Here is a 144179-nt window from a genome sequence, read left to right as displayed (position 1 = left end):
CAGGGTGGGTGGGAGGGACATTTCTAGATACAGAGGTATGATGGGAATGAACAGAAGGAGACCTGTCCCTTACAGAGGGCACCCTAACAGCTTGGCTACCAGTATAATGTGAGAGCACACCATCAGTATGGTGTGATTCAACCTCTGTACCAACTATGCTAGACTGTCTAGTAATGGGCAGGCTGAGAAGTTTCTTTCCTGAACCTTTTCCTGGGGGAGTCCCTGGATCAGATTGAGAACCATTAGCTACTTTTTCACCAGATTTGGCACTCATGGCCTTATCCTGTACTCTAAGCATATTAATTAACAGTTCTAAGGAAGGATTCTTCCATACACTCAAACCTCTCTCTATGCAGAGACTCCTTGCTCCTTTCCAGCTAAGGTGATCATATGCAAGTTTGGACAGTTCAACATTTTTGCCTGTGCCAGACATTTTTTTAGAGAGAGTTAAAGTGATAGAAAAAAAAGAAAAAAGTTTTCAGATCTTTTTGGAAAGACAGAAAAAAACTTTTTTAAACTTTTAAGAACTTTTTGAAAGTTTTAGAAGTACTTTTCAGCACTTAGAAAAGAGTGAAAAGAGGAAATGCAAAACTTTTTGGCTATGTGTATTCACACTGACCTTGTTTTGTATATTTTTCTCTTATGAAAAGTACAATGACAAGAGTGATAAGTAGTCTCAAGCACTTATCCCACCACTGCACAACCAATCTAGGAGGCTGGACTGGCTTGTAGTGAGTACAAAGGGGTACTTGCACCTTGCACCAGGCCCAGTTATCCCTTATTAGTGTATAGGGTGTCTAGCAGCTTAGGCTGATAGATAATGGTAGCTTAGCAGAGCAGCTTAGGCTGAACTAGGAGACGTGTGAAGCTACTACAGTACCACTTAGTGTCATATGCACAATATCACAAGAAAACACAATACACAGTTATACTAAAAATAAAGGTACTTTATTTTTATGACAATATGCCAAAGTATCTTAGAGTGTACCCTCAGTGAGAGGATAGGAAATATACACAAGATATATATACACAATAGCAAAAATATGCAGTATAGTCTTAGAAAACAGTGCAAACAATGTATAGTTACAATAGGATGCAATGGGGAAACATAGGGATAGGGGCAACACAAACCATATACTCCAAAAGTGGAATGCGAACCACGAATGGACCCCAAACCTATGTGACCTTGTAGAGGGTCGCTGGGACTATTAGAAAATAGTGAGAGTTAGAAAAATAACCCTCCCCAAGACCCTGAAAAGTGAGTGCAAAGTGCACCAAAGTTCCCCTAAGGACAAAAGAGTCGTGTTAGAGGAATAATGCAGGAAAGACACAAACCAGCAATGCAACAACTGTGGATTTCCAATCTAGGGTACCTGTGGAACAAGGGGACCAAGTCCAAAAGTCACAAGCAAGTCGGAGATGGGCAGATGACCAGGAAATGCCAGCTGCGGGTGCAAAGAAGCTTCGACTGGACAGAAGAAGCTGAGGTTTCTGCAGGAACGAAAAGGGATAGAGACTTCTCCTTTGGTGGACGGATCTCTCTTGCCTTGGAGAGTCGTGCAGAAGTGTTTTCCCGCCGAAAGGACGCCAACAAGCCTTGCTACACGCAAATCGTTTGTTTGGCGTTTTTGGACGCTGCTGGGGCCCAGGAGGGACCAGGAGGTCGCAAATTGGACCTGCAGAGAGAGGGGACGTCGAGCAAGACAAAGAGCCCTCACTGAAGCAGGTAGCACCCGGAGAAGTGCCAGAAACAGGCACTACGAGGATGCGTGAAACGGTGCTCGCCGAAGTTGCACAAAGGAGTCCCATGTCGCCGGAGACCAACTTAGAAAGTCGTGCATTGCAGGTTAGAGTGCCGTGGACCCAGGCTTGGCTGTGCACGAAGGATTTCTGCCGGAAGTGCACAGGGGCCGGAGTAGGTGCAAAGTCGCGGTTCCCAGCAATGCAGCCCAGCGAGGTGAGGCAAGGACTTACCTCCACCAAACTTGGGCTGAAGAGTCACTGGACTGTGGGGGTCACTTGGACAGCATCGCTGGATTCGAGGGACCTCGCTCGTTGTGCTGAGAGGAGACCCAAGGGACCGGTAATGCAGCTTTTTGGTGCCTGTGGTTGCAGGGGGAAGATTCCGTCGACCCACGGGAGATTTCTTCGGAGCTTCTGGTGCAGAGAGGAGGCAGACTACCCCCACAGCATGCACAAGCAGGAAAACAGTCGAGAAGGCGGCAGGATCAGCGTTACAGAGTTGCAGTAGTCGTCTTTGCTACTATGTTGCAGGTTTGCAGGCTTCCAGCGCGGTCAGCGGTCGATTCCTTATCAGAAGGTGAAGAGAGAGATGCAGAGGAACTCGGCTGAGCTCATGCATTCGTTATCTAAAGTTTCCCCAGAGACAGAGACCCTAAATAGCCAGAAAAGAGGGTTTGGCTACTTAGGAGAGAGGATAGGCTACTAACACCTGAAGGAGCCTATCAGCAGGAGTCTCTGACGTCACCTGGTGGCACTGGCCACTCAGAGCAGTCCAGTGTGCCAGCAGCACCTCTGTTTCCAAGATGGCAGAGGTCTGGAGCACACTGGAGGAGCTCTGGACACCTCCCAGGGGAGGTGCAGGTCAGGGGAGTGGTCACTCCCCTTTCCTTTGTCCAGTTTCGCGCTAGAGCAGGGGCTAAGGGGTCCCTGAACCGGTGTAGACTGGCTTATGCAGAATTGGGCACATCTGTGCCCAAGAAAGCATTTCCAGAGGCTGGGGGAGGCTACTCCTCCCCTGCCTTCACACCATTTTCCAAAGGGAGAGGGTGTCACACCCTCTCTCAGAGGAAGTTCTTTGTTCTGCCATCCTGGGCCAGGCCTGGCTGGACCCCAGGAGGGCAGATGCCTGTCTGAGGGGTTGGCAGCAGCAGCAGCTGCAGTGAAACCCCAGGAAGGGCAGTTTGGCAGTACCAGGGTCTGTGCTACAGACCACTGGGATCATGGAATTGTACCAACAATGCCAGGATGGCATAGAGGGGGCAATTCCATGATCATAGACATGTTACATGGCCATATTCGGAGTTACCATGGTGAAGCTACATATAGGTAGTGACCTATATGTAGTGCACGCGTGTAATGGTGTCCCCGCACTCACAAAGTTCAGTGAATTGGCTCTGAACAATGTGGGGGCACCTTGGCTAGTGCCAGGGTGCCCTCACACTAAGTAACTTTGCACCTAACCTTTACCAGGTAAAGGTTAGACATATAGGTGACTTATAAGTTACTTAAGTGCAGTGTAAAATGGCTGTGAAATAACGTGGACGTTATTTCACTCAGGCTGCAGTGGCAGGCCTGTGTAAGAATTGTCAGAGCTCCCTATGGGTGGCAAAAGAAATGCTGCAGCCCATAGGGATCTCCTGGAACCCCAATACCCTGGGTACCTCAGTACCATATACTAGGGAATTATAAGGGTGTTCCAGTAAGCCAATGTAAATTGGTAAAAATAGTCACTAGCCTGTTAGTGACAATTTGAAAGTAATGAGAGAGCATAACCACTGAGGTTCTGGTTAGCAGAGCCTCAGTGAGACAGTTAGGCACCACACAGGGAACATATACATGCACACCTATGGGCACTGGGGCCCTGTGTGACAGGGTCCCAGTGACACATACATATAGGCCACAAACCTATGAGCACTGGGGTCCTGACCAGCAGGATCCCAGTGACACATAACAACCATACTGAAAACATAGTGTTTTCACTATGAGCACTGAGGCCTGGCCATCAGGATCCCAGTGAGAGAGTGAAAACAGTGACAAACACCCTGACATACACTCACAAAGAGGCCAAAAGTGGGGGTAACAAGGCTAGAAAGAGGCTACCTTCTCACACCACCTATTAGCGTAGATAGATTTAGTGGAGTGTCGCCTGGCCGCTAAGATAACATCCACTACATCAGGCGGGAGAGAGAAGGAACTCAGGTTGCCCCGTTCAATCTCCAAGCATGTAGGTGCAGACTCTGGAGGTTGGGGTGTAAAACCTGCCCCTGCGACTGCGAGAGGAGGTCTGCCCTGAGAGGGAGACGGAGCGGAGGGCACAGTGAGAGTTGGAGAAGGTCGGAGTACCATACCCTCCTTGGCCAATCCGGAACTATTAAGATGACTTGGGCCCGGTCTTGGCGAATTTTCCTCAATACTCGAGGAATCAAGGGTATGGGGGGAAACGCGTAAAGCAACTGGTCGCACCAGGTTATCTGAAACGCGTCCCCCAACGCTCCCTGCATCGGATACTGGAGGCTGCAGAATAACGGGCAATGCGCGTTCTCCCGAGTGGCAAACAGATCTATCCGAGGAAACCCCCACATCTGGAAGATTAAACAGACTTGATCTGGATGGAGACGCCACTCGTGGTCCGCCGAGAATTGGCGACTGAGACTGTCCGCACGTACATTCAAGACCCCGGCCAGATGATTTGCCACCAAGCAAATCTGATGGTCCTTTGCCCAGGACCATAGCCGAAGAGCTTCTCTGCAGAGAAGGTACGACCCTACTCCTCCCTGTTTGTTTATGTACCACATCGCGGTAGTATTGTCCGTCAGGACCTGTACCGACTGACCACGAAGGGATGGGAGGAAGGCCTTGAGAGCCAGACGTACAGCCCGTAACTCCAACAGATTGATATGAAACACCTGTTCCTCTGGAGACCAAAGCCCTTTGATCTCCAGATCCCCCAGATGAGCTCCCCATCCTAGGGTGGAAGCATCCGTTATGACCGTGGCCACTGGTGGCGACTGCGCGAACGGCTTTCCCTGTGAAAGATTGTTGCCCGCAATCCACCACTTCAATTCCACAGCAGCATCTCTGGAGATCTTGACAGTACCTTCTAAATCTCCCTTGTGCTGAGACCACTGCCTTCGGAGGCACCACTGAAGAGCCCTCATGTGCCAGCGAGCATGCGTGACCAACAGAATGCAGGAGGCGAACAGACCGAGCAGACGAAGGACCCTGAGGACTGGAACTACCGCTCCATTTCGAAACATTGGAACCAATTCCTGAATATCTTGAATCAGCTGAGGCGGAGGAAAGGCTCGACTCAATGTTGTATCCAGTACTGCCCCTATGAACAGGAGGCGCTGAGAGGGCTCCAGGTGAGATTTGGGCACGTTCACCGAAAAGCCCAGGTCGAACAACAACTGGGTTGTTGACTGCAGATGATGCGACACAAGCTCCGGGGACTTGGCTTTGATCAACCAGTCGTCCAAGTAAGGAAATACTGCTATCCCCTTCCTTCTGAGCTCCGCCGCAACCACTGACAACACCTTTGTGAAGACTCGAGGTGCTGAAGTAAGACCAAACGGGAGGACCGCAAACTGATAGTGCTGCGACCCTACCACAAACCGGAGATACTTCCTGTGCGACTTGAGGATCGGGATATGAAAGTAAGCATCCTGCAAGTCGACAGACACCATCCAATCTTCTTTGTTCAACGCCAAAAGCACCTGTGCTAGGGTCAGCATCTTGAACTTTTCCTGCTTGAGGAACCAATTCAAGATCCTCAGATCCAGGATTGGTCTCAACTGACCATCCTTTTTGGGAATCAGGAAGTATCTTGAGTAACAACCTCGACCCTTTTCCTGCTCTGGGACCAACTCTACCGCGCCCTTTGAAAGGAGGACTCGAACCTCCTGTTCTAGCAACAGGAGGTGTTCTTCTGAACAATAAGATGGGCGGGGCGGGATGAGGGGCGGGAACTCCCGAAAGGGAAGGGCGTAGCCTTTCCCCACAATGCCGAGAACCCAAGTGTCCGTTGTGATAGACTCCCACTTGTGGAGAAAATGCTGTAATCTTCCCCCTACAGGAGAGGAGTGAGTGGAAAACGGTGGAAGCCTAAGGCTGCTTCCCCTGCTGCACCCCTCCAGAGGACGAGGAAGAGGCAGAGTGCTGTTGAGAGGCTCCTCTGGTACGGGCCCCACCCCTCCCACTCCCTCTAAATGACCTATAGGGGAGGGAAGAGGCGGGTTGCTGGAACCTCCCCCGAAAGGAAGAGGAAGAATAGCCACACCCAAATCCCCGAAACCTCCTGAAAAATCTAGAAGAGGCAGAGGAAGAAGGAGCTTGCAGTCCTAACGATTTGGCTGTGGCTCTGCTCTCCTTAAATCGTTCCAAGGCCGAATCTGCCTTGGCTCCAAACAGTCTGTCCCCATCAAACGGGAGGTCCAGCAGGGTCGACTGCACATCCGCAGAAAACCCTGAGTTTCGGAGCCAGGCCTGTCTTCTTGCCACCACAGCCGTGCCCATCGCCCTGGCCACCGAGTCGGTCGTGTCCAGCCCAGACTGGATAATCTGGGTCGCGGCAGCCTGGGCGTCCGAGACCACATCCAAGAGACCCTGGGGGAGCTCCGTAAATGAAGATGAAATATCATCCATCAGAGCATGGATGTACCTCCCCAGAATGCACGTTGCGTTGGTGGCCTTCAACGCCAAACTGCATGACAAAAATATTTTCTTGGACTGCGCATCCAGTTTCTTGGAGTCTCTGTCTCCAGGCACCGTCGGGAAGGAACCAGGCGCTGACTTTGAGGAACAGGAGGCTTGCACCACCAAGCTCTCCGGCGTAGGGTGTCTAGAGAGAAAGCCAGGGTCAGATGGTGCAGCTCGATACCTCCTGGCCACAGCCCTATGAACGGCCGAGGAAGACACCGGCTTCTTCCACACCTCCAACACCGGATCCAGCAAAGCCTCATTAAATGGCAAGAGAGGCTCAGCTGCAGCAGAGGCCGGATGCAATACCTCTGTCAGCAAATTCTGCTTTGCCTCTGCCACCGGCAAAGGCAGGTCCAAAAAGCTCGCTGTCTTCCTCACCACAGCATGAAAGGAAGCAGCCTCCTCCGTATATTCCCCTGGAGATGAAAGGTCCCACTCAGGGGAAGTGTCCAGCCCACTGGCTGTATCCAGACCATGTAGTCCGTCTCCAGAGTCCTCAATCTCTCCCTCCTCTAAGACTCGCTGGTACTCCTGCTCTTCTAAAAGACGGAGAGCACGCCTCCTCGAATGAAGTCTCTCCTCGATACGCGGAGTCGACATGGCCTCCGCCGAAGAACGGCGCCGATCTCCAGAAGCATCTGACGCCGCGTCCGGCGCCACAGGCAGCTTCGGCGCCGAGGCAGGAGCCGGAGGACGAGGTCTTGGAGCCGATGGACCAACCGGAGTCACAGGGCAAAATCCTGACTTCGACGGAAGGGCAACCTCCGGGGCCGAAACATCCGAAGCCACCGGAGCGGCCACCGACGCCGGCACCGGCGCCGAGCCCACATTCCCAAAAGGGAGAAAGGGCATAAAGGGTGCCGGCCGAAGAGGCGCAGGATCACCCAACGAAAAGGCCAAGGGCCCCGAAGGACCAGCCGGAGCAGCTCCTGGAGCCATCTGCTGAAAGATGGTATACATCGCATTAAGAAACGCGGTACTATCGGCTCCAGGAGTGGGAAAAACCGGATACTGGGGTGCCTGGATCGAAGGCGACCCCGACGCCGGCCTCGACGTCTGCGACGCCGGAGAAAACCCAAGAGGCTGCACCACCTCAATCACCGACGCCTGACCAGGCGAAGTCGGTGACGCCGGAGATGGCAACGGCGTCGAAGGATGCGGCGTGACCGTGGGGCTGACTTCCCAAGTCTTCCGACGCCGAGCCGAAGGTGACCTCGAACGAGACTCCTTGCTGGAATGGCGTCGTGAGTCTCTACGGCGCCGGGAGTCTCGATGACGCCGGTGAGACCTTGGCGAAGAAGACTTCTTATGATGTTTCTCCTTCTTCTTTGACTTTGCCATGAATAACTTGGCCTCACGCTCTTTGAGGGCCTTCGGATTCATGTGTTGACATGAATCGCAAGTCGAGACGTCGTGGTCGGAGCTCAAACACCATAGACAGTCGGAGTGAGGATCTGTAACTGACATCTTGCCCCCACACTCTCGACAGGGCTTGAAACCCGACTTCCTCTGAGACATTATTACCGCAGAGAAGACTACGCAGCAGACAATACACTGTAACCACGAAGGTAACAGTAGCTCCCTCGAAGATAACCGTTTCGAATGCACGGAAAAAAGGGAACTGTCATCGGCACATCGGCGAGGACCTCTTATTGCCTGTATGACGTCAGACGGCGTCGCGTGGGCTAGAGTGACGTCCTCGTCGACGTGCAGAGACTAGTAAGAAGATTTCCGTCGAATGCTGGCGCCATGGGAGTATTCATCAGGTGAGGAATCCACAGGTAGTTGTATCCATCAGAATAAAAACTTTTAGAAGTTTGGTGTGAGCATGCATCATCAAAGACGAAAGCACAACAAGCTTTTGAAATGGATAAGAACCGCTGTGCAAGAGGTTCATACAAACCTGTAGAATTCATTGCAGGACTGACGATAAACTTTTAATCTAGTGGGTATAGTAAAGGCAGGGCGGAAGAAGTAAAATCTGCTGGCAACTTTAAATCCATCCGTTAACCTCTAAACCAAGTCTTAAGTTGTCAAATAGGCCTGGCAGCACAAAGAGAGGAGTGCTACAATAGACAACACTCCCTCTTGCCTGTGCAAGCAGGGTCAAAATGTTCCCTATATTAAAAATACATTTGGGAGTAAAAGCTGAAAACCTCAGTGCACAAACATTGCCATCGGAGGCAACATGTTTTGTATACTACTTCTATAGTTCCTGTCCCACCTTGCACTCTGTGTATTATCCTGTGTTTGTATTCTAGGATGGATTTGTTCTGTACTAAATTGTAGCTTCTATGATCTGTTATGTGTTATTCATGAGGTCTGTGTGCAAGCTTGTTCTGGAATCTTTTTGCTTTGGAACTGACTGTGGAGCCCATGACACTGTTGAGTCCTGACGGATTCCTCTTTTTCATTAAATCTTTTGCTTATAACTTACTCTTGAGTTGGTGTGCTCTTGTTCTTGTCAGAAGACACAGGACACTCCAGAATGGTGGTGACAAGCTGGCAGCGAGGAGTGGAGCCCGTTATACAAATTTCAACCCATGCTGTGCGAGGAGAAGGCACAAGTACATCTCAACTGCTGACCCTGCGTGGGAGGTGTGCCCCTGTTCCAGTGAAGAAACCCCAGTGAAGATTGAGGTTGAAATTCAAGCTGTGTGATGTAAGCAGCAGTGATGGCTTGGTCAGACAGTCAGGCGATATGACTGTGTAGACATCATGACATGTGGTGCAGGAAAGCACACATGTAACATGGTGCGTCGAGCGTTTATAGCCAACGACTGCTAAAGTAAACTCTGCAACACCACAGGTTACCTGTGTGAAAAAAGTGGATAAATACTAATACACTGGAACATACTTATACTGTTTATACAATTACGTTTCATGTGATATGACAGTTTCTCTAGTGATATGAATGCTTGTAACATTTGGGCTGTGGCCTTTGGAGAGCATCTCATCAAGATCCATGGGTATTTTGTAGATTTGTTGGGTTTTAAAGGAAGAAGTATTGATACTGAAATGAAAGTGAGAGACTATGCGGTGGTGAGTCAGGCAGGTTTAGCTCTCTGACCTAGTACGAGCAAACCTGTTTAGCTAGTGGACCAAGTAAATAAATCGTTGAAGGATATATTAAATCACAATAAAAAAGCTTTTGCAGATAATAGTTAATGTGTCTCTGGATTTGAACACTGTATGGAGATGAAAGACTAGGCTTAGTGTTAGAGAGGACCTTAGAATGCACCTGGAAAAAGTTATATGCTCAGGAAATTATTGAACATGATGAATGGGTCTGAATGGGTGTCTGCTATAGTTCTAGCACACAAGAAAAATGGAAAAATTAGATTGTGCGCCAATTTAAGATTATTAAGTAAGAAAATAATTGTTGAGTACCCTCCACTACCCAGAATCCAAGAGATGTTGGCTTTAATGGGTAATGAAAGAGTTTTTAGTACAATAGATTTGTGGGCAGCCTATCATGCTCTTGCCCCTGAATCACAAGCGCTGACCACTTTTATTAATTACACCCTTTCAGGTTTCTACATTTTTACCCATGCCCTGTGAAATCACATCAGCTGCAACTGGCTTTCAGAAGTTGATGTTTGTTCTTTTTAAGGGAATCCAAGGGAAACAGGATTTCCAGGATGATATTTTGATCACTGCAGAGACAATGTAAGAAGATGATAATGTCTTGGATCAACTACTGGGTATTTTGAGAAGCAGAGGTAGGAACAAATGTAAAGTTTTTCACACAGTATCATTAGCCCATGAATGACACCTTGGCAGAAAAGCAACCAAAAACAATTCTGTGCAAAACATTTTGGTAGTTGATGATAGAAAGAATGGCTGAGGAGTATGCAAAGGTTTGTAGTGTATGGTTTTAGTCTAACACGCATTGAAAAGTCAGCTTTATGATATTAGGAACCTTATTGGGCATGGAAAAACTTTACATTGGATTTTGCAGGTCTGTTGATATTTACCAGAGTCTAAGTGCTACATGATCGTTCTCAGGAACTATTACTCTAAATGAAATTATTTCTCTTTTGAAGGAGCACCCACAACTGCTCTAGCTGTAGTAGTGTGAGAAAACAGGGCTGATTGCAGAGGCCCCATAACTTTTTGCCCCCATTTTCCTCTTTTTGCTGGTGTTTTCCTGACTTTGATGGTGCCCTGGGTACTGCTAACCAGTCCCAGGGCCTGTGCCCTGTGTAAAATGGATATGCAAATTAGGCTAATTATAATTGGCTAAGTTAACCTACCTATAAGTCCCTAGTATATGGTAGGGCATGTAGGTTTAGAGACCACAGCATAGGTGGTGCACACCTAGGTGCACTGCTGAGGTGCCCAGTGTCATTTTAAAAGCAAGCCTGCCTTGCTGGCTGCTTTTAAATTAAAGTTATATGAAAATTCGACTTTGGAATTAAAGGTACTTCCAAAGTCTTAAACTACCTTATTTTTACATATAAGTCACCCCTAAGGTGTGCCCTATGTGCCCCTAGGGCTGGGTGCCATGTAACTATAAGCAGGGACTTTATAAAAATAGATTTATAAGCCCTGGTGAGGTAAAAACAGCCAAATTCGTTTTTCCCTCATTGAAGTAAATGGCCTTCATAGGCTAGAATGGGCAGACTTTATTTTAAATTTTAAAGTCTCCTTAAATGTCACATACCAAGAATTTGGTATCAAATTAATTGTTGTAATAAATCCCACAACTTCCAGTTGTTGGATTTAATATAACTTGTTCAGGTAAAAAGTTTAGACTTTACCTAAAAAGTTGCCAATTTCAGCTCTGCATTGTTTTTGCTGCTGTGCTCTGATTGGCCAGCCTGCAGCAGCTTCTGCCAGGCTGCCTTGATGAGGTGTGAAGTGGCCAGGCTTCACACAAAGAAATGTGCTTGGGGGAGAGAATCTCCCCTCAGCAGATGGTGAGGCAGGAAGGGGGAGGGCTGCCAAACTGGTCTTCAAAGGCAGAGAAGGACATTTGCAGCACCCAGCAACACCCCCACATCCTGCAACCCCAGACAATTAGGTGCCCCCTTGATTAGATTAGTAGAGGGGTGTGTTTATGATTTTTAGCCACACCAGTGGGTGGGCTCAGCCAGATGTAACCTCCAAAAATCAGATTCATCCATGTTGGATTTTTAGAGACTGTTGCCTTCTGGGATGGATTTTTGCCACACTTCCCAGGAAGTGGTCATCACAGGGGGACGACCCTGTCCCTGATTGGAGAACCAGGGCCCCCCTGCTTTTCACCCAGGAGCAAGGATAAAACTGGCAGACCTGCACCCACACCTCAGATCCCCACCAAATTTCAAGAAGAAAGAACTTAAGGAGAAGAAGGACTGCCCTGCTGGACCCCTGGCCTGCACCTGGAACCTGCACTCAGAAGGACTGCACCAGCTGCACACTTGGGCTTCACCACAAGAAGGACTTTGCCTGGCTTCAACTGGTTCAAGGAGGGACTCCCTGTTTGCTACAGGTGAAAAATTGCTAAACCAGAGTCCCCTGCACCAACTCCTGAAGAAAGCGACCAGCTGACCACTGTCCAGTGGCCAAAAAGGAGTTTGCGCCAGGTGCATTCTGGGAGTTGAAGTCCGCACCCCCCAAGGAGCATCACAGAACTTCTGGACCCTTGGGGTGAGCTGTGGACCCCAAAAGAACCTTAAAAGAACATCTGGGTGAAGCCCCAGAAGTTTGGAAAAGATTTGAGAATTTTTGGAAAAAAGCTCCAGAGAGGGACCGACCCGCCGCGGAAATTCTAGCCGGCTTGCCTCAACCGCGACCCGGCCTGACTTCGTGGTTCGTCCCGGTAAAGAAAAACATCCAAAAAAGAGACTAAGTCCGAACGTAAAAAGTTGACCGGGACCTCCCAGCCATCGTATCCGAGAAGGGCTCCATGGACGTCGGATCAAGATCCAGGTTTACCCCGGTCGAAGGATTTTCATCTCGAAAAAACGACTAAGTCCGAAGGTAAAAGTCTCCACCGAGGAAAGCCACATCGCGTATCCGGACAAGGGCTCCAGGAGGTCGGATTCAACTGGCAGGTTCGTCCCGGTGAAGAAAAACTTCAAAATAAAGACTATGTCAGAAGGTAACTTTTTAACCGAGGCCTCCCGCGACCTGTAGCCGAGCAGGGCTCCATCCCGGTCGGCCTGAAAGTTTGACTTTGCCCCGGTCGAGGTGCAACCAGATGACCCGATTGGCGCTTTTTGTTTCTAAGCGCTAGAAAAGTAATAATTCTTTAAAAATTCATATCTCCGGTTCCCCTGAACCGATTTTAATCGTTTTTGTGTCATTTTAAAGATAAAAATATAACCTATTTTTATAAATTGGTTTTGGATTTTTAAACTGTTTCCTGTGTTTTATTTAATTACTGTTTTGTGATATTTGAATGCTTTACACTTTGTCTCCTAAGTTAAGCCTTGACGCTCGTTGCCAAGCTACCAAGGGTTGAGCTGGGATTAATTTACTGAGACCTAACTGTACCTATGTGGAGGTTAGTGGCTTGTTGCTAGGTGTAGGTACCTACCTGCCCTACCAATAACCCATTTTCCAACATAATTGGAAGCAGCGACGGGATCCTGTACTTGTGTTCAATATCACGTTACAGTTTTAGGTAAAACAAATTAAAAATCCTTTAAATTGTCCTAGTGCAAAAATTGATTTTAATTTTTAATTTGGATTAATTTCAATTATTGAATTTTTGTAATTTTTCTAAATTCTTGTTTCCAATTTTTGCAAAAAGTTTTTGTTGACACAAAACTAGGGAACCATGGAGCTTGATCTGGCTAGCCTACCCACACTGACAGTAGTCCAGCTTAGGGGGTTGTGTATTGAAAGAGGGTTGCCTGCAACCACTGATCTCAGGAAGCAAATCCTGATCACATCCCTGACAGCATGGGCTGAGGCCCAAGAGGTAGAGTCAGAAGAAGCTCAAGAGGAGGGAGAAAGAAGGGAGGATGCAAGCTCTAACCACTCAGGGGAGGGAAGGCATCTGAGCCCAAGTGAGGATGAGGAAGAACGGTCCTCAGTAAATACAGTCACTAGGGGCAGATCCAAAGCTAGTGGTGGGAAGGGGGTCCTTTCAGGAGGAGAGAACCCATCCATCAGAGAAAGAGAGCTGGAGGCCCAGCTAGCATACATAGCTTTGGAAGCAGAGAAGCTGGCCCTAGAAAAGAAAAAGTGGGCATACAAAGAGAAAAGAGATGGAGGCAGCGATAAAGAAGCTGAGGTGTCCATGGGTGGGGGAGTTTGCCCCAGATTACCCAAGGGGGTGGTTCCTGCTTATGTAGAGGGGGATGACATAGATAAGTGGCTGGGGGCCTTTGAGAGGGCACTCCAAATGAGAAGGGTTAGGCCTCAATACTGGGGTTCCCTTTTGTGGGAGTTGGTCCCCAACTCAGGGAGGGATAGGCTTCTGACCTTAAGGGGGGAGGAGGCAGATTCATACCCTAGTATGAAGAGGTGCTTAGCCAAGAAGTTTGGTCTGACCCCAGAGCAATATAGAATGAAGTTCAGGGACACCCAGAAGGTCAGTTCCCAGTCTTGGGTTGACTTTGTGGACATTTCACTAAAGGCACTAGAGGGCTGGATTATTGGTAACAAAGTAGATACTTATGATGGGTTATACAATCTGATCATGAGAGAGCACATCTTGACCAATTGTACCCAAGAAAGGTTACGCCAGCATCTAGTGGACTCTAAGCAGACCAACCCTAGAGAGCTAGGGGAGGCAGCTGATGAGTGGTTGAGAACCAGGGTGGTTGTCAAGTCCCAGGGGGGAGACTCCAAGAAGGGGGGGGACAGGTCCCCAAAAACCTAAGGAGGGAGGTGGTAAGCCCACCACAGAGACTCCCTCTGTACCCCAGAACCCTAAGAAGGAGGAGAGTAAATCCCACTCCCACTCTGACCAGCAGAGACAGTTAGACCCAGGGTTAAAAAAGCTCTTGGACAGTAGGGCTTGCTTTGACTGTCAGCAGACAGGTCACTTCAGAGGAGATGCAGCCTGTCCAAAGAAGGTGGTTAGCACTGGGCTGTCCAGTGTAGCCATAGAGGAGGATTCCGCAGATGATGAAGTCCTCTTAGCATTGAGCTGGGAGACAGGACCAGATGGTAAGCTGGTGATCCCTGAGGGTGGAAGTAGGCACTTCCACCCCATTCAGGTGAATGGGATCCCTACCACTGGCCTGAGAGACACCTGTGCCAGTCACACTATAGTGAGTGACCGGTTAGTGACCCCAGACATGTATGTCCCAGGAAAGACAAAGAAAGTCAGGATAGCCACAGGGGAGGTCACCTCCAAACCTGTAGCCATAGTGCCCCTAGAGAGGGAGGGTATCCTTGACTGGATTAGGGTGGTAGTCAGTGCTGACCTTCCCCTAGATTGTATCCTGGGCAATGACCTCCCAGAGGTGAGTCTGGTCACAGATGGGGTGGTCGCCCAAGGCGCCCCCCAACCCAAAGTCCTGGGGAGTCAGTCCCTACAGTTAGGAGACAGGGGTCCCCAAGAAAAGGAAAGAAGAAAAGGAAGGGTAGGCCACTCTTAAAGAGAGTTCCAGGGAGCCAAAGGCCTTCTGCCCCAGTAAGGGGGGAGCCCAGAGTTGGCACTGGTGAGGCCTCCCCTGACCCTAAGGAAGTCCTGAGTAGTCAGGCAGCTGTCCAGATGCAGGGTGTTGCCCCTGCACTGACAGAAGGGAGAGTGGAAGGAGGGTGTCTGCCACAGGAGGTGGTAGCCCCCCACTCTAGACAGCAAGAGGGGTGCCAGGACCCCAAAGTTGCCCCTAAAACAGCTCAGCCAACTGTCAGTGGAGAGCTTAGGGTGTGGTTCTGGGTACTGACAGCTGTCAGTAGCCTCTGCTGGGTGCTAGCCTTCCTGGCAGCAATGTACTTGGCCTGGGAGGCAGACCCCAGGGCCAATAGCAAAGTAGGCCCCCTGACCCTATTGGTCATGGTGGGGTTGCTCAAGTGTTGGGTGACCTCTTTGGGTAAGCTAGGTGTTGCCCTAGCAAAGTTTAGAGTAGGGGAGGTGGGCACCTCACTACCCAAGTTGGCAGAGAGAAAGGAGGAAGACCCCCCTAGAGGAAAGTTTCAGTTTGAGTTGGGTCCTTTTACTGTTGGGATGGCTTCACTACCCATAGGGAGTGACCCTGACAGGAGGATATAAGGCAGAGTAGGCCCTGCAAAGGGACAGCCAGTTTTCTTCACTGTCTTCCTCGCCTAACAAGCCAGGAAGACTCTCCCAGGGTTGGGCTGAGTCTCCTGGGCGTGTGGGCTAGGGGTGGGTTGTGTGAGAAAACAGGGCTGATTGCAGAGGCCCCATAACTTTTTGCCCCCATTTTTCTCTTTTTGCTGGTGTTTTCCTGACTTTGATGGTGCCCTGGGTACTGCTAACCAGTCCCAGGGCCTGTGCCCTGTGTAAAATGGATATGCAAATTAGGCTAATTATAATTGGCTAAGTTAACCTACCTATAAGTCCCTAGTATATGGTAGGGCATGTAGGTTTAGGGACCACAGCATAGGTGGTGCACACCTAGGTGCACTGCTGAGGTGCCCAGTGTCATTTTAAAAGCAAGCCTGCCTTGCTGGCTGCTTTTAAATTAAAGTTATATGCAAATTCGACTTTGGAATTAAAGGTACTTCCAAAGTCTTAAACTACCTTATTTTTACATATAAGTCACCCCTAAGGTGTGCCCTATGTGCCCCTAGGGCTGGGTGCCATGTAACTATAAGCAGGGACTTTATAAAAATAGATTTATAAGCCCTGGTGAGGTAAAAACAGCCAAATTCGTTTTTCCCTCATTGAAGTAAATGGCCTTCATAGGCTAGAATGGGCAGACTTTATTTTAAATTTTAAAGTCTCCTTAAATGTTACATACCAAGAATTTGGTATCAAATTAATTGTTGTAATAAATCCCACAACTTCCAGTTGTTGGATTTAATATAACTTGTTCAGGTAAAAAGTTTAGACTTTACCTAAAAAGTTGCCAATTTCAGCTCTGCATTGTTTTTGCTGCTGTGCTCTGATTGGCCAGCCTGCAGCAGCTTCTGCCAGGCTGCCTTGATGAGGTGTGAAGTGGCCAGGCTTCACACAAAGAAATGTGCTTGGGGGAGAGAATCTCCCCTCAGCAGATGGTGAGGCAGGAAGGGGGAGGGCTGCCAAACTGGTCTTCAAAGGCAGAGAAGGACATTTGCAGCACCCAGCAACACCCCCACATCCTGCAACCCCAGACAATTAGGTGCCGCCTTGATTAGATTAGGAGAGGGGTGTGTTTATGATTTTTAGCCACACCAGTGGGTGGGCTCAGCCAGATGTAACCTCCAAAAATCAGATTCATCCATGTTGGATTTTTAGAGACTGTTGCCTTCTGGGATGGATTTTTGCCACACTTCCCAGGAAGTGGTCATCACAGGGGGACGACCCTGTCCCTGATTGGAGAACCAGGGCCCCCCTGCTTTTCACCCAGGAGCAAGGATAAAACTGGCAGACCTGCACCCACACCTCAGATCCCCACCAAATTTCAAGAAGAAAGAACTTAAGGAGAAGAAGGACTGCCCTGCTGGACCCCTGGCCTGCACCTGGAACCTGCACTCAGAAGGACTGCACCAGCTGCACACTTGGGCTTCACCACAAGAAGGACTTTGCCTGGCTTCAACTGGTTCAAGGAGGGACTCCCTGTTTGCTACAGGTGAAAAATTGCTAAACCAGAGTCCCCTGCACCAACTCCTGAAGAAAGCGACCAGCTGACCACTGTCCAATGGCCAAAAAGGAGTTTGCGCCAGGTGCATTCTGGGAGTTGAAGTCCGCACCCCCCAAGGACCATCACAGAACTTCTGGACCCTTGGGGTGAGCTGTGGACCCCAAAAGAACCTTAAAAGAACATCTGGGTGAAGCCCCAGAAGTTTGGAAAAGATTTGAGAATTTTTGGAAAAAAGCTCCAGAGAGGGACCGACCCGCCGCGGAAATTCTAGCCGGCCTGCCTCAACCGCGACCCGGCCTGACTTCGTGGTTCGTCCCGGTAAAGAAAAACATCCAAAAAAGAGACTAAGTCCGAACGTAAAAAGTTGACCGGGACCTCCCAGCCATCGTATCCGAGAAGGGCTCCATGGACGTCGGATCAAGATCCAGGTTTACCCTGGTCGAAGGATTTTCATCTCGAAAAAACGACTAAGTCCGAAGGTAAAAGTCTCCACCGACGAAAGCCACATCGCGTATCCGGACAAGGGCTCCAGGAGGTCGGATTCAACTGGCAGGTTTGTCCCGGTGAAGAAAAACTTCAAAATAAAGACTAAGGCCCTCATTACGAGCCTGGCGGTCTTAGACCGCCAGGCCCGCGGTTGGCGGGAGCACCGCCGACAGCCTGGCGGTGCCCCGCAGGGCATTCTGACCGCGGTGCTTTGGCCGCGGTCAGAAATGGAAAACCGGCGGTCTCCCGCCGGTTTTCCGCTGCCCGTTGGAATCCTCCAAGGCGGCGCAGCTTGCTGCGCCGCCGAGGGGATTCTGACACCCCCTACCGCCATCCTGTTCCTGGCGGTTCGCCCGCCAGGAACAGGATGGCGGTAGGGGGTGTTGCGGGGCCCCTGGGGGCCCCTGCAGTGCCCATGCCAATCGCATGGGCACTGCAGGGGCCCCTGTAAGAGGGCCCCGCTTGTATTTCACTGTCTGCTTAGCAGACAGTGAAATATGCGACGGGTGCAGTAGCACCCGTCGCACCTTCCTACTCCGCCGGCTCGATTACGAGCCGGCTTCATCGTGGGAAGGACGTTTTCCCCTGGGCTGGCGGGCGGCCTTTTGGAGGCCGCCCGCCAGCCCAGGGGAAACCTCAAAATACCCACTGCGGTCTTCCGACCGCGGTACGGAATTTTGGCGGCTCCCGCATGGCGCGCGGTGACCGCGCCCGGCGGGAGTCAGAATGACCCCCTAAGTCAGAAGGTTACTTTTCAACCGAGGCCTCCCGCGACCTGTAGCCGAGCAGGGCTCCATCGCGGTCGGCCTGAAAGTTTGACTTTGCCCCGGTCGAGGTGCAACCAGATGACCCGATTGGCGCTTTTTGTTTCTAAGCGCTAGAAAAGTAATAATTCTTTAAAAATTCATATCTCCGGTTCCCCTGAACCGATTTTAATCGTTTTTGTGTCATTTTAAAGATAAAAATATAACCTATTTTTATAAATTGGTTTTGGATTTTTAAACTGTTTCCTGTGATTTATTTAATTACTGTTTTGTGATATTTGAATGCTTTACACTTTGTCTCCTAAGTTAAGCCTTGACGCTCGTTGCCAAGCTACCAAGGGTTGAGCTGGGATTAATTTACTGAGACCTAACTGTACCTATGTGGAGGTTAGTGGCTTGTTGCTAGGTGTAGGTACCTACCTGCCCTACCAATAACCCATTTTCCAACAAGTAGCCTTTGTGATCAAGGATGACACAAGGAAAATGGTGACTGATAAGGGTGTTAAACTCAATTTAGGTAAGATAAGGGATTATTTTAGAGTGAGCTGTGTTAAACATTGCAAAGTACTAAACTACAGTTTCCAAACTAAAAGCCTGTGGAACGTGTTAATCAACTATATAAAGAAGGTATACAATCAGCTCTTGTTGCAAATAAGGGCATTTTACAACTTGTAAGGGAAAGAAATTCGAGTTACCATAAATATCTTCATTTGACAATGGGGAAAAAACTTTTTCAGTTGTTAGGTCTAGAGTTAGAAACAACAGATTGTCACTCATCTGGTTAATTAATCTTACTAGTCTATATAGAAAATGTCTTTCGTACTGAAGGAGTACTTAGACAGCAGAATGGATGTCTGAGACATATTTGTATCAGTTGGGGAGTGACTTATTTATTTAAGTGCAAAGAAGGTAATGGTGCTAAACAAAGTTTTAGTTTCAATAGTCCTTGCATGTCAGGGCAGTGACACAAGGTTTAGTACATGTTGAGGATGGTAGAGGTTGGTCAAAAAGGAATCTGGCTTGTTTAACAGATAATCAAGTGCAGATATTCAAGCCTTGCTGAAAAAAAATATGAATATTGTTTTCCATGTGCGAGATTGTATCCCAGACAAAAGTGGTAGTAGTTATCGCGTTGGATGAAACGGACTGACACAAGTACAGGCAAGTAGGTTTTATTCAGGGGAGAAGGCGAGCCGCAGGTGCTACACTTTGTTCTGCTTTACTTCAGACCAAGAGGGAATGGAGTGAAAGGGATGCAAAGAATGCAGCACTCTTAGTCTGAGTAAGGAATTTATTAAGGCACTTCCCAAGTTACACAAAGATAATAACGTGAGCAACAGACAAGCAACTCTTAACATAATCACAGCAGTAGAATAATAATGATCAAAGAAAATGCAATACATCAACAATGAATATAATATATATGTATATATATAGTGACTATGTACTCATACATGCACACAGCAGAGCTAGAAATAAGAATTAAAAATGCATCACCATGGGGCTTGACTCCAACATCATCCCTGGTCTGCCAACTTCAGGTTGTGGAACCCTGGACAACTGAGACAAAAGAGAACAACCCTGACTGGATTACTCTCTGGGCAATGTGTCTATTCCTGGAAGTGAGTTCCTTATTCTCCCACTTGTCAAGCTTCCCCACTTTATACACTTTAAACAATCTTAAGAGGAATGTTCTAGAAACCCCCCTCCCTTTGAGTAAGTTGTGAAATTCAAGCGCTGGCCATACCAGGTCAATGTTGAAAAAACACAATAGAGACTGGCCAGATTTCACAGTGTATTTCTAAGACCAAGCTGTACCCCGCTCTACCATAATAAGTCTCAGCCTGGTACATCCTTATCTATATTCCTCCCCCATGTTATGTTTCCTTCCCTGGTGAGAAAAAGAGAAAAATTGTAAACAAGCTGTGCATGAAGAAATACCTGCACCACCAATGTGACGTCTAAGCTACGCACAAAAAGAAGTCAGTGGTCAAGAAGGAGCCAGGGTTTAAATACAGATAGCATTACACAACTCCATATTCCACACTCCTTCCAACGGTTCTCCTAGCTTGCATTCTATTACATCAACATGGAATGTGAGCCACATAGAACTCAACATGACAAATCCCCCTTCAATATCAAAATAAACAATGATACAAAAATTTAAACAATTTGGAAAATGCACACATAAGGAATTATATAAAACACCAATCAATAATGAACTATTGAAATATGGCAGAAGATCATAAAGCAGGTTGTAGGAATTACACAACAAAATGTGACTTATAAATGGCTAATACTACAAAACAAAAAACAAAAAAATGCTAGCATAAACCTTCTTTCTCTTTCAAAAGGAATAATCATCACCAGGATAAACTTTCATCCACACTGGAAGCTTCCTGTTCCTTTTTAGCAAATTCTGATGCTCCAAGGAAGAACCCAAGGAAGAATCCTCCTGCAACAAATTTCCCTGTAACGAAGATTCTTCATCATCTAAAGGGGATACTCTATCCTCTATATCAGAACCAGAACCTTGTTGTGAATGGCTTCTAGGAATTGTATTAATCAAGGTCACATCCTTACTTCCTTCCACATTCGTAAGTACCCAGCTTAAACATGAAGGCACGCCCACATGTTCCTTTGGAAGTACATCTTTATCTTCCAACATGTCATACATTTGACCACCCCTCCTTTCTCGCTTGTTGTTCTCACACTCCAACCTACTGCCTTCTTTTTTTACTAAACAATTTTTATTGATTTTACCTTGAAAAGATACAAAGAAGGCATTGCAATATGCATTGGAGAAATATAGGCGTAACAGTCTTCCAATACTACTCATAATGTCCTTCTCCAACACATTACTCCCACTCTTCAGCTCCCACATTTCAATTAACAGTGCACTATGTGCCATTCAATTAAATAGTTAATCCCAAATCCACCATTTACCCCAGGTTTTCGAGAATTTCTTAGGGCAACCACGGGCCTTATATATTGCTTCTGCTTGTCTGGCGTACCAATCCATCCTAGCACGCCATTGGGCTTTCCTCTGAGGATCTGCACTTTTCCACACTTGAGCAATGTCCCTCTTGGCCAGTAAGGTTGCAATGCCTACCAAGGTCCTATCCACCACAAGGACCTCCCATGACACCCAACAATGCTAGTTTAGGAGTCAGTTGAATTGGGGTTTCCAAACATTTATTCTCTATTTTAGACCAGTAGTGGATTATCATAGGACATTGCCATACTGTGTGAAATAAATCAGCTGGGGGGGCCTACACAGTCTCCAGGTGGAATCAGGAAGGAAACTCGCAACCCATAGGCTCCAAGGGGACATGTATGCGTGGGGCAGGTAAAAAAGTTGTATAAGATGCATGCAAGCTGATATCGCTAGTTCCTGTGGGGCCGAGCAATCCTCCCACCATTCAACTTAGTCAAGTTCCCCGATCCAGTCCTCCCATGTCTGGCAAAGCCACCCCAATGTTTTGGGGGCATTATTAACCAAAGTCATCAGTAGTTCCACCTCCAGAGGATTACATTCCAGTATGTCTTGGAGTTGCAATGAGAGCGTGTCACACCTGGAGATATTTGTGGAATTGTGTCTGTGGGAGGATAAATTGGAATTGAAGGTCAGCAAATGGATACTTGTTGGATCCTCACCATAGGTCAGCAAGCGTCATGATACCCAACAGATCCCATTTATGGAAGCCCTCCAGCCTCAACAATTGGTCTAGTCAACAACCATGCCAGAGAGGAGTCGGGCCCGTCAGGTGAACCTCCCATCCTATAAAGTGAAGGGCCCCCCTCCAAATCACAAAGATGAACCTGGTAACCTCTGAAAAGCACCTGGGATATTGGGCGGCCATATAGATAATCCAGCACCCCATGTAAAGCAAGGTTTGCAAGCTCCAGGCGATATGTGGGGTCACTTCAGCTGTTCCTCAGCCAGTAATTAACCATCAGAATGTGAGATGCCCAGTAATACAGCTGGATATATGCCACAGCAATCATTCCATCATAGACCGATCTGCAGCATTTAGCGTTGGCAATCCTGGGGGGATATCCTTGCCACCTCCCGGAACCATGCTTTGGGGATATAGTATGGGTAGTTCTGGGGGGCATACAGAAAGGAGGGCAGCACCAGCATTTTGATCAGGACAACTCTACCCAGTAAGCTAAGGGGAAGGGTATGCCATGCCTCCAGACTGCTCTTGGTTTTCTCTTTAAGGGGTGTTAGGTTTAGGACATGGGCATGTCGGGGCATCTTGGTGACGTAGATCCCTAAGGACTTGAAATTGAGGCAGCGTATGGGGATATTCATCCACTACCCAAGAGGCATTGTCTCCTCACAATGGGACCAAGAGGGATTTTTCTGCATTCAGATAAAGGCCAGAGGCCTCCTCAGATAGTTGAAGAAGCTCCAAAGAGCAAAGAGAAGAGGAGACAGGGGGCAGCCCTGATGGTTTCCTTGCTCTAAAGGTAACGATTCAGGCAACACCCCATTGATGATGACCTGAGCCTTCGGTGTGAATAAAGGAGGGATATTATTCTCTGTAACTGGAACCAAGCCCCATACTTTCAAGTAGTCAGTGTTGAAGGCTTTTTCAAGGTTGATGAGTAATAGGGTGAGGTCTGTGGAAATTTTATCTCTGTGGGCGAGAGTGACCTGTAAACAGCATATGCAGTGTTTCATGCTATGATTAGCCATAAAGCCACATTGGTATGAGTGGAGAAAAGATGTACTGACCGTTTGGAGTAGTGTTGCTGGAATTTTAGCAAGCAGTTTTATATCTGTGTTAATGGAAGATATGGGATGATACGCCCCCAAGTTGGCAGAGGGTTGGTCGGTTTTGGGGATGATGGCAATGGTCACCAGGTCGAGTGTGTGGGGGAAAACTCCTTTTTGAAACAATTCAGTATAGAGATGAAGGGGGGGGCATTAAGGCCCTCATTACAACCCTGGCGGTCGGTGATAAAGCGGCAGTAATACCGCCAACAGGCCGGCGGTAAAAAAAATTGAATCATGACCACGGCAGAAACTGCCAACACAGACAGCCACTTTAACACTCCGACCGCCACGGCGGTAGCAACAAACCCCGCGGCGGTAATCACCAACAGCCAGGCAGAAGACAATGTACCACTCACTGCATTACAACATGCCTATCCACCAGCTTTTCCGGGCCAGTACCAACGCCATCAAAAGCAAGGCGGAAACACTACTCTGAAGGGAAACGACTCACCTTTCAACACTCAAGGAAGAACCACAACGCCATGGAGCCCGAACTGCAGATCTTCCCCATGCTGGTGTACCTTCTAATACACCAGGAACATGAACGCTGGCGAAGACGACCACAGTGAGTACTGCACCTAGCACACAGGGGAGGGGGGAGGAAAAAGAGAGTGACACACACACACACGCAACACCCCTACCCCCACCCTCACCCCCAACACTATACACACAAACACATGCAACAACATTACATATACACCCCGTAACCCTCAGGAATAACGCAAGGACAAAAGAAATTGATTGAAATGAGTGTAATATTAGTAATTTTTAGAAATACGTTCAGAAAGAAATAAACAGTAGGCACAATATATATAATATATACAAAAGGAGGGACAATGCCCACTCCAAAATGTCCGTGGCCCACTGGGCCACAACACATAGGCCAAGGACACACTTGACTCCTGCCTCAATACGGAGAGAACACTGCAGGGGCATCAGGTTGAAAAGACACAGGCACCTCAGGGGGACGGGGAATGGGGGGGCACGTCAGCCGGAAGATGGTACAGTGCCACTGGCCTGGAGGGGGCTCCATGCCCACTGCTCGGTCCTGGGGAGTGCAAGGCCACAGTCTCTCAAGTGGGTGGGTTGCCCACTGCTTGGTCCTGGGGAATGCAAAGCCACAGTCTCTCAAGTGGGTGGGTTGCCCACTGCTTGGTCCTGGGGAGTGCAAAGCCACAGTCTCTCAAGTGGGTGGTTTGCCCACTGCTTGGTCCTGGGAGCGCAAAGCCACAGTCTCTCTAGTGGGTTGGTTGCCCACTGCTTGGTCATGGGGAGTGCAAGGCCACAGTCTCTCAAGTGGGTGGTTTGACCACTGCTTGGTCCTGGGGAGTGCAAGGCCACAGTCTCTCAAGTGGGTGGTTTGCCCACTGCTTGGTCCTGGGGAGTGCAAAGCCACAGTCTCTCAGGTGGGTGGTTTGCCCACCGCTTGGTCCTGGGGAGTGCAAAGCCACAGTCTCTCTAGTGGGTGGGTTGCCCACTGCTTGGTCCTGGGAAGTGCAAAGCCCCAGTCTCTCAAGTGTATGCCTTCTTCCAATGGTTCTGGAGGGGGCCGTGTGCCCAGTGTGCTTCATCCTGGCAATGAGGGGCTGAGTGGATGCCTTCTTCCACTGGTTCGAGAGGGGGCGTTGTGCCCAGTGTGCTTCATCCTGGCAATGAGGGGCTGAGTGGATGCCTTCTTCTACTGGTTCTGGAGGGGGCCTTGTACCCAGTGTGCTTCATCTTGGCAAGGAGGGGCTGAGTGGATGCCTTCTTCCACTGGCTCTGGAGGGGGCCTTGTGCCCAGTGTGCATCATCCTGGCAAGGAGGGGCTGAGTGGATGCCTTATTCCACTGGTTCTGGAGGGGGCCTTGTGCCCAGTGTGCTTCATCCTGGATGGGGCAAGGTTACAGTCTCTCACCTGGGTGTCACACCGACAGGTGTTGCAGGGGCCAGGACGCACTGCAGCCCATGTAGTCACCACTCCACACTGCTCGCCGGTGGTGACGGCTGCTCAGTGTATGCCAGTTGCGCTGCAGGTGGCGGTGCAGGCAGTGGTGGTGGTAGCCTCCAGGCCTTCACCTACAGCCTCGGACGGCTGCCCACTTGGGCTGCTGGCAGTGGTGCTGCTGGCGGCGGGGCACGTGGCGGTGCTGGCGGTGGTGTAGTTGGCGGTGCTGGCCGCGGCGCAGGTGGCGGTGCATGCAGTGGTGGTGTTAGCCTCCAGGCCTTCACCTGCAGCCTCAGACGGCTGAAGTGCCATGGCTGGTGTTCTGTGCCCCTTCCTGCCCTTGGCAGATGGTGGTGCCTCCTTGCTTCTGCCAGCTGCAGTCTTTGACTTGCCCTTGCTGGCTGGTGGTGCCTCCTTGCACTTGCTGGTTGGTGTCCCCTTCTTGCCCTTGCCAGGTGGCGGACCCTTCTTGGCCTTGGCAGGTGTTGCTGGCACACTGGCTGGGCTGACGGGTGCCTCCTTGGAGCCTCTCACAGCTACAGAAACCACAGTGGGCGTGGACTAGGTGGCTAAGTGCTGGGCTGGGTTCTGGCCATCCTGGCCAGAGGTGAAGGACGGGTGGGGGGGAGAGGTAGGGAATAGGTCAATGTTGGCGAGGAAAAGTGTTTTTGGGGACACTTGGGCAGGAAGAGGGTGGAGGCTTGGGGGTGGAGGAAGAGGGAGTGGTTGTAGGGGGTGTCAGTCTGCTGTGTGCTGTGTTTGGGTGCAGGTGCATGGGATGGATGCTGTTGTGAGGTGGATGGCTGTTGGGTGTGTGTGTGCTTGCGTTTGTGTACTTTGGGAGGAGGGGTCACAGACACAGTGGGAGAGGACACAGGGGACGTGGGCATGGATGTGTGGGTGGTGACTGCCAGTGAGGGGCGTGTATTGATAGGCGTGCTGGTGATGGAGGTAGTCGATGAGGATTTAGTGCATGCAGGTGTGAGTGGAGACGCTACTGGGAGGGAGGTGGACGATAAGGAGGAGGGGGACGCAGTGGAGGCAGTGGATGTTGGTGTGTCTGCATGGGGATGGTGCTTGTGTGAGTGCCTGTGAGATGAAGTGTGGTGCTTGTGTTTGCCTGAACCACTTCTGTGTGTTGATTTGGGTGATTGCTGGTCTGAAGGTGTGCTTAGGATAGGCATGGGTTGAGGGGATTGGGAATGGGTAGAGGAAGTTGGAGGGGGGAAGCTGGAGACAGGGACAAAGGCTGCCATCAGTGCAGAGGCCAGAGCGTGGTATGCTCTCTGTTGGGCCACCACGCCAGTGTGAATGCCCTCCTGGTTTGCATTTGTTTATTACAAATGCCCTGCTACACCCTGGATGGCATTCAGTATGGCGGACTGCCCAACAGAGAGGGATCTCAGGAGGTCAATAGCCTCCTCACTGAGAGAAGCAGGGCTGACTGGGGCAGGGCTTGAGGTACCTGGGGTGAAGGAGATGCCTTCCTGGGTGAGCGGGCACGGGAAACTTCCATCGGAGGAGGAGTCACTGTCGGTAGTGTCCCCTCCTGTCTCCGTTGTGGTGCTCCCCTCGCCCTCTGTCCCACTGGTGCCCTCACCGTCGGTGGATTCGACCTCCAGGCCCATGTGGGATGCAGCTCCCTCCGTCATCAGTGCCTCTGCTCCTCTGCCAGATGATGCTAATGCACACAAGGACAGGGTGACAAAACAAAAAGGGGGGGGGAGACAGAGGATACACTTGGTCAATGCCAGCAACAACACTACCGTTGGCGTACACAACACCCAGGGAACAGCCCTATGCACTAGGCCATGCACTACCAGTTACAATGCTAGTCACCAGCCCATGGGGTACAATGGCTAACGCCATTAGCTGCACACCTGAAACCCACAGGAACCTGCCCAGTAGTAGATGCCCACTAACACTATTGGGGTTGGAGTGCATCTGATCTTGCCCATCATTGACCATACCACCCTGCCATGTTCGCTCTGGCCTAGGGTCACCCACAGCCCACATCCCCCACCCAGGTAAAACCTTAACACATGCAAAGTCATGATTCTGAATCTGTATTCACCCCCTTGTGGCTGCTGTGGTGCCTTCAAGCGCCCATCCAGCTCCGGATAGGCCACCGGCAGGATGCAGAACATCAGGGGGGTCAGGGTACGATGGGCACCCCTTCCTCACTGGGAGGCCAGCCCCAGCTGGGCCTCCACCGTCTTCCTTGCCCAGCAGCGCAGGTCCTCCCACCGTTTGACGCAGTGGGTGCTTCGCCTGTCAAAGTCCCCCAGGGTCCGCACATCCTTGGCGATGGCACGCCAAATACCCTTTTTTCTGATGGGCGCTGACCTGCAGGAAAAATACAGCAGAAAAGGGATTAGTCATACCGTCCGGACTGTCATACTCATGGCCCAACATATCCCTCCCATCTCCTTACGCACATACATTTCCCACCATACATGCAGCACTCTGCCCAGGACCCCTCAGCCCCCCCCCCCTACATGGGGCTTACACACACAGCAATCCATACATTCATGGACCACGCATCATGCTCACAGTGTACTCACCTATTTGTCTGGAGGACCATAGAGTAAAGTGTACTGGGGTAGGACCCCATCCACCAGTCTCTCCAACTCCTCCGAAGTGAAGGCAGGGGCTTTTTCCCCAGACACTCGAGCCATTGTCGCTTCCAGACACAGGTCACAGCAGCACTTGCAGTGTAGGTCCTCTCCTGTTGAAGGTCAGGTAGCAAGTGAGTGAACAGATAGAAAATGGCGGTCACGTCCAAGGCAGTGCGTACCGTCACCACCGGCGTACATCGCCATTGGCACCAATGCGATGTTGCGTGGCGGTCGTTGACTGCCGACCGCAACGGCGCACAATGCCTGCAAAATGACCACAGGCCTGTGCTGCTTTACTCTTCAGAATATCAAAACTATGCACTTCAGGATATTTTAAGGCACAATGTAAAGCAATCACTCTCAAACACCTTCGTAAGTAGAATAATCAAGTTTATTTAAGGGGCAAGTTCTCAGCTAGCAAAACTAAACCACACTAATATATATATATATATATATATACATCAGGAGAATAACATGAGAATAATGATAAAGATATAAGCACTCTGTGAATAATTGCAAGAGTAAGTGCATATAATACAAGCACACACAATATACCTCAATGCTCAATAGCATGAAAATGACTGCAAGAATAAGTGCATATTACGCTCGCGCACACACAATATACTTCAATGCTCAATAGCATGAAAATGACTGCAAGAATAAGTACATATTACGTGCGCACACACAATACACTTAATAAATTGAAAAGCTTCACCGAAAAGAGCGTCTGCATCCCTCCGCCGTACACAAAGCTGGGGAACCCAAATCAGCTAGCACAGGGAGCCTCTGTTCGGGACAATCAGTCCTCCTGGCATTGCGTCCAACCCAGAAGAGAGTTCCTAAACCAGCCCATCCAGGCCCCCAACTTTTATAGTATTTACTAACGCCCAGGAGTCTTTTCTAGAAAAAGACCCCCTCCTTTACAAATTGTGCAATCGGCGGTACCTTGTTCACCCTTCGAGACGTCTCCTCAGAACGGGCCAAGTTCCCAGGAGAGGACTCCAAGGTGAAGCTTGCATTCCTCCTTGTGTACAGGCAGCTTGCATTCCTCCTTGTGTACAGGCGCATCCCCCCTGTTGTTCTAACTGATAGCTCGTGGAATGTAAATAGCGCCCTTCGTACCAGGCAGATGGAGCGAAATTGAGCAGAAAAACACCCCACCCTTCAGCTTGCCGAAGCTTGTGGAAAAACACAGAACAGTGCCTTACGCACCGAACCAGACTCGACAAAATGGAGTCGTGAACCAAAATGGAAGCGAAGGCCAATGAAAGCAGAGGCCAATGGTCCACACTCTGCACCACTGTTTACCTTGCACGTAGTGCTGCCACATAATACATTTCCACCCTTGGACCATTTGGCCAACTTACAACTAAGTATATCCTATAAGCTGAAATGGCAATGCTCTTGGGCGACACTGAGATAGAAGGTTAGGCACACACTGAATACAACAACATAATGAAATTAAAATAACTGTTATGATAATGATTACACCAAAGATATAACGCAGTTGGCCTAAATTAGGCAGCCATCCAAAAGCCCAATCCCACCACCCCTTGTCAACATCCTGCTGCACCCCCTTCACCAACTTATGCAGGGCCTCTATGTGGGAGTTGATTGATATGGAGTGGTCGGATAAATTGAAGCAACATAATCCTTCAAAATCACTGCAGCCATGGTTGTGTTTAAGCAGTAAATAATCAATAGCAGCGCGATTTTGCAAAGCAGCTCTTCTAATTCCCTGTACATCTAATAACAGCTCAGCTAAGGCAGCTGATGTATAGTTAATATTCTTGACTACTAAACATGCAAGTTTATTAATAACTCTGGTATTATATACTGCAAGTCCTGGCACCCCTACGATAGAACCAGCTAAACTAACATATTCTGTTTTGGACAGCAATGAAATTTCAGAATCACAGTCCGTAGGTAATTGAATAGTGTCTCTGGTATAGCGAGGGTGTAGAGCAGTATCCATAGGAAACATGAGAAAGCCTAAGCGTGACCAGGCACAAGGCCCTCCGGTTAGATTGGCTGGAATATAAGTAAAAGAAAGATTACCACAAGAAAAGAGCCAACCTTTAGGCAACTTAACATTTTGAATGTGGCTGGCAGCAGGCACCACATGTTGGCAAAACATCGAATTATTTACATTCAAACAGGTTAGGTCATTCCGTGAGTGGCACAACGTCCGTTGTGCAGCAGTTAAGTTTTTGTCTCTTTTCTCCAATTTGAGCTGAGCACATTTACCTATTTTCATAGGATCACAGGTCAATGAATAGCACACATCCCCATTTGAGATGTTAAACGTGAGTATAGATGTCATGTTCCTCCACAACCGCCTGCCCACCTCCGGGCAATGACGGCAGTACTCATAGAGTGACAGATGGGAGCGAACGTCACTCACATCCACCATTCCATCCTGGTTTGTATTGTTAAAGATGTGTAATAATACAGCAGCAGGAGTGGGCACTGCCACTAGACAAGTGGTAATCAAATCTTGAACGCTTTGCATGTTACTCATACAGAAGTGAGATATATTCATCACTTCCTGTGCTAGATGAATCCAAACATTGTTCGGTTGATGCAGCAGCGTTGGCATCTGCGGCTGACGGTTGAATTTTTGGGCTATGAGCCCCTCCCGCTCCCCGGTGGAGTCTCCCGAACGGGCTCCATACACCACACTCATGGCACAGGCACTCCACAGGATGATCTGAAAAGAACAAAGGACAAAACACGTATTATCATTCTCGCAGATAGCATTTGTCAGTGGGAACATGTTCCCATTTGTCTTGACCAGGTCGCATAACTACCAGGACATTGTCTGGTCCAGTGGCAATGACATCAGCGGGTTGAGGAGGGTTATTTGGGGATTCAATCCACACTTTGGCCCCTGGGTTCTTGTCAGTAGATCCAAACCCTCCTTTGCCTCTCACAGTGAGAAGAGCTGGGGCGCTCCCCTTCTTAACAACACCTCCATAAACTGGCATGATGACAATTTGGGCAACGCGATCACCAGGTTGCACCACTAGGTCTGTGTCACCACTGTTCAAAAGAATGACTTTCAACTCGCCTTGGTAGTCTGCATCTATCACGCCTCCTAAAACTTGGATGCCCCTCAAGGCAAGCCCAGATCGAGGGGCGATCAGACCGTAATGCTCAGGGGGAATCTGAATTCCCACCCCAGTTTCAATCAGAGTGATGTCTCTAGGTTTCAATCGATGCATGTGTAAAGCATGTAAGTCAAGTCCTGCAGATTCTGGTGTAGCTCGATATGGGGCCAAAGCTCCTGGAGCTGTTTCCCAATACACAATGGTATTGCTCGTTGTAAACGGATTAATCTGTAAAGCAGGTGTCAGCATTCTCATGAGAGGTGTCTCGGCATTTGTTAGGGGTCGGTTGTTCAAAATTTGCAAAGCATCATACAAATTATCCCTCCACCCCTTCAGTGTCCCATCATTCAGTTTACGCAATTGTTCTTTCAGCAACCCATTCATTCTCTCAATCAGTCCCGCTGCTTGTGGGTAGTAAGGTATGTGAAAAATCCACTCAATATTGCGTTGTGCACAATAGTCCTGCACTAGTCTGCCCTTGAAGTGGCTGGCGTTATCACTTTGAATCTGGAGTGGCACCCCATAGTACAGAATCAACAGATCTAGTGTTTTCAGGGTGCTCTGCTGAGTTGCGCGCTTGCAGGGAAAGGCTATGAGATAACCAGAGTAAGTGTCTACCACAGTGCAGGCATACTGACACCCTCTGCTCACTGGCATTGGTCCAATGTAATCAATCTGCCAAATCTGTCCTGGCAATTTACCTCTACCTAGCTGGCCTCTCACCACCTGTGGGACCGGTCTGTGCTGTGCATGCTGACAAATGGGACATTCAATGATCGCTGTTTTAATCAAATCTAGGGGAAGATGCATCCCTCTAATCTCAGCCCACCTGTGAGTAGCCTTTTCTCCAAGATGTCCGCATTTCTGGTGTGCCCATTTAGCCATTCCCACCAAATCAGAACTCTGCGCCTCCACTTCAGCCTCTTGAATCTTGGCTCGATCGTCTGCAAGACAATTGAACCATCGGTCTAATGAATCAGTTGGACAGTGAGCGTCCACATGATAGACAGTCACGGTGCTTTAAAGGTAACATTTCCCAGATCTCCTGCCATAACTCCTTCCCCCATACCTCTTTGTTATGGATTTTGTACTGATGTGCATGCCACGTGGGAAGCCAAGTAGCTAACCCATTGGCGGTAGACCAGGAATCTGTATAAATGTGACATTTTCCGGGTAGCTCCTGTTTTAAAGCCTGATACACGGCATAAAGCTCTGCATACTGGCTACTTTTTCCCTGTCCTGTAGTTGTCAAAAGCTTCTTGGTAACAGGATTATAGGACACTGCCTTCCAGTGCCTTTTCGCTCCAACATATTTTGCTGAACCATCTGTGAACCACACATGTTTTTTGTCATCTGCAGACAAGTCTGCGAACGGCTGGCCCCACCCTACTGGGGATTCACACACTGAAGGTACATCATGCAACATTTCGGAATTCTCCACTGGAGCCTGCGCTACCTGCTCATGCAAAACGGCGGTCCCTTTTGGACCCGCTCGTGCCCTGTCCTGGACATACCATTTCCATTTTATAATGCTGGCTTCTTGCGCATGTCCAATTCTATGAGTTTTTGGGGAACTCATCACCCACTGCATGATGGGAATTTCAGGCCTTAAAATCACATTGTGTCCCAGTGTAATTTGCTCAGTATCAACCAGGGCCCAATAGCAGGCCAGCAGCTGCTTCTCAAAGGGAGTATACCGCTCTCCTGCCTCAGGTAACTTCTTTGTCCAAAATCCCAGGGGCACCCTCTTTCTTCCTTGTTTTTGCCATAAACTCCAATTGGCATACTGCCCCTGGACTGTCACATTCAACTCAATGTCTCCCTCTCGAATCGGCCACAAATCCAAAGCATGCTGAATGGCGTCTTTCGCCAATTCAAACGCGCGCTGCTCCTGCTCTCCCCATTCAAACGCATTTTTCTTTCGTGTAACTTTGTACAATGGGGCCAAAATCTGAGACAAATGGGGTATATGTTGTCTCCAATACCCGAATAGTCCAATAAAACTCTGGGCTTCCTTCCGATTTCGCGGTACTGCGAATTCCTTAATCTTTTGTTTCACTTTTGGCAACACTTCTCTGTGTCCCTGATTCCACTGAATGCCCAAAAATTTCACACTCTGAGACGGTCCCTGCACTTTCTCGGGGTTAATCTCCCACCCTTTATTCTGCAAATGTTCCACCACCCTGTCTAGCTGAATTTGCACCTGTTCTTGCGTCTCTCCCTGCATCATCACGTCATCTATATAGTGAGAAATTTGCACTCCAGGAACCACTGGTACTTCATCCAAATGCTCTGCCACCAGCCGGTGGCAGATAGTGGGGCTATGTAAATACCCCATGGGTAATCTACAGAAGGTGTACTGACGCCCCGCCCACTGGAATGCCAGCTGAGGCTGGCTCTCAGTAGCTATTGGTATCGTAAAGAAGGCATTGGCAATGTCAATGGTTGCATACCAAGTCCCACTGTGTTTCTGTATGTTCTCAATCAAGGTAATGGTGTCTGGGACCGCTGCAGTCAGAGGAGGTGTATGTTTATTCAATTGGCGATAATCAATGCAAATCCTCCAACTGTTATCACTTTTACGAACAGGCCAGAGGGCATTATTCCACGCAGTGGTGATGGGAACTATTACCCCGGCCTCTAGTAAATCATGTATAGTCTGGCTAATCTCCTCATGTCCTCCCGGTATTCTGTACTGTTTCATTTGAATCACCTTAGTAGCTTGGGGAAGTGTTACCGGAGGAATCTTCAACAGCCCCACCCTTGCGGCGGCTATTGATATAAATCTTTTGGAACCAAATTGATAACATCCATCTTCCAAATGTAGGGTCATCCCTTTCAAAATGTCAATTCCAATAATGTATTCGGGAATGGGCACAATCAGGACAGTGTATTCTCTCTTTGGAAGTGCCCCTATTTTCATGGGAACCACTATCTGCACTGCCGGGGTTTCTTTTCCGCCCAATCCCGTAATGGTGAAGTACTGTCCCCTGAATTTTCTTGGATTGCCATGAATCAAAGTGGCCTCCGCTCCGGTGTCAACGAGGGCTCGAACTTTTTGAACATTTCCACGTTTCCAATAAATTTCTACTTTGACATGAGGTCTGTTATCTTTGCGAGCCCATCCCTGCACCGGAGTTTGGCCTGTTTCCTAATCTATTTTCACTCTGCGCACATCAGAGTCTGCCCAAGTCAAATCTGGATACAGTTTGCGGTAATTCTCAGGGAACTCCTCCTCCCTGTCTCTGCTTCGCAACCTCTCTGAGCTTACCAGCTCCCTCTCCCACTCTCTTCCTCGAGTTTTCCCAGAACCTGTCAGTTCCCGGTCTCTCTCCCTGCTCCGGGTTCCCTCTGCGCTTCGGTGCTCTTCCTCCCAATTTCCGTCCTCTGGGGATCTCTCTCTACTGTGGGTTTCTCTCCCTCTCTCTCCCTTTTCACCCTCACGCTCCTCCCCTCCTGCCTTTCTCTGGTTCACCACTTTGTTATCCTTCTTGTTCCCTTTCCTGCTCCCCTCCTTTTTATCCAAACCGCGTTTGCGGTACATTTCCCACATGTCCTTGGTGCTTATCCCATCAATTTCATTCCTGGTCACCCCATCTCGCAGCAAGGCCTGAAACATGTCTCGCCTTGTCACCCTGTTGTTATCAGTACGATTCTCAGACCGTGAATTCCTCTCTGGCTTAGCCCATTCTCCTAAATCACTTAACTCACGCACCGCTTCTACCACCTGAGACAATGGGTTACCCGTCTGATTAATTAACAAAGTCATGATGACATGCTTATATGCAGGAGGAGCGGCCCTAATCAGCCGGTTTCGCACAGACACACTTAAAATTCCATTCATCAAATCATGGGCATTACCCATAAAGATAGCTGTTTTCATCCCTTCTTCCTTCAATCTCTGTACTGCATCTCTCAAAGTATACCAAGGTTTATCATTAGGCTGCCAGTCTGACTCTGTCGGATACTTCTGAGCACACCCTTGCGACAACATTCCTGCGCTCTGTCTTCTCCTGTCTAACATCTTGGCAGTCATCGCCCCCGGACCCATCTGAAAAATCAGATGTATCCCAGATGTTTCCATCCCAAAATTCAGGGTCAAAGGCTAATCCTGCCTGAGAGATAGCTAAATGCACCTTCTTTTTATTAACTTTCCCTCTTCGTTTCTTGTGTTTATATTTAGCTACGCTAACGGCCGTTCTCTCTGCAACCAGTTGGTACATTTCCAACTTATCACTTAATAATTTATTTTGACAAGCTAGCATGGTAGAGGAATTTCGGGCTTCTACTAACTCCTTCCCCAGCTGCTCGTGGTCTTTTTGTAACTGTAAACATTTTTCATACAACTTTCGGTACGCAGAAAGCAAGATCCAGCCTCGCCTCCCCAACGCACAAATCTCCCTTCCCTTGTCAATTGAAACTTTCTGTAAACATATAAGAAGATCTTCAGGTTCTACATTCAACATACACGCATTCCAATTTTCACACAAACCAGCACAACGTGACCATTCCTGAGCTAAAAGTTTATACGGGGCAGTTTCCCACCCCGGTATTTCTATGTCTGGATTTGCTACATGAGAACCTGCTTTTGAGCTCGCTTTGATCTTATTAAGCATTTTCCCTTTTTTTTTTTTTGAATCCTGCAAACGACTACGCCAATTTGTGCTGCTTTACTCTTCAGAATATCAAAACTATGCACTTCAGGATATTTTAAGGCACAATGTAAAGCAATCACTCTCAAACACCTTCGTAAGTAGAATAATCAAGTTTATTTAAGGGGCAAGTTCTCAGCTAGCAAAACTAAACCACACTAATATATATATATATATATACATCAGGAGAATAACATGAAAATAATGATAAAGATATAAGCACTCTGTGAATAATTGCAAGAGTAAGTGCATATAATACAAGCACACACAATATACCTCAATGCTCAATAGCATGAAAATGACTGCAAGAATAAGTGCATATTACGCGCGCACACACAATATACTTCAATGCTCAATAGCATGAAAATGACTGCAAGAATAAGTACATATTACGCGCGCACACACAATACACTTAATAAATTGAAAAGCTTCACAGAAAGAACGTCTGCATCCCTCCGCCGTACACAAAGCTGGGGAACCCAAATCAGCTAGCACAGGGAGCCTCTGTTCGGGACAATCAGTCCTCCTGGCGTTGCGTCCAACCCAGAAGAGAGTTCCTAAACCAGCCCATCCAGGCCCCCAACTTTTATAGTATTTACTAACGCCCAGGAGTCTTTTCTAGAAAAAGACCCCCTCCTTTACAAATTGTGCAATCGGCGGTACCTTGTTCACCCTTCGAGACGTCTCCTCAGAACGGGCCAAGTTCCCAGGAGAGGACTCCAAGGTGAAGCTTGCATTCCTCCTTGTGTACAGGCAGCTTGCATTCCTCCTTGTGTACAGGCGCATCCCCCCTGTTGTTCTAACTGATAGCTCGTGGAATGTAAATAGCGCCCTTCGTACCAGGCAGATGGAGCGAAATTGAGCAGAAAAACACCCCACCCTTCAGCTTGCCGAAGCTTGTGGAAAAACACAGAACAGTGCCTTACGCACCGAACCAGACTCGACAAAATGGAGTCGTGAACCAAAATGGAAGCGAAGGCCAATAAAAGCAGAGGCCAATGGTCCACACTCTGCACCACTGTTTACCTTGCACGTAGTGCGGCCACATGCACGTAGTGCATGTAGCAATACAAGGCCATGGCACCTAACTGAGTCACAGCAGACATTGGCACATCAACTGACTCTTGAGTTCACATACTGTTTCTGTAAAGGAAGAAATGCATAATCATTTTGACATATGTGTGAACATGACCCTCTGCTCACCGTTTTTCACCCTAGAGTTCAACCGCTGAGGATGAATAGGAGCTGGAGACATCCCCCCGTGTACAGACCCCTGGAGGACCTGGCGACAATGGAGGACAGGCAAATTATCCTGACCTACAGACTTAATAGGGCCACAATCCAAGAACTGTGTGCCCAATTGGAGCCAGACCTGATTTCAGCTATCCGCCAGCCCACAGGTATCCCCCCTCTAGTGCTGGTCCTGTCAGTGCTCCATTTCCTGGCAAGTGGTTCCTTCCAAGCAACAGTGGCCATGGCATCAGGGATGTCTCAGCCAATGTTCTCAAACGTGCTGACCAGAGTGCTGTCTGCCCTACTGAAACAGTACATCTCCCATGTCAATGCCAAGTATCCTGGCTCTTTGCATGATGCCATTATCTTGAGGAATAGCAGCATTCCATATGTGATGTCTCAACTCCAGAGGCACCGAGTGTGGCTAATAGGTGAGCCCATGGTCCCCACCCAGTTGATGTAGGTATATGGGTGTGGGTTTGGCCCTAAGGGTGAGTGTGTGGCTAACAGGTATCCCTCGAATATTTGCAGGTGACTCTGGTTACCCCAACCTCTCAGGGCTACTGACTCCAGTGAGGAATGCCAGGTCAAGGGCAGAGGAATGTTACAATGAGGCACATGGGCGAACAAGGAGGATAATTGCGAGAACCTTTGGCCTCCTGAAAGCCAGATTCCTGTGCCTCCATCTGACAGGTGGATCCCTGTACTACTCACCCAAGGTGGTGTGCCAGATCATCGTTGCATGTTGCACAACCTGGCCTTGAGACGCCAGGTGCTTTTTCTGCAGGAGGATGAGCCTGGAGATGATTGTGTGGCAGCGGTGGAGCCTGTGGACAGTGACGAAGAGGAGGCAGAGGAAGAAGATGTGGAATATAGAAGTACACTCATTCAACAGTACTTCCAGTGACACACAGGTAAGACACTGTAACTTCACCTTCTATTGCAGTTTTGTGTTGGACATTGAACATGGCAGCCTGATTTCCCTATTTCTATGGCCACTTACTGTACCCTTTGGCAGCTCTATTTTCTGTGCCCCACTCTGGCTCCTGGTGTGTTTACTGCTGCCCACTACAGGTCATACCTATGTTAATATTACAGTACATTTGAAGTGCAATGTTTACAGTTTGTGAAACTAATACATTTGTCATAGAATTCACAGACTCCTCACTTGAATTTGTTCAAAGGGTGTTTATTTATGTGCTAATAGGTGTAGGGGGTATTGCAATGGGCTGGGTTGCTGATGGAGGAAAGTCCAGGGTAGAGTCCATTCTATTTGTATCACAGGTGCATTGTCCAAAGGGGCATAGGAAGGGGAGCAATGGCAGTTCAAGGTGGACAGGGTGAGAGAGTGGGACACATGGGTGACAATCAGGAGAGTCTTATTTCCTGGCGGGATCTTGGCAATGTTCTCTGGTTTCTGACTGGATCGCAGGGACCGTTTGCGGGGGGGTTCTCCTTCTGCTGGGGGTGGGGTGCTGGTGGCCTGTTGGTCCTGTGGCGGGCCTCCTGTCCACTAGCGCCAGTGGAGATAGAGGGCTGTCCTTAGGTGCGGCTAGTGTCAGGGGCCCGTTAGTGTGCCACTGCCTCCCTCATGGTGTTGGCCATGTCAGCCAGCACCCTGCAATGCTGACCAGGGTGGTGTGGATATCTTTCAGGTCCTCCCTGATCCCCAGGTACTGTCCCTCCCGCAGCCGCTGGGTCTCCTGCAACTTGTACAGTATCTGGCCCATGGTCTCCTGGGAATGGTGGTACGCTCCCAGGATGTTGGTGAGTGCCTCGTGGAGAGTCGGTTCCCTGGGCCTGTCCTCCCCCTGTCACACAGCAGTCCTCCCAGCTTCCCTGTTGTCCTCTGCCTCTGTCCCCTGAACTGTGTGCCCACAGCCACTGACCCCACTGGTCCCTGATCGTCCTGTGTTTGTGGGGTTGCCTGGGGTCCCTGTAGCTGATTGACTTGTCCTGGGGACAGAGAGATGGGCCCACTGGGTGGGTGCTGTGGTGGTGTTTCCTGAGGGGGGAGGCTCTGTGGTGTGTTGGGACTGTGGCTGGATCACCGACTCCCCAGAGGTCCCTGATGGGCCAGGTTGGTCATCGTGATCTAGGCGTGCAGAGCAGCTGTCATCACTGTGGGCCTCTTCGGGGGAACTGGATGTGGCTGGCACCCCCTCTCCACTGACGTTGAGTGGGGATCCTGTGCGGATGTAAATGCAGTGTTAATGTATCTGCATGTGCCATCTTGTGCATGGATATGTTTCCCTCTATGGTTGTTATTAGCTAGGCAGCTTTGGCTTGTGTGAGTAGTGCTTGGTTTGGCAAAGTGATTGTCACTAGTGTGCATGCTGTGGTGATGGGTGTCCATGCAGGTCTGTGATGGGGGGCCATGCATTGGTGTTGCATGCAGGGCATGGTATTGGGATGAGTGGGTTGTGATGGTGGGGTATATGTGAGGTGGTGGGGGTGAGGGTAGGGGTTGTTGTTTGTGATGGCATGCAGGTAGGGTGGGCGATAAAGTTGTAAAGATTTGACTTACCAGAGTCCAGTCCTCCTGCTACTCCTGCAAGGCCCTCAGGATGCATGATCGTCAAGAATTGCTCCTCCCATGTTGTTAGTTGTGGTGGAGGAGGTGGGGGTCCACCGCCAGTCCTCTGAACAGCTACCTGGTGTCTTGCAACCACAGAACACACCTTCCCCCGTAGGTCATTCCACCTCTTCCTAATTTGCTCCCTTGTTCTTGGGTGCTGCCCCACAGCGTTGACCCTGTCCACGACTCTTCGCCACAGCTCCATCTTCCTAGCAATGGACGTCTGCTGAACCTGTGATCAGAATAGCTGTGGCTCTACCCGGATGATTTCCTACACCATGACCCTTAGCTCCTCCTCTGAGAACCTGGGGTGTATTTGTGGTGCCATGGGTGTAGTGTGAGTGGTATGTGTGAGGGTGTGTGGGGGGATGTGTTGGGGTATGTGCTGTGAGGTGCGTGGATGGTTATGGGTGATGGTGTTATGTGGCTCAGATTCAGTGAGTGGTCCTGGCTTGTCTCTCTCTCAGTTGGCAATATTTTATTTTGCTGTAAGGGGTTGTGGGTATTGTGGGTGTGTGTTTTATATTGGATTGGGTGTGTGGGTGTGGTGTGTGTATGTGTGTCAGGTGTGTGTAGTTTGAATTGTCCAATGTGGTGTAGTTTTGTTAGTGTGTGTGTATTTTGAGCGCGGCGGTGTGTACCGCCAATGGTTCACCGCAGTTGAATATCTGCCGCAATGATTCGTGGATCATGATGCTGTGGGCGTATTTCTGTTGGCGTGACGGTGTGGGTTTTGGTACCGCCACTCTATCACTGACCTTTGGTCTGGCGGACTTGTGTGGGTGTCTGTATAGTGGCGGATTTCTCTGTGTGGGTCATAATACCCATAGTGGTATACCGCCGCGGTCACGTTATGTTGGCGGCCGTCAGCACGGCGGTAAGCAGCATTTACCGCCAATGTTGTAATGAGGGCCTAAGTCACAGAAGGACCAGTAGTACACAAGGGGAAGGCCATCCCGTCCTGAATGCTTCCCAGGTTTCACAAGGTGTCTGGCCTCTCAGATCTCCTCAATCGTGATGGGTTCATCCAAGGAGATACTCAGAGTTCTAGTAAGAATAGGAAGGGGTGCGTCTGCCAGAAGCGGCTGAGCTCTCTTCAACAGGGATGTGGGTGTAGGGCATAGAGGTCTCAGTAGTAAGTCGCAAATGTGGCTGTTATGTCCTCTGCCTTAGTGACCAGATCACCCGACCAGCTCCTCAGCTGGTATAAAGTGAAATTCTAGGCATTTGGTCGCTGCCTGTAGAGTAGGTCGCTGCTTTTATTACCATGTTCATATACCGTTCGACAGTTGCTCGCCAGCACTGACAGGCTTTGTAGGAAATGAGGTGATAGAGTGCCTTTTTATCTAAGTCTAGTTGATGAGTAAGCATTTCAGTCGGAGAAAGGGTGAGTGCCCGATCAGTGTTTGATATACGTGTCTCCAGGTCAGTCATTTCGCATTGTCGTTCCCTCCTCTTTTGTCCCAAGTATCTTTTCAGCACTCCAGGATCGTTGGTTTGCTCACTGTCCATAGGGTGCCTGCACTCTCAACTGTGCTATCAGTGGTGTTGAAGCATGACTGAAGTTCGCCCTCTAAATGTATGATCAACTCATCGTCAGTAAGGAACCATGCATTAAGGTGCCAAATGAGGTGTTTATGAGGGGCAGTGGATCCTATTTGGAAGAGTCATAGGGAGTGGTCTGAAATGGCTCTTGGAAGTGTTGTTGGTCCCATTATGGCTTAAAGGTCAACGGCGGGTAGAAGCATGTAGTCTATGCGAGACATGGTGTGGTGTGATGCTGAGGTATGTGAGTAGGCAGTGCACCTGGGGTTGTGTTGCAGAGTCCCAGGGAGTTCCACCAAGCTGTGAGTGATTTAGAGTTCGTGCAGGTCCTCGAGTGATCGGCCTAGAGACCTCCAACTCCAGATCAGCCACTACATTTAAGTCTGCTTCTAGAAGGAGAATGCCATGTGGGAGGGTTGCTATGACATCACTTAGGTCGTGGAAAGCTCACCTGTGTAGCTTGGGGGGAGGAACGTAAATGCTAAAAAAAAAGGCATATGATGTATCCTCCAGTGTTCACGTCACCCCCACCTACCTACCCTAGGGGCCATGCTGTGTTTGGATGTTTGTTAAGGAAAAGGACTTATGAAGTAGAATCACCACACCTCCGGAACCACTGGCAAAGCCTGAATGAAAGACTTGGCTAAAGCCATACCTACCTATGAAGGAACATTGAGTGCCAAGAAGATGGGATCCTGCAGCAGGGCTACTGTTGGGTGAAGATGCTGGAGGGTCTTAAGGACACTGATACGCTTAATGCGGTTTAGAAGATAGTTCCATGAAATAAGGGCGAAGTTCATCACAGGACCATGGTGCAGAAGGTGGGAATGCACAGGGGGAGCAATATCTGTGTGGTTCTGGAACATACAGGACAGTTGGAAAAGTGTGCCAGTATGGTAAAGAACAATAACACGATAAAACCAAACACATTACCTAAAGGATCGCTTCCCCCACCCAACACTTCTACCCATGAAGCAACTTTCGTCCACAAAACACCCAGCATAAGCAAACAAAGCAAATCTACTGAGGCATTTGAAAAACATCTCCCTGTATTCTGATAATGCAATGACAGACTAAGTCGACAAGGGGCACCCTGGGTCAAGGGTATTTTCTACAACTATGATTCAGAAACAATTATCTGGTCAGTGACCCCAAAGCGAGGTCCTCTGCCGCCATGGCCATCCCATCACCACGGAGTCGTCCATGGATTCAGGTTTGCAAGCTCCAGGCGATATGTGGGGTCACTTCAGCTGTTCCTCAGCCAGTAATTAACCATCAGAATGTGAGATGCCCAGTAATACAGCTGGATATATGCCACAGCAATCATTCCATCATAGACCGATCTGCAGCATTTAGCGTTGGCAATCCTGGGGGGATATCTGTAGGAAAGTACCATCTTGCCTGGCATGTTACCCCCATTTTTCACTGTATATATGTTGTTTTAGTTGTATGTGTCACTGGGACCCTGGTAACCCAGGGCCCCAGTGCTCATAAGTGTGCCTGAATGTGTTACCTGTGTAGTGACTGTCTCACTGAGGCTCTGCTAATCAGAACCTCAGTGGTTATGCTCTCTCATTTCTTTCCAAATTGTCACTAACAGGCTAGTGACCATTTTTACCAATTTACATTGGCTTACTGGAACACCCTTATAATTCCCTAGTATATGGTACTGAGGTACCCAGGGTATTGGGGTTCCAGGAGATCCCTATGGGCTGCAGCATTTCTTTTGCCACCCATAGGGAGCTCTGACAATTCTTACACAGGCCTGCCACTGCAGCCTGAGTGAAATAACGTCCACGTTATTTCACAGCCATTTTACACTGCACTTAAGTAACTTATAAGTCACCTATATGTCTAACCTTTACCTGGTAAAGGTTAGGTGCAAAGTTACTTAGTGTGAGGGCACCCTGGCACTAGCCAAGGTGCCCCCACATTGTTCAGAGCCAATTCCCTGAACTTTGTGAGTGCGGGGACACCATTACACGCGTGCACTACATATAGGTCACTACCTATATGTAGCTTCACAATGGTAACTCCGAATATGGCCATGTAACATGTCTATGATCATGGAATTGCCCCCTCTATACCATCCTGGCATAGTTGGCACAATCCCATGATCCCAGTGGTCTGTAGCACAGACCCTGGTACTGCCAAACTGCCCTTCCTGGGGTTTCACTGCAGCTGCTGCTGCTGCCAACCCCTCAGACAGGCATCTGCCCTCCTGGGGTCCAGCCAGGCCTGGCCCAGGATGGCAGAACAAAGGACTTCCTCTGAGAGAGGGTGTTACACCCTCTCCCTTTGGAAAATGGTGTGAAGGCAGGGGAGGAGTAGCCTCCCCCAGCCTCTGGAAATGCTTTCTTGGGCACAGATGTGCCCAATTCTGCATAAGCCAGTCTACACCGGTTCAGGGACCCCTCTGTGCCACCAGGTGACATCAGAGACTCCGTCTGATAGGCTCCTATTATTTTCTAATAGTCCCAGCGACCCTCTACAAGGTCACATAGGTTTGGGGTCCATTTGTGGTTCACATTCCACTTTTGGAGTATATGGTTTGTGTTGCCCCTATCCCTATGTGTCCCCATTGCATCCTATTGTAACTATACATTGTTTGCACTGTTTTCTAAGACTATACTGCATATTTTTGCTATTGTGTATATATATCTTGTGTATATTTCCTATCCTCTCACTGAGGGTACACTCTGAGATACTTTGGCATATTGTCATAAAAATAAAGTACCTTTATTTTAAGTATAACTGTGTATTGTGTTTTCTTATGATATTGTGCATATGACACTAAGTGGTACTGTAGTAGCTTCACACGTCTCCTAGTTCAGCCAAAGCTGCTCTGCTAAGCTACCATTATCTATCAGCCTAAGCTGCTAGACACCCTATACACTAATAAGGGATAACTGGGCCTGGTGCAAGGTGCAAGTACCCCTTGGTACTCACTACAAGCCAGTCCAGCCTCCTACATTGGTTGTGCAGCGGTGGGATAAGTGCTTTGAGACTACTTACCACTCTTGTCATTGTACTTTTCATAAGAGAAAAATATACAAAACAAGGTCAGTGTATATACACATAGCCAAAAAGTTTTGCATTTCCTCTTTTCACTCTTTTCTAGGTGCTGAAAAGTACTTCTAAACTTTCAAAAAGTTCTTAAAAGTTTAAAAAGTTTTTTTTCTGTCTTTCTAAAAAGTTCTGAAAACTTTTTTCTCTTTTTCTATCACTTTAACTCTCTCTAAAAATGTCTGGCACAGGCCAAAATGTTGATCTGTCCAAACTTGCATAAGATCACCTTAGCTGGAAAGGAGCAAGGAGTCTCTGCATAGAGAGAGGTTTGAGTGTAGGGAAGAATCCTTCCTTGGAACTGTTAATTAACATGCTTAGAGAACAAGATAAGGCTATAGGTGCCCCATCTTTTGAAAAAGTACCTAATAGTTCCCAATCTGATCCAGGGACTCCCCCAGGAAAAGATTCAGGAAAGAAACTTCCTAGCCTGCCCATTACTAGACAGTCTAGCATAGTTGGTAATGATGGAGAGCCTCACCATAGAAATAGTGTTGTCTCACATCATAGCAAAAGCATTTATTCTCACCATACTGGTAGTGATGTTTCTGTTAGCCAAGCTGTTAGGGTGGCTTCTGTAAGGGACAGGTCTCCTTCTGTTCATTCCCATCATACCTCTGTATCTAGGAATGTCCCTCCCACCAACCCTGATGACAGAATGTTAGAGAGGGAACTCAATAAGTTGAGGGTGGAACAAACCAGACTGAAGCTTAAAAAGCAACAGCTGGATTTGGATAGACAGTCTTTTGAACTAGAGAAGGAAAGACAGAAGTTGGGTTTAGAAACCCATGGTGGCAGCAGCAGTATTCCCCATAGTCATCCTGCAAAAGAGCATGATTCCAGGAATCTGCACAAGATAGTTCCCCCTTATAAGGAGGGGGATGACATTAACAAGTGGTTTGCTGCACTTGAGAGGGCCTGTGTTGTACAGGATGTCCCTCAAAGGCAGTGGGCTGCTATCCTATGGCTATCATTTAGTGGAAAAGGTAGGGATAGGCTCCTTACTGTGAAAGAAAATGATGCTAATAATTTCCAAGTTCTTAAGAATGCACTCCTGGATGGTTATGGCTTAGCCACTGAACAGTACAGGATAAAGTTCAGAGAGACCAAAAAGGAGTCTTCACAAGACTGGGTTGATTTCATTGACCATTCAGTGAAGGCCTTGGAGGGGTGGTTACATGGCAGTAAAGTTACTGATTATGACAGCCTGTATAACTTGATCCTGAGAGAGCATATTCTTAATAATTGTGTGTCTGATTTGTTGCACCAGTACTTGGTGGACTCTGATCTGACCTCTCCCCAAGAATTGGGAAAGAAGGCAGACAAATGGGTCAGAACAAGGGTGAACAGAAAAGTTCATACAGGGGGTGACAAAGATGGCAACAAAAAGAAGGATGGTAAGTCTTCTGACAAGGGTGGGGACAAATCTAAAAATGAGTCTTCAGCAGGCCCACAAAAACACTCTGGTGGGGGTGGTGGGCCCAAATCCTCTTTTAATCAGAACAAGGAAAAGAAACCATGGTGCTATTTATGTAAAATAAAAGGCCATTGGACAACAGATCCCAGTTGTCCAAAGAAAAGCACCAATGCTCCTACCACTACAACCCCTACTGCTACCCCTAGTGTCCCTACTAATAGCAGTGGTGGTGGGAGAAAACCTACTAATAGCCAATCCAAGGGAGTAGCTGGGCTCACTATTGGTAACTTAGTTGGGGTTGGCCTTGTTAGGGAGGCCACAGAGGCTGTGTTAGTCTCTGAGGGGGCTATTGATTTAGCCACCTTAGTTGCTTGTCCCCTTAATATGGATAAGTACAAGCAGCTACCCCTAATAAATGGTGTTGAGGTTCAGGCCTACAGGGACACTGGTGCCAGTGTGACTATGGTCATAGAGAAACTGGTCCACCCTGAACAACACCTACTTGGTCACCAGTACCAAGTAACCGATGCTCACAACAACACACTTAGCCACCCCATGGCTGTTGTTAATCTCAACTTTTACTGGTCCAAAGAAAGTTGTGGTAGCTTCAGATTTACCTGTAGACTGTCTATTAGGGAATGGTTTGGAGACATCAGCTTGGTCAGATGTGGAGTTGGAGGCCCATGCAGCAATGCTGGGCATCCCAGGGCATATTTTTGCTTTGACAAGGGCTCAGGCCAAAAAGCAAAAAGGACAGGGAAGCTTGGATCCTGGAACAATGGACCAAGTGCTCCCTAAAGCTAGGGCTAGTAGAAGCAAACCACTTCCTACTATCCCTCCCTCTACAGTGGATTCTACTTCTGAGGAAGAAGAATTCCCTCCCTGTGCAGAACCTACACCAGAGGAGCTGGAAGCAGACACTGCTGAGCTTTTGGGTGAAGGGGGGCCTGCCAGAGAGGAGCTGAGTGTGGCACAGCAAACCTGTCCCACATTAGAGGGTCTCAGACAGCAAGCTGTCAAACAGGCTAATGGGGATGCCAGTGACTCTCACAGAGTTTACTGGGAGGACAACCTCTTGTACACTGAGCATAGGGATCCTAAACCTGGAGCTGCCAGGAGATTAGTGATTCCTCAGGAGTACAGAAAGTTCCTCCTAACACTGGCACATGACATTCCCTTAGCAGGGCATCTAGGACAAATGAAAACTTGGGACAGGCTTGTTCCCCTGTTTCATTGGCCTAGAATGTCTGAGGACACAAAGGAATTTTGTAAGTCCTGTGAAACCTGTCAAGCCAGTGGCAAAACAGGTGGCACCCCAAAGGCACCCCTTATCCCACTGCCTGTGGTTGGGGTTCCCTTTGAAAGGGTAGGGGTTGACATAGTTGGCCCCCTTGACCCTCCTACTGCTTCAGGCAATAGGTTTATCTTGGTGGTAGTGGACCATGCCACAAGATATCCTGAAGCTATTCCTTTAAGGACCACTAGAGCACCTGCAGTGGCAAAGGCCCTCCTGGGAATATTTTCCAGGGTGGGCTTCCCAAAGGAAGTGGTATCAGACAGGGGAAGCAATTTCATGTCTGCATACTTAAAGGCCATGTGGAAGGAGTGTGGTGTAACGTACAAGTTCACAACACCCTATCATCCACAAACAAATGGACTGGTGGAGAGATTTAATAAAACTCTCAAAGGCATGATTATGGGTCTCCCTGAAAAACTCCGCAGGAGATGGGATATCCTTCTACCATGCCTCCTTTTTGCCTTCAGGGAGGTACCCCAGAAAGGAGTGGGCTTCAGCCCCTTTGAACTTCTTTTTGGACACCCTGTTAGGGGTCCACTCACACATGTAAAGGAGGGTTGGGAACAACCTTTAAAAGCTCCTAAGCAGGATATTGTGGATTATGTACTTGGCCTCAGATCAAGAATGGCTGAGTACATGAAAAAGGCCAGTAAAAACCTTCAGGCCAGCCAAGAGCTCCAGAAGCAATGGCATGATCAGAAGGCTGTTTTGGTTCAGTACCAACCAGGGCAGAAAGTGTGGGTCTTGGAGCCTGTGGCCCCAAGAGCACTCCAAGATAAATGGAGTGGACCCCACACAATTGTTGAAAAGAAGGGAGAAGTCACCTATTTAGTTGACTTAGGCACTGCCAGGAGTCCCCTTAGGGTGCTCCATGTCAACCGCCTGAAACCCTACTATGACAGGGCTGATCTCACCCTGCTCATGGCAACAGATGAGGGACAGGAAGAAGACAGTGATCCTCTACCTGATCTCTTCTCTTCCACAGAACAAGATGCTCTGGTGGAAGGTGTAGTTTTGGCTGATTGTCTTACTGCTGAGCAGAAAGACAATTGCATAAACCTCCTAGATCAATTCTCTGAACTCTTCTCTACTGTGCCAGGTACCACTTCTTGGTGTGAGCACACTATAGATACTGGAGACAGTTTACCTGTCAAAAGTAAGATCTATAGGCAGCCTGACCATGTCAGGGACTGCATAAAGCAAGAGGTCCAGAAAATGTTAGAACTAGGAGTAGTTGAGCACTCTGACAGTCCATGGGCTTCTCCTGTGGTACTGGTACCAAAACCCCATTCCAAAGATGGAAAGAAGGAAATGCGGTTTTGTGTAGACTATAGAGGTCTCAACTTAGTAACCAAAACTGATGCTCACCCTATACCCAGGGCAGATGAGCTCATAGATACACTGGCATCTGCCAAGTATCTAAGCACTTTTGATTTGACTGCAGGGTATTGGCAGATCAAATTGTCAGAAGATGCTAAACCTAAGACTGCATTTTCAACCATTGGAGGACATTACCAGTTTACTGTAATGCCTTTTGGTTTGAAAAATGCACCTGCCACTTTTCAGAGGTTGGTGAACACAGTCCTGCAAGGGCTGGAAGCTTTCAGTGCAGCATATTTGGACGATATAGCTGTCTTTAGCTCCAGCTGGGATGATCACCTGGTCCACCTATGGAAAGTTTTAGAGGCCCTGCAAAAGGCAGGCCTCACTATCAAGGCTTCAAAGTGCCAGATGGGGCAGGGTAAGGTGGTTTATCTGGGACACCTTGTTGGTGGGGAACAGATTGCACCACTTCAGGGGGAAATCCAAACAATTATTGATTGGGTTCCCCCTACCACTCAGACTCAGGTGAGAGCCTTCCTAGGCCTCACTGGGTATTACAGGAGGTTCATTAAGAACTATGGCTCCATTGCAGCCCCTCTTAATGACCTCACATCCAAGAAAATGCCTAAAAAGGTATTATGGACAGCAAACTGTCAGAAAGCTTTTGAGGAGCTGAAGCAGGCCATGTGCTCTGCACCTGTCCTGAAAAGCCCTTGTTACTCTAAAAAATTCTATGTCCAAACTGATGCATCTGAATTAGGAGTAGGGGCAGTCCTATCACAACTTAATTCTGAGGGCCAGGATCAACCTGTTGCTTTTATTAGTAGGAGGTTGACCCCTAGAGAAAAGCGTTGGTCTGCCATTGAGAGGGAGGCCTTTGCTGTGGTCTGGGCTCTGAAGAAGTTGAGGCCATACCTGTTTGGCACTCACTTCATTGTTCAGACAGACCACAAACCTCTACTTTGGCTAAAACAAATGAAAGGTGAAAATCCTAAATTGTTGAGGTGGTCCATATCCCTACAGGGAATGGACTATACAGTGGAACATAGACCTGGGAGTAGCCACTCCAATGCAGATGGACTCTCCAGATATTTCCACTTAGACAATGAAGACTCATCAGGTCATGGCTAGTCTTATTGTCCTTCGTTTGGGGGGGGTTGTGTAGGAAAGTACCATCTTGCCTGGCATGTTACCCCCATTTTTCACTGTATATATGTTGTTTTAGTTGTATATGTCACTGGGACCCTGGTAACCCAGGGCCCCAGTGCTCATAAGTGTGCCTGAATGTGTTACCTGTGTAGTCACTTACTGTCTCACTGAGGCTCTGCTAATCAGAACCTCAGTGGTTATGCTCTCTCATTTCTTTCCAAATTGTCACTAACAGGCTAGTGACCATTTTTACCAATTTACATTGGCTTACTGGAACACCCTTATAATTCCCTAGTATATGGTACTGAGGTACCAAGGGTATTGGGGTTCCAGGAGATCCCTATGGGCTGCAGCATTTCTTTTGCCACCCATAGGGAGCTCTGACAATTCTTACACAGGCCTGCCACTGCAGCCTGAGTGAAATAACGTCCACGTTATTTCACAGCCATTTTACACTGCACTTAAGTAACTTATAAGTCACCTATATGTCTAACCTTTACCTGGTAAAGGTTAGGTGCAAAGTTACTTAGTGTGAGGGCACCCTGGCACTAGCCAAGGTGCCCCCACATTGTTCAGAGCCAATTCCCTGAACTTTGTGAGTGCGGGGACACCATTACACGCGTGCACTACATATAGGTCACTACCTATATGTAGCTTCACAATGGTAACTCCGAATATGGCCATGTAACATGTCTATGATCATGGAATTGCCCCCTCTATACCATCCTGGCATAGTTGGCACAATCCCATGATCCCAGTGGTCTGTAGCACAGACCCTGGTACTGCCAAACTGCCCTTCCTGGGGTTTCACTGCAGCTGCTGCTGCTGCCAACCCCTCAGACAGGCATCTGCCCTCCTGGGGTCCAGCCAGGCCTGGCCCAGGATGGCAGAACAAAGGACTTCCTCTGAGAGAGGGTGTTACACCCTCTCCCTTTGGAAAATGGTGTGAAGGCAGGGGAGGAGTAGCCTCCCCCAGCCTCTGGAAATGCTTTCTTGGGCACAGATGTGCCCAATTCTGCATAAGCCAGTCTACACCGGTTCAGGGACCCCTTAGCCCCTGCTCTGGCGCGAAACTGGACAAAGGAAAGGGGAGTGACCACTCCCCTGACCTGCACCTCCCCTGGGAGGTGTCCAAAGCTCCTCCAGTGTGCTCCAGACCTCTGCCATATTGGAAACAGAGGTGCTGCTGGCACACTGGACTGCTCTGAGTGGCCAGTGCCACCAGGTGACGTCAGAGACTCCGTCTGATAGGCTCCTTCAGGTGTTAGTAGCCTATCCTCTCTCCTAGGTAGCCAACCCTCTTTTCTGGCTATTTAGGGTCTCTGTCTCTGGGGAAACTTTAGATAACGAATGCAAGAGCTCAGCCGAGTTCCTCTGCATCTCTCTCTTCACCTTCTGATAAGGAATCGACTGCTGACCGCGCTGGAAGCCTGCAAAACTGCAACAAAATAGCTAAGACAACTACTGCAACTCTGTAACGCTGATCCTGCCGCCTTCTCGACTGTTTTCCTGCTTGTGCATGCTGTGGGGGTAGTCTGCCTCCTCTCTGCACCAGAAGCTCCGAAGAAATCTCCCGTGGGTCGACGGAATCTTCCCCCTGCAACCGCAGGCACCAAAAAGCTGCATTACCGGTCCCTTGGGTCTCCTCTCAGCACGACGAGCGAGGTCCCTCGAATCCAGCGACTCTGTCCAAGTGACCCCCATAGTCCAGTGACTCTTCAGTCCAAGTTTGGTGGAGGTAAGTCCTTGCCTCACCTCGCTGGGCTGCATTGCTGGGAACCGCGACTTTTGCAGCTACTCCGGCCCCTGTGCACTTCCGGCAGAAATCCTTTGTGCACAGCCAAGCCTGGGTCCACGGCACTCTAACCTGCATTGCACGACGTTCTAAGTTGGTCTCCGGCGACGTGGGACTCCTTTGTGCGACTTCGGGTGAGCACCATTTCACGCATCCTCGTAGTGCCTGTTTCTGGCACTTCTCCGGGTGCTACCTGCTGCTGAGAGGGCTCCTTGTCTTGCTCGACGTCCCCTCTCTCTCCTGGTCCAATTTGCGACCTCCTGGTCCCTTCAGGGCCACAGCAGCGTCCAAAAACGCTAACCGCACGATTTGCAGCTAGCAAGGCTTGTTGGCATTCTTTTGGCGGGAAAACACTTCTGCACGACTCTCCACGGCGAGACGGATCCGTCCACCAAAGGGGAAGTCTCTAGCCCTTTTCGTTCCTGCAGAAACCCCAGCTTCTTCTGTCCAGTAGAAGCTTCTTTGCACCCGCAGCTGGCATTTCCTGGGCATCTGCCCATCTCCGACTTGCTTGTGACTTTTGGACTTGGTCCCCTTGTTCCACAGGTACCCTAGATTGGAAATCCACAGTTGTTGCATTGTTGGTTTGTGTCTTTCCTGCATTATTCCTCTAACACGACTTCTTTGTCCTTAGGGGAACTTTAGTGCACTTTGCACTCACTTTTCAGGGTCTTGGGGAGGGCTAATTTTCTAACTCTCACTATTTTCTAATAGTCCCAGCGACCCTCTACAAGGTCACATAGGTTTGGGGTCCATTCGTGGTTCACATTCCACTTTTGGAGTATATGGTTTGTGTTGCCCCTATCCCTATGTGTCCCCATTGCATCCTATTGTAACTATACATTGTTTGCACTGTTTTCTAAGACTATACTGCATATTTTTGCTATTGTGTATATATATCTTGTGTATATTTCCTATCCTCTCACTGAGGGTACACTCTGAGATACTTTGGCATATTGTCATAAAAATAAAGTACCTTTATTTTTAGTATAACTGTGTATTGTGTTTTCTTATGATATTGTGCATATGACACTAAGTGGTACTGTCGTAGCTTCACACGTCTCCTAGTTCAGCCTAAGCTGCTCTGCTAAGCTACCATTATCTATCAGCCTAAGCTGCTAGACACCCTATACACTAATAAGGGATAACTGGGCCTGGTGCAAGGTGCAAGTACCCCTTGGTACTCACTACAAGCCAGTCCAGCCTCCTACAATATCCTTGCCACCTCCCGGAACCATGCTTTGGGGATATAGTATGGGTAGTTCTGGGGGGCATACAGAAAGGAGGGCAGCACCAGCATTTTGATCAGGACAACTCTACCCAGTAAGCTAAGGGGAAGGGTATGCCATGCCTCCAGACTGCTCTTGGTTTTCTCTTTAAGGGGTGTTAGGTTTAGGACATGGGCATGTCGGGGCATCTTGGTGACGTAGATCCCTAAGGACTTGAAATTGAGGCAGCGTATGGGGATATTCATCCGCTACCCAAGAGGCATTGTCTCCTCACAATGGGACCAAGAGGGATTTTTCTGCATTCAGATAAAGGCCAGAGGCCTCCTCAGATAGTTGAAGAAGCTCCAAAGAGCAAAGAGAAGAGGAGACAGGGGGCAGCCCTGATGGTTTCCTTGCTCTAAAGGTAACGATTCAGGCAACACCCCATTGATGATGACCTGAGCCTTCGGTGTGAATAAAGGAGGGATATTATTCTCTGTAACTGGAACCAAGCCCCATACTTTCAAGTAGTCAGTGTCGAAGGCTTTTTCAAGGTTGATGAGTAATAGGGTGAGGTCTGTGGAAATGTTATCTCTGTGGGCGAGAGTGACCTGTAAACAGCATATGCAGTGTCTCATGCTATGATTAGCCATAAAGCCACATTGGTATGAGTGGAGTAAAGATGTACTGACCGTTTGGAGTAGTGTTGCTGGAATTTTAGGAAGCAGTTTTATATCTGTGTTAATGGAAGATATGGGATGATACGCCCCCAAGTTGGCAGAGGGTTGGTCGGTTTTGGGGATGATGGCAATGGTCACCAGGTCGAGTGTGTGGGGGAAAACTCCTTTTTGAAACAATTCAGTATAGAGATGAAGGGGGGGGCATTAAGGCCCTCATTACAACCCTAGCGGTCGGTGATAAAGCGGCAGTAATACCGCCAACAGGCCGGCGGTAAAAAAAATTGAATCATGACCACGGCAGAAACTGCCAACACAGACAGCCACTTTAACACTCCGACCGCCACGGCGGTAGCAACAAACCCCGCGGCGGTAATCACCAACAGCCAGGCAGAAGACAATGTACCACCCACTGCATTACAACATGCCTATCCACCAGCTTTTCCGGGGCGGTACCAACGCCATCAAAAGCAAGGCGGAAACACTACTATGAAGGGAAACGACTCACCTTTCAACACTCAAGGAAGAACCACGACGCCATGGAGCCCGAACTGCAGATCTTCCCCATGCTGGTGTACCTTCTCATACACCAGGAACATGAACGCTGGCGAAGACGACCACAGTGAGTACTGCACCTAGCACACAGGGGAGGGGGGAGGAAAAAGAGAGTGACACACACACACACGCAACGCCCCCACCCCCACCCCCAACACTATACACACAAACACATGCAACATTACATATACACCCCGTAACCCTCAGGAATAACGCAAGGACAAAAGGAATTGATTGAAACAAGTGTAATATTAGTAATTTTTAGAAATACGTTCAGAAAGAAATAAACAGTATGTACAATATATACAATATATACAAAAGGAGAGACAATGCCCACTCCAAAATGTCCGTGGCCCACTGGGCCACAACACATATGCCAAGGACACACTTGACTCCTGCCTCAATACGGAGAGAACACTGCAGGGGCATCAGGTCGAAAAGACACAGGCACCTCAGGGGGACGGGGAATGGGGGGGGGGCACGTCAGCCGGAAGATGGTACAGTGCCACTGGCCTGGAGGGGGCTCCATGCCCACTGCTTGGTCCTGGGGAGTGCAAGGCCACAGTCTCTCAAGTGAGTGGGTTGCCCACTGCTTGGTCCTGGGGAATGCAAAGCCACAGTCTCTCAAGTGGGTGGGTTGCCCACTGCTTGGTCCTGGGGAGTGCAAACCACAGTCTCTCAAGTGGGTGGTTTGCCCACTGCTTGGTCCTGGGGAGTGCAAGGCCACAGTCTTTCAAGTGGGTGGTTTGCCCACTGCTTGGTCCTGGGAGCGCAAAGCCACAGTCTCTCTAGTGGGTTGGTTGCCCACTGCTTGGTCATGGGGAGTGCAAGGCCACAGTCTCTCAAGTGGGTGGTTTGACCACTGCTTGGTCCTGGGGAGTGCAAGGCCACAGTCTCTCAAGTCGGTGGTTTGCCCACTGCTTGGTCCTGGGGAGTGCAACGCCACAGTCTCTCAGGTGGGTGGTTTGCCCACTGCTTGGTCCTGGGGAGTGCAAAGCCACAGTCTCTCTAGTGGGTGGGTTGTCCACTGCTTGGTCCTGGGAAGTGCAAAGCCCCAGTCTCTCAAGTGTATGCCTTCTTCCAATGGTTCTGGAGGGGGCCTTGTGCCCAGTGTGCTTCATCCTGGCAATGAGGGGCTGAGTGGATGCCTTCTTCCACTGGTTCGAGAGGGGGCCTTGTGCCCAGTGTGCTTCATCCTGGCAATGAGGGGCTGAGTGGATGCCTTCTTCTACTGGTTCTGGAGGGGGCCTTGTACCCAGTGTGCTTCATCTTGGCAAGGAGGGGCTGAGTGGATGCCTTCTTCCACTGGCTCTGGAGGGGGCCTTGTGCCCAGTGTGCGTCATCCTGGCAAAGAGGGGCTGAGTGGATGCCTTATTCCACTGGTTCTGGAGGGGGCCTTGTGCCCAGTGTGCTTCATCCTGGATGGGGCAAGGTTACAGTCTCTCACCTGGGTGTCACACCGACAGGTGTTGCAGGGGCCAGGACGCACTGCAGCCCATGTAGTCACCACTCCACACTGCTCGCCGGTGGTGACGGCTGCTCAGTGTATGCCAGTTGCGCTGCAGGTGGCGGTGCAGGCAGTGGTGATGGTAGCCTCCAGGCCTTCACCTACAGCCTCGGACGGCTGCCCACTTGGGCTGCTGCTGCTGGCAGTGGTGCTGCTGGCGGCGGGGCAGGTGGCGGTGCTGGCGGTGGTGTAGTTGGCGGTGCTGGCTGCGGTGCAGGTGGCGGTGCATGCAGTGGTGGTGTTAGCCTCCAGGCCTTCACCTGCAGCCTCAGACGGCTGAAGTGCCATGGCTGGTGTTCTGTGCCCCTTCCTGCCCTTGGCAGATGGTGGTGCCTCCTTGCTTCTGCCAGCTGCAGTCTTTGACTTGCCCTTGCTGGCTGGTGGTGCCTCCTTGCACTTGCTGGTTGGTGTCCCCTTCTTGCCCTTGCCAGGTGGCGGACCCTTCTTGGCCTTGGCAGGTGTTGCTGGCACACTGGCTGGGCTGACGGGTGCCTCCTTGGAGCCTCTCACAGCTACAGAAACCACAGTGGGCGTGGACTAGGTGGCTGAAGTGCTGGGCTGGGTTCTGGCCATCCTGGCCCGAGGTGAAGGACGGGTGGGGGGGAGAGGTAGGGAATAGGTCAATGTTGGCGAGGAAAAGTGTTTTTGGGGACACTTGGGCAGGAAGAGGGTGGAGGTTTGGGGGTGGAGGAAGAGGGAGTGGTTGTAGGGGGTGTCAGTCTGCTGTGTGCTGTGTTTGGGTGCAGGTGCATGGGATGGATGCTGTTGTGAGGTGGATGGCTGTTGGGCGTGTGTGTGCTTGCGTTTGTGTACTTTGGGAGGAGGGGTCACAGACACAGTGGGAGAGGACACAGGGGACGTGGGCATGGATGTGTGGGAGGTGACTGCCAGTGAGGGGCGTGTATTGATAGGCGTGCTGGTGATGGAGGTAGTCGATGAGGATTTAGTGCATGCAGGTGTGAGTGGAGACGCTACTGGGAGGGAGGTGGACGATGAGGAGGAGGGGGACGCAGTGGAGGCAGTGGATGTTGGCGTGTCTGCATGGGGATGGTGCTTGTGGGGGTACCTGTGAGATGAAGTGTGGTGCTTGTGTTTGCCTGAACCACTTCTGTGTGTTGATTTGGGTGATTGCTGGTCTGAAGGTGTGCTTAGGATAGGCTGGGGTTGAGGGGATTGGGAATGGGTAGAGGAAGTTGGAGGGGGGAACCTGGAGACAGGGACAAAGGCTGCCATCAGTGCAGAGGCCTGAGCGTGGTATGCTCTCTGTTGGGCCACCACGCCAGTGTGAAAGCCCTCCTGGTTTGCATTTGTTTATTACAAATGCCCTGCTACACCCTGGATGGCATTCAGTATGGCGGACTGCCCAACAGAGAGGGATCTCAGGAGGTCAATAGCCTCCTCACTGAGAGAAGCAGGGCTGACTGGGGCAGGGCTTGAGGTACCTGGGGTGAAGGAGATGCCTTCCTGGGTGAGCGGGCACGGGAAACTTCCATCGGAGGAGGAGTCACTGTCGGTAGTGTCCCCTCCTGTCTCCGTTGTGGTGCTCCCCTCGCCCTCTGTCCCACTGGTGCCCTCACCGTCGGTGGATTCGACCTCCAGGCCCATGTGGGATGCAGCTCCCTCCGTCACCAGTGCCTCTGCTCCTCTGCCAGATGATGCTAATGCACACAAGGACAGGGTGACAAAACAAAAAGGGGGGAGAGAGACAGAGGATACACTTGGTCAATGCCAGCAACAACACTACCGTTGGCGTACACAACACACAGGGAACAGCCCTATGCACTAGGCCATGCACTACCAGTTACAATGCTAGTCACCAGCCCATGGGGTACAATGGCTAACGCCATTAGCTGCACACCTGAAACCCACAGGAACCTGCCCAGTAGTAGATGTCCACTAACACTATTGGGGTTGGAGTGCATCTGATCTTGCCCATCATTGACCATACCCTGCCATGTTCGCTCTGGCCTAGGGTCACCCACAGCCCACATCCCCCACCCAGATAAAACCTTAACACATGCAAAGTCATGATTCTGAATCTGTATTCACCCCCTTGTGGCTGCTGTGGTGCCTTCAAGCGCCCATCCAGCTCCGGATAGGCCACCGGCAGGATGCAGAACATCAGGGGGGTCAGGGTACGATGGGCACCCCTTCCTCATTGGGAGGCCAGCCCCAGCTGGGCCTCCACCATCTTCCTTGCCCAGCAGCGCAGGTCCTCCCACCGTTTGACGCAGTGGGTGCTTCGCCTGTCAAAGTCCCCCAGGGTCCGCACATCCTTGGCGATGGCACGCCAAATACCCTTTTTTCTGATGGGCGCTGACCTGCAGGAAAAATACAGCAGAAAAGGGATTAGTCATACCGTCCGGACTGTCATACTCATGGCCCAACATATCCCTCCCATCTCCTTACGCACATACATTTCCCACCATACATGCAGCACTCTGCCCAGGACCCCTCAGCCCCCCCCCTACATGGGGCTTACACACACAGCAATCCATACATTCATGGACTACGCATCATGCTCACAGTGTACTCACCTATTTGTCTGGAGGACCATAGAGTAAAGTGTACTGGGGTAGGACCCCATCCACCAGTCTCTCCAACTCCTCCGAAGTGAAGGCAGGGGCTCTTTCCCCAGACACTCGAGCCATTGTCGCTTCCAGACACAGGTCACAGCAGCACTTGCAGTGTAGGTCCTCTCCTGTTGAAGGTCAGGTAGCAAGTGAGTGAACAGATAGAAAATGGCGGTCACGTCCAAGGCAGTGCGTACCGTCACCACCGGCGTACATCGCCATTGGCTCCTGGAACACATAGGGCCTAATGATAACCAATGCGATGTTGCGTGGCGGTCGTTGACTGCCGACCGCAACGGCGCACAATGCCTGCAAAATGACCACAGGCCATGGCACCTAACTGAGTCACAGCAGACATTGGCACATCAACTGACTCTTGAGTTCACATACTGTTTCTGTAAAGGAAGAAATGCATAATAATTTTGACATATGTGTGAATATGACCCTCTGCTCACCGTTTTTCACCCTAGAGTTCAACCGCTGAGGATGAATAGGAGCTGGAGACATCCCCCCGTGTACAGACCCCTGGTGGACCTGGCGACAATGGAGGACAGGCAAATTATCCTGACCTACAGACTTAATAGGGCCACAATCCAAGAACTGTGTGCCCAATTGGAGCCAGACCTGATTTCAGCTATCCGCCAGCCCACAGGTATCCCCCCCTCTAGTGCTGGTCCTGTCAGTGCTCCATTTCCTGGCAAGTGGTTCCTTCCAAGCAACTGTGGCCATGGCATCAGGGATGTCTCAGCCAATGTTCTCAAACGTGCTGACCAGAGTGCTGTCTGCCCTACTGAAACAGTACATCTCCCATGTCAATGCCAAGTATCCTGGCTCTTTGCATGATGCCTTTATCTTGAGGAATAGCAGCATTCCATATGTGATGTCTCAACTCCAGAGGCACCGAGTGTGGCTAATAGCTGAGCCCATGGTCCCCACCCAGTTGATGTAGGTATATGGGTGTGGGTTTGGCCCTAAGGGTGAGTGTGTGGCTAACAGGTATCCCTCGAATATTTGCAGGTGACTCTGGTTACCCCAACCTCTCAGGGCTACTGACTCCAGTGAGGAATGCCAGGTCAAGGGCAGAGGAATGTTACAATGAGGCACATGGGCAAACAAGGAGGATCATTGCGAGAACCTTTGGCCTCCTGAAAGCCAGATTCCTGTGACTCCATCTGACAGGTGGATCCCTGTACTACTCACCCAAGAAGGTGTGCCAGATCATCGTTGCATGTTGCACAACCTGGCCTTGAGATGCCAGGTGCTTTTTCTGCAGGAGGATGAGCCTGGAGATGATTGTGTGGCAGCGGTGGAGCCTGTGGACAGTGACGAAGAGGAGGCAGAGGAAGAAGATGTGGAACATAGAAGTACACTCATTCAACAGTACTTCCAGTGACACACAGGTAAGACACTGTAACTTCACCTTCTATTGCAGTTTTGTGTTGGACATTGAACATGGCAGCCTGATTTCCCTATTTCTATGGCCACTTACTGTACCCTTTGGCAGCTCTATTTTCTGTGCCCCACTCTGGCTCCTGGTGTGTTTACTGCTGCCCACTGCAGGTCATACCTATGTTAATATTACAGTACATTTGAAGTGCAATGTTTACAGTTTGTGAAACTAATACATTTGTCATAGAATTCACAGACTCCTTACTTGAATTTGTTCAAAGGGTGTTTATTTATGTGCTAATAGGTGTAGGGGGTATTGCAATGGGCTGGGTTGCTGATGGAGGAAAGTCCAGGGTAGAGTCCATTCTATTTGTATCACAGGTGCATTGTCCAAAGGGGCATAGGAAGGGGAGCAATGGCAGTTCAAGGTGGACAGGGTGAGAGAGTGGGACACATGGGTGACAATCAGGAGAGTCTTATTTCCTGGCGGGATCTTGGCAATGTTCTCTGGTTTCTGACTGGATCGCAGGGACCGTTTGCGGGGGGTTCTCCTTCTGCTGGGGGTGGGGTGCTGGTGGCCTGTTGGTCCTGTGGCGGGGCCTCCTGTCCACTAGCGCCAGTGGAGGTAGAGGGCTGTCCTTAGGTGCGGCTAGTGTCAGGGGCCCGTTAGTGTGCCACTGCCTCCCTCATGGTGTTGGCCATGTCAGCCAGCACCCTGCAATGCTGACCAGGGTGGTGTGGATATCTTTCAGGTCCTCCCTGATCCTCAGGTACTGTCCCTCCCGCAGCCGCTGGGTCTCCTGCAACTTGTACAGTATCTGGCCCATGGTCTCCTGGGAATGGTGGTACGCTCCCAGGATGTTGGTGAGTGCCTCGTGGAGAGTCGGTTCCCTGGGCCTGTCCTCCCCCTGTCACACAGCAGTCCTCCCAGCTTCCCTGTTGTCCTCTGCCTCTGTCCCCTGAACTGTGTGCCCACAGCCACTGACCCCACTGGTCCCTGATCGTCCTGTGTTTGTGGGGTTGCCTGGGGTCCCTGTAGCTGATTGACGTGTCCTGGGGACAGAGAGATGGGCCCACTGGGTGGGTGCTGTGGTGGTGTTTCCTGAGGGGGGAGGCTCTGTGGTGTGTTGGGACTGTGGCTGGATCACCAACTCCCCAGAGGTCCCTGATGGGCCAGGTTGGTCATCGTGATCTAGGCGTGCAGAGCAGCTGTCATCACTGTGGGCCTCTTCGGGGGGACTGGATGTGGCTGGCACCTCCTCTCCACTGACGTTGAGTGGGGGTCCTGTGCGGATGTAAATGCAGTGTTAATGTATCTGCATGTGCCATCTTGTGCATGGATATGTTTCCGTCTATGGTTGTTATTAGCTAGGCAGCTTTGGCTTGTGTGAGTAGTGCTTGGTTTGGCAAAGTGATTGTCACTAGTGTGCATGCTGTGGTGATGGGTGTCCATGCAGGTCTGTGATGGGGGGCCATGCATTGGTGTTGCATGCAGGGCATGGTATTGGGATGAGTGGGTTGTGATGGTGGGGTATATGTGAGGTGGTGGGGGTGAGGGTAGGGGTTGTTGTTTGTGATGGCATGCAGGTAGGGTGGGCGATAAAGTAGTAAAGATTTGACTTACCAGAGTCCAGTCCTCCTGCTACTCCTGCAAGGCCCTCAGGATGCATGATCGTCAAGAATTGCTCCTCCCATGTTGTTAGTTGTGGTGGAGGAGGTGGGGGTCCACCGCCAGTCCTCTGAACAGCTACCTGGTGTCTTGCAACCACAGAACACACCTTCCCCCGTAGGTCATTCCACCTCTTCCTAATTTGCTCCCTAGTTCTTGGGTGCTGCCCCACAGCGTTGACCCTGTCCACGACTCTCCGCCACAGCTCCATCTTCCTAGCAATGGACGTCTGCTGAACCTGTGATCAGAATAGCTGTGGCTCTACCCGGATGATTTCCTACACCATGACCCTTAGCTCCTCCTCTGAGAACCTGGGGTGTATTTGTGGTGCCATGGGTGTAGTATGAGTGGTATGTGTGAGGGTGTGTGGGGTGATGTGTTGGGGTATGTGCTGTGAGGTGCGTGGATGGTTATGGGTGATGGTGTTATGTGGCTCAGATTCAGTGAGTGGTCCTGGCTTGTCTCTCTCTCAGTTGGCATTATTTTATTTTGCTGTAAGGGGTTGTGGGTATTGTGGGTGTGTGTTTTATATTGGATTGGGTGTGTGGGTGTGGTGTGTGTATGTGTGTGTCAGGTGTGTGTAGTTTGAATTGTCCAATGTGGTGTAGTTTTATTAGTGTGTGTGTATTTTGAGCGCGGCGGTATGTACCGCCAATGGTTCACCGCAGTTGAATATCTGCCACAATGATTCGTGGATCATGATGCTGTGGGCGTATTTCTGTTGGCGTGACGGTGTGGGTTTTGGTACCGCCACTCTATCACTGACCTTTGGTCTGGTGGACTTGTGTGGGTGTCTGTATAGTGGCGGATTTCTCTGTATGGGTCATAATACCCATAGTGGTATACCGCCGCGGTCACGTTATGTTGGCGGCCGTCAGCTGGGTGGTAAGCAGCATTTACCGCCAATGTTGTAATTAGGGCCTAAGTCACAGAAGGACCAGTAGTACACAAGGGGAAGGCCATCCCGTCCTGAATGCTTCCCAGGTTTCACAAGGTGTCTGGCCTCTCAGATCTCCTCAATCGTGATGGGTTCATCCAAGGAGATACTCAGAGTTCTAGTAAGAATAGGAAGGGTTGCGTCTGCCAGAAGCGGCTGAGCTCTCTTCAACAGGGATGTGGGTGTAGGGCATAGAGGTCTCAGTAGTAAGTCGCAAATGTGGCTGCTATGTCCTCTGCCTTAGTGACCAGATCACCCGACCAGCTCCTCAGCTGGTATAAAGTGAAATTCTAGGCATTTGGTCGCTGCCTGTAGAGTAGGTCGCTGCTTTTATTACCATGTTCATATACCGTTCGACAGTTGCTCGCCAGCACTGACAGGCTTTGTAGGAAATGAGGTGATAGAGTGCATTTTTATCTAAGTCTAGTTGGTGAGTAAGCATTTCAGTCGGAGAAAGGGTGAGTGCCCGCTCAGTGTTTGATATACGTGTCTCCAGGTCAGTCATTTCGCATTGTCGTTCCCTCCTCTTTTGTCCCAAGTATCTTTTCAGCACTCCAGGATCGTTGGTTTGCTCACTGTCCATAGGGTGCCTGCACTCTCAACTGTGCCATCAGTGGTGTTGAAGCATGACTGAAGTTCGCCCTCTAAATGTATGATCAACTCATCGTCAGTAAGGAACCATGCATTAAGGTGCCAAATGAGGTGTTTATGAGGGGCAGTGGATCCTATTTGGAAGAGTCATAGGGAGTGGTCTGAAATGGCTCTTGGAAGTGTTGTTGGTCCCATTATGGCTTAAAGGTCAACGGCGGGTAGAAGCATGTAGTCTATGCGAGACATGGTGTGGTGTGATGCTGAGGTATGTGAGTAGGCAGTGCACCTGGGGTTGTGTTGCAGAGTCCCAGGGAGTTCCACCAAGCTGTGAGTGATTTAGAGTTGGTGCAGGGCCTCGAGTGATCGGCCTAGAGACCTCCAACTCCAGATCAGCCACTACATTTAAGTCTGCTTCTAGGAGGAGAATGCCATGTGGGAGGGTTACTATGACATCACTTAGGTCGTGGAAAGCTCACCTGTGCAGCTTGGGGGGAGGAACGTAAATGCTAAAAAAAAAGGCATATGATGTATCCTCCAGTGTTCCCGTCACCCCACCTACCTACCCTAGGGGCCATGCTGTGTTTGGATGTTTGTTAAGGGAAAGGACTTATGAAGAAGAATCACCACACCTCCGGAACCACTGGCAAAGCCTGAATGAAAGACTTGGCTAAAGCCATACCTACCTATGAAGGAACATTGAGTGCCAAGAAGATGGGATCCTGCAGCAGGGCTACTGTTGGGTGAAGATGCTGGAGGGTCTTAAGGACACTGATACGCTTAATGCGGTTTAGTAGATAGTTCCATGAAATAAGGGCGAAGTTCATCACAGGACCATGGTGCAGAAGGTGGGAATGCCCAGGGGGAGCAATATCTGTGTGGTTCTGGAACATACAGGACAGTTGGAAAAGTGTGCCAGTATGGTAGAGAACAATAACACGATAAAACCAAACACATTACCTAAAGGATCGCTTCCCCCACCCAACACTTCTACCCATGAAGCAACTTTCGTCCACAAAACACCCAGCATAAGCAAACAAAGCAAATCTACTGAGGCATTTGAAAAACATCTCCCTGTATTCTGATAATGCAATGACAGACTAAGTCGACAAGGGGCACCCTGGGTCAAGGGTATTTTCTACAACTATGATTCAGAAACAATTATCTGGTCAGTGACCCCAAAGCGAGGTCCTCTGCCGCCATGGCCATCCCATCACCACGGAGTCGTCCATGGATTCAGGTTGAGAGTCATTGTGCTCAGGCATCCAGGTTACCAGGGACCGCTCTTGCTCTCTCCTTTCTTGTTTCTGTGCTTGGGGCGTGTCGGCACCAGGAGCATGCACCAGCTGGTTTCTGGACCCCAGGGGAGACTTGTGAGTCTCCCTGTGGGAGATCATGTCCCCTCAGTGAACGTGGTTCGGTGGCCCATTCCCATGCAGCCTCAGGGTGACACAAAATTGGGAGAGGGAGTTGTCCACAACCCAGAGTCCTCTGGGAAACCCACCTTTAGGTCTCGCTTCAGCAGTCGGCGATCGGGGAGGAACAGTCTGCCAAACTCGCCAGTCCCGTATGGAAGGCCCACCTAGGCGTGTACAGATCAAGCATGCAGCAGTCTGTCAGGAAAGAGGGTTGACCATCAAGGCTGTGCCAGGTGACATTGGGAAGGGTGCACTGTGTCTGAAAAGGCCCTTACTTCAAATGAGGTTTGTAACTGCCTAGGGCCAAACCATCAGATCTGCTCTGGGCCTAGCCCCTCCTCCTCACCTCAATGCTGGATCAGCTGTCCGTCGATGGTTTGGAGCACGATAGTCCCCGGTCAGGACCCAGCGCCACCACACCAAGTCAGGGGATGGACTCTGAGCTCCCACCGCATCATAAGAGCCACAAACAGGCTGCCGCCCTCACCTCTGGCCCAGCTGCCCATACCACATGGTGGGGCTGTTGCTGCACAGCGGAAACCCAAATCAGGATCTAGGGAGGCAACTCCCAGTCTCAGGTGCCCACTCCAGGTAATGCTGGCCCAAGGCTTCCGGGGCTCCTGGACAGACAAGGGCACACATGACAGCTGCCTCATCTGCCCGACGGCGGCAGGGCAGCATCTGGGTCGGTCCAATGTGGGTCAGTTCCACAGTCAGCGACAGCCACCAAAAAGTCCCTAGCGTGAGGCAGACGGGGGGAGGTTGTTCATCCTATAGGCCCCAGGGACAACAGGTTGCTGCACTCAAGCCAGCAACCATCTGGCACTACTGCAGCCATCTGCCATTTTGGGCCTCCATGAAGGCAGCAGGTCTCAGTCTCACAAATGGCGGTAGATCAGGAGTACAGGCTAAGGGGGCCCAATCATTAGTTTATGTGCTGAGGGAGGTATCGCAGCACCCCTGAGGATTAATTCAGGGCTGACCCAGGGTGCCAGATGGAGGAGGATATTCAGGAAGGCTACTGGAGCATCATTACAATGCGCCCATCATCTAGGCTGCTCAGGCCACGTCCCTCCAACTTTCAGCTTTCAGCAATTATTTTGAGATTCCACACTTTGCTGTCATTCAACTGAACTGTACTGCCTAATATTTCAGCAACTTCTAGTGGTGTTAAAAATCTACTGTTACCTTTGGGAATATTTCCTGGCTTCTTTAGTCTGACCCACTGACCCATGTTAATCTTCACAGGTTTGGAATTATGCTTATGATCATAAACCCTTTTTTGCTTCTGCTGGTTTAATTCCAATCTTGCTTCAACAACTTCCACATTCCAATGTTTCACACGCAGTTTAAACAACCACCCTGGATCATAATTTTTTCTGGGATTTCTCCCTCTCAGCACCACAAACTAACTCAAAGCAGTAGCTTCATTCTCATACACTCAGTAAGCCCACACAGATTTCTCTGATTGGACTTCCCAAGATAGACCACTCTACACTGCTAGTGGAATCACATTTTTAATGACTCCGTTGACACTTTCAATCATACCATTCAAACTGGGATTATACAATGATGTAGGCTTGTGCTTAACCCCATTCCTGTCCAAGGACTCTTTGGCCTTAATATAAAGAAACTGAGCACGTTTATATATTAAAATAGTTGTGGAAAGGACCCCAGAGAAAAACAGTATCCAAACATTTCAAAACAGAATCTGTGTTATCTACCAACCCATCAACTGAGGCTATGACATTTTCTGAGATTCTCCTACTGAACCTGTTACATTAATTGCTACAGATTCCTATGGAGATTTGAAAACACCACCTGCCAACATGAGTGCTCTAAGAGTTTTATGCGATTTGTGAGTCATAATGCAAGGTGAACACTCTCTTATAAACCGTTCAATGGCAATGGCCATACCAGGACACCAATACAATTTACTCACCACTTGTTTGGTTCTGACAATGCCAAAATCACCTTCATAACATAATTTTACAATATACTGACACACAAAATTTGGAGGTACAATTCATCTCCCCTCAAGATAACTTCATTTATTCACTACAGACAACTCTGATCTGACCTCCCAAATTGGCTTTACACAGTATTTTAAGGTAGTTCCTTCCCAGGCCCACCCTTTTGTATGTGACCAATCACTAACTGCAAAATGACATCTTTTTTATACTCATCCACTTTTCCTTACTGATGGCAGCATGAGCTAAATCTGAAACATATGCCACCTTAAATTTGTTTCATACTTCATCCTCACATTCCTTCAACTGTTTTAGCATTCTTGACAGGAAGTCTGCAATTACATTCATTTTTTCAGGCACATACATCATATCGTAGCTGTAATCCTGCAATTTAACTGAAAATCTTGCCAACCTGGAAGACCCATTTACTCTACCTCAGTAGTTCATATCCTTACCAAAGGTTTTTGATCACATCTGAGGGTGAAAGGTTTATCCCAGACAAAAGCTCGGAAATGGTTACATGCCAAAGTCTCCCTCTCAATTACAGAATATTTTTCCTTAGTGGGAGAAATAGACCTAGAGGCAATTACTATCCTCACCGACTTGAGTCAGCACTGCCCCAAGACCCGTAAAACTTGCATCTGTAAGAATAACGCATGAGGCCCCTGGGTCAAAAGCTTTTAAAGAAGCAATACTCTCAATATATTCCTTCACACGCTAATAATCCAATTCACAGACCACACAAATCTAGCCGATTACCGCCGTGCAGAAGACCACCAACACACCGCCGCGGCCGCAGAATCCCACCACAGCTATTATGACCCACAGCTCGGAATCCGCCTAAATTCAGACACCCACACAAGTCCGCCACACCAAAGGTCAGTGATAAACTGGCGAAAACAAAACCGACACCGTCACGCCAACAGAAATACGGCCACACTATCACGACCCACTAATCCACGCGGCGGTCTTTCAACCACGGTATTCCATTGGCGGTACACACCGCCAACCTCAAAATACACACACATCTCCAAAAGAGAGCCACATTGGACAATTCGAAATACAGACACCTGATACACATACACACACCACTCCCACACATCCAATACAATATAAAACACACACCCACATCACTCACAAACCCCTACGACGACAGGTACCGAGAGAAGCCCAGAGAGAGACACCACAAACAACTACCAAGCATCCACAGGCACACAATACTATCACCCACACAACTTCCACGCACCTCACACAACACACCACTAAATATCACCCCACACATCACAACACACACCACCCCACACATCACCCACACCACCCTATGGCACCGCAAAGACACCCCAGGTTCTCGGAGGAGGAGCTCAGGGTCATGGTGGACGAAATCGTCTGGGTAGAGCCACAGCTATTCGGGTCACAGGTGCAGCAGACGTCCATTGCAAGGAAGATGGAGCTATGGCGAAGAATAGTGGACAGGGTCAACGCAGTGGGACAGCACCAAGAAATAGGGATGAAATCAGGAAGAGGTGGAACGACCTACAGGGGAAGGTGCGTTCAGTGGTCTCAAGACACCAGGTAGCAGTACAGAGGACTGGCGGCGGACCCCCACCTCCTTCCCCACAACTAACAACATGGGAGGAGCAGGTCTTGGCGATTCTGCATCCTGACGGCCTCGCAGGAGTAGATGGAGGAATGGACTCTGGTAAGTCATATCTCAACTACTTTATCCCCCCACCCCACCTGCATGCCATCACATACCCCCATCCTCACCCTCACCCCCATCACTCCTACTTCTCACAAATGCCCCACTATCACATCCCACCCATCCCAACACCAAGCCCTGCATGCAACAACAAAGCATGGACACTCATCACCAAAGCATGCCCACTGCACATACCCATACACCCCCCAAACCACCATCACACAAGGTCCCACACAGGAATGCAAGCACTGTGGTACACGGTCACCCACCTATTGCACACCATGGCACACACAGATGTAATAAACATCCTTTTATATCCCTGTAGGACCCCTACCCAACGTCACCGGACAGGAGGATCCACACATGTCCACACCACCAACAGAAGAGGTCCACAGTGATGACAGCAGCTCTGTCCAACTGGATCTATATGACCAGCCCGGCCCATCGGGGACCTCGGGACAGTCGGATCCCCTCACAGTGTCACAGGCCACTGCAGATTTTCCCCCCTCTGGAAACACCAGCACAGCACCCACCCAGCAGGCCCAAACCTCTGTTCAAGGACACTTCAAGCAGCAGTGTGTCCACCACTACAGGGAACCCAGGCTAACCCACCACCCAAACAACAACAGGGATCTGGGGGCAGTGGAAGTGGGCACACGGTCCAGGGGACTGAGGCCCAGGAACACAGGGGATCTGGGAGGGCTGCTGTGCGACAGGGGGAGGACAGGCCATGGGAACCCACTCTCCACGAGGCCCTCTCCTCCATCATGGGAGCCTGCCATCACTCCCAGGAGACGATGGCAACGGTACTGGCCAAGTTTCAGGAGACCCAGCGCCTGCAGGAGGAACAGTATTTGGGCTTCAGGGAGGAAGTCAGAGCCATCAATTCCACCCTGGGCACCATCATAGGGGTGCTGAAGGAAGTACTCAACACCATGAGGGAGACTGTGGCACTACAAAGAGCCCCTGACACCAGCATGGACGATGAACTGCCCATCACCTCCGCTGGCGCTAGTGGACAGGAGGCACCGCCACAGGACCACTACACCAGCACCCCACCCCCTGTAGCTGAAGAACCACCCCGCAAACGGTCTCTGAGATCCAGGACAAAAAAGAGAACAATGCCAAGACCCCCGCCAAGAAATGAGACCACCCTGAATGTCATACTTCTGTCCCACTTTGTCACCCTGTCCATCCTCAAACTGCCCCAGCACCCCACTTCCTATGCCCATTTGGGCAATGCACCTGTGAGACTAATAGACTGGACTCTGCCATGGACATTCCTCCACCATCACCCCTCACCAATTTCCAACCCCCTCCAATATTGAGCACTTAAATAAACACTGTTAAAGCATAAAACAATCAGGAGTCTGTCTGTGTTTTCGAAATACTGTATTAGTAATTACAGTGGCAAAATGCTTTTTCAATTGTAATGTCAACATACCTATGTCACACAGCCCTAGTCCATGACGAAACAAAGCAGATGTCACACTGTGGGACACACATCTGTGAAATCGTAAGGGAAAGTGACAACTCAGTTACCATACACTGGGTGAAAAGGACAGACAGTAGAGAGGTAGTCGTGATAAAGTACATGTAGGAGGCAGGTTTGTATTCTTACCTGTGTCTCACTGGAAATATTGCAGGATCACTGAGTTCCTGTTGTCCATGTCCTCTTCTTCTGCTTCCTCGTCTTCACTCTCCACAGGCTCCACAGCTGCAGCAACACCACCATCTGGACCATCCTCCTGCAGAAAAGGCACCTGTCATCGCAAAGCCAAGTTGTGAAGCATACAGCAGGCCACGATGATCTGGCAAACCTTCTTTGGTGAGTAGAATAGGGAACCACCTGTCATATGGAGGCACCGGAACCTGGCCTTCAGGAGGCCAAAGGTCCACTCAATTATCTGCAGAGTTCGCCCATGGACCTCATTGTAGCGTTCCTCTGCCCTTGTCCTGGGATTCCTCACTGGGGTCAGTAGCCATGACAGGTTGGGGTAACCAGAGTCACCTGCAAATGGCGAGGGACAACTTTTAGACACACACTAACCTGTAGGGATATCCCCAGACCCAGACAACCATTCCCACTGACATGCTTCCAGGTGCTCACCTATTAGCTACACACGGTGCCTGTGTAGTTGCCCCATCACATAAGGGATGCTGCTATTCCTCAGGATGTAGGCATCATGCACTGAGCCAGGAAACTTGGCATTAACATGGGAGATGTACTGGTCGGCCAAACACACCATCTGCACATTCATAGAATGGTAACTCTTCCGGTTTCTGTACACCTGTTCACTCCTGCGGGGGTACCAACGCCACATGGGTCCCATCAATGGCACCTATGATGTTAGGGATATGTCCCAGGGCATAGAAGTCTCCTTTCACTGTAGGCAAATCCTCCACCTGAGGGAAAACGATGTAGCTCCACATGTGTTTCAGCAGGGCAGACAACACTCTGGACAACATGTTGGAAAACATAGGCTGGGACATCCCTGATGATATGACACTGTAGTTTGAAAAGACCCACTTGCTAGGAAATGGAGTACTGACAACACCTGCACTTGAGGGGGATTCCTGTGGGATGGCGGATAGCTGACATCAGGTCGGGCTCCAGCTGGGCACACAGTTCCTGGATTGTGGCACGGTCAAGCCTGTAGGTGAGGATCACATGTCTTTCCTCCATTGTCGACAGGTCCACCAGCGGTCTGTACGCCGGAGGATGCCGCCATCTCCTCACATGTCCCAGAGGACGGTGCCTATGAAGGACAACAGCGAGCACAGAGTCAAACAACTCAGAGGTACGTACCCACAGCTTACACAGAGCACGAATCATAATCCAAATAATGGCCTGTATGAGTGTTGAGGCAAGGCCTAGGTATGTGTGACGCAGTTAAAAATTAAGCCATGTGGGCCCCTGAAATGGCGGCTGCCTGACCTGTAAAGTGGGACAATGGGATGTGAGGTAACTGTGCTGGCGTTGTACACCGTCGCGGTAGGCGGTCGAAGACCGCGGCGCAATGCTGCATTGGTTAACATTGGACCCTATGGGTCCCAGGAGCCAATGACGATGTACGCCGGTGGTGACAGTACGCACCGCCGCGGAAGTGACCGACATTTTCCATCTGTTCAATCACTCGATACCTGATCTTCGACAGGAGAGGACCTACACTGCAAGTGCTGCTGTGACCTCGGTTTGGAAGAGACAATGGCTCGTGCGTCTGGGGAAAGGGCCCCTGCCTTCACATCGGAGGAATTGGAGAAACTCGTGGATGGGGTCCTCCCCCAGTACACGCTACTCTACGGTCCTCCAGACAAACAGGTAAATACACCGAGACCATGCTGTATGGGCTATGCCTGTGTGGAGTGTGGTGGATGAAAGATGGGGGGAGGGAGATTGAGGCGTGCATGAAACAACGGTGAGTGCATGTGCATCATGGCAAGGGTAGGGATGGGGGCCAATGACTGTGACGGTGCATTTGGTAATAACTTTTCTGTTCCCCCTGTACAATTCATGTAGGTCAGCGACACCAGAAAAAAGATATTTGGCGTGCCATCGCCAAGGACGTCCAGGCCCTGGGGGTCTACCACAGACAGAGCACCCACTGCCGTAAGAGATGGGAGGACATTCGCCGCTGGAGCAAGAAGACGGCGGAGGCCCAGCTGGGGATGGCCTCCCAACGTGGGAGGGGTGCTCGTCGCACCATGACCCCCCTGATGTTCAGGATCCTGGCGGTGGCGTACCCAGAGTTGGATGGGTGCTTGAGGGCATCACAGCAGCTGCAAGGGGGTGAGTACACTCTCATTCTGCTGTTTTTGCATACAGTGGAGGTGTCTGGGTGGGTGAGGTGGGCTGTGGGTTACCCTAGGCCAGGGCGAGTTTAGTAGGCAAGGTCCCCTTGTTCTGGCAGACCCTATGGCACCCCACACCACCAGTGTACAGTGCCAAGTACACCTAGTCAGGCTCCTGTGTCATCCATGTGTGCAGATGTCGTCCATAGCCTTGTAGGCCATGTCCCAGGGATTGAACAGTGGAGGCCAAGTGCGTGGCATAGTGCAGGGCCCTTCTGTGTCTGTCGTGTCTGCGAACGGAAGCGGTAATGCATGCACTCAACATGTCTTTCTTCTGTCGTTCCCCCTCCCCTTTTTGTGGTCTCCCTGTTCTTGTGTGCATTATCATCATCAGGCGGAGGAGCAGTGGCACCGGTGCAGGAGGGAGCTGCATCCCACATGGCCCTGGAGGGCGAGACAACAGATTCGGAGTTCACCAGTGGGACGGAGGGCGAGGGGAGCTCCACGGCGGGGACAGGAGCTGACACCAGTGACACGGACTCGTCCTCTGATGGGAGCTCCCATGTGGTGGCGGCAACATCAGTGACCCCCGCATCTACAGGTACAGCCGCCACCCCCCCCTACCAGCACCGCCCTCCCAGCAGCCCCTCAGCCTTTGCCCCGTGCCCGCTCACCCAGGAGGGTGGGCATCACCTTCGCCGCAGGCACCTCAGGCCCTGCCCCAGTCACCCCTGCTGCCCTCAGTGAGGAGGCCATTGACCTCCTCAGGTCCCTCACTGTTGGGGAGTCTACCATTTTTAATGCCATCCAGGGTGTAGAAAGGCAGTTGCAACAAACAAATGCATTCCTGGAGGGCATTCATTCTGGTCAGGCGGCCCCCATCAGTGAGCTTTTCAGACTCTGGCCTCAGCACTGATGGCAGCCATTGTCCCTGTGTCTAGCCTCCCCCCTCCAACTTCCTCTACCCAGACCCAATCCATTGTACCTCAGCATATCCCAAGCACACCTTCAGACCAACATGCACACACGGAAACACACAAGGGAAGCTCAGGCAAACATAAGCACCACACATCCCACAGGCACTCACGCAAGCATCACACACATGCAGACACACCAACATCCACTGCCTCCACTGTGTCCCCCTCCTCCTCGTCTCCCTCCTCCCTCTCAGTCTCGTCTACACTCACACCTGCATGCAGTACATCTACAGCCACTACTGCCATCACCAGCACACACACCACCACACCCCCTCACGTGCAGTCACCACCCCCATTGCCATTCACACGTCCCCTGTGTCCTTTCCCAGTGTGTCTGTGACGCCACCTCCCAAGATACACAAACGCAGGCACACACACACCCAACAGCCATCCACCTCACAACAGCCTCCAGCGCATGCACCTTTACCCACAGTCGCCAAACTAACACCTCCTACAACCACAACCTCTTCCTCCACTCCCAAACCCCCTCCAGCTACCCGTCCCAGTGTTTCCCAAAAACTTTTCCTGTCCACCCTTGACCTCTTTCCCACACCTCCCCCACCCCGTCAGTCTCCTAGGGCCTGACTCTCCAGGTCTCATCCTAGCACCTCAGCCACAACATCTCCAGGACCAGTGGTGCCTGTAGTCACCGGAATCTGGAGTGCACCGGCCACCAGGGCAGCCAGTGTGGCACGGAGCCACAGCACGGACAGTCCCCCACCTGTGAAGCATCAGAAGTTGGCCAGTGCCCGGTGTAGGAGGCTGGACTGGCTTGTAGTGAGTACCAAGGGGTACTTGCACCTTGCACCAGGCCCAGTTATCCCTTATTAGTGTATAGGGTGTCTAGCAGCTTAGGCTGATAGATAATGGTAGCTTAGCAGAGCAGCTTAGGCTGAACTAGGAGACGTGTGAAGCTACTACAGTACCACTTAGTGTCATATGCACAATATCATAAGAAAACACAATACACAGTTATACTAAAAATAAAGGTACTTTATTTTTATGACAATATGCCAAAGTATCTTAGAGTGTACCCTCAGTGAGAGGATAGGGAATATACACAAGATATATATACACAATAGCAAAAATATGCAGTATAGTCTTAGAAAACAGTGCAAACAATGTATAGTTACAATAGGATGCAATGGGGAAACATAGGGATAGGGGCAACACAAACCATATACTCCAAAAGTGGAATGCGACCCCAAACCTATGTGACCTTGTAGAGGGTCGCTGGGACTATTAGAAAATAGTGAGAGTTAGAAAAATAACCCTCCCCAAGACCCTGAAAAGTGAGTGCAAAGTGCACTAAAGTTCCCCTAAGGACAAAAGAGTCTTGTTAGAGGAATAATGCAGGAAAGACACAAACCAGCAATGCAACAACTGTGGATTTCCAATCTAGGGTACCTGTGGAACAAGGGGACCAAGTCCAAAAGTCACAAGCAAGTCGTAGATGGGCAGATGCCCAGGAAATGCCAGCTGCGGGTGCAAAGAAGCTTCGACTGGACAGAAGAAGCTGAGGTTTCTGCAGGAACGAAAAGGGCTAGAGACTTCCCCCTTGGTGGACGGATCCCTCTCGCCTCGGAGAGTCGTGCAGAAGTGTTTTCCCGCCGGAAGGACGCCAACAATCCTTGCTACACGCAAATCGTGCGTTTGACGTTTTTGGACGCTGCTGGGGCCCAGGAGGGACCAGGAGGTCGCAAATTTGGACCTGAAGAGAGAGAGGACGTCGAGCAAGAAAAAGAGCCCTCACTGAAGCAGGTAGCACCCGGAGAAGTGCCAGAAACAGGCACTACGAGGATGCGTGAAACGGTGCTTGCCGAAGTTGCACAAAGGAGTCCCACGTCGCCGGAGACCAACTTAGAAAGTCGTGCAATGCAGGTTAGAGTGCCGTGGACCCAGGCTTGGCTGTGCACAAAGGATTTCCGCCGGAAGTGCACAGGGGCCGGAGTAGCTGCAAAGTCGCGGTTCCCAGCAATGGAGCCCAGCGAGGTGAGGCAAGGACTTACCTCCACCAAACTTGGGCTGAAGAGTCACTGGACTGTGGGGGTCACTTGGACAGCGTCGCTGGATTCGAGGGACCTCGCTCGTCGTGCTGAGAGGAGACCCCAGAGCATCTTGTTCTGTGGAAGAGAAGAGATCAGGTAGAGGATCACTGTCTTCTTCCTGTCCCTCATCTGTTGCCATGAGCAGGGTGAGATCAGCCCTGTCATAGTAGGGTTTCAGGCGGTTGACATGGAGCACCCTAAGGGGACTCCTGGCAGTGCCTAAGTCAACCAAGTAGGTGACTTCACCCTTCTTTTCAACAATTGTGTGGGGACCACTCCATTTATCTTGGAGTGCTCTTGGGGCCACAGGCTCCAAGACCCACACTTTCTGCCCTGGTTGGTACTGAACCAAAACAGCCTTCTGATCATGCCATTGCTTCTGGAGCTCTTGGCTGGCCTGAAGGTTTTTACATGCCTTTTTAATGTACTCGGCCATCCTTGATCTGAGGCCAAGTACATAATCCACAATATCCTGCTTAGGAGCTTTTAAAGGTTGTTCCCAACCCTCCTTTACAAGTGTGAGTGGACCCCTAACAGGGTGTCCAAAAAGAAGTTCAAAGGGGCTGAAGCCCACTCCTTTCTGGGGTACCTCCCTGTAGGCAAAAAGGAGGCATGGTAGAAGGATATCCCATCTCCTGCGGAGTTTTTCAGGGAGACCCATAATCATGCCTTTGAGAGTTTTATTAAATCTCTCCACCAGTCCATTTGTTTGTGGATGATAGGGTGTTGTGAACTTGTAAGTTACACCACACTCCTTCCACATGGCCTTTAAGTATGCAGACATGAAATTGCTTCCTCTGTCTGATACTACTTCCTTTGGGAAGCCCACCCTGGAAAATATTCCCAGGAGGGCCTTTGCCACTGCAGGAGCTGTAGTGGTCCTTAAAGGAATTGCTTCAGGATATCTTGTGGCATGGTCCACTACCACCAAGATAAACCTATTGCCTGAAGCAGTAGGAGGGTCAAGGGGGCCAACTATGTCAACCCCTACCCTTTCAAAGGGAACCCCAACCACAGGCAGTGGGATAAGGGGTGCCTTTGGAGTGCCACCTGTCTTGCCACTGGCTTGACAGGTTTCACAGGACTTACAAAATTCCTTTGTGTCCTCAGACATCCTAGGCCAATGAAACAGGGGAACCAGCCTGTCCCAAGTTTTCATTTGTCCTAGATGCCCAGCTAAGGGAATGTCATGTGCCAGTGTTAGGAGGAACTTTCTGTACTCCTGAGGAATCACTAATCTCCTGGCAGCTCCAGGTTTAGGATCCCTATGCTCAGTGTACAAGAGGTTGTCCTCCCAGTAAACTCTGTGAGAGTCACTGACATCCCCATTAGCCTGTTTGACAGCTTGCTGTCTGAGACCCTCTAATGTGGGACAGGTTTGCTGTGCCACACTCAGCTCCTCCCTGGCAGGCCCCCCTTCACCCAAAAGCTCAGCAGTGTCTGCTTCCAGCTCCTCTGGTGTAGGTTCTGCACAGGGAGGGAATTCTTCTTCCTCAGAAGTAGAATCCACTGTAGAGGGAGGGATAGTAGGAAGTGGTTTGCTTCTACTAGCCCTAGCTTTAGGGAGCACTTGGTCCATTGTTCCAGGATCCAAGCTTCCCTGTCCTTTTTGCTTTTTGGCCTGAGCCCTTGTCAAAGCAAAAATATGCCCTGGGATGCCCAGCATTGCTGCATGGGCCTCCAACTCCACATCTGACGAAGCTGATGTCTCCAAATCATTCCCTAATAGACAGTCTACAGGTAAATCTGAAGCTACCACAACTTTCTTTGGACCAGTTACCCCCCCCCAGTTGAGATTTACAACAGCCATGGGGTGGCTTTGTGTTATGTTGTGAGCATCGGTTACTTGGTACTGGTGTCCAAGTATGTGTTGTTCAGGGTGCACCAGTTTCTCAATCACCATTGTGACACTGGCACCTGTGTCCCTGTAGGCCTGGACCTCAACACCATTTATTAGGGTTAGTTGCTTGTACTTCTCCAAGTTATGGGGGCAAGCAACCAAAGTGGCTAAATCAATAGCCCCTTCAGAGACTAAAGTAGCCTCTGTGGTCTCCCTAATCAGACCAACCCCAACTAAATTACCAAAAGTGAGCCCAGCTACTCCCTTGGATTGGCTATTAGTAGGTTTGCTCCCACCACCACTGCTATTAGTAGGGACACTAGGTGTAGCAGTAGGGGTTGTAGTGGTAGGAGCTGTGGTGCCTTTCTTTGGACAACTGGGATCTGTTGTCCAATGGCCTTTTATTTTACATAAATAGCACCATGGTTTCTTTTCCTTGTTCTGATTAAAGGAGGATTTGGACCCACCACCCCCACCAGAGTGTTTTTGTGGGCCTGATGAAGACTCATTTTTAGATTTGTCCCCACCCTTGTCTGAAGACTTACCATCCTTCTTTTTGTTGCCATCTTTGTCACCCCCTGTATGAACTTTTCTGTTCACTCTTGTTCTGACCCATTTGTCTGCCTTCTTTCCCAATTCTTGGGGAGAGGTCAGATCAGAGTCCACCAAGTACTGGTGCAACAAATCAGACACACAATTATTAAGAATATGCTCTCTCAGGATTAAGTTATACAGGCTGTCATAATCAGTAACTTTACTGCCATGTAACCATCCCTCCAAGGCCTTCACTGAATGGTCAATGAAATCAACCCAGTCTTGTGAAGACTCCTTTTTGGTCTCTCTGAACTTTATCCTGTACTGTTCAGTGGTTAAGCCATAACCATCCAGGAGTGCATTCTTAAGAACTTGGAAATTATTGGCATCATTTTCTTTCACAGTAAGGAGCCTATCCCTACCTTTTCCACTAAATGATAGCCATAGGATAGCAGCCCACTGCCTTTGAGGGACATCCTGTACAACACAGGCCCTCTCAAGTGCAGCAAACCACTTGTTAATGTCATCCCCCTCCTTATAAGGGGGAACTATCTTGTGCAGATTCCTGGAATCATGCTGTTTTGCAGGATGACTATGGGGAATACTGCTGCTGCCACCATGGGTATCGAAACCCAACTTCTGTCTTTCCTTCTCTAATTCAAAAGACTGTCTATCCAAATCCAGCTGTTGCTTTTTAAGCTTCAGTCTGGTTTGTTCCACCCTCAACTTATTGAGTTCCCTCTCTAACATTCTGTCATCAGGGTTGGTGGGAGGGACATTTCTAGAAACAGAGCTATGATGGGAATGAACAGAAGGAGACCTGTCCCTTACAGAAGCCAACTTAACAGCTTGGTTTACAGAAACATTACTACCAGTATGGTGAGAATAAATGCTTTTGCTATGATGTGAGACAACACTATTTCTTTGGTGTGGCTCATCATCATTACCATCTATGCTAGATTGTCTAGTAATGGGCAGGCTAGGAAGTTTCTTTCCTGAATCTTTTCCTGGGGGAGTCCCTGAATCTGATTGGGAACTATTAGGTACTTTTTCAACAGATGGGGCACCTATGGCCTTATCCTGTTCTCTAAGCATGTTAATTAATAGTTCTAAGGCAGGATTCTTCCCTACACTCAAACCTCTCTCTATACAGAGACTCCTTGCTCTTTTCCAGCTAAGGTTGTCATATGCAGGTTTGGACAGATCAACACTTTGGCCTGTGCCAGACATTTTTTAGAGAGAGTTAAAGTGATAGAGAAAGAGACAAAAGTTTTCAGAACTTTTTGGAAAGACAGAAAAAAAAACTTTTTAAACTTTTAAGAACTTTTTGAAAGTTTAGAGGTACTTTTCAGCACTTAGAAAAGAGTGAAAAGAGGAAATGCAAAACTTTTTGGCTATGTGTATATACACTGACCTTGTTTTGTATATTTTTCTCTTATGAAAAGTACAATGACAAGAGTGGTAAGTAGTCTCAAGCACTTATCCCACCACTGCACAACCAAAGTAGGAGGCTGGACTGGCTTGTAGTGAGTACCAAGGGGTACTTGCACCTTGCACCAGGCCCAGTTATCCCTTATTAGTGTATAGGGTGTCTAGCAGCTTAGGCTGATAGATAATGGTAGCTTAGCAGAGCAGCTTAGGCTGAACTAGGAGACGTGTGAAGCTACTACAGTACCACTTAGTGTCATATGCACAATATCATAAGAAAACACAATACACAGTTATACTAAAAATAAAGGTACTTTATTTTTATGACAATATGCCAAAGTATCTTAGAGTGTACCCTCAGTGAGAGGATAGGGAATATACACAAGATATATATACACAATATCAAAAATATGCAGTATAGTCTTAGAAAACAGTGCAAACAATGTATAGTTACAATAGGATGCAATGGGGAAACATAGGGATAGGGGCAACACAAACTATATACTCCAAAAGTGGAATGCGAACCACGAATGGACCCCAAACCTATGTGACCTTGTAGAGGGTCGCTGGGACTATTAGAAAATAGTGAGAGTTAGAAAAATAACCCTCCCCAAGACCCTGAAAAGTGAGTGCAAAGTGCACTAAAGTTCCCCTAAGGACAAAAGAGTCTTGTTAGAGGAATAATGCAGGAAAGACACAAACCAGCAATGCAACAACTGTGGATTTCCAATCTAGGGTACCTGTGGAACAAGGGGACCAAGTCCAAAAGTCACAAGCAAGTCGTAGATGGGCAAATGCCCAGGAAATGCCAGCTGCGGGTGCAAAGAAGCTTCGACTGGACAGAAGAAGCTGAGGTTTCTGCAGGAACGAAAAGAGCTAGAGACTTCCCCTTTGGTGGACGGATCCCACTCGCCTTGGAGAGTCGTGCAGAAGTGTTTTCCCGCCGGAAGGACGCCAACAAGCCTTGCTACACGCAAATCGTGTGTTTGGCGTTTTTGGACGCTGCTGGGGCCCAGGAGGGACCAGGAGGTCGCAAATTTGGACCTGAAGAGAGAAGGGACGTCGAGCAAGACAAAGAGCCCTCACTGAAGCAGGTAGCACCCAGAGAAGTGCCAGAAACAGGCACTACGAGGATGCGTGAAACGGTGCTCGCCGAAGTTGCACAAAGGAGTCCCACGTCGCCGGAGACCAACTTAGAAAGTCGTGCAATGCAGGTTAGAGTGCCGTGGACCCAGGCTTGGCTGTGCACAAAGGATTTCCGCCGGAAGTGCACAGGGGCCGGAGTAGCTGCAAAGTCGCGGTTCCCAGCAATGCAGCCCAGCGAGGTGAGGCAAGGACTTACCTCCACCAAACTTGGGCTGAAGAGTCACTGGACTGTGGGGGTCACTTGGACAGCGTCGCTGGATTCGAGGGACCTCGCTCGTCGTGCTGAGAGGAGACCCAAGGGACCGGTAATGCAGCTTTTTGGAGCCTGCGGTTGCAGGGGGAAGATTCCGTCGACCCACGGGAGATTTCTTCGGAGCTTCTGGTGCAGAGAGGAGGCAGACTACTCCCACAGCATGCACAAGCAGGAAAACAGTCGAGAAGGCGGCAGGATCAGCGTTACAGAGTTGCAGTAGTCGTCTTTGCTACTATGTTGCAGGTTTGCAGGCTTCCAGCGCGGTCAGCGGTCGTTTCCTTATCAGAAGGTGAAGAGGGAGATGCAGAGGAACTCGGCTGAGCTCATGCATTCGTTATCTAAAGTTTCCCCAGAGACAGAGACCCTAAATAGCCAGAAAAGAGGGTTTGGCTACCTAGGAGAGAGGAAAGGCTACTAACACCTGAAGGAGCCTATCAGCAGGAGTCTCTGACGTCACCTGGTGGCACTGGCCACTCAGAGCAGTCCAGTGTGCCAGCAGCACCTCTGTTTCCAAGATGGCAGAGGTCTGGAGCACACTGGAGGAGCTCTGGACACCTCCCAGGGGAGGTGCAGGTCAGGGGAGTGGTCACTCCCCTTTCCTTTGTCCAGTTTCGCGCCAGAGCAGGGGCTAAGGGGTCCCTGAACCGGTGTAGACTGGCTTATGCAGAATTGGGCACATCTGTGCCCAACAAAGCATTTCCAGAGGCTGGGGGAGGCTACTCCTCCCCTGCCTTCACACCATTTTCCAAAGGGAGAGGGTGTCACACCCTCTCTCAGAGGAAGTTCTTTGTTCTGCCATCCTGGGCCAGGCCTGGCTGGACCCCAGGAGGGCAGCTGCCTGTCTGAGGGGTTGGCAGCAGCAGCAGCTGCAGTGAAACCCCAGGAAGGGCAGTTTGGCAGTACCAGGGTCTGTGCTACAGACCACTGGGATCATGGGATTGTGCCAACTATGCCAGGATGGCATAGAGGGGGCAATTCCATGATCATAGACATGTTACATGGCCATATTCGGAGTTACCGTGGTGAAGCTACATATATGTAGTGACCTATATGTAGTGCACGCGTGTAATGGTGTCCCCGCACTCACAAAGTTCAGGGAATTGGCTCTGAACAATGTGGGGGCACCTTGGCTAGTGCCAGGGTGCCCTCACACTAAGTAACTTTGCACCTAACCTTTACCAGGTAAAGGTTAGACATATAGGTGACTTATAAGTTACTTAAGTGCAGTGTAAAATGGCTGTGAAATAACGTGGACGTTATTTCACTCAGGCTGCAGTGGCAGGCCTGTGTAAGAATTGTCAGAGCTCCCTATGGGTGGCAAAAGAAATGCTGCAGCCCATAGGGATCTCCTGGAACACCAATACCCTGGGTACCTCAGTACCATATACTAGGGAATTATAAGGGTGTTCCAGTAAGCCAATGTAAATTGGTAAAAATGGTCACTAGCCTGTCAGTGACAATTTGGAAAGAAATGAGAGAGCATAACCACTGAGGTTCTGATTAGCAGAGCCTCAGTGAGACAGTTAGTCACTACACAGGTAACACATTCAGGCACACTTATGAGCACTGGGGCCCTGGGTTACCAGGGTCCCAGTGACACATACAACTAAAACAACATATATACAGTGAAAAATGGGGGTAACATGCCAGGCAAGATGGTACTTTCCTACACCCGGTGGGAGAGGGGGAAGACTCCAGCCACCAAAGCGGCTCCTAGGGGTACAGGTGGGAGTGTGGAGTCAGCTGCGACACCTTCCAAGGTAGGGAAGGGCCACAAGAAAGTCAGCAGGTCTGCAAAGAGCAGCACGTCGGAGAAGACCGCCATCATCCCCGCTGCCCAGGAGGCCACCGCCATCATCCCCGCTGCCCAGGAGGCCACCGCCATCATCCCAGCTGCCCAGGATGCCACCGCCAGCACCTGCCCTGCTGCCCAGGAGGCCACTGCCATCATCCCCGCTGCCCAAGAGGCCACCGCCACCAGCCCCGCTGGGCCAGAGAGGACCGCCAGCACCATCCCTGCAGGGCCAGAGAGGTCCGCCAGCACCAGCCCCGCTGGGCCAGAGAGGACCGCCAGCACCAGCCCCGCTGGGCCAGAAAGGTCCGCCAGCACCAGCCCCGCTGGGCCAGAGAGGTCCGCCAGCACCAGCCCCGCTGGGCCAGAGAGGACCGGCAGCACCAGCCCCGCTGGGCCAGACAGTGCAAAGGACCCCGCCCCAACAAGCACCGCTGAACAGGGCACCGCCACAACAAGCACCGCTGAACAGGGCACTGCCACAACAACAAGCACCGCTGAACAGGGCACTGCCACAACAAGCACCGCTGAACAGGGCACCGCCGCCACAAGCACCACTGGCACATGAGCGCGAAGGTCACTGAAGCTACTGAGTCGGTCACGTGCAGGATGAAGCACTCTGGGCACAAGACCCCCACCAGAACCAGTGGAGAAAGGCATCCACTACCTCTGTCCTTGGCAGGATGAAGCACTCTGGGCACAAGGCCCCCTCCAGAACCAGTGGAATATCACATCCACTACCTCTGTCCTTGGCAGGATGAGGCACTCTGGGCACAAGACCCCTCCAGAACCAGTGGAGAAAGGGGGTCTTGTGCCCAGAGTGCTTCATTCTGCCAAGGACAGAGGTAGTGGATGTGATACTCCACTGGTTCTGGAGGGGGTCTTGTGCCCAGAGTGCTTCATCCTGCCAAGGACAGAGGTAGTCTCTGTCCTTGGCAGGATGAAGCACTCTGGGCACAAGACCCCCTCCAGAACCAGTGGAGAAAAGCATCCACTACCTCTGTCCTTGGCTGGATGAAGCACTCGGGGCACAGGACCCCCTCCAGAACCAGTGGAGAAAGGCATCCACTACCTCTGTCCTTGGCAGGATGAGGCACTCTGGGCACAAGACCCCCTCCAGAACCAGTGGAGTATCACATCCACTACTTCTGTCCTTGGCAGAATGAAGCACTCTGGGCACAAGACCCCCTCCAGAACCAGTGGAGAAAGGCATCCACTTGAGAGACTGTGGCTTTGCACTCCCCAGGATTGAACAGTGGGCAACCCACCCACTGTAAAGACTTGAGAGACTGTGGCTTTGCACTCCCCAGGATTGAACAGTGGGCATGTGGCCCCCTCGTGGATTTGGCGTCGTGCACTCAACCGGCTGAGGTGCCCCCCCTTTCCCTTCCCCTGAGGTGCCTGTTTTATTGCTATATGATGCCCCTGCCGTGTTCTCTCCGTCATGGTCGGGGATCTTGTGTGGGCCTCGCCCATACCGTGTGGGCCCAGTGTTCCACGGACTTCAATGGAGCACTACCTGGACTACTATTCTTGGTGTATATTTTGTTTATATAGTGTATATATGTATATTTTTGCGCTCTGCATTTTAATCTATTACAATGGTTACATTCATTTCCTTTTGTCTTTGCATTCTTCCGGGGGGGTTGGGGGTTGTAACTGTAATGTATCATGATGTATTTGTGTGTGTGTTGTAGTGGGTGAGGGTGGGGGTGGGGGTGTTGCGTTTTGTGTGTGTGTGTTACTGTTTTTCCCTCCCCCCTCCCCTGTGTCGTAGGTGCAGTACTCACTGTGGTCTTCTGCGCCGGCGTTGGTGCTCCTGGTAGAGGAGCAAGAAGACATGGGCTGGCAGGATCTGCAGCTCTGGTTCCATGGCGTCCTGGTTCCTCGTGGGGTGTGTAGAGGTGAGCGTTTTCCCTTCGAAGTCCTGTTTCCGACGTGTTTTTGTCCGCGGTGACACCGCCACGGAAAAGGTGGCGGATTGGTAGGTTGTGATACTGTGGGCGGTACTTTGTCTTCCGCCTGTCCTTTGGCGGTGACCGCCATGCTCTTTGTTTGTATCGCCGTGGTGGTCGGAGTGTTGAAGTGGCTGTCTTTGTTGGCGGTTTCCGCCACGGTCGTAATTCCAATTTTTTTACCGCCGGCCTGTTGGCAGTCTTACCGCCGCTTTAACACCGTCCACCAGGGTTGTAATGACCACCATATTCTTATCCATATAATTACTAGCAATATAACTCCACTCCAAAGCATTGGTAAATCAAACCCGTAGACCAAAATGCTTGTGGAGGACTCAACGAAAAAATCTGATGACTCATATTGAATTTGTTGTGGAATTGTTCAGTGTCCTCACTTCACCAGAATACTGGACTAGTTCAGAGTCCTAACTACAACACAACAAAACAGCAAATATGGAAAATGTCACTTACCCACTGTACATCTGTTTGTGGCATGTAGTGCTGCAGATTCACACGCTTTGCATAAGTCTGCCATCTAGTGTTAGGCTCGGAGTGTTACAAGTTGTTTTTCTTCAAAGAAGCTTTTTCGAGTCATGAGGTCGAGTGACTCCTCCTCTGGGTGATAGTGTGCATGGGCATTGAGTCCTTTGTTAGATTGTTTTCACACAGGATGGGGAAGCAAGGAGTGAAGAGGTGTATATGTACATATAGACAGTAAGAAAAGAAAAGTGCATGCAATGTATATACATATTTACAGAAAGGAAGTATTACAATAGCTAGAGGCTTCCAGGGATGAGGGAGGGCGCATGTGAATCTGCAGCACTACATGCCATGAACAGATGTACACTAGGTAAGTTACATTTTTTGTTCGATGGCAAGTGTAGCTGCAGATACACATGCTTTGCATAGACTGAAAAGCAGTCCCCTCCTAAAATGAGCGGTGGCTAGCTTGTAGGAGTTGGAGTAGTTTGAAACAGTGTTTTAAGTATTGCTTGACCAACATTTGTTTGTTTGCGAGATAGCACATCCACACAGTAGTGTTTAGTAAATGTGTGTGGTGTGGACCAAATGGCTGCTTTGCATATGTCTGCCATAGGTATATTTCCTAAGAATGCCACTGAAGCTCCTTTCTTTTTAGTAGAATGTGCTTTAGGAGTTACTAATACTTGTCTTTTAGCCTTTAAAATAGCAAGTTTGAATAGACTTTACTATCTGTCTAATCCTTGTTTTGAAATATGATTTCCCTTATCAGGCGGCTAAAAAGCCACAAAATGTTGTTTAGATTTTCTAAAATCTTTTGTTCTGTCTATATAATACATGAGAGCTTTTTTTACATCAAGAGTGGGCAGAGCTCTTTAGGCAACTGAATGTGGCTGTGGAAAGAAGACTGGCAATTCCACTGACTGATGTAAAATAGTGAAACCACTTTGGGTAAGAATTTTGGATTTGTCCTAAGTACTATTTTGTGTTTGTGAATTTGGAAGAAAGGCTCTTCTAAAGTGAATGCTTGAATTTCACTAACTCTCCTTAAGGAAGTAATTGCTACTAGGAAGGCAGCTTTCCATGAGAGAAATTGAATAGCGCAAGAAAGCATGGGTTCAAACGGTGGACCCATAAGCCTTGTGAGCACAATGTTAAGATTCCAGAGAGGAACTGGTGGAGTTCTAGGTGAAATAACTCTTTTAAGGCCTTCCATAAAAACGTTTATGACAGGAATTCTAAACAGAGAAGTATGCTGTCTGTTTTGAAGGTAGGCTGATATTGCTGTTAAATGACTTTTAGTAGATGAATAAGCAAGATTTGCTTTTTTTAAGTAAAGCAAATAGCAGACAATATCCTGTACTGATGCTTTAAGTGGATCAATGTTTTTGGGTTGACAGTAATATACAAAATGTTTCCATTTATCTGCATAGCACTGTCTGGTTGTAGGTTTATGTGCTTCCTTTAGAATATCCATACACTCTAACTGAAGCTGTAGATATCCAAACTCTATGACCTCAGGAGCCAAATCGCCAGGTTGAGCATACTGGGATTGGGATGCCTGACCTTTGTTCTGAGTCAATAGGTCTGGTCTGTTTGGGAGCTTGTGATGTGGTACTACAGACAGATCCAACAGTGTTGTGTACCAGTGTTGACATGCCCAAGGGGGAGATATGAGTATCATAGTGCGGGAGGTGTGATGGATTTTGTTGACCAGAAATGGAATTAGTGGGAGAGGGGGGAAAGCGTAAGCAAATATCCTTGACCAATAGATCCATAGAGCATTGCCCATGGATTGAGGGTGTGGGTACCTGGATGCGAAGATTGGGCATTTTGCGTTTTCACTTGTTGCAAAAAGGTCTATGTCTGGTGTTCCCCACATGTGAAAGTACTCTTGAATTACTTGTGGGTTGATCTCCCATTTGTGTATTTGTTGCAGCATCCTGCTTAAGAGGTCTGCAAATTGGTTGTGTATCCCTGGGATATACTCTGCTAGTAGCTGAATGAGATTGTGAATTGCCCATTTCAAAATTGTCTGTGCTGGAAGAGACAACTGGGATGAGTGCCCCCCACCCCCGTTTTTGCAGATAATACATTGTTGTCATGTTGTCTGTCTTTATTAACACTGCGTTGTGGGTGATCTGTGGTTGGAATGCTTTGAATGCTAAGAACACTGCTAGCAATTCCAAGTGGTTTATGTGGTAAGTGTGCTGGACTGAGTCCCATTCTCCCTGTACAATAAAATTGTTGAGATGGGCTCTCCAACCTGTCATTGATGCATCTGTGGTGATTATGGTAGGTGGCAAAGGGTCCTGAAATGGGCGCCCTTTTGATAGGCTGTTGTGATTCCACCATTGCAGAGAGTTGCAAGTCTAGCGACCCAACAACACTAGGGGGGTCATTCTGACCTCGGCGGTAAAAGGCCCTTACCGCCGGTCAGAAGACCGCCATACTACCGCCGCGGGAAACCGCCACGGTCATTCTGACCTCCAACTGTCAACCCGCCAAAAACTCGACATCCACGGAAGGCCGCCACAGCAGCGGGCAGCGATAAACTGGAGAAGACCAAACCTCCACCGCCACGCCAACACAAACACGCCCATGCCATTCTGACCCACAAATCCACGTGGCGGTCTTTCAACCGCGGTATTCCATTGGCGGTACACACCGCCGCGCTCAAAATACACACACCCTTACAAAACACAGCCACATTGGACAATTTGAATTACACACACCTGATACACATACAAACAACACTCCCACACACCCATTACAATATAAAACACACACCCACATCACCCACAAACCCTTACGACCACAATTACTGAGAGAAGGCCAGAGAGACTGAGAGAGAGCACAGGGACGCTAAGCACAACACACACAGGAACCCAACATCATCACCCACACCACAACTACGCACACACCACCACGCACATCACCACAAACACCACCCCACACCTCATCCACACCACCCCATGGCACCCCAAAGACACCCCAGGTTCTCGGACCAAGAACTCAGGGTCATGGTGGAGGAAATAATCAGGGTAGAGCCCCAGCTCTTCGGCACACAGGTGCAGCACACCACTATAGCAAGGAAGGCTGAGCTATGGCAAAGGATTGTAGACAGGGTCAACGCTGTGGGACAGCATCCCAGAAATCGGGACGACATCAGAAAGCGATGGAACGACCTACGGGGGAAGGTGCGCTCCATGGTATCAAGGCACAACATCGCTGTGCAGAAGACTGGCAGCGGACCCCCACCCACTCCACCCCAATTTACAGAATGGGAGCAAGAGGTACTAAACATCCTGCATCCTCATGGCCTCGCTGGAGTACACGGAGGAATGGACTCTGGTAAGTACAATCTCAACTACTTAACCCCCCCCCCAATCACCAGCATGCCAACCCACAACCCCACCCTCACCCCCAATCACAAACCCCCAGCACACATCCTCCCTGCCATTGTCCCACCAGCACAACCCACCCTAAACAACACCAACCCCTGAATGACAACACAAACCATAGACAGCCATCACCAATGCATGACCACTGCACATACCCATCCCCCCCCCAACCACCCTCACAACCCCTCCCACAAGGGAATGCCAGCACTGGGGGACAAGGGCACACACAAAATGCACGCCATGGCACACACAAAAACTATAACAATACTCTGTTACCCCTGCAGGGCCCGAACGTCAACACACCGCCACGGAGGGTCCAGATCTGTCCATCTCACCCCCAGAACAGGCCCCCAGTGAGGACAGCAGCTCTGTCGACCTCGACCCTGACGACCAGCCCGGACCATCGGGGACCTCTGGACAGTCGGTTCCCCACACACAGACACAGGCCACACCAGACCCAACCCGCTCTGGGAATACCAGCACAGCTCCCACCCAGCGGGCCCATGCCTCTGTCTCCAGGACGCGTCAATCAGCGGTGTGTCCGCCACTACAGGGCACCCAGGTTGACCCAACACCCCAACAACAACAGGGACCTGGGGGCAGTGGTAGTGGGCACACCGTCCAGGGGACACAGGCCCAGGGAAATAGGGGAACTGGGAGGGCTGCTGTGCGACAGGGGGGGGAGGAGAGGCCCAGGGAACCTACTCTCCAAGAGGCCCTCACCACCATCATGGGAGCATACCACCACTCCCAAGAGACGATGGCGACGGTGCTGGCCAGGTTCAGCGAGATCCAGGCACAGCAGGAGGAACGCTACATGGGGTTCAGCAATGAACTCACGACCATCGGTACCGCTATGGGGAGCATAGTCCAGGTCTTAAACCGGATTGAAACCACATTGCGGGACCATGTGGCACCCCAAAGGGCCCCTGTCACTAGCCAGGACCAGGAACAGCCCACCACCTCCGCCAGCGCTAGTGGACAGGAGGCCCCACCACAACGTCAGGCCACCAGAACCCCACCTCCTGCTGAAGAACAACCACCCCGCAAGCGGAACCTGAGATCTCACAGGAAGACAGAGTAGGATGCCAAGACACCCGCCAGCAAAGGATACCCCCTGATGTCATCCCACTGTCCCACATTTTCACCCTGTCCAACCTTGAACTGCCCCTGCTCCATCCTTCCACAGGCCTATGGACAAGGCACCTGTGAAACTGAGAACTGGACTCTGCCATGGACATTACCCCACCCCCTCCCATCACCGTTTTAATATCATGCATCAAAATCTAGCAACACAAATAAACACTCATTGCACTTAAAATATTCAGGAGTCAGCCTGTATTATTTACAAAAGTTTTACACAATATTGTACAATGATGGTCAGACAATTTGTGATGACAACATACCAATGTCAATACGCTTTTGTCCATGGGCTAAACAATCAGAAGTCACGCAGTGGGTCAAACAGCACTGAAAAGGGAAGTGAAAAGCAGAAATAAGTTAAAAAACAACTGGGGGTAAATGCAGAAAGTAGAGCTGCAGGAGGCTTTAAGGAAATGTTACATTGCGTGGGTGATTCTTACCTGTCTGCTACTGAAAATACTGTTGGATGACTGTGTCCCTGTTGTCTGTGTCGTCCCCGTCGTCTTCCTCCTCTTCACTCTCCACAGGCTCCACAGCTGCTACAACACCACCATCTGGACCATCCTCCTGCAGGAAAGGCACCTGGCATCGCAATGCAAGATTGTGAAGCATACAGCACGCCACAATGATCTGGCACACCTTCTTTGGTGAGTACATTAGGGATCCCCCTGTCATATGCAGACACCTAAACCTGGCCTTCAGGAGGCCGAAGGTTCTTTCTATAACCCTCCTAGTTCGCCCATGGGCCTCATTGTACCGTTCCTCTGCCCTTGTCCTGGGATTCCTCACTGGGGTCAGTAGCCACGGCAGGTTGGGGTAACCAGAGTCACCTAATAGCCACACACGTTGTCTCTGTAGCTGTTCCATCACATAGGGGATGCTGCTATTACGCATAACATACGCGTCATGCACTGACCCTGGGAATTTGGCATTTACATGGGAGATGTACTGGTCAGCCAAACAGACCACATGCACATTCATAGAATGGTAATTTTTCCTGTTTCTGTACACCTGCTCATCGTCTTTTGGAGGTACTAAAGCCACATGGGTACCATCAATGGCACCAATGATGTTGGGAATATGTCCAAGGGCATAGAAATCACCCTTCACAGTGGGCAAATCACCATCCTCAGGGAAAACAATGTAGCTACGCATGTATTTCATCAGGGCAGACAACACTCTGGACAAAATCTTGGAAAACATAGGCTGACATTCCAGATGACATGGCCACTGTTGTCTGGAATGACCCACTTGCCAAAAAATGTAGGACTGACAGAACCTGCACTAGAGGGGGGATCCCTGTGGGTTGGCGGATGGGGGACATCAGGGCTGGCTCCAGCTGGGCACACAGTTCATGTATAGTGGCTCGGTCAAGTCTGTAGCGTAGTATTATATGGCGTTCTTCCATTGTCGACAGGTCCACCAGCGGTCGGTACACGCGAGGATTCATCCTTCTCCTTGCAAGTCCCAGCGGACGGTGCCTAGGAAGGACAACATGGAGCACAGAGTCAAGCAACCCACAGGTACGTAACCACAGCTTGCACAGTAATTGAATCGAAATGCAGTGAAAGGCTTGTATGAGTGGCAATGCAAGGCCTAGGCCTCTGTGACGCAGTTGAAATTATGCCATGTGGGCCCTTGGAATAGCGGGTGCCTGACCTGTGAAGTGGGACAATGGGATGTAAGGTCACTGCGCTAGCGTGGCACACCGTGGCGGTAGGCGGTCGAAGACCCCTATATGAAGCCGCATTGGTTAACATTGAACACTATGGGTTTCATGAGCCAATGATGATGTGCGCCGGCGGTCGCGGTACGCACCGCCGCGGGCGTGACCGCCATTTTCTATATGCTTAATCACTCGAGACCTGATCATCCACAGGAGAGGACCTATACTGCAAGTGCTGCTGTGACCTCGGTCTGGAAGATACAATGGCTGCTGCGACTGGGGAAAGGGCCCCTGCCTTCACTTCTGAAGAGTTGGAGAAACTTGTGGATGGGGTCCTCCCCCAGTATGCGCTACTCTACGGTCCTCCAGACCAACAGGTAAGTACACTGAGTGCACATTGAATGGGTTATGCCTGTGTGGAGTGGGGTGGATGTAAGTTGGGGGGGTGGTGAGAAAATGAGGAGTGCAAGGCACGTCAGATGAGAGAATGTGCCACATGGCAAGGTTGGGGAGGGGGGGGGCATTCACATCTAACATGCAGAAAAATAACGTTTTTTCTTTCCCACCCTGTACATGTCAAACAGGTCAGCGCCCATCAGAAAATCGACATTTGGCGTGCCATCACCAAGGAAGTCCGGGCCCTGGGGGTCTACACCAGACAGGGCACCCACTGCCGCAAGAGGTGGGAGGACATCCGCCGCGGAACCAGAAGGACCGCCGAGTCACTGCTGGGGATGGCCTCCCGACCTAGGAGGGGTGCCAGTCGTACCCTGACCCCCCTGATGTCCCGGATCCTGGCAGTGGCCTACCCTGATTTGGATGGGCGCTTGAGGACATCACAGCAGACACAAGGGGGTGAGTATCTGCACATTCTGCTATCTTTACGCGCAGTTGAGGCGTCTGGGTGGGGGAGGAGGGCTGTGGGTGACAGTAGGCCAGGGCGCTTTCTGTAGTGTAGTCCCCTCCCTTAGACATGGCCCTGTGCCCCCGCCCCCCACCTCTGTAGGCTGCCAAGTACAGCTAACCATGGTCCTGCATCACACATGTGCTCGTTTGTTGTCCCTAGACCTGTTGGCCTAGTCAGAAGTACTGAGTAGTGTACCCCGATTGCGCGGCTTAGTGCATGAGGCACCTGTGTCTGTCCTCTCCGCCAACGGTGTTGACAAGGCATGCACTCAACCTGTTTTTCTTTCTCCCCCCAACCTTTTTCTTCATCTTCTTGTGCATGTGTGCATTAGCATCCTCAGGCGGAGGAGATTTGGCATCGGAGCACGAGGGAGCTGCAAGTCACAAGGCCCCGGTGGGCACTGGAACAGACACTGAGGGCACCAGTGATCCGGAGGGTGAGGGGAGCACCACCACGGGGACCGGTGAAGACACCAGCGACACGGACACGTCCTCGGTTGGGAGCTCCCTAGCGGTGGCGGCAACATCCGGGCCCCCCGCCTCTACGGGTACAGCCGCCACCCAGCGCACCAGCACCGCCCTCCCAACAGCCCCTCAGCCTTCGCTCCGTGCCCGCTCGCCCAGGAAGGCGGGCGTCTCCTTTGCCCCAGGCACCTTAGCCCCTGCCCCTGTTGCCCCTGCTGCCCTCAGTGAGGAGGTCATTGACCTCCTTCAGACCATCATTGTTGGGCAGACTACCCTTTTGAATGCCATCCAGGGGGTGGAAAGGGAGGTGCATCGGAGCAATGCCTACCTGGAGGGCATTCATTCGGGTCAGGCTGCCCATCAACGATCGTTCAATTCTCTGGCCTCAGCACTGACGGCAGCCATTATCCCTGTTTCCAGTCTCCCTCTTCTAACTGCCTCCACCCTTTCTCTGTCTCCTGTTCCTCAGCCTATCCCATCCACACCATCAGACCAGCCTGCACACACCTCAACACCCAAGAGCAGCTCATCCAGACACAAGCACCACAGATCCCACAAACACTCACCCAAGCAACACCCAGATGCAGACATTCCAACAGTCACTACCACCTGTGTCCCCCTCCTCCTCGTCTCCCTCCTCCCTCCCTGTGACGTCTACACTCACACATGCATGCACACCACCATCAGCCAGTGCTTCCATCACCAGCACACCCTCCAGTACAGTCCGCACACGTGCAGTCACCACCCCCACTGCCATTTACACGTCCCCTGTGTCCTCTCCCACTGTGTCTGTCACCCCCTCTTCCAAGACACATAAACGCAGGCAGACACCCAAACAACAGCCAACCACCTCACGACAGCCTACGTCTCAGTCACCTGCACCCAAAGACAGCACACCTGACTCTCCTACAACCACATCCTCTTCCTCCACTTCCATCACCACTACTCCTACCCTTTACCTTGGTCCTAAGAAATATTACCTCTCTAAACTTAACCTCTTTCCCTCCCCTGACCCACCCCCTCCATCTGCTAAGTGTCCCAAGAGCACCTCAGCCACCACCAGCCCTGCTTCGAGTGTCACAGTGGTGCATGGGTTCTGGAGTCCACCCTTTGGCGGCAGTGACACTTCACTCAGCAGCAAGGACACATCCAGCCCCCCCCCAGGCAAGAGGACACGGAAACTAAAGGGCCGCCGTGAGAGGACCGACAAGGCTGCCCCCACGGAGCTCACTTCGGCCACTTCACCTGCCACAACAGCCAGGGGAGGCAAGGGCCCGAGAGCCCCATCTAAGGAGCGAAAGGGCAGCAGGGCGGAGAGGTCAGCCAGCAGGAGCGCGGAGCAGGAGGGCCCCACAAGCCCCATCCCGGCTGCAAGGGACGAGAACAAAGGGCCCAGGACTCCGTCCCCGAAGGGGCCTGCCACTGCACGGTCGGAGGGTGAGTGAGCAGGGAGTCCAGGCCAGGTCTGGCTCCCTAGACTTACTGGAAGAGCACCGCTGAACAGGGCCCCGCCGTGCAGAAGAGCACCGCTGAACAGGGCCCCGCCGTGCAGAAGAGCACTGCTGAACAGGGCCCCGCCGTGATGACAGGCACCGCTGAACAGGGCCCCGCCGTGCAGAAGAGCACCGCTGAACAGGGCCCCGCCGTGAAGACAGGCACCGCTGAACAGGGCCCCGCCGTGAAGACAGGCACCGCTGAACAGGGCCCCGCCGTGAAGACAGGCACCGCTGAACAGGGCCCCGCCGTGCAAAAGAGCACCGCTGAACAGGGCCCCGCCGTGCAAAAGAGCACCGCTGAACAGGGCCCCGCCGTGAAGACAGGCACCGCTGAACAGGGCCCCGCCGTGCAGAAGAGCACTGCTGAACAGGGCCCCGCCGTGCAGAAGAGCACCGCTGAACAGGGCCCCGCCGTGAAGACCGGCACCGCTGAACAGGGCCCCGCCGTGAAGACCGGCACCGCTGAACAGGGCCCCGCCGTGAAGACCGGCACAGCTGAACAGGGCCCCGCCGTGAAGACCGGCACCGCTGAACAGGGCCCCGCCGTGAAGACCGGCACCGCTGAACAGGGCCCCGCCGTGAAGACAGGCACCGCTGAACAGGGCCCCGCCGTGAAGACAGGCACCTCTGAACAGGGCCCCGCCGTGCAGAAGAGCACCGCTGAACAGGGCCCCGCCGTGCAGAAGAGCACCGCTGAACAGGGCCCCGCCGTGAAGACGGGGCCGTGAAGACAGGCACCGCTGAACAGAGCCCCGCCGTGAAGACAGGCACCGCTGAACAGGGCCCCGCCGTGAAGACAGGCACCGCTGAACAGGGCCCCGCAGTGAAGACAGGCACCGCTGAACAGGGCCCCGCCGTGAAGGCAGGCACCGCTGAACAGGGCCCCGCCGTGAAGGCAGGCACCGCTGAACAGGGCCCCGCCGTGAAGACAGGCACCGCTGAACAGGGCCCCGCCGTGAAGACAGGCACCGCTGAACAGGGCCCCGCCGTGAAGACAGGCACTGCTGAACAGGGCCCCGCCGTGAAGACAGGCACCGCTGAACAGGGCCCCGCCGTGAAGACAGGCACCGCTCCGCTGGGCCCCGCCGTCTCAAGCACCGCTCCGCTGGGCCCCGCCGTCTCAAGCACCGCTCCGCTGGGCCCTTCCTCTCAAGCACCGCTCCGCTGGGCCCCGCCGTCTCAAGCACCGCTCCGCTGGGCCCCGCCGTCTCAAGCACCGCTCCGCTGGGCCCTTCCTCTCAAGCACCGCTCCGCTGGGCCCTTCCTCTCAAGCACCGCTCCGCTGGGCCCCGCCGTCTCAAGCACCGCTTCTCTGGGCCCCGCCGTCTCAAGCACCGCTCCGCTGGGCCCTTCCTCTCAAGCACCGCTCCGCTGGGCCCTTCCTCTCAAGCACCGCTCCGCTGGGCCCCGCCGTCTCAAGCACCGCTCCGCTGGGCCCCGCCGTCTCAAGCACCGCTCCGCTGGGCCCCGCCGTCTCAAGCACCGCTCCGCTGGGCCCTTCCTGCAAGCACTGTTCACGGTTCACTGTGCACACCATGCATCCTCCTTGACCAGTGGAGATATTTATCCACCTGATGGACTGTGGCTTTGCACTCCCCAGGATGGTCCAGTGGGCACCCCACTCACTGTAGAGACATTGAGAGACTGTGGCTTTGCACTCCACAGGATGGCACAGTGGGCAAGCCACCCACTGTAGAGACATTGAGAGACTGTGGCTTTGCACTCCCCAGGATGGTCCAGTGGGCAACCCACCCACTGTAGAGACATTGAGAGACTGTGGCTTTGCACTCCCCAGGATGGTCCAGTGGGCAACCCACCCACTGTAGAGACATTGAGAGACTGTGGCTTTGCACTCCCCAGGATGGCACAGTGGGCATTGTGGCCCCTTCGTGGATCTAGCGTCGTGGACTCATGTGGCTGTGGTGCCCCCCCCTTCCCTTCCCCCTGAGGTGCCTGTAGCTTTTGTCATCAGATGCCCCTGCAGTGTTCTCTCCAAAGGACTCAGGTCTCCTGTGTGGGCTTTGCCCTTGTGTCGCAAAACTTTGGCCCACGGACTATTCGAAATTCGTACCATTTGCAGGACTAATTGCTTCGGTTATCCACTGCTGTGTATATGGACTTTTTAAAATGTAAATATTTTTTATAGTTGACCATTACTTCTAAGAGGCTATTTTGTACATAAATTTTTATTCCCAATTTGATTATGTTATTGCATTTTTTATGGGGGTTTGGGTGGTGTCACTGTGACTTGTTGCTCTGCATTGGTGTGTACATATTGGGGGGTGGGGGGGGTGTTGCATATGTGTGTGCCCGTAACCCTTTCCTCCTCCCCCCTCCCGTGTGTCGTAGGTGCAGTACTCACCGTTGACGACTGCGCCGGAGTTCGTACTCGTGGTAGATGAGCAGGTAGACGAGAGCAGGTAGGATGTTTAATTCGGGTTCCATGCTGTCCTCCTTCCTCGTGGAGTGCGTAGAGGTGAGCGTTTTCCCGTTCGTAGTCTGTTTCTGCCGTGTTTTTATCAGCGGGGCTCCCGCCCCGGAAAAGGTGGCGGATTGGTGAGTTGTGATAGGGTGGGCGGTACATTGTCTGCCGCCTGCCTGTTGGCGGTGACCGCCGCGCTGTTTGTTTGTACCGCCGTGGCGGTCGGAGTGTTAAAGTGGCGGGCTGTGTTGGCGGTTCCCGCCAGGGTCAGAATTCCATTTTTTGGACCGCCAGACTGTTGGCGGGTTGGCCGCCGCTTTATCACCGACCGCCAGGGTTAGAATCACCCCCTAGATCTTGAAGTTGAGCCTGACCTGAGACCATTGTTGCGAGAGACACTGTTGCAGGGGTCTCATGTTAAGACGTGCATTGGGTACTATTGCTATGCACGATGCCATCATTCCCAATAGTTTCATGATAAACCTTATTGTGTTAGTTTGATTGTATTGTAGCTGTGATATGAGATTGTGGAATGCTTGAATTCTCTGTGGGTTTCGGTACGCTAATGCTGCCTGAGCGTTCAGAATTGCTCCCAAATACAGCTGTATTTGCTCTGGTTGATTGTGAACCCTAGACTGTGTAGGGTATCGATTGTGTATTGTGTATGTTGTTGACAGATTTGAATGGTGCTGGCTTTTATGAGACAGTCATCCAAATAGGGAAAAGGAATGGTTTCTTACCTGTAACTCCAGTTCTCTCGTAGGGGTATTTCCATGATAGTCATAAGCACTGAATAGTTCCGCGCGCCTGCGGGGACCCCGGAGCACTGATGTGAAGTATATTCTTAAGTGCAAACACCAGCCGTTTGAAGAAAAGGTCTGTCAAAAAACACTTAAGAATAACATTGTGCAGCCTATGTGAACAGCTACACAGGCCAAATTGTTGAAAAGAAAATCAATAGTAGTGTAAATTCATGTTCAAACACCTATTTATTCTAGAAATGTAATAACAAATACATTCTCATACTTTATTTACACCTCTGATGAGAATAAAACAATGCAGGGCAGTGTAGCCCATAGGCTGCCATTATACAGAATGTAAATAGAGCTGTGCCTTTAAGAAAGCAAAGTCTTCCTGTATCCCATCATGCACAGCAACAGGCAGTTGCCTCAGTTCTTTTTGAAGGCTTTTAACCTGGAACAAGCTTTGTTGGAGTACCTACATCAACCATATTTATGGCAACTTTTTCTATGTGAACTCCACCGGGGAGAAGGGAGGGTTGCTTATGACTATCATGGAAATACCCCTACGAGAGAACTGGAGTTACAGGTAAGAAACCATTCCTTCTCTCGTAGGGGATTTCCATGTATAGTCATAAGCACTGAATAGAGTAGCAAGCCCATCCCCATAACCGCGGTGGAGCAGACAGAAAAAAATAGTGCCAAAACACTAAAGTTATGCAAATAAGTTCTTAAGCAAGGCCTGTCCAACCTGTGCATCCGCCCTAGCGTCTGTATCAAGGCAGTAATGCTGAGTAAAGGTATGGACAGACTTCCAAGTGGCAGCCTTGCATATTTCTGCCAAAGGTATATTTCTCATTAAGGCTGTAGTAGCTGCCTTCCCTCTAGTAGAGTGGGCTTTTGGCCTACCACCGAGGGACTTGTTCGCTAACTGATAACATAACATTATACATGAAACAATCCACCTGGATAGTGATTGCTTAGACGTGCCCAACCCTGTTCTAAGTGAGCCATAGTTAACAAAAAGCTGTTGTGATTTACGTAAGCATTTTGTCGCGTCCAAGTAAAATTTCAAAACCCTCTTTACATCCAGAGAGTGCAGCGTTCTCTCAGCAGGAGTAGCTGGATTTTGAAAGAAAGTTGGAAGTGAAATGGTTTGATTCACATGAAAATCGGAGACGACTTTCGGTAAAAATTTTGGATGAGTTCTCATTACCACTTTCGCAGAATGAAAAACCGTGTAGGGTTCCTGAGAGCAAAGGGCTTGGATTTCACTGACCCTACGCGCTGAAGTGATTGCCACCAGAAAAGCAGTTTTCCATGTGAGATGTTGAAGCGATGCCTTATGTATTGGCTCGAATGGAGGTAGCATCAGGCGCGATAGGACAACATTCAATTCCCATGGAGGAGACGGCCTTCTAATGGGGGGAAAAACCTTTTTTAAACCCTCCAGGAAGTCTTTAATAATTGGGATTCGAAAAAAGGAAGGTTGTGATGAGCTCTTCCTGTATGCTGTTAGAGCCGCCAAATGTACCTTTATTGATGATAATTGTAAGCCCGATTTTGCCAATGTTAGGAGGTATGGCAGAATAGACTCTTCTCCACAGGATATCGGGTCAATGTTGTTGTCTAAACACCACACACAAAATCTCTTCCACTTGCTTGCATAAGTGGATCGTGTGGAAGGGCGCTTAGCTTCTCTCAGGATTTCCATACAGTCCTGAGGTAAGTTCAAGTGTCCATATTGCACTAGCTCAGGAGCCATGCTGCCAAACTCAGTGATGAGAGGTTGGGATGAGATATCTGCCCTCCGAACTTCGTGAGCAGGTCCGGACGATAAGGGAGCCTGATGTGTGGTTTGAGTGACCGGTGAAGAAGGTCTGGGAACCACCATTGTTGTGGCCATTCCGGAGCAATCAGGATCATTTTGGACTGAGCATTGGATAACTTCTGGAGGAACGCCGGAATCAGGGGAAGCGGTGGAAAGGCGTAAAGAAATGCTCCTGACCAGCTTATCCACAGGGCATTCCCCAGTGTCCCTGGATGGTAATATCTGGAGGCGAAGTTTTGTCACTTTTTGTTTTCTGGGGTTGCGAACAGGTCTATAGAGGGGGAACCCCATAGTGCGAAAATGGAATGAACGACGTCGTAGTGTAGAACCCACTCATGGTTCTCGTCCATTACTCGGCTGAGAGCATCCGCTTGCACATTCTGGATGCCCGGCAGGTGAGTTGCTACTAGCGACATGTTCCTGGCTAGAAGCCAATGCCAGATTGTCTGAGCCTCCCTGGATAAAATCCTGGACCTGGTGCCTCCTTGTTTGTTTACATAGTACATGGTGGCCACGTTGTCCGTCTGAAGAAGGAGAGTTTCCGCTCTCAGAGACGGAAGGAAAGCTTTGAGCGAAAGGTGGACCGCTCGAAGTTCCAGCAGGTTGATGTGATAGAGACTCTCTTTCTGTGACCACTTGCCTTGGACTCGAAGATGTTCCATGTGCGCTCCCCATCCGAGCAGTGACGCATCTGTTACTATGGTTTGAGCTGGAGGCTGTCGTTGGAACGGAATCCCCACCAAGAGATTGTCGGGTAGACACCACCACTTGAGGGACTGTAAGGCGTGGGGAGAAAGGAGGACTTTGTTCTCCCATTCGTTCATTAGTTGACTCCATTGATCCTCCAGGTTTTCCTGTAATGGTCTCATATGGAGGCGAGCATTGGGAACGAGATGGATACAAGACGCCATCGAGCCCAGTAGGGAAGCTATTACTCTTGCAGTGGTCTGTGGAGCCTCTTGCAGTTGTTTGCACTTTTGGAGAATCGATAATCGTCGTTCCTCCGAAGAAAACACCTTTCCTAGATTTGTATCTATAATGGCTCCTAAGTAATGCAACCTCTGAACCGGTGTTGCTGTGGATTTCAGGAGATTTACTTGAAGACCGAGTTTCTGTAACAGCTGTAGAGTCCATTTGAAATGTTGTTGCGTCTCTAGATAACTGGAGGCCTTTATGAGCCAATCGTCTAGATAGGGGTAGACAAAAATTTGATGCTTCCTCAAATGGGCGGCTACCACCGCCATGCATTTGGAAAAAGTCCTCGGCGCTGATTTTAGGCCGAAGGGCAGATCCGCAAATTGGTAATGATGTTTTCCGACGGTGAACCTTAAGAATTTTCGATGTTTCTTGGCCACCGGAATATGAAAATAAGCGTCGCAAAGGTCTACTGCACAGAGCCAGTCGCCCTGACGAAGATGTGGGTAAATTTGGTGCAAGGATAGCATCCTGAATTTCTCTTTGCGAATCCACTTGTTTGCTGTCCTTAGGTCTAAAATGGGACGAAACTCTTGCTTGTCTTTTTTTGGCACAAGGAAATACCTCGAATAAATCCCCTTCCCTTGCTGGCTGATCGGGACGGGTTCTATGGCTCTTTTTTGCAATAGGATGGTGACTTCTAACTGAAGAGCTTCGAGGTGTCGGTTGGTTGTTTTGGGTGGAACAGATGGTGGAGGACTGGTGAATCTGAGAACGTAACCATGTCTCACAATATTCAAAACCCAGGCGTCTGATGTGATGCGTAGCCACTCGTCCAGATGATTTGAGATACTTCCCCCTACCGGAGTGGATAACGGAGGAGGGGGAAGCGAAGATTCAGGGCTTAGACGCGGGCGCCTGTCGAGGTGTCTGGGTCTGAGGTGTTGAACGACCCCTTGTCGACCTTCTGGAGAAGCCCCTCTGATGCTGCTGCTGCTGCTGTTGCTGAGGGCGTGAAGACGTCCAATGTGGAGTCTGATACCTGTGGGTGAACAGTCTTCTTTGATATGGGCGGAATCCTTTTCGCTGTTCTTTAGGTCGCTCCATGCCTACCGCTTTCAGGGTATCCAGCTCCGACTTCATTCTGGCCATCTCGTCATCGGCATGAGAGCCGAACAAAGTGGAGCCTGAGAAAGGTAGGTTCTGTATCCTCTGCTGTGCTTCGGGTTTAAGCGATGTAAGCCGCAGCCATGCATGTCTCCTGAGCGCTATACCATGAGCATAGTTATGTGCGGATAGTGTTGAAGAATCCGCCGCAGCACTTATAATCTGGTTAGAAACCATAGCTCCCTCGCTCACGACCTCTAGGAAATCTTCCCTTTTGTCCCTAGGGAGATGCTCCGCGAACTGCAGTATAGAGTCCCAGAGGGATCGATCATATCTCCCTAATAAAGCAGTGGCACTGGCTGCTTTCATGGTGATGGATGCCGTCGAGCATACTTTTCTTCCTGCAGCATCGATCTTTCTGCTCTCTTTGTCTGGAGGAGCAGAGGAAGACGGTGACGTCGAATGCGATTTCTTCGCTGCCACTATAACTACCGAGTCTGGTACTGGGTCCGACCTCAAGAATAGAGGATCTTGCTCTGGTGGACGGTACTTTTTAATGAGTCTGGAAGGAGCAGACTTTGTTGTAGCCGGCGTGAGAAAAATTTCCATTGCTGGCTCAATAAGACCCGGAACCAGTGGAAGTAAAGGTCGTGAAGATGTCTTTTGATGTAAGGTCTCAAAGATTACTGATGTCGATGGGGCCGGAGCTGCTAGCGGGATATTCAGCTTGGTTGCCCCTCTCACTAAGACCTCCTGAAATGTGTTGACATCATCTATGGGGGACACTCTTGGGGACGGTGAGTCCGATAAGGTTGGAGAGTAGTCCCGTGTGGACGATGAAGAATGTCCATGATGTGATTCCTGACGACGGTGCCTAGAGGTAGATGTACGCCTCGACGAATATCCAGAACGCCCTGCAGATCGCGTTGGAGTCCTCGGAACAGACTCTGGAGGAGGCGCCGGAAGAGGAGCCGTAGGTGTTACCGGCGTCTGTGGTAACGGCGACTGCCTTTGCGAGAGCTGTGGCGATGCTGGAAGTAGGATAAGCGAGGCCGAGGATTCCGAGGTTGTATAAACCCTTCTAGGCCTCTTAGATGGTCTTCTCGACGTCGAAGCACTCCTCGACGTCGAACTGCGGTGACGGCGAGTGCCTCTAGACGTCGACTCGTCTCGCCACTGAGAACCTCTCGACGACGACCCTCGACGTCGGTGCAGTGACGGTGAACGCCTCCGACGGCGAACACTCTCTCTCGACGGCGATCTCCCTCGCCGTGTCGACGGCGAGCCCGACTCGGATCTCCTTGGCGTGGACTGTGTTCGCCGTGTCGACGGCGACCCAGATCCTCTCGACGTCAGGTGTCTTCGCCGCCTCGACGGCGAAATAGCTGTCGACGGCGAACAATGTCTTTTTCTCGCCGGCGAACCACTCCTCGACGGCGAACATGTTGGCGCCGTTCTCTGCTTCGACGTCGACGCTCTCGACGTCGTCGGAGATCTATGTCGTTTTTCAGCAGGTCTGGAAGGAGTCATGGAGGAAACAGGTTGAGCCCTGGTAGAAGCCTGACCTTCTCCTCGCTCTGTAGTGGAATGGCCACTTTTTCTCCTGTCCTCTCTCGCCTGAAGTCGGATCTTCTCTCTATCACGAAGGGTTCTTCTAGAGAAGGTTTTACAAATGTCACACGACTCCGGTTTGTGGCTGGATGGAAGACAAATTATACAGACCCTATGTGGATCTGTTTTAGCCTTCTTTCTGCCACAAGAAGGACATTTATCAAAAAGTGAAGGCATTTCTAACTTGAAAAACCTCAAAATTCTGTCAGAATTTAACAGAAATCAATAGAAAATGATCACTCAAAGGTAAAAACGTCGAGTGAAAATGAAATTCAAAAGATATTTCAATGAATTTCTGTCACAAAAAGCTTTGTGAGGTAGAGCTCAATGCTTCAGGGTCCTGTCAGCAGGAGCCGGAAAAAAGAACTGAGGCAACTGCCTGTTGCTGTGCATGATGGGATACAGGAAGACTTTGCTTTCTTAAAGGCACAGCTCTATTTACATTCTGTATAATGGCAGCCTATGGGCTACACTGCCCTGCATTGTTTTATTCTCATCAGAGGTGTAAATAAAGTATGAGAATGTATTTGTTATTACATTTCTAGAATAAATAGGTGTTTGAACATGAATTTACACTACTATTGATTTTCTTTTCAACAATTTGGCCTGTGTAGCTGTTCACATAGGCTGCACAATGTTATTCTTAAGTGTTTTTTGACAGACCTTTTCTTCAAACGGCTGGTGTTTGCACTTAAGAATATACTTCACATCAGTGCTCCGGGGTCCCCGCAGGTGCGCTGAACTATTCAGTGCTTATGACTATACATGGAAATCCCCTATGAGAGAAACATGTATATGTTGCCTTCTGAGGTATGCTGCAACCATTTGGTGAATACCCTTGGTGTTGTTACTCCAAAGGGTAGCACTTTGAACTGGTAGTGCTTTCCTGTTATCACAAATCTTAGATATTTGTGATGTGCTGGATGTATGGGAATGTAGAAGTAAGCATCTTTTAAATCTAATGCTGTCTTGTAGTCCTGTTTTTTTTAGTAGGGGAATGACATCCTGAAGAGTGACCATGTGGAAATCCTCTGAAAGGATGTACTGATTGAGAGGTCTGAGATCCAGGATTGGTCTGAGAGTACCATCCTTTTTTGGTATAAGGAAGTATAGAGAATATACTCCTTTCCCTTGTTGAGCTATAGGTACCACCTCTGTTGCACCTTTGAGTAGAAGTGATTGTACTTCTTGTTTTAATAGAGTGAGATGCTCCTTGAGTTAGTTTGTGTGAACAAGGTGGAATGTTTGGTGGAGTGGAAATGAGTTCTAGACAAAAACCATGTTGGATAATTAATAGAACCCACTGATCTGTAGTGATGTTGTGCCATTGTGGATAGAAATTTACCAGTCTTCCCCCCACAGGAGAACTGTGCTCTGTGGGGATAGTGAGAAAGTCCCAGTTTTATTGTGAGGAACCTCTGGATGTGGAAGGTTTACCTCTTCCTCTACTGTTGGATCCTATATATCAGCCTCTAAATTATCCTTTAGTGTAGAATTGTGAGGATTGTTTTTGATGGGTGGTTGCTGTTTCCGTAGCCGATGTTTTGAAACCCCCTACAATATTGTGGTCTACGAAAAGTACCCCTGGTGGGTGTGGTATACAAAGCCCCCATGGCTTTAGCTGTTTCTGAATCTTTTTTAAGTTTGTCTATTACTGTGTCCATCTCAGGGCCAAATAAATGCTGCTTATCAAAGGGCATGTTTAAAACTGCTTGCTGTATCTCAGGTTTGAAACCTGAGCATCTTAACCAGGCATGTCTCCTAATAAGCACACTGGTGTTAACTGATCTAGCTGCTGCATCAGCTGCATCCATAGCAGATCTAATAGCATTATTAGATATTGCTTGCCCTTCATTAACTATTTGCTGTCCCCTTTTTTGGTGTTCTGGAGGGAGGTATTGTAAAAGCTGTTGCATTTTGTCCCAGTGTGCTCTGTCATATCTAGCCCAAAGCGCTTGTAAATTGGCTATCCTCCAGCGATTTGCAGCTGGTGAAGCAACCCTTTTCCAAGCTAAATCTATTTTCCTGCTTTCCTTATCAGGAGGAGGGGCATCTCCTGTGGACTGTTAGCCCTTTTTCTTGCTGCACCAATTACAATGGAATCAGGAGGTTGTTGAGCTCTTATAAACACAGGGTCTGAGGGTGCTGGTTTATATTTTTTGCCACTCTAGGAGTGATAATCCTAGCTTTAACCAGCTCTTGAAAGGTATCAGAAGCATGTCTGAGCATGCCTGGGAGCACAGGAAGACATTCGTATTACTTATGCGTTGATGCCAGTGTATCAAACACAAAATCCTGCTCTATATGATCAGTGTGCATTTGCACATTTTGGTAGGCTGCAGCTCTAGCCACTACTTGTTTATATGCTGTAGTATCTTCTGGTGGTAAATGTCCGGCAGGATATAACTGGGGGTCATTTGGTAAAATGGGATAAGAGTCATATGTGTCCCGTGGATCTATGTCCTGTTGGTCATCACTAAAATTATGCACATGTGGTGAAATTGAGGATGTATGTGGTGATAATTGTGCCTCATATGTGGGTGATGGTGTGGAAGGAGGAACAAGAGAATGTGGTAGTGAAGGCTGTTTCTGCTTTGAAGTCTCTCCTTGTTGTTTGTCCTTGAAGACCTCCTTTGATAGAGGTGCATCTTTTGAAGTGTCTTTAAAAGTAAGTCTCTTTTTAAAGGACATTGGAGGGGAGGCAATTATTCTTCCTGTGTCCTTCTGAATAAGTATATTTCTTTGTTTGACGTCCATTACCTCTAAAATAGGTTGAATGTCTATGGACTCCTGGGTAAAAGTAGTTTCTTTACTACCAATGTGTTTCGACTCTGAAAATATATGTTTTGGTCAAACCAAAAGTGTTGGCTCCAAAGATGTTGAAAAAAGTTTCGTCTCCGAAGATGTGGTTTTACATTTTCAGTTCCACTCTGAGATTGTATGAGTCTGTTTGGTCGACGCCAAGTGCACCTTAGTCTTAAATCTCAGTGCTGAACCCGAAGGCTGATCATCCGGACTTTCTTTTCGAATCCTACTATGGCCCGAAAGCAGTGGTGGATCGACGACCAGTGCTGGAGTCTTTTTAATCATTTTTGTGGGGTGTGATGGGGCAGCTGTACTCACGTACTGCACCGGAGGCACATACTGGCTGTCATCATCAGAGTCTGAGTCTAGGGTGGAACAAACTGCCCCTTGCCGAACCTCTTCCTGAGCATGTTCCTCACCGAAGATGTGCGGTGTGACTTCTGTGGATCTGGGCACAATTTCGAGACGACGAGCTCTATGGTCCCGAAGAGTCTTTTTTTTATTGAAACAATCTACAGGCATCGCAATTGTCTTCTTGATGATCTGGAGATAAACAAAGATTGCACACAGAATGCTGATCGGTGTACGGAAATTTAGCGTGCCACCGAGGAGAGAATCGAAACGGAGTTCATTCCATCAGATTCACATTGAGGTAGGCCCTTAAAAGGCATTGACCTTTTTAAGGACAAGAAAAATCGACCCGATGGTCTAAATTATATCGTGTATAGATGGAAACACGATCAAAAACAATATCGACGATATTATAGGAAGATTAGAATAAGTTCCGAATTACCGAACCGAGATTCACTGGATCAAGAGGAAACACATTTGAACCTGACAGCGGAAAGAAAACAACCTAACAAAGGACTTGATGCCCATGCGCACTATCACCAAGAGGAGGAGTCACTCGATCTTGTGACTCAAAAAAGCTTCTTTGCAGAAAAACAACTTGTAACACTCTGAGCCCAACACTAGATGGCAGACTTATGCAAAGCATGTGTATCTGCAGCTACACATGCCATCGAACATATATATATATATATATATATATATATATATATATATATATATATATACTTCTGAAGTTTCTGTGTAGAATTAGCACGAAACAAAACAAATGGAGGGTTAACTAATATAAAATTGGGCAGTGCAAAAATATCTGAAGCAAATTACTTCATTTACAAACAGTAGAAGAAGACTAAAAAAACAACATAAAGCCCAATCCTATATTACTCACAAAAATATAGAGTTGTTTTCCACATGAAATAGCTGTAATACTGTGGCGATATATTAAAATACTAAAAAACGTCCTTCAAAACAGCCGCCGAAATCCAAAACCACATTTTCAAATGAAGCTTGAAGCGCACGAACCACCCGTGAGACGTACATAACTTAAATCACAAGGTAACGCCATTAACCCCTTCGCTGCCAGGCCTTTCCCCCCTCCTGTGCCAGGCCTTTTTTTGCCTATTTGGGGCAGTTCGCGCTTAGGCCCTCATAACTTTTTGTCCACATAAGCTAACCAAGCCAAATTTGCGTCCTTTTTTTCCAACATCCTAGGGATTCTAGAGGTACCCAGACTTTGTGGGTTCCCCTGAAGGAGGCCAAGAAATTGGCAAAAATACAGTGAAAAGTTATTTTTTCCAAAAAAAATTGAAAAAGTGGCTGCAGAAGAAGGCTTGTGGTTTTTCCCCTGACAATGGCATCAACAAAGGGTTTGCGGTGCTAAACTCAGCAGCTTCCCAGCTTTCAGGAACAGGCAGACTTGAATCAGAAAACACAATTTTGGCATTTTACTGGGACATACCCCATTTTTGCAATTTTTTGTGCTTTCAGCCTCCTTCCAGTCAGTGACAGAAATGGGCATGAAACCAATGCTGGATCCCAGAAACCTAAACATTTCTGAAAAGTAGACACAATTCTGAATTCAGCAAGGGGTCATTTGTGTAGATCCTACAAGGGTTTCCTACAGAAAATAACAGCTGAAAAAGAAAGATATTGAAATTGAGGTGAAAAAAACATAAATTTTTCTCTACGTTTTACTCTGTAACTTTACCCTGCAATGTCAGATTATCGAAAGCAATATACCGTTACGTCTGCTGGACTCCTCTGGTTGCGGGGATATATAGGGCTTGTAGGTTCATCAAGAACCCGAGGAAACCAGAGCCAATAAATGAGCTGCACCCTGCAGTGCGTTTTCATTCTATACCGGGTATACAGCAATTCATTTGCTGAAATATAAAGAGTAAAAAATTGCTATCAAGAAAACCTTTGTATTTCCAAAAAGGGCACAAGATAAGGTGTTGAGAAGCAGTGGTTATTTGCACATCTCTGAATTCCGGGGTGACCATACTAGCATGTGAATTACAGGGCATTTCTCAAATAGATGTCTTTTTTACACACTCTCCTATATTTGGAAGGAAAAAATGTAGAGAAAGACAAGGGGCAATAGCACTTGTTTTGTTAATCTATGTTCCCCAAAGTCTCCCGATAAAAATGATACCTCACTTGTGTGGGTAGGCCTAGCGCCCGCGACAGGAAACGCCCCAAAACGCAACGTGGACACATCCCATTTTTTTTTAAAGAAAACAGAGGTGTTTTTTGCAAAGTTCCTACCTGTGGATTTTGGCCTCTAGCTCCTCCGGCACCTAGGGAAACCTACCAAACCTGTGCATTTCTGAAAACTAGAGACCTAGGGGAATCCAAGATGGGGTGACTTGCGGGGCTCGGACCAGGTTCTGTTACCCAGAATCCTTTGCAAACCTCAAAATTTGGCTAAAAAAACACATGTTCCTCACATTTCTGTGGCAGAAAGTTCTGGAATCTGAGAGGAGCCACGAATTTCCTTCCACCCAGCGTTTCCCCAAGTCTCCCGATAAAAATGATACTTCACTTGTGTAGGTAGGCCTAGCGCCCGGGACAGGAAACGCCCCAAAGCGCAACGTGGGCACTTCAAATTTTTTAAAGAAAACAGAGGTGTTTTTTGCGAAGTGCCTACCTGTAGATTTTGGCCTCTAGCTCAGCCGGCACCTAGGGAAACCTAACAAACCTGTGCATTTCTGAAAACTAGAGACCTAGGGGAATCAAAGGAGGGTTCACTTGCGGGGTTCGGACCAGGTTCTGTTACCCAGAATCCTTTGCAAACCTCAAAATGTGGCTAAAAAAACACAAGTTCCTCACATTTCTGTGGCAGAAAGTTCTGGAATCTGAGAGGAGCCACAAATTTCCTTCCACCCAGCGTTCCCCCAAGTCTCCCGATAAAAATGATACCTCACTTGTGTGGGTAGGCCTAGCGCCCGCGACAGGAAACACCCTAAAGCGCAACGTGGACACATCCAAATTTTTGAAAGAAAACAGAGGTGTTTTTTGCGAAGTGCCTACCTGTAGATTTTGGCCTCTAGCTCAGCCGGCACCTAGGGAAACCTAACAAACCTGTGCATTTCTGAAAACTAGAGACCTAGGGGAATCCAAGGAGGGGTGACTTGCAGGGCTCGGACCAGGTTCTGTTACCCAGAATCCTTTGCAAACCTCAAAATGTGGCTAAAAAAACACATGTTCCTCACATTTCTGTGGCAGAAAGTTCTGGAATCTGAGAGGAGCCACAAATTTCCTTCCACCCAGCGTTCCCCCAAGTCTCCCGATAAAAATGATACCTCACTTGTGTGGGTAGGCCTAGCGCCCGCGACAGGAAACACCCTAAAGCGCAACGTGGACACATCCAAATTTTTTTAAGAAAACAGAGGTGTTTTTTGCGAAGTGCCTACCTGTAGATTTTGGCCTCTAGCTCAGCCGGCACCTAGGGAAACCTACCAAACCTGTGCATTTCTGAAAACTAGAGACCTAGGGGAATCCAAGGAGGGTTGACTTGCGGGTCTCGGACCAGGTTCTGTTACCCAGAATCCTTTGCGAACCTCAACATTTGGCTAAAAAAACACATGTTCCTCACATTTCTGTGGCAGAAAGTTCTGGAATCTGAGAGGAGCCACAAATTTCCTTCTACCCAGCGTTCCCCCAAGTCTCCCGATAAAAACGATACCTCACTTGTGTGGGTAGGCATAGCGCCCGTGACAGGAAACGCCCCAAAGCGCAACGTGGACACATCCAAATTTTTAAAGAAAACAGAGGTGTTTTTTGCGAAGTGCCTACCTGTAGATTTTGGCCTCTAGCTCAGCCGTCACCTAGGGAAACCTACCAAACCTGTGCATTTCTGAAAACTAGAGACCTAGGGGAATCCAAGATGGGGTGACTTGCGGGGCTCGGACCAGGTTCTGTTACCCAGAATCCTTTGCGAACCTCAAAATTTGGCTAAAAAAACACATGTTCCTCACATTTCTGTGGCAGAAAGTTCTGGAATCTGAGAGGAGCCACAAATTTCCTTCCACCCAGCGTTCCCCCAAGTCTCCCGATAAAAATGATACCTCACTTGTGTGGGTAGGCCTAGCGCCCGCGACAGGAAACGCCCCAAAGCACAACGTGGACACATCCACATTTTTGAAAGAAAACAGAGGTGTTTTTTGCGAAGTGCTTACCTGTAGATTTTGGCCTCTAGCTCAGCCGGCACCTAGGGAAGCCTACCAAACCTGTGCATTTCTGAAAACTAGAGACCTAAGGGGATCCAAGATGGGGTGACTTGCGGGGCTCGGACCAGGTTCTGTTACCCAGAATCCTTTGCAAACCTCAAAACTTGGCTAAAAAAACGCATGTTCCTCATATTTCTGTGGCAGAAAGTTCTTGAAACTGAGAGGACCCACAAATTTCTTTCCACCCAGCGTTCCCCCAAGTCTCCCGATAAAAATGATACCTCACTTGTGTGGGTAGGCCTAGCGCCCGCGACAGGAAACGCCCCAAAGCGCAACGTGGACACATCCAAATTTTTGAAAGAAAACAGAGGTGTTTTTTGCGAAGTGCCTACCTGTAGATTTTGGCCTCTAGCTCAGCCGGCACCTAGGGAAACCTAACAAACCTGTGCATTTCTGAAAACTAGAGACCTAGGGGAATCCAAGGAGGGGTGACTTGTGGGGCTCGGACCAGGTTCTGTTACCCAGAATCCTTTGCGAACCTCAACATTTGGCTAAAAAAACACATGTTCCTCACATTTCTGTGGCAGAAAGTTCTGGAATCTGAGAGGAGCCACAAATTTCCTTCCACCCAGCGTTCCCCCAAGTCTCCCGATAAAAATGATACCTCACTTGTGTGGGTAGGCCTAGCGCCCGCGACAGGAAACACCCCAAGGCGCAACGTGGACACATCCACATTTTTGAAAGAAAACAGAGGTGTTTTTTGCAAAGTGCCTACCTGTAGATTTTGGCCTCTGGCTCAGCCGGCACCTAGGGAAACCTACCAAACCTGTGCATTTCTGAAAACTAGAGACCTAGGGGAATCCAAGGAGGGTTGACTTGCGGGGCTCGGACCAGGTTCTGTTACCCAGAATCCTTTGCGAACCCTCAAAATTTGGTTAAAAAAACACATGTTCCTCACATTTCTGTGGCAGAAAGTTCTGGAATCTGAGAGGAGCCACAAATTTCCTTCCACCCAGCGTTCCCCCAAGTCTCCCGATAAAAATGATACCTCACTTGTGTGGGTAGGCCTAGTGCCCGCAAAAGGAAACGCCCCAAAGCGCAACGTGGACGGACACATCCACATTTTTGAAAGAAAACAGAGGTGTTTTTTGCGAAGTGCCTACCTATAGGTTTTGGCCTCTAGCTCAGCCGGCACCTAGGGAAACCTACCAAACCTGTGCATTTCTGAAAACTAGAGACCTAGGGGAATCCAAGATGGGGTGACTTGCGGGGCTCGGACCAGGTTCTGTTACCCAGAATCCTTTGCAAACCTCAAAATTTGGCTAAAAAAACACATGTTCCTCACATTTCTGTGGCAGAAAGTTCTGGAATCTGAGAGGAGCCACAAATTTCCTTCCACCCAGCGTTCCCCCAAGTCTCCCGTTAAAAATGATACCTCACTTGTGTGGGTAGGCCTAGCGCCCGCGACAGGAAACGCCCCAAAGCGCAACGTGGAGACATCCCATTTTTTTAAAGAAAACAGTGCCTACCTGTAGATTTTGGCCTCTAGCTCAGCCGGCACCTAGGGAAACCTAACAAAACTGTGCATTTCTGAAAACTAGAGACATAGGGGAATCCAAGGAGGGGTGACTTGCGGGGCTCGGACCAGGTTCTGTTACCCAGAATCCTTTGCAAACCTCAAAATTTGGCAAAGAAAACACATGTTCCTCACATTTCTGTGGCAGAAAGTTCTGGAATCTGAGAGGAGCCACAAATTTCCTTCCACCCAGCGTTCCCCCAAGTCTCCCGATAAAAATGATACCTCACTTGTGTGGGTAGGCCTAGCACCCGCGACAGGAAACGCCCCAAAGCGCAACGTGGATACATCCAAATTTTTGAAAGAAAACAGAGGTGTTTTTTGCGAAGTGCCTACCTGTAGATTTTGGCCTCTAGCTCAGCCGGCACCTAGGGAAACCTACCAACCCTGTGCATTTTTGAAAACTAAAGACCTTGGGGAATCCAAGATGGGGTGACTTGTGGGGCTCAGACCAGGTTCTGTTACCCAGAATCCTTTGCAAACCTCAAAATTTGGCTAAAAAAACACCCTTTCCTCTCATTTCGGTGACAGAAAGTTCTGGAATCTGAGAGGAGCTACAAATTTCCTTCCACCCAGCATTCCCCCAAGTCTCCCGATAAAAATGATACCTCACTTGTGTGGGTGGGCCAGGTGCCTGCAACAGAATAAGGCCCAAAACTTGAAGAGATAGAAGGGATAGCACAGCAAGTTTATAAGGGCATATTCTTTTATACATCTTTAGACGGACTCTGCTTTGGGGACCCACATAAGTGAGGTGTCATTTTACTTGGGAGACTGAGGGGAAAACTGGGGAGTAGGAATTTTGTGCTGGAGCGGTGATCCTACTAAGAAAAGTCTGGAAAATATGCTTTTTTATGCAAATTTTGAGGTTTACAGAGGAGTATGGGTAAGAAAATGTTGGGGGAGCCACGCAAGCCACACCTCCCTGAACTCCTTGGGGTGTCTAGTTTTAAAAAGTTTCTGGGTTTTGTAGGTTTCCCTAGATGAAGGCCGCACCCAGGACCAAAAACATAGGTGGGCCCTCCCCCCCAAACACAGGTATTTTTGTAATATATCATTTTGATGTGTCCACATACGTCCGTGATGTGCCAAACACTAAAATTGTGAAAAGAAACACACTTAGGTTATGTGAAGAAGACCCCTCACCCACCAACCAAGTTGGTGGCATGCTTCATCATCGGGGTCCCACCCGAGGCACCTAGCGTGTCACAGGTGTGCTGCGACGCCTGATTACAGCGGAGCAGGTTTTGTCATTTTTTAGCACACATACTGGTTGGATTTGGCACGAGGGTGAGTGATGGTTCAGTGGATCAAATTTTATTAACAAGAGATTTCACAAAAATGAAATGCACTGCTAATAACTGAAAGGCAAAAAAGTGAACCAATGACTCACAGCTCGTGAACTGTAAAGCCGCGACAAGGCACCAACCGCTTTACAGTCCATTCACACACCTTTCATACATGACACGCACAAGACCATTCACACCGCCAGCCACGGGCCCAGCACATTACAACACTCACATCGACGGACCGCGCCACTCAAGGGCCCATCACTTACATACGCCCACATGCCTGATACAAGAATCACACCAGCTGATGGAAGTGTGGACTGCCGTTTGGCTGGCACCGCCAGCCAAGCGCCACCCCACGCACACCGCCAGCCAAGCGCCACCCCAAGCACACCGCCAGCCAAGCGCCACCCCACGCACACCGCCAGCCAAGCGCCACCCCAAGCACACCGCCAGCCAAGCGCCACCCCACGGACACCGCCAGCCAAGCGCCACCCCACGCACACCGCCAGCCAAGCGCCACCCCAAGCACACCGCCAGCCAAGCGCCACCCCAAGCACACAGCCAGCCAAGCGCCACCCCAAGCACACCGCCAGCCAAGCGCCACCCCAAGCACCCAGGCAGCCAAGCGCCACCCCAAGCACACCGCCAGCCAAGCACCACCGCACGCACACCGCCAGCCAAACGCCACCCCACGCACACCGCAATCACTTTTTTTTATCTATAAACAACAAAGAAACCACTAATTATAAAATAAGCACAAAACTACAAACACATAAGCTCTAACTAAATACACGACAGAGATGCCAACCGTGAAACATATGAAAATATAAAACAGACAGCTTACGCTCACGGTATTTCCCAAAAGTTTTTCCTTGTGTGGTAACTTCGAAAACAGCTGGGCACACACAGCCCAGGCTTTGAAGGGCATTACGGGCAGTACATCCGGCTCTCCCTCCGGATTGATCTCCGGGCACATACTCTACATTTCTTTGTGGGCATGTCTTTTTTGGGAGTGGGAGGAATGTGATCTGGAAAGTGCCGATCTTTCAATCTAGCCACATCCTCCACCACTTCTACTCTAGGAACTCTTGCCAGTTCCACCACAATAAGGCTTTCTATCACCGACTCCTGAAATTTAACAAATGTCATCCTTGACTCAGGTGAACAATCCTTGTATACAATAAAGGCATTAAAAGTTGCCAAATGAAATAAATGTAGGGCCAACTTTTTATACCACACATAAGACTTACGAAGAGCAGTATAAGGTTCCAACCTCTGATCTACTCTGTCAACATCACCCATGTGCCTATTGTAGTCCAAAATGCACGCAGATTTGCGCACTTCCGCAACCTGACCCCAAACAGCCACAGGGGAAGTACTCTCATCATGGATGGTCGATAGCATGTACACATCCCTCCTGTCTGAAAATTTCAGAGCTAGCAGCTCGTTATTCCGCAAGGCACTGCACTGTCTCAAGTTTTTTACAGACAAGCTCCCTTGGATAGCCTTTCCGGTTAGAACAGATTGTGCCACAAGCAACAGTGTCCACCCTAAACAACTCCTTGAACAACTGCACTCCAGTGTAGAAATTATCTACGTACAAATGGTGACCTTTGTTAAACAGCCGTCTAGCAAGTTCCCACACAATTTTTTCGCTAACTCCAAAAGTGGCCGGACAACCAGGAGGGTCAATACTGGAATCCCTACCAGTGTAGACCCGGAAATTATACACATATCCTGTACTGCTTTCTGACAGCGGATACAATTTAATCCCATACCGTGCCCTCTTACTAGGAATGTACTGCTTAAAAACTAAACGCCCCTTGAAAAGGACCAAAGACTCGTCCACACTTATCTCTTTGCCTGGAACATAGACCTCTGAAAACCGATCCACAAAATGATCATGGACAGGCCTAATCTTAAAAAGGCGGTCACAATCAGGGTGATCTCGTGGCAAGGCTAAAGCATTGTCTACAAAATGCAGCATACGAAGAAGAAGCAAATACCGATTACGTGTCATAGTTGCAGGAAATATAGCAGTTGCCATCAAGGGACTAGTAGACCAATAAGAAGCCAGTGACGGCTTCCTGATCAACCCCATCAAAAAAGACAAACCTAAAAACCTTTTCATCTCTTCCAGATATGTGGGAACCCAATGAGTAGCTCTAGACTGAGGCTTAAGTCTGGCAGCGTTGTCCCGCAAATATTGCTCTGCATACACATTTGTCTGCTCCACAATCTCTTCCAAAAATACATCGTCCATAAACAAGTGAAAGAAATGGATAGGCAAAACGTTTTCTGTATTAACTCTACACCCTGGGAGACCAGTAAATGCAGGTAACTGTGGCTGCTCCATGTTTGGGGCAATCCAGGTGTCAGGTCTTCTAATGGGAAACCCTTCAGCCCCAGGCTGCTGCACTCTTGGCACATCAATGTCCTCCTCTAACACAGGCCCTTCATCTGCACTGAGAGTAGCTTCCTCATCAGAAGAATACTCTCGGACAGAAAACTCACTTCCAGAATCTCCTGCTTCCTCCTCTGCCTCAGATGCAGAGTCAGTGTCGTAATCATGGTCTGAAGACGACTCAAAGAGCATGCGAACAACCTGCTGAGCGGTCACTTTGCGGCTAGCCATGATCCTCACTAACAACAAATGGATTGCCAACAACAACTAGCACTAAAGTAAGTAATAAACAAAGTGTAGCTTTATCACAAACAGTTATGTACTACAAAAAACTATACCACTCACTTGCCTGAAATAGCTACTCACTAAGCAACAACTCTGCACAGACACAGCAATCACCAATGATATCCACTAAAAAGAAAAAAGCAAATTAGACATATGACAACACAAACATCACTGTGCTCAAATCTAAGGACAATGTCAAACACACAATACTGCATTTAGTACACCACCTACAAACATGTCATTCATGCATGTCAACAATATTCCTTTGGAGTAAATTGCTTTCACTTACCTAAAACATGCAACTATGCAAACCGCAGGACAACTACTGCCAAAACCGCAAAGATCCACAGCAAAGGAAGCAAAAGCGTTGAACTAGAAGAAAAAGAAGAAATAAATTGTTATAATCACAAATACAAATACTTTGCCAGTTGACAAACACCCCACCACCAAGACACCACCAAGAACTTAGAAGTTGTCCCTGGTACCTATGTGGATCCTGCCCCCCTCGGGGGTAGATGGGTGTAAAAAAATTGGCCAATCTGCCCCCAAGGGGGGCAGAAATAGGCAACACCTCTGTGCCCCCTTTAGGGGGCGACCCTTCCCAAAGGGGGCACCCCCAGCACAACACAAAACAAAACAAAATAATCCCTGCCGTATTGGTGGTTTCTGCCCTCCTTTGGGGCAGATGGGCCTACAAAAATAGGGGCAGAGATGGCCAATACGAACTTTCCCCACCTTAGGGGGGCGACCGTTGCCCAAGGGGTGCCCCCAAACACACACCACACACACACCACACAATCCCTGGCGCCTAGTGAGCTTCCATCCCCCCGGGGGCCAGATCGTCCAAAAAATGGCTGCCATCGGGGGGGCCGAAACAGAAAAAAAAAAATAGCTCCCCAGGGGAGCGACCCTTGCCCAAGGGGTTGCCCCCAAAATAAACAATAAAAACAAAATCCCTGGTGTCTAGTGGATTTTGCCCCCCGCTTGGCGGCAGATCAGCCCAAAAATTGGCAATCTGCCCCCCGGGGGGGTGGGGGGGGCAAAATACTAAAAAAATAGCCTTGCCCAAGGGGTTGCCTCAAAAAAAAAAATTCACAATAAAAATAAATCCCTGGTGTCTAGTGGATTTTGCCCCCCTCGGGGGCAGATCGGCTGAAAAAAAGGCGATCTGCCCCCGGGGGGGGCCAAACACTAAACAAAATTGACCCGGGGGGCGACCCTTGCCCAAGGGGTCGCCCCCAAAATACACACAAATAATAAAATCCCTTGTGTCTAGTGGTTTTCGCCCCCCCCCCCGGGGGCAGATCCGCCGAACAATCGGCGGATCTGCTCCCGGGGGGATGGGGGATTGAAATACTGAAACAATTGCCCCCCAGGGGTCGCCCCCAAAATAAACCTATTACAAAAAATCCTTGGTGTCTAGTGGAGATTCCTGCTCCACGATTGCGGGCCCTGCCCGCGATCGTGGAGCAGGAATCTTGTGAAAACAGGCACAGGGGGAAAGAAAAAACCCTTTCCTTTCCCCCCGTGTCTGTTTTCACCACCCCCCAAAAACGGAAAGGACTCACCTTTTCGGTCCTTTCCCGACGACGCACTGGAAGCAAATGGCTTCCAGCGCGCCCGGCAACACTAGATGACGTCAGCGCGCTGTGCGCGCGCTGATGTCATCGGATTGCCGGGGGGGTGGGGGTGCGGGGGTGGAAGGGGAAGGTCTTCCCCTTCCATCCCCGCCTTGGGGGGGAGGAGGGTGCACGGGGGCGCGCTAGCGCTCCACCAAGTTCCCCAGTGCCTTGGACGAGATCATCTCGTCCAAGGCACAGGGGAACTGTAGCCTTGGACGAGATCATCTCGTCCAAGGTATAGAAGCGGTTAAGCGAGGAGTAAGTAGAAATGAAAGGTTGCTCGCGTTTCATGCCCACATCTAAAACCATCAAATTTTCACTGCCCTAGAAATCGATACTCACTGCAAATGCTGCAGATTTTACTCACGCGGTAGCAACGTCCCAAAATGCAATGGGAACTGTATAGCGAGCTCCGGGGAAAGACAGCGTCTTGAGGACTGTTTCACCCTCAGCTGCTCTCCTCGGACACGCCCCAAACCATCAACTCATCGCCAGTGGTGTGCTGGATAAAGAAGGACTGACACAAGCGCAGATGAATAATTTACTTACCTTCGGTAACGCTTTTTCTGGTGGATACAGTAACTACCTGTGTATTCCTCACCAAAAGAATTCTCCCCTCGCGCCAGCCCTCGACGGAAATTTCTTCTAGCTCTGCACATCAACAATGACGTCACAAACGCCCGACTCCACGCGACGCGTCATGACGTCATCCAGGCAATAAGAAGCCCTCGTCGACGTGCAGACGTCAGTTATCACCATTTTTTACGTGCCATAGAGGCGAACAGATTCAAGCTAAAAAGTACATATTCATCCAGAATAGGTGAAAACGAAACATTTAATATAAAACTCAATAAAAACCACAGTTATGAAAGCTCAATTTGAGACAATAATAAGTAAATATATATATATATATATATATTTATATGTACAATTCCAGTTCAAAATATCCTTTTCACTATCTTAATTTGTAAAGGAAAAGTATGAACACAACTATATGCAAGAAATATTATATATATATATATATATATATATATATATATATATATATACACAAGTCCAAGGATGCGCACCCAAAGAGATCCTGGTTTGACCAGTCAGGCAACGGGGAGGTGGGTGGGACCATGAGGAATCCACAGGTAGTTACTGTATCCACCAGAAAAAGCGTTACCGAAGGTAAGTAACTTATTATTCTGATGGATACACCTACCTGTGGATTCCTCAGCAAAAGAATAGAGTCCCCAAGCAGTCTAACCTCCGGTGGCAGGTGCCCGAATGGTCAAACTAAGAAATCTTGCAGCACCGAGCGAGCAAAATGGCCATCCCTCCTGACCTCAGAGTCCAAACAGTAATGTTTGGCAAAAGTATGGAGGGATGCCCAGGTCGCTGCCCTGCAGATGTCAGCCACAGGAACACCTCTAGCCAAAGCCGATAAAGCTGCTTTGGCCCTGGTGGAATGGGCACGAAGCCCCACAGGTGGATCTCTCTTCGCCAAAGAATAGCAGATCTTAATACATAGAATGACCCACCTGGATAGCGTTCTCTTGTGGACCGCTCTACCTTTCCTCTTCCCCACGTATCCAACGAAGAGCTGTTCATCCTGTCTGAACTCTTTTGTCCTGGCGACGTAGAAGCTCAGTGCTCTTCGAGCATCCAGCCGGTGGAGCCTCTCTTCCTCCTTGGATGGATGAGGTGGAGGGTAAAAGGAAGAGAGAGTAATTGACTGCCCCAGGTGAAAGGGTGTAACAACCTTCGGTAGGAAAGCCGCCTACACCCGAGGAAGAGGAAGAGGCAGAGTGCTGCAAGGTGGCTCCTCTCGTATGGACTCTGCCCCTGCCCCTGCCCCTGAAGGATCTGTACGGCAGGGTAGAAGCAGATTGTTGCGGTCCTTGTAATCTCCCTCAAAAGGAACCACGTCCAAATCCCTTAAATCTCCGAAAGCCTCTGAAGGAGGATGAGGCCAACGACTGGAGTCCCAAAGACCTAGCAGTTGCTCTGCTTTCTTTAAAACATTCCAGGGCAGAGTCAGCCTTTGTGCCGAAGAGCTTCTCCCCATCAAACGGAAGATCAAGGAGAGTGGCCTGCATGTCCGAAGAGAAGCCAGATGATCGAAGCCAAGACTGTCGTCTAGAGACTATGGTCGTGCCCATAGCCCTAGCCACCGAGTCCGAAGTGTCCAACCCAGACTGGATCACTTGCGTTGCAGCCGCCTGAGCATCCGCCAAAAGTTGTAGCATCTCCTGGGACAAATTAGGGTGGCCCTTTGCCTCTTCCATAAGGGCATGGATGTAACGCCCTAGAATGCATGTTGCATTAGAACATTTCAAGGCCATACTGCAAGATGAAAATGTCTTTTTAGTGGTATGGTCAATCTTTTTTGACTCTCTGTCCGCAGGAGTCCCAGGGAACGAACCAGGAGAAAATCTAGACGAACACTAGGCTTGCACCACTAGACTCTCCGGAGTTGGTTGTCTAGAAAGAAACACCGGATCCCCAGGCGCCGTCCTGTACCGCCGAGCCACCGCTATGTTGACCGCAGTGGTGGACACAGGCTTTAGCCAGATATCCTTAATGGGGTCAAGCAAAGCCTCATTGAATGGCAGAAGAGGCTCAGCCGAAGCAGACGCCGGATGCAGAACCTCTGTCAACAAATTCCTCTTGACTTCCGTGGTAGGAAGGGGAAGATCCAAAAAGTCTGCAGCCTTACGAATGACTGCGTGGAATGAAGCAGCCTCCTCCGTGACCTCTCCAGGAGAAGCCAGATCCCATTCCGGGGTAGTGTCTAGGCCGCTAGCTGAATCCAGTCCCTGGAAGTCACCAGAGGGCTCTAAGACTTCACCTTCCTCCAGATGTTGCCTCGCGAACTCTTCTTCCTCCAAGAGACGAAGAGCCCGACGTCTTGACTTAAGTCTTGACTCCAAGCCTGGAGTCGACAAGGCGTCGGCCGACGACGAAGATCTCCGTCGGTGCCGAACCTCGGATCCGTCCGAAGCCGGGGGCTCCGGCTCCAAAGGGGTCTTTGACGTCGATTGGATCCGAGGCGTCATAGGCATCGGCGCCGCTTCAGGTGCAGCAGATAAAAATGGGGTGAACGGCGCCGACCTGTAAGATGCCGTAACACCCAAATCATAGGCCAGAGGGCCAGACGGACCTGCACGACTTCCACCCGGCGTCATGGAAGTAAAGATGTTATACATAGCGTTTAAAAACGCCGCAGGGTCCGATCCCGGAGTCGGAAAAGCCGGGTACTGCTGCTGCTGCACCGGCGCCGGCAGGGCTGCCGAAGAGGGTCCAGGTAACTCCTGGCCAGGAGAACCTTCAGGCCTCTGGGGAGGCTCGACCTCAAAGACCGACCTGGGTGACGTCGGGGTCGTTGGAGGTGGAGGGGTGACGGTCGGGCTTATCTCCCACGTCGGACGACGCCGAGCCGACGGAGAAGCCGATCTAGATCTAGACCGTCCCTTGCTCGATCGGCGCCGAGATCCATAACGGCGCCGAGAGCCACTATGATGGTGGCGAGACCTCGAGGATCTCGACGAAGACTCCCTCCTATGACGCCTCTTCTTCTTCTTCTTGGACCGGGCCAAGAACAATTTCGCCTCCCTTTCTTTTAATGCCTTAGGGTTCATGCGTTGACACGAACCGCATGCCTAGACCTCATGGTCGAAACTAAGGCACCAGAGGCAGTTTTCGTGGGGGTCGGTAACAGACATTCAACCCCGCACTGGCTACAAGGTTTAAAGCCAGATTTTCTAGGTTGAGACATCGTAACCGCCGTTGGAAACAGTAGCTCCCTGTGAGCCTCGAAGAAGTAACCGTTATTCGGGCACGGAAAAAAGGGAACCGACGTCTGCACGTCGACGAGGGCTTCTTATTGCCTGGATGGCGTCATGTGGCGTCGCGTGGAGTGGGCGTTTGTGACGTCGACGTGCAGAGCTAGAAGAAATTTCCGTCGAGGGCTGGCACGAGGGGAGAATTCTTTTGGTGAGGAATCCACAGGTAGGTGTATCCATCAGAAAAGTAGGTTTTACTCAGGGGAGAAGGAAAGCAGCAGGTCCAGCACCTCTCTACTCCATACTCCTTCTAGCGGTTCTTAGCTCGCATTCCATATACATCAACACGGAATGCGAGCTATGGAGATCTCAACATGACAGTAGTCCCCATGAAGAATGTCTGGAAGCTGGACTGTCTTCTGAGGGAACACAGGCATCTGGTGAGGTGACAGGCTGCGAGGATTCAATGCGCATGTGTGAGCATGTTTATCATGAAACATGTTGATCAGATTGCTGCAAAAATTGCATGATTGTTCATTGTCTTGGTTAGGTTTGCTTTGCCTCGATTTTACTTTAGTTTTGTTGTTGTTTGTGGGGGGAGATGGGTAGTATTCTATGCTTTGTATTCTAGGTTGGATTTGTTACGTATTTAGGGATAACCTTTATGATCTCTTATGTAATGTGTTGTTCATGTGCGCTGGCTTGTTCTGGAATGTTGTTGTGTTGGAAATGACTGTGAAGCCGGAGGCAATGCTGCATCCTGACGGGATGCTCTTTTACTTTAAATCTTCTGCTTAGAACTTACTTCTGAGTCAGAGTTCTTCTTTCCCTTGTCAAATGGCACAAGACTGCAACAGCACCGTCCATGGTGCATCATGTGACGTGATCCCTGCCAGTCACTGCGCTGCCAGCGTCTTTCCGGGCATTAATATGCCAAACATCCCTTGGAGCATGGAGTGTTGAAATAGACAACCCTCCCTCTTTCCAAGGGGGAAGCAGGCCCAGGCAGCTCTCTATGCTAAACAGACATTTAATAGTAAAAGTTGAAAACCTAAGTACACAAGCATTGCCCTTAGCATCACTTCCAAGCACCACCTTGCCTGTTCCACAGACCCGTGTTTTCCATACTCCCCATCCTTGCGCTCTTCTTAATGTGTTTCCTGATTGGCAGGTTTCAAAGGCATCAATACAGTGCACTAAGGTGGCACAGAAACAGTGTCAAATGAGGCCTTTTCTTTCCAAACTTGTCTTCGTGCGATTGTGGACCCCCGCAAGAACACCTCTCTCCCCTTTCCTTGCCTCCTGGATATCTCACATGTTGTGAACTTTGCCTATAACAGAGGCCAGGGAAGCCACATCATGGTTTTACAAATTACCTGGCCAGTAACCTAGAGTTCAGATGCCTAGGTTTCAGAATTCACAGAATAAGCAGAACTATTCAACTCTCTGTACCATCTCTATCATTCCAAAACTGAGCTTATCTGATCTGCTTTCAATGTATCGCCTTTAGGGCATTGTTGGCATCTGCCTACTTTTAATCAGTGATCACCTATCAGCCCCTTTCCGACTCATGGTCTAGTACTTGCTTTGCATCCTATCAAGTATGACAGTCTCCGCTGTAAGGCATTTCCAAGTCACTGAGCGTCCCTTGCTTGCAGTCTCTGATGAGTTTAGTATGACCAGCCACGTTGAGCCTTGGAGCCACATGGATCTCTCTGCAGCCTTCGACACACAGGACCTCATTTAGATTTCGGTGGATGGAATTCTTCGCCACAAACGTGATGGAAATCCCGTCCGCTGTATCACGATCGCCATAGGATTTAACGGGATCGTAATACGATGGATGGGATATCTGTCACGTTTGAAATGGAGTATTCCCTTCTGCCAATATCTAATTTACGCCCAAAGCCACACTGCACCATTCTCCACCCTTCCCGCCATCTTTATGAACATGGAATTCAACCTAATTGCTCTTGGCTGTCTGGACTTCCTTCTCTTAATCGTACACTGTCCGCTAACCTCTCTAGGGCTCCTCTTTTAAGTTTTCACCGCTTTTCACTGAGCCCTACTGTAGTGCAGTTAATATTCAGCTCTCAAATCTTCCTTAAGTTAATGTTCGACCTTAATACAATGGTCAAGGATATTTTGTTGTTGGACTGAAAAATGTAAACCTTGTAATAGCAGTGCAGACAGAAATGTTCATCCAAACTACCCAAGGCATTGACCAAAATTTCTCCCTCTCCAGGACCTTTTTCTAGAAAAATGACTGTATAGGCGTAGGCTTCCTGTTGAATGTAACAACCTTTTTTTCTCTGATAGGTTTTCATCATCAGTTGTTGATATAAAATTAACAAAATACTCCTTCCAATCTTGTCAATTCATTACAGGTTCTCCTGACCTAAACATAAAGACATTAGGGGGAAGTAAATGTTGTGCTGCTGCCATTTTTACTTACGTATATGTGCTTAAGCAGGGACACAAGATTCAATGCAATTTCTCATCAAAGTACTGGAGAAGAACAGGTGGATACAAGTAATGCCAAATGTACATTGGGTCTTCTTGCAATTCACTCCTAATTCTGAGATCACTGCTCCAATTTTCACAGGTAAATTGGGATTCAATTGGTCCTCCATGCACTGTGGCCTCCCCATGTGCAAATCGGTCCTTGAAAATGAGCCCAGATCATTACGCAAGATACACCGCATGTCCCACTGAGAAGACAACTGGAGGAAGAACATGGCGATGGGCTCACACTGGACACTTTAGCTGAGTCCGTGCACGGATGATTTGTCGGGATGAGCTTGTGCTAGATATCTCTGCAAAGCTCACTCTTGAAATGGTTTTCAAACGTTGACAGATTCGTTTAAAAAAATCTTACTTAGGATTACACTTGTATACTGCTTCATCTAGTGAAGACAATTTCTTATGCCTACTTTTTTAATGAAAGATGCCTTAAAGTATGAAAATTATGTAATAAAAAAAAACATACTTACCAGTGAAGTAAATGCCTGCATTGCAAAACGCTTAAAAAAGGACCCTCGTTGTACTTACTTCCATTGTAAAGGTTTGCAGTCGTAATGTGTAACGTCCACAGTGGTAAAAACCACATTGTATACATTATATACAATTCAGGATCCTAGGAGTGTATGCTGCAAAGGCTTGGTTTCATAATTTCTAATTCTCCTTCCTATATTGTTTGGTCTGTCTGGCGATATTGGAACTCCTCCTCTGATGATTAAAAACATATTTAATGTGTGAAAGATGGACAGGACTTTATATTAAAGAGACAAGTTTTTTTTTTAAGCTCCCAGATGCAAGGATCACTTGTTCAGCTCTCAGATTATAAATAAAGCAGTTCCACGGCTTGGTTTTACAAAACGTTTACTAATTTATATGGCATGATGTTTGAGATGATACTGAAATGGACGGCAGTAATGGAGGAGCCACAAAATGGGAGTAATATGGTAATGTCTGTTGTGGCAGTGACCACATGAGCAGCTGTATTCTGGACAAATTGAAGAAGGACAAGAAGTTTTTTTCTGCAGTAACCAAATAAAGAAAACATTCAGACGAGATATGGCAGAATTTGTTTTAGGATGCAGAACTGGACAAAGCTTCCCTTGCAACCTGGTGCTTCTGAGTCAATCTGAAACCAACAAGACAGCACAATCGTAAACAATTTTGTGCTCCCCAAAGTATTTCATTCAAACCTCGAAAAGGGCCAATACACAACATCCACATTAATCAATATAGAGATACTTTCCTTAACATCCACATCTTTTAACGTCTAAAGAGTGTAATGCCCTCTCCGCCGGAGAAGATGGGTGAGGGAAAAAAGACTTGAAGACTAAAGGTTCATTCATGTGAAAGTCTGACGGAACCTTTGGAATAAAATGCGGGTTAGTGCGCATTAATAGTCTATTGTGTTTAACCTGCAGGAATGGCTCTTGGATGGACAGCGCTTGCACCTCACTGACCCGCCTAGCTGATGTAAGAGCTATCAATAAGGCAACCACGACAAGTGTTTGAGGGGAGCACGGTGGATCGGTTCAAATGGATGCTTCATCAGTTGTGTCAAAACAATATTTAGATTCCACGAAGGAGGTGGTGGTCTGAAAGGAGGGTAAACCCTGAAAAGCCCCTTTAGAAATCTCTTAATCAGCCGAGAAGAGAAGAGCGAGGGTGTGTCATCTGAACGTCTGTATGCAGCTATAGCTGCTACATGAACTTTAATGGACGAGTGTGCTAGGCCAGATAGAGCTAACTGTAAGAGATACGGCAATATTTCTTCTGGTGGTGAGAGTAGAGGGTCGATCTGTCGTTGATGACACCAGGCACAGAATCTTTTCCATTTACACCGATACGTCTTGTTAGTGCTATCCGCTCTGGCCTTCGACAAAATATCCTTGCAGTCCTGCGGGATGTTCAAATGCGCAAACTCTCTGTGGTGAGGAGCCATGCTGATAACCGCATTGACTGCGGATCGGGGTGCCGAACCTGGCCGTTGTTCATTGTTAGTAAATGATGTAACGGCTCCAGTGGAATATGAGGTTTGACTGACAGAATGAGGAGCTCCGTGAACCAATGTTGGCGCGGCCAGTATGGGGCTATCAGTATGAGAGCGCACGGTTCTGTTTTCATCTTCGTGAGGACCCTTGGGATCAACGGAATGGGAGGAAAGGCGTAAGCAAAGATGTCTGACCAGACTATCGAAAACGCATTCCCCCAAGATCCCTTTTGGTGATGCCAACTTGCGAAGAACCGGCATTTGGCGTTGTCCTTCTTCACAAACAGATCCACTGTTGGTGTCCCCCACTGGGAAAAAATCTGGTTCAGTACTGTCTGATCTAGCTCCCACTCGTGGCAGTCCGATTTCTGACTGCTGAGTGCATCTGCTGTCTTGTTGTTTATTCCCGGCAAGTGTACCGCTGATAGTGTGATGCCTTGCTGCGAGGCCCAGTTCCAGATTGCTTTGGCTTCCCTGGAGAGGGTGAGAGATCTTGTACCTCCTTGTTTGTTGAGATAGTGCATCGTAGTGGTGTTGTCCGTTCTTATCACCACTCGCGATCCTGAGATTCTTGGGAGAAACGCTTGTAAGGCCAGGTGCACTGCCCTGAGTTCTAGCCAACTGATATGCATTGATGCCAGATGGATTGGCCATTTGCCACTTATTTTCAGGTTCTGTAACACTGCGCCCCAGCCTTCCAGTGAGGCACCCGTTCTTATAGTCCACGGGGCTGGCTGTAGAAGAAACGAGAGGCTGATTGAGAGATGATGCTTTTGAGACCACCATTTGAGAGTTTTGATCATTATCGGAGTTATTTGTACCTGGTCTTTGAAAGTGCCTGATACTTGGAGCCATTGACGATTTAGCTGCTCCTGCAAGGGGCGCATCTTTAGCCGACACAGAGGGATAAGAGGTATCCATGAAGACATCATGCCCAACAGTGATTTGAAGAGACGTACAGTAACCTTTCGTTTTCTCTGTATGGAACTCACTAGGGTCAGTAATCTTTGTTGTCTCTCTACCGTGGGACATGCCATGCCGGATTCTGTGTTCAGTTTTGCTCCCAGAAAAGTAATATTGCGTACTGGTAGAGGGTTGGACTTCTCCCAGTTGATTGTGAATCCGAGATTGGTCAGTAAGGAAACGCACTTTCTTGTTGACTTGTGTGCTCCTGTGTACGTCTTTGCCTTTATTAACCAGTCGTCTAAGTATGGAAAAACCTGGTGCTTTCTTCTCTTGAAAAAGGCTGCGACTGGTGCTAGGCATTTGGTAAATATTCTTGGGGCTGATTTGAGTCCGAAGGGAAGGACGCGGTATTGATGATGGCTCCCGGCTACGGTGAATCTCAAATACTTTCTGTGGGCAGGGTGGATGGGTATGTGGAAGTATGCGTCTTAGAGGTCTAGTGATGACATAAAATCTTTTTGATTGAGACGCAGAAGGACATCTCGCAGGCTGATCGAAGCAATTGCTTTTTTAGGTATGCATTTAGTTCCCTTAAATCGAGGATCGGCCTCCAATCCTTCCACTTTTTTCGAATGATGAAGAACCTGGAATAAAATCCCGTTCCTCGTTGAGCCCGAGGCACCTTCTCTATAGCTCCCTTGAGAAGGAGCTTGTCGACCTCTTCTTTGAGTTGCTGAGGATATCTTGAAGGAGTCCTGCGGGGAGGGTTGGTAGGAGCTATCTGGATAAATTCTAACGTATGGCCCTGTTCCACTAATTGTAGGACCCACTTGTCTGACATAATGGTTTGCCATTGACTGAGGAATAAGGAAATTCTCCCGCCCAGGGTGACAGGAGGAGGACTGAGCGTAGCCGGTGCCTCAAAAACATCAGGTTCTACGAGCTGAATCTTTGGCCGGGCGGGTTGAACGTCCACGGCCTGCCGGTCTACTATAGGCTGGTTGAGTCGGTTGCCTTTGGGAGTAGTATGGACGATACTATTGTGAGGATGATGGATAGGAAGAATATCTCTGTTGTTGATATCCCCCTCTGTAAGAGGGTTGGCCACGCCCCCTAGGACGAAAGGACAATCTTTGATATTGCAGGGTCCCTAATGACCTTGCCGTGTCCGTCTTGATTGACTGTAGGGCTTCATCCACATGTTTCCCAAATAGCGCTTGGCCATCAAAGGCTAAGTCTAGGATTTTATTCTGGACTTCTGGACGAAATGAGGTGGCTTTAAGCCAGCCCTGTCTTCTTAATACGGCTGCACCTGCAAGCTGTCTAAAAGCAGTGGTCGCTATATCCATTACGCAGTCTATAAGCTCTGCAGACGTGCGTTGACCTTCTTGCACAGTTTTATTTGCCTCCGATTTTACGTCTTCTGGCAGTTGGTTAATAAATGGTGCAATATCAGCCCAAAGCTGTCTGTCGAATCGAGACAAAATAGCCAAGGAGTTTGCAGCTCTAAGCACTAGGCTGGCCATAGACGAAAATCTTTTTCCTATGTTGTCTAGCCGCCTACCCTCCTTGTCTGAGGGTGCGGAAATCGGGGCAGAAGGATTTTTTGATCTTCTCTGAGCTGCCTGAGCTACTACTGAATCCGCAGGAGGATATCCTGTTAAGCATGTTGGTGCATCATCAGGAGCTTTGTATTTTTTAATCCAGGCGTGGCAAAACTGCCGTGACTGTAGCCGGATTATTCATGACTTTAAGGCCCTCTTCCCACAGGTAGTTCACCATCGGGATAGAGCGCACAGACTTTTGAAAGGGCTCTTTAAAATCATATAGGAAACAGTCTGTTTGCTTCATAGGTAGCGGTAAAGCAAAACGCTTGGCTGCCCTCTCTAGGAGATTGTGAAAACCTCCAATGTCTTCAGGTGGGGATTCCACCTTTGAATGAGAAGGAGAAGATGGAGCAGGGATAATGTACTCGTCCCACTCTGAGTGAGTGTCTATGAGCTCTCCTTCTTCCTGATCCCCTTCTGAGATGTTGGTGTCTTGGGGAATTGTCATGTCCGGAGTGGCCACATCTGTGAGATGCAAAGACGTTGGTCTTTGATATGGAGTAGAAACACCAGAAATAGGAGATGGAGGAGGCTGTTCTCCTTGAGGAGGAAACCTTCTGTTGTAATCCACTAACATCGCTCTAAGGCCAGTAAGCAGGTCGGAAGGAATATACGCTCCCTGTTGATATTGGTGATGATCTGAGTAAGCCTGGGGATCATAAGCTTCCTCATATTCCTCCTCTTCCTGGTATTTTACATTCAATTCAGAAGGACTGTGGGTTGTTCCAAAAGGCCCATCTTCATCTGAATCTTCATCTCCCTCCAAAAGATGTACTGGCACCAGGGAGGATACCTTACTAGGTGATGTGTGGGTTGGAGTTAACTTTTCTCCTCTTTTTTGATGTTTTTCCCTCGTCAACGGTGTCGTTGACGACGTGTAAATCGACTTTGTCATGGACGGTGCCGTCGACGCTTGACGCACAGTTATTTTAATAGCAGAAAGCTTCGCCGACGAGTCTACCGTCGACGACGGTAGGGCTGACACTGACATCAGTGCCGTTGACGATGACGTGGTGTAGACGGTCGTCGACGCTGATGTCGTCGTTGCAGCTCTCGTCGACGGTGGTGTACTTGTTCTCGTCGACGATGTCGCCGGCGGAGCCGTTGACCATGGAAATCCCGAAGTAGCTGTTGTTGTTGGCAATGCACTCACCGACGGTGCCATCAACGGGGAATCCGTCAACGAGGCCTTTTTTCCAGTCACAGAAGATGGCTTTTTGAAAGGCACAGATGGTGTAACAGATGAAGATTTCCTGTGCCTGTCAGAACTGGAAGAATGTCTTTTCCCCTCTTTATTTGAGAGTTTAGTTGGGGAAGAAGATGGGCTTCGACCCTTATAAGACCCTGAAGCAGTCTTTTTGAGGGCTTTCCTTGAGATTTGTGAGGGAGATCTAGAGCGTGATCTTGCCCTTTTAGCTGATCTCTTAGATGTTGAGGACTCCTCACTCTCCGAACCAGAAACTGGATCCTTCCTATGTTTTAGTTTCTGCAGCCATATTAATAATCTGCCTTCTCTATCTTTTAAGGTCTTAGAAGAAAAAGTATGGCAAATCTTACAGTCTTTGGATGAATGATCTGGGTACAGGCAGTAAATGCAGTCTTGATGAGGGTCTTCAGAATAAAGTCCTTTCTTCCCACAAGTCTTGCAGTCTCTGAAGAGACTCTTCTTTTCCTTGTCAGACACAGTTGAAAAATAGCTGACAAATCCAAATAAATGTGTTTCTCTGAGAGAAGAATAGCTGAATAGAGGTGTGAAGACAGAGCAGAGCTCTGAGGAGACACCATAGCACGACGTGCAGTAGAAAATCTGAGGTGCTAGACCTTCTCTCAGGAGGTTCTGAAGGGTGCTGTTGCCGGATTGGTGGAGGATCAGGTTTGGTCCTTTTCACAAAATGACTCTGATAGACTATGAAATTGAAGAGGCCTAGGGCCTTTTTCTCTTCAATAGGTTTAACATTACTTGTGAAAATTGTACCGGGACTCCCATCTCGACGACGGGGAATGATTCAAGCATGTGAATCTATGAAAGTTCCAATACTGGAGTAATCTTACATACTTGGATTTCCCAATTGGAATTGGTCTTACATGCTCACTGTATGGCACCCTTCTGATTTCTGTTAAAGCGTTTTACCATTCTGTTTCCACTGACATTATACAGTGATGTGGTCCTGTGGTAAAATATTTCATGTATTTCTCTGGCATATCAAAAGTAAATTGTACTCAATTGTCACTAATGAGGAAGGAAGGTGTGCCTTCATTGTAAAGGCACATCGTATTTAGACCATTTCTGCCCCCCTTGGCAGATCTTCTGATTTTAGGTCAATCTGCCCCCAAGGGGGCAGAAACAACTAGGCACCAGGGATTTTCTTTTTTTGCACCAATGTCACGCAAGGGGAGCGACCCCGTAGGCAAGGGTCGCTCCCGGGGAGGGTTTGGGGGGGGTATGGGGTTAAATGTATTTTAGGCCATTTCTGCCCCCCTGGGGCCGGCTGAGCTAGAGGCCAAAATCCACAGGGAGGCACTTTGCAAAAAACACCTCTGTTTTCTGTGAAAAAATTTGATGTGTGCACGTTGTGTTTTGGGCCATTTCCTTTCGTGGGCGCTAGGCCTACCCACACAAGTGAGGTACCAATTTTTATCGGGAGACTTGGGGAAATGATGGATGGAAGGAAATTTGTGGCTCCTCTCAGATTCCAGAACGTTCTGTCACTGAAATGAGAGGAAAAAGTGTTTTGTTTGGCCAAATTCTGAGGTTTGCAAAGGATTCTGGGTAACAGAACCTGGTCAGAGCCCCACAAGTCACCCCATCTTAGATTCCCCTAGGTTTCTAGTTTTCAAAAATGCGCTGGTTTGCTAGGTTTCCCCAGGTGCCGGCTGAGCTAGAGACCAAAATCCACAGGTAGGCACTGTTTTCTGTGAAAAAATGTGATGTGTCCACGTTGTGTTTTGGGCCATTTCCTTTCATGGGCACTAGGCCTACCCACACAAGTGAGGTACCATTTTTTTCGGGAGACTTAGGGGAACGCTGGGTAGAAGGGAATTTGTGGCTCCTCTCAGATTTCAGAACTTTCTGTCACCGAAATGTGAGGAAAATGTGTTTTTTTTGCCATATTTTGAGGTTTGCAAAGGATTCTGGGTAACAGAACCTGGTCAGAGCCCCACAAGTCACCCCATCTAGGATTCCCCTAGGTCTCTAGTTTTAAAAAATACACAGGTTTGGTAGGTTTCCCTAGGTGCCGGCTGAGCTAGAGGCCAAAATCTACAGGTAGGCACTTTGCAAAAAACACCTCTGTTTCCTGTCAAAAAATGGGATGTGTCCACGTTGTGTTTTGGGACATTTCCCCTCACGGGCGCTAGGCCTACCCACACAAGTGAGGTATCATTATTATCGGGAGACTTGGGGGAACGCTGGGTGGAATTTGTGGCTCCTCTCAGACTTCAGAACTTTCTGTCACCGAAATGTGAGGAAAACGTGTTTTTTTAGCCAAATTTTGAGGTTTGCAAAGGATTCTGGGTAATAGAACCTGGTCAGAGCCCCACAAGTCACCCCATCTTGGATTCCCCTAGGTCTCTAGTTTTCAAAAATGCACTACGTGCCGGCTGAGCTAGAGGCCAAAATCTACAGGTAGGCACTTTGCAAAAAACACCTCTGTTTTCTGTCAAAAAATGTGATGTGTCCATGTTGTGTTTTGGGGCATTTCCTGGCACAGGCGCTAGGCCTACCCACACAAGTGAGGTATAATTTATATTGGGAGACTTTGGGGAACATAGAATAGCAAAACAAGTGTTATTGCCCCTTGTCTTGCTCTACATGTTTTCCTTCCAAATATAAGAGAGTGTGTAAAAAAGACATCTATTTAAGAAATGCCCTGTAATTCACATGCTAGTATGGTCACCCCAGAATTCAGAGATGTGCAAATAACCACTGCTCCTCAACACCTTATCTTGTGCCCATTTTTGGAAATACAAAGGTTTTCTTGATAGCTATTTTTCACTCTTTATATTTCAGCAAATGAATTGCTGTATACCCTGTATAGAATGAAAACGCACTGCAGGGTGCAGCTCATTTATTGGGTCTGGGTACCTAGAGTTCTTGGTGAACCTACAAGCCCTATATATCCCCGCAACCAAAAGAGTCCAGCAGACGTAACGGTATATTGCTTTCAAACTTCTGACATTGCAGGAAAAAGTTACAGAGTAAAACGTAGAGAAATATTGCAGTTTTTTTCACCTCAATTTCAAAAATGTTCTTTTTCAGTTGTTATTTTCGGTAGGAACCCCTTGTAGGATCTACACAAATTACCCCTTGCTGAATTCAGAAATGTTTCTACTTTTCCGAAATGTTTAGAATTCTGGGGTCCAGCATTGGTTTTACGCCCATTTCTGTCACTGACTGGAAGGAGGCTGAAAGCACAAAAAATCGTAAAAATGGGGTATGTCCCAGTAAAATGCCAAATGTGTGTTGAAAAATTGGGTTTTCTGATTCAAGTCTGCCTGTTCCTGAAAGCTGGGAAGCTGGTGATTTTAGCACCGCAAACTCTTTGTTGATGCCATTTTCAGGGAAAAAACCACAAGCCTTCTTCTGCAGGCACTTTTTCCCTTTTTTTTGAAAAAAAAAAACGAGATTTTCACTGTATTTTGGCTAATTTCTTGGCCTCCTTCAGGGGAACCCACAGGGAACAGGAAAAAGGGATGCAAATTTGGCTTGGCTAGCTTATGTGGACAAAAAGTTATGAGGGCCTAAGCGCGAACTGCTCCAAATAGCCAAAAATAGGCCTGGCACAGGAGGGGAAAAAGGCCTGGCAGCGAAGGGGTTAAAAACCTTACCATGCCTAACTTTATTATATTTGGATAATTGATTATAAATTCTTAGGCCTTCTGGCCCAAATAAATGTATTCTATTGTAGTAATGTAGCTCAGAAAATACTCCTTCCATTGTACAGTTGGTTCCCCAAGAGTACAGAGAAATTCCTTTGGTGGATTAACTGTAATTGTTGCATTGGCCATGATTTTGAGTGGACCAGTTCTAAGATAAAAGATAAGGACAGTACTCTTATTCCCTTCTTCTTGGATATATTACAACTCCACAATACTGAAGAAAATAGTCTTGCACTGTATGACAGGTTTATGAGAAAGGTAACCTCACTACGTTTTTGGGATGTTAATGTAAATTTCCACACAACTGTTATTTTTTCATTTCCTTCTCAAGGCAGTATGCGAGCTGAGAACAATGAGTAAATGCTTAGTAAATTGTTACACATAAAATGGTAGCAAGGTCACATAGACATGACCCACATGGTTCATCACTCCTAGTGGACACACAACTCTGCTGGTAACACACTGATGAGCCTTCAGGGTGCCTCTGCGTCTCCCAGGTAACACACGTTGTAGGAGGCTGGCCTGGCTCTTAGTGGGTACCAAGGGGTACTTACACTCTGTACCAGGTCCAGTTATCCCTTATTAGTGTAGAAGAGGTGTTTCTAGCAGCTTAGGCTGATAGAAGGTAGCTATAGCAGAGCAGCTTAGGCTGAACTAGGAGACATGCAAAGCTCCCACTATACCACTGGTGTCATATGCACAATATCATAAGAAAACACAATACACAGATATACTAAAAATAAAGGTACTTTATTTTTATGACAATATGCCAAAAGTATCTCAGTGAGTACCCTCAGTATGAGGATGCCAAATATACACAAGATATATGTACACAATACCAAAAATATGCAGTAATAGCAAAAGGAAGTAATGCAAGCAATGTAAAGTTACAGTAGCTTGCAATAGGAGCACATAGGTATAGGGGCAACACAAACCATATACTCCAAAAGTGGAATGCGAACCACGAATGGACCCCAAACCTATGTGAGCTTGTAGAGGGTCGCTGGGACTGTAAGAAAACATTGAGGGTTAGAAAAATAGCCCACCCCAAGACCCTGAAGAATAAGTTACTTACCTTCTGTAACGCTTTTTCTGGTGGATACAGTAACTACCTGTGGATTCCTCCCCAAAAGAATTCTCCCCTCGCGCCAGCCTCAACGGAAATTTCTTCTAGCTCTGTACGTCGACAATGATGTCACAATCGCCCAAATCCACGTGACGCTGTATGACATCATCCAGGCAATAAGAAGCCCTCGTCGACGTGCAGACGTCAGTTATCACCATTTTTTACGTGCCATAGAGGCGAACAGGTTAACCCTAAAGAGTACATATTCATCTCGAATGAATGAAATTAGAACATTTATTATAAATATATATTATAAATAACAGTAATGAATGCTCAATACAAGAGAGAAATATATATATAAACCAAGTCCAAACATGCCTTTCTTTGAACTATCTTAATTTGCAAAGGAAATGTATACACAGTTATCACAACTATATACATGAATCAGCTATATACATATATACAAGACCAAGGATGCTCACCCAAGGATATCTCGGTTTGATCAGTCAGGCAACGCGGAGACGGGTGGGACCGTGAGGAATCCACAGGTAGTTACTGTATCCACCAGAAAAAGCGTTACCAAAGGTAAGTAACTTATTCTTCTGATGGATACACCTACCTGTGGATTCCTCACCAAAAGAATAGAGTCCCAAAGCAGTACTACCTCCGGAGGTGGGTGCCTGAATGGTCAAACCAAGAAATCCTGCAGCACTGAGCGAACAAAATGGCCATCCCTCCTAACCTCAGAATCCAAACAGTAATGTATGACAAAAGTATGGAGGGACGCCCAGGTCGCTGCCCTGCAGATGTCAGCCACAGGAACACCTCTAGCCAAAGCCGATAAAGCTGCTTTAGCCCTGGTGGAATGGGCACGAAGCCCCACAGGTGGCTCTTTCTTTGCCAAAGAATAACAAATCTGAATACATAGAATGACCCAGCTGGATAGCGTTCTCTTGTGGACTGCTCTACCTTTCCTCTTCCCCTAGTATCCAACGAAGAGCTGATCATCTTGTCTGAACTCTCTTGTCCTGGTGACGTAGAAGCTCAGCGCTCTTCGTGGATCCAGCCGGTGGAGCCTCTCTTCCTCCTTGGATGGGTGAGGTGGAGGGTAAAAGGAAGAGAGAGTAATCGACTGCCCCAGGTGAAAGGGTGTAACAACCTTCGGTAGGAAAGCCGCCTTGGTCCTTAACACCACTTTGTCCTTAAAGAAAGAAAGGTAAGGGGGTTCTTCACTAAGAGCCTGAAGCTCACTAACCCTTCTGGCAGATGTTATGGCCACCAGGAAAACAGTCTTGAAAACTAGCAACCGTAAAGAGCAAGAATGCATTGGTTCAAAAGGGGACCCCATTAGAAACGCTAAAACTAAGTTAAGGTCCCACTGAGGCATAACGAATGGTTTTGGTGGAAATTTGTTAGTGAGTCCCTTCAGAAACCTTAAAACAATAGGAGAATTAAAGAAGGATGGCTGATCAGGAAGGCACAGAAGAGCAGATAGCGCAGACAAATAACCTTTGACTGTGGCAATCGCACAACCCTTCTGTGCCAGACAAAGAGCAAATGACAATATGTCAGATAAACCAGCTTTTAAGGGATCGACGATTCTGTTCTCTCCACGCCAGCATGCAAATTTAGCCCAACGACTAGCATAGATTGATTTGGTGGAGTGTCGCCTGGCCGATAAAATAACATCCACCACTTCTGGTGGGAGAGAAAAGGAACTCAGATTGCCCCGTTCAATCTCCAGGCATAAAGGTGCAGACTCTGGAGGTGGGGGTGTAGAATCTGCCCCTGCGACTGCGAGAGGAGGTCCACCCTGTAAGGGAGACGGAGCGGCGGGCACAGAGAGTTGGAGAAGGTCTGAATACCACACCCTTCTTGGCCAATCCGGAGCTATTAAGATGACTTGAGCTCGGTCTTGGCGGATCTTCCTCAGAACTCGAGGAATGAAGGGTATGGGGGGAAACGCGTAAAGCAACTGATCCTTCCAGGACATCTGAAACGCGTCCCCCAAAGCTCCTTGACAGGATACTGGAGGCTGCAAAATAGCGGGCACTGCGCATTCTCTTGAGTTGCAAACAGATCTATTTGTGGATATCCCCACATCCGGAAGATATACAGAACCAGATCTGGATAAAGACGCCACTCGTGGTCGACCGAGCTGCGTCGACTGAGAACATCCGCACGCAGGTTCAGGACTCCGGCCAAATGATGTGCTACCAAGCAGATCTTGTGTTCCTGAAGCCAGGACCAGAGTCGAAGAGCTTCTCTGCAGAGAAGATACAACCCCACTCCTCCCTGTTTGTTTATATACCACATCGCAGTAGTGTTGTCTGTTAGAATCTGGACTGACTGACCACGAATGGAAGGGAGGAAGGCCTTGAGAGCTAGACGTACTGCCCGCAATTCCAACAGATTGATATGTAATCTCTGTTCTACCGGAGACCAAAGGCCTTTGACCTCCAGGTCCCCCAGATGAGCTCCCCACCCTAGAGTGGAAGCATCCGTTACTACTGTGGCCACTGGTGGGGGCAGCGAGAACGGCCTTCCTTGTGACAGGTTGTCGACTGCTGCCCACCATTGAAGATCCACTGCAGTGTCTCTGGAGATCTTTATCGACTCTTCGAGATTCCCTTTGTGTTGAAACCACTGCCTGCGGACGCACCACTGAAGAGCCCTCATGTGCCAGCATGCATGAGTGACCAACAGTATGCAAGAAGCGAACAGACCGAGCAGACGAAGGACCTTGAGGACTGGAACTACCGCTCAATTTCGAAACATTGGAATCAACGCCTGCATGTCCTGGACCCGCTGGGGCGGAGGAAAGGCCCGATTCAATGTTGTGTCCAATACTGACCCTATGAACAGGAGGCGTTGAGAGGGCTCCAGGTGAGATTTGGGTACATTGACTGAAAAACCCAGGTCGTACAACAACTGAGTTGTCGACTGGAGATGTCGCCGCACGAGCTCCAGAGTCTTGGCTTTGATCAACCAATCGTCCAGATAGGGGAACACCGCTATCCCCCTTCTTCTGAGCTCTGCCGCTACCACCGCCATCACCTTTGTGAAGACTCGAGGTGCTGAAGTAAGACCAAACGGGAGGATAGCAAACTAATAATGTTGCGATCCCACAACAAACCGGAGATACTTCCTGTGCGATTTGAGGATCGGAATATGAAAATACGCGTCCTGCAAATCGACGGACACCATCCAGTCTCCTTCGTTCAACGCCAAAAGAACCTGTCAAAGGCTCAGCATTTTGAACTTTTTCTGTTTGAGGAACCAATTCAAAACCCTCAAGTCCAAAATCGGTCTCAACCGACCATCCTTGTTGGGGATCAGGAAGTATCTTGAATAACAGCCCTGACCCCTCTCCTGCTCGGGAACCAACTCTATCGCGCCTTTTGCCAATAGGGACAACACTTCCTGTTGTAATAGGAGAAGATGGTCTTCCGAACAGAAGGATGGGTGGGGAGGGAAGGGAGGAGGGAATTCCCGAAAGGGAAGAGCGTACCCCTTCTTCACAATGTCGATGACCCAGGAGTCCGATGTTATAAACTCCCACATCGAAAGAAAATGGGCAAGTCTCCCCCCTACCGGAGACAAGTGGACAGGGAGTGGAGGAGGACTACGGCTGCCTTCCTTGCTGCACCCCACCCGAGGAAGAGGAAGATGCAGAGTGCTGCTGGGTGGCTCCTCTTGTCCGGATTCTGCCCCTGCCCCTGAAAGATCTGTATGGCAGGGTGGATGCAGTCTGTTGTGGTCCTTGAAATCTGCCACGAAAGGAGGAGCCACGTCCAAATCCTTTAAACCTCCTATAACCTCTAAAGGAGGATGAGGCAGAAGACTGAAGCCCCAAAGATCTCGCAGTAGCTCTGCTTTCCTTAAAATGCTCCAGAGCAGAATCCGCCTTAGTTGCAAAGAGCTTCTTGCCATCAAAGGGTAGATCGAGAAGAGTCACCTGCACATCAGACGAGAGGCCAGATGAACGTAGCCAAGATTGTCGCCTAGAAACTATGGCCGTGCCCATAGCTCTAGCCACCTAGTCTGAAGTGTCCAATCCCGACTGTATCACCTGAGTCGCTGCCGCCTGAGCCTCCGCCAGTAGCTGCAACATTTCCTGGGACAAGTTCGGGTGGCCTTTCGCTTCCTCCATAAGGGCATGGATGTAATGTCCCAAAATGCAGGTCGCGTTGGATGACTTTAAGGCCATACTACAAGATGAAAAGGCCTTTTTAGCATTATGGTCCATCTTCTTCGATTCCCTGTCCGCAGGTGTTCCGGGAAACGAGCCAGGAGAGGACCTGGACGAACAAGAGGCCTATACCACTAAACTCTCCGGTGTTGGGTGTTTGGAGAGAAACACAGGATCACCTGGTGCCGCCCGATAGCGACGAGCCACCGCCCTGTTGACAGCAGCGGTAGACACAGGTTTCCTCCAGATGTCTTTTATGGGATCCAGTAGCGCCTCATTAAAGGGCAAAAGAGGCTCAGCAGATACAGAAGCTGGGTGTAAAACCTCCGTCAATAGATTTCTCTTGACTTCCGCAGCTGGAAGGGGAAGGTCTAAAAAGTCTGCAGCCTTCCGAATAACCGCGTGGAATGATGCTGCTTCCTCGGTGAACTCTCCAGGGGAAGCTAGATCCCACTCCGGGGAGGTATCTATGCCACTGGCTGTATCAAGACCCTGGAAGTCACCAGAAGGCTCCAAAACCTCACTCTCTTTCAGGTGCTGCCTTGCATATTCTTCTACCTCCAATAGTCGCAGAGCCAGACGCCTGGATTGAAGCCTTGACTCCAGACCCGGCGTTGATAAGGCATCGGCCGACGCCCAAGATCTCCGTTGGCGCCGAACCTCGGATCCATCCGACTCCGGACCCTCCGGCTCCACAGGAACCTTGACTGTGGATCGGATCCGAGGCGAATCCAACGGCGCCGTACCAGGTGTAGCAGGTCTCCTGGACGACGTCAAGGGCATCGTCACCGCTTCAGGTGCAGCAGGCAAAAATGGAGTGAAAGGCGTCGATTTGTAAGACGCCGGAACGCCCAAATTAAAGGCCAAAGGGCCAGATGGACCTGCTTGACTTCCACACGGCACCATGGAAGTAAAAATGTTAAACATGGCGTTCAAGAACGCTGCAGGATCCGTTCCCGGAGTCGGGAAAGCCGGGTATTGTTGCTGCACCGGCGCCGGCATAGATGCCGAAGAAGTGCCATGTAACTCCTGGCTAGGAGTACCCTCTGGCCTCTGGGGAGGCTCGACCTCGAAGACCGACCCGGGTGACGTCGGGGTCGTAGGAGGTGGAGGGGTGACGGTCGGGCTAATCTCCCACGTCGGACGGCGCCGAGCTGACGGAAAAGCCGATCTCGATCTAGACCGTCCTTTGCTCGATCGGCGCCGGGAACCATGACGGCGCCGATAGTCACCATCGTGATGACGAGATCTCGAGGATCTCGAAGAGGACTCCCTCCGATGACGCCTCTGCTCTTTTTCTTGGATCGAGCCAAGAACAATTTTGCCTCCCTCTCTTTAAGTGCCTTAGGATTCATGTGCTGGCAGGAGCCGCATGACTCGACCTCATGGTCGGAGCTAAGGCACCAGAGGCAATTCTCATCGGGATCGGTAACCGACATCCGACCCCCGCACTGGTTACATGGTTTAAAGCCGGATTTCCTTGGCTGCGACATTGTAACCGTCGTTCGAAACAGTAGCTCCCTGTGAGATAACCGTTACTCGGAGGCACGGAAAAAGGGAACTGACGTCTGCATGTCGACGAGGGCTTCTTATTGCCTGGATGACGTCATACGGCGTCGCGTGGAGTCGGGCGATTGTGACGTCATCGTCGACGTGCAGAGCTAGAAGAAATTTCCGTCGAGGCTGGCGCGAGGGGAGAATTCTTTTGGTGAGGAATCCACAGGTAGGTGTATCCATCAGAAAGGTAGGTGTAAAGTGCACCTACAACCCCCAGAGAGCACAGAAGTCGTGATAGGGGGATTCTGCAAGGAAAACCAACACCAGCAAAGCAACAACAGTGGATTTCCGGACCTGAGTACCTGTAAGACAAGGGGACCAAGTCCAAGAGTCGCGACAGTGTCGAGAGTGGGAAGATGCCCAGGACGTGCCAGCTGAGGGTGCAAAGAAGCTGCCACCGGATGGAAGAAGCTTTGTGTTCTGCAAGAACGAAGAGGACTACGAACTTCCCCTTTGGAGGATGGATGTCCCACATTGTGAAGAAGCTTGCAGAGGTGTTCTTACGCAGAAAAACTGCAAACAAGCCTTGGTAGCTGCAAGGGTCGCGGTTACGGTTTTTAGATGCTGCTGTGGCCCAGGAGGGACCAGGATGTTGCCACTTGGATGATGAGACAGAGGGGGCGCCCACCAAGTCAGGGAGCCCCCACAGAAGCAGGCAGCACCCGCAGAAGTACCAGAACAGGCACTTGGAAAAGGAGTGAACCGGAGTCCACCCGAAGTCAGAAAAGGGAGTCCCATGACGCCGGAGGACAACTCAGAAGGTTGTGCACTGCAGGTTAGAGTGTCGGGGACCCAGGCTTGGCTGTGCATGAAGGAAATCCTGGAAGAGTACACAGGAGCCGGAGCAGCTGCAAATCACACGGTACCCAGCAATGCAGTCTAGCGTGGGGAGCCAAGGACTTACCTCCACCAAACGTGGACTGAAGAGTCACTGGACTGTGGGAGTCACTTGGACAGAGTTGCTGAATTCCAGGGACCACGCTCGTCGTGCTGAGAGGGGACCCAGAGGACCGGTGATGCAGTCTTTTGTTGCCTGCGGTTGCAGGCGGAAGATTCCATCGACCCACGGGAGATTTCTTCAGAGCTCCCGGTGCCAGAAAGAGGCAGGCTACCCCCAGTTCATGCACCACCAGGAAACAGGCGAGAAAGCCGGCAGGATGAAGCGATACAAGGTTGCAGTAGTCGTCTTTGCTACTTTGTTGCGGTTTTGCAGGCGTCCTGAGCAGTCAGCGGTCGATCCTTTGGCAGAAGGTGAAGAGAGAGATGCAGAGGAACTCTGGTGAGCACAGCAACTCCGAAGCGGAAGGGCCCAAGAAACCACTAGTATCCTGTGTGGAGGCCTATTTTATAGAATGGGGGACTTTAACCAGAGGACAGGGACCCACGTCCTCTAAGGCAAAACAGTAAACAAAAAGGTGGAGTCCCACTTTGAAAGTTCTTGATTTTATTATTGTACAGACATTATAGTCCCAGTTATACAGTCAGTCACTGGTTAATTGGACAGAATACAAGGTTCCAAGGTCCAAATATGATCAAGGGAAAAAGGAGGATCAGCCAACACGTGTTTCGCCCCCTCTGGCTGTATATTGGCCGGGGCTTTCTCAAGGCACGCGCAATGAGGCAGACATGTAATAATTACAGACTGAAATAGTCCTTTTCTCAGCGTTGCAAGATCAAAATGCCGTACAAATACGGCCGAAAGCAAAGTGAAAACCGGGTGAACTCTGGTGAGCTCTTGCATTCGGTATCTGAATAATTCCCCAAAGCAGAGACCCTAAATAGCCAGAAAAGGAGGTTTGGCTACCTAGGAAGGAGGATAGGCTAGTAAGAAAGGTAAGAGCCTATCAGAAGGAGTCTCTGACGTCACCTGCTGGCCCTGGCCACTCAGAGCAGTCCAGTGTGCCAGCACCCCTCTGAATCCAAGATGGCAGCGGTCTGGGGCATGCTGGAGGAGCTCTGGGCACCTCCCCTGGGAGGTGCAGGTCAGGGGAGTGGTCACTCCCCATTCCTTTGTCCAGTTTCGCGCCAGAGCAGGGCTGGGGGATCCCTGAACCGGTGTAGACTGGCTTATGCAGAGATGGGCACCATCTGTGCCCATCAAACCATTTCCAGAGGCTGGGGGAGGCTACTCCTCCCCAGCCTGACACCTTTTTCCAAAGGGAGAGGGTGTAACACCCTCTCTCTGAGGAAGTCCTTTGTTCTGCCTTCCTGGGACAGGCCTGGCTGGACCCCAGGAGGGCAGAAACCTGTCTGAGGGGTTGGCAGCAGCAGCAGCTGGAGTGAAACCCCGGGAAAGGCAGTTTGGCAGTACCCGGGTCTGTGCTAGAGACTCGGGGGATCATGGAATTGTCTACCCAATGCCAGAATAGCATTGGGGTGACAATTCCATGATCTTAGACATGTTACATGGCCATGTTTGGAGTTACCATTGTGACGCTATACATAGGTAGTACCCTATGTATAGTGCACATGTGTAATGGTGTCCCCGCACTCACAAAGTCCGGGGAATTTGCCCTGAACGATGTGGGGGCACCTTGGCTAGTGCCAGGGTGCCCTCACACTAAGTAACTTTGCACCTAACCTTTACCAGGTAAAGGTTAGACATATAGGTGACTTATAAGTTACTTAAGTGCAGTGGTAAATGACTGTGAAATAACATGGACGTTATTTCACTAAGGCTGCAGTGGCAGGCCTGTGTAAGAATTGTCAGAGCTCCCTATGGTTGGCAAAAGAAATGCTGCAGCCCATAGGGATCTCCTGGAACCCCAATACCCTGGGTACCTCAGTACCATATACTAGGGAATTATAAAGGTGTTCCAGTATGCCAATGTAAATTGGTGAAATTGGTCACTAGCCTCTTAGTGACAATTTGGAAAGCAGAGAGAGCATAACCACTGAGGTTCTGGTTAGCAGAGCCTCAGTGAGACAGTTAGGCATCACACAGGGAACACATACATATAGGCCACAAACTTATGAGCACTGGGGTCCTGACTAGCAGGGTCCCAGTGACACATAACAAACATACTGACAACATAGGGTTATCACTATGAGCACTGGGCCCTGGCTAGCAGGATTCCAGTGAGTCAGTGAAAACACCCTGACATATACTCACAAACAGGCCCAAAGTGGGGGTAACAAGGCTAGAAAGAGGCTACTTTCTCACACAACCCCCCCCCTCCCCAAACGAAGGACAATAAGGCTAACCTTTGCCAGTTGAGACTTTATTGTCTAAGTGGTGATAAGTGGAGAGTAGCTCTGCAATAGACTGGTTCCTCCCTTTATCATCCACTATATGGTTACTTCCCTGTGGGGATGTAAACCACCCTGTTTGAAGTCTTTTAGCTAACCAACAATGTGAAGATATATTTTCAGAGTTCCTATCAGTAAGTTTTAGTTTAGAACAGTGGGAATTGTCCACTGGACCTATTTCTAGTGATGAGAATGCCAGACAGGGATGCTGTCTCAGTAAAGCCATAGCTGGCCAAAGACTTTGTCCATATGGCTGTAAGAGAGAACAGGGATGTTGTTTCTCTTGAGTTGAAGCAGGGCAGGGATGCTGTCCTATGAGCTCCACACTAGGGCAGGGCTGCTGTCCTAAATGTTGTGAGGCAGTGCAGGGTTTCTGCACTAAAGTTTCTCTGGGAGGGTTGGAGGGATGCTCCATGTTCACTAAAATGGTGCTCTTTTTCTCACCAATATTAGTTATCCCACAGAGAGGTACTTCTACCTCAGGGAGTACAGCTACGCCAGCTGATGATTCCCTTGGTACAGGTGCCACCCCAGGAGAGGTTTCTCCCACCACAGGAATGGTATCCTGAATGGCAGGGTGGTTAGGGGATACTGTGATACCCTTTTTACCTGTTGTTGGAGAGGGTTTCTGAGTTTTCAGGCCTTTTTCTCTCCTTTGCTTTTTCATTTCAGTAGAAATGAGAAGGAACAATTCCTCAGGGATACCCAGCATTGCTGCATGGGTATAAAACTCTACCTCAGCCCAACCTGAGGTCTCTAGGTCATTACCTAAGAGACAGTCTACAGGTAAGCTAGGTGACACTACCACCTGCTTAGGGCCAGTAACTCCACCCCAACTAAGCTGAACTATAGCTAAGGGAAGGAACTTAGTGGAGTTATGGACATCAATAATCTTGTACTGTTGTCCAATGATGTGTTGTTCAGGAGCCACTAGGTTTTCAGTCACCAAAGTGATACTGGCACCTGTGTCCCAGTAGGCCTGGGCCTCAACACCATTTATTGAAACTGTCTGCCTGTACTTATCCATTATAAGGGGACAAGCAGCCAGTGTGGCAAGGCCAATGCCACTAGGTGTGACAGAAACTGTCTTGGGACTGACTACCCCAGTTTCTATGATGGACCCATAAGTGAACCCAACTACACCCTTAGTTTGACTGTTGCCAGCAGTCCCACCACTATTACCACTACTGCTAGGGGCACTAGTGTTTCATGTATTAGTGGTGGTAGGCTCAGGGGGTTTACCTGGACAGGACTAATCCCCTGGCCTATGGCCTTTATTTTTACACACAAAGCACCAAGGCTTTTTAACATGTGTATGTTGTGAAGAAGAGGAAGAATTTGATTTATCTCCACCCCCTGAAGAGTGTTTAGGATTTGAAGAAGGATCTTTGGTTTTACCCTTATCCCTAGGCTTATCCTGAGATTTCTCACCATCTTTCATCTTGCCATCCTTGTCACCCCCTGTATGAACTTTTCTGTTCACTCTTGTTCTGACCCATTTGTCTGCCTTCTTTCCCAATTCTTGGGGAAAGGTCAGATCTAGAAAGAGGCTACTTTCTCACACATGTATAGACATGGATGCTACCTTTGCAACTCCAACAGTGCTGCGAGGCACCAGCGTTCTTTCATGCTGGTACCAGTTTCCCCCAATGGCTACTTTAGGTGGAGAAGACCTCACCATAGGAGCTGCACACTGAATGTGTAAGTCCCTCAGCCAATGCCACCCGTAATAGGGTTGGGACAGCATTCATCACTTCAGCAGTCTGTCTGGACACAAAGTTGCAGTGACATATAATTGCAGGCAGAGTTCAGACAGGCATCCAGCAGCACTGCACTCTATGTGTGGGACCCTCTCCACCTATTTGTACACATCACCAACAACATGTGGTAAAAACACTGCACATGATGATGATGGCATTCTCTTTATTTGAGACTAGGCAGACCCCATTCCAAAGCCTCAATGAAGTGTTTCCCCACATTACCCTGCTGATTTAACTACATTCAATACTGTGACAGTATCCTAGTGTGAGCACTCTTCCCTACATACTACAGGTTCAATTTTGTAACTTTCAAACAATTCAAAAGAAAATATCTGACTCCTCTGAAGGATTGACAGGGTGAAACAGGATAGCACAGATGTATTACTGAGGAAGCATGGCACCTACACATGGTTTACCAAGCAAAAAATTAAACATGTCACCGTAAAATATCACGTTCGGCAGATGTTCTACCACCCCTGTGAGGTCAACCCAGAACCAACAAACATGAAGCATTGGAAATATTCTGGTCCCAGTTCACACCTAAAATTGAGAGTATAGTGTGTTCTATTGTGAGTAAATAGCTTCTATGGGGTCAAACTAGAAGTAGAACATCAATTTTAATAAATCATCCCTGCTAGAAAACCTTATTTGCATTATTGCTGATGTACAGTAAAGTAGATGTGAGTCACAGCGAGTTCAGAGCATTACTGCATTCCTGGCTGTAATATTAATGGAAGTATGGTGAATCCAGTTGTAATTTACAGCAACTGCTGAAATAAACACTGTTGTAATTTAACTGAGACAGCCTTTCCAGTTACATCAACCTATGCAATCTACGTGGAATGCAGAGACATGCTGGCAGAGCTGGATGTAAGGATGGAGTAAACTCTCAAAGTTACACCGGTTTCATGTGCTTGACTGCAATGCATTTGCAAGAATCTTCCTGTGTGGCCAACCTAGATGCAATTTTTAAAGAGTGCATGTCACTCAGGCTATAATTAAGAACAAGAGGAAAGATTAATGGGAACTTAGAGAAATTGCTCCAGACCTGAGGACTAATAAAAGCAGAACATTTCATATAAATTGACCCAGATGTAGTGTGCAGGGAACATAAAAGAATTCACTGATTCCAGAAATCCGCCTGTACTGTTATAGGTC

This window comes from Pleurodeles waltl, chromosome 4_2 (genome assembly GCF_031143425.1).
Source record: "Pleurodeles waltl isolate 20211129_DDA chromosome 4_2, aPleWal1.hap1.20221129, whole genome shotgun sequence".
NCBI classification, from domain to species: Eukaryota; Metazoa; Chordata; class Amphibia; order Caudata; family Salamandridae; genus Pleurodeles; species Pleurodeles waltl.
This window is presented reverse-complemented; position numbering follows the sequence as displayed.